Genomic DNA, 131,636 nt, shown 5'->3' on the forward strand with positions numbered 1-131,636 from the left:
TTTTGAGGAAACAGGTTTTGAATTAAACTCCACGAAATCTGAACGACAAAAGAGGACATTTATTCGAAAAACACGACTTTTATACAAGACAAACAGGAACAAGAAATACAATATGAAATAATATTTGAATTTAAAAAAAAAATAATAATAAAATATGTGAATAAAACGAAAACAATACATTTTTTTAACAATTTTATAAATAAACAAAATGAAAATAAATTAAACTTTTTAAACATGGACCAATGAAGTTTTTAAAATTGTTAAAATTCAATATAGTAATCCAGTGACGTATTTATTACAAGATTTGAAAGGTGATAACATTAAAGGAGCTTTCTACACTGAAGAATTACAACGGACTCATTATCCTGACATACAGTTGATTGAAAAGATTCTAAAACGGAAAGGAAACAGAATGTACGTCAAGTGGTTTGGAATAGATGAAAGAAGTTGGATTAAGAAATCAGATATTGTGTAGTAGTATGTAGATTTTTTTAAATAAAACAATTTTTGTAATATGTTATCTGATCCTTATTTTAGTAGTATACTTATCTCCTCCTCCTCCTTCAAATCATATGTTTTGTTTAAACGTTTCCCAAGTATTTTACGATAAGCATTATCAGTAAATAAGTAAGTATGTTCCATGGGGTCTGGTTGTTGTGGTAGTAGTGGTGGTGGTATTTTATACAATAGATTTTATACAACTATATATCAAAACTAAAGTAATTAATACAATGTATTTTATTAGGTATAATTTATTCATTCATTTTTAATACTTTTTCACGCAATATTTTGTCAAGGATTCGTTCAATTTCTTTAATACGTCTTTGAAATCGTTGTCTATCAATTACCGCCTCTAACCATTCCCGCCCGCTTCTTGCTCTTTTATGTACATCATCGCACTCTACTTCATAAATCTCAATCTCCTCCTTAAATCGAACCGATTTCATATGTATTCCAGTTAAAACATGTCATATATATTATTTGCATTAAGCCTGTCGATCTAGATAGCGTCATTCAAATTTCCCGCCAAAAGATGTTTTGGATGTTTTCTGATTGGTCGAACTTAAAATGTTGGCGTGGCCAGAACCTCGAAAGGAGGTAGTGGTGGGGATAAAAAGGATACTTTTGAATCCCAATGTTAAATCTTATGGGATTTTGGTCCAGAACGCCCATAGCTGTAAGCGCGCTATTTATCGCTCAACAGATGTGCGTTGCACTGCCCACCGCTAGGTGACGTCACACGAGTTAAGCAACCAACAACTCTATCCATCGCTACACCGCCAGGTGGCGCCTCACGAGCTAGGCAACCAACAATACTACTACATTTGAATAAAATTTATTCCTAATTTCCTGCGCACGCGCATTCAAGCGACGGAAGGCACGCCTTTAAGCGCTCAGCAAATTTAAATTTCAAAAATATAACAGTCCGTCAGGTAAATTTATTTTATTCATTATATTATTTTTTTTAATTAAATGTATTATTCTTATTCATCATCTGCGAGCGAGTTTACCAAACTTTGGTTGGTACCCCTCCCTATACTTAATACATTGAGACGTGACGTCACCGCAGGATTGGCAGTTAGAGGGCGCCACGACCGCCATCTATAGTTTATCAGGCCAACCACACCCTTTTAGTTTCACCACCCACCGCTAGGTGGCGTCGCACGAGGTAGGCAACCAACAACACATGCGCGTGTGACGTCACGAAGGAATGAAGAAATACTTCTGCTACAGAACTCTCATTATTCCCCTACTTCGGCTGATATACTCTCCGTGTGAAACATTTTCACATCATTTTTCTTCAATATGGACGTTAGTTACTCCACCTAAGCAAAGTTCTGGAAGGCACTCATTAATTGCTGATTATGATGAAACTGTCAAGAATTCGATAAGATAATTAATTCACAGATTTTTTTTAATGATCTTCCTACCCTACAGATGAATTGTTTAATATTGTAAAAATTTATGAAAATGATAAATTTCAGGTCAGTGCCAACCCTGATATGATTAAATATCACATATTAGTTATTGTAGGTATATGAAGAGAGATCGACAGTGTGTTGACAGAACGTGATGATATAATTAGGTGGAGAAGAAGGTATTTGCTGACAATAAAAGATTGTCGTCGCCAAAATCGGCCAATGTATTATTTAGATGAAACATGGCTAAACGAAGGTGATATTAAACAAAAAATTTAGGTGGATGACAGTATAAAAAAAGTCGACGACAAGCGTTTGCAGAAGGACTGACTACAAGTTTACGGAATCCTGCAGGGGAAGGGAGAGGTCTTATCATTTTGCACATAGGATCTGAGGCTGGTTTTGTGAAGAATGGATTATTGCTTTTCGAAGGTAAAAAGACAACCGATTACCATAAAGAAATGAATGCTGAAGTGTTTGAAAGATGGTTTGATCAAATATTAACAGTGCTACCAGACAATGCTGTTATTGTCTCACGTAACAGATGAGATGGCTAAAAATTGCAACAAAACTGTTTTAAGGTTACCACCTTATGACTGCGAACTCAACCCTATTGAGTTGGTGTGGGCTCAGATACAAAATGAGGTGGCAAGTAATAATACTTCATTCAAATTAGCAGATTTCAGGGTACCTTTAGCACAGGCGGTTGTCCAGAATGTCACTATGGACAATTGGAAAGAATGTGTTGAACATGTAATTAAAGAAGAATGTGTGAGTTAGATGGGTTAATTCAGTGGTAGTCAACCTGGTCCCTACCGCCCACTAGTGGGCATTCAAGCTTTCATGCTGGCGCCACAGAACACGGAATGGAAACTTCGGACGTCTAGACTCTAGACGAAACAGACATGTACGAGCAAGCTAAACCGTTACGTTATCGAAATTAAAGTCAGTACGTAGTTTGTTACAAGTTGAACTTGCAATTAGAATTATATACTTATTTTTTTTTTTATTTTTATTAGGATTGGTCACGTCATCTCGTATCTCATAAAACCATTTTTTTTTTCAAACGCCTGCGAAAATTGTAAAAAATCGATTTTTTTTAATATAATGCAGCGTGAGACTAAATATGGGTTAAGCAACTAAAAAACAAGTATTTTGAAGACCCTTTTAGTAAGGAAAAAAACAGTACCGCCCTCCCTTAAAGTTGGATAGTTACTATTCGATCCCAACCCTATTTACATGAAATTAAAATTATATAAATTATGTATATATCACTTATGGTGGGTGGGAGTAGATAACACAATAAACGACTAAATTTTTAAATCATTCTGTTATGCAATTTGAATTTCTCATTGTATCTTCATTGGAATTATCTGAAATACATTATTTTCTTTTGAACCCGCACCTTTTATAGTGCCCTGCTTTTGTAGAGCGCACAGTTACGTTAAAGGGATTTTTAATGATTTCGCATGACATGGAAAAATAGAATATTCCTTTTATTATAAAAATTTGTGACATCTTTCCCTCCTTTATTTCTAAAACTCCAATTATAACGACGTTTCGGGAAATGTTCCCATCATCAGGTTAATAATACTCTTATCTAAAGAAACAAGAATTACTAAATTAAAACTAACATAGTTACTATTACAAACATGAAAAACAATCTCCATACACTTAAATCACAAATATTTTTGTTTAGTTTATAGAATATGATTTAAAATATCCGCATAATGGGCCCCTATTCTTCCTACATCAGTTTTAAAATTAACTGTTTTATTAGGAGTCAATCTTCATAACAAAAAATAATAATTAATGCGGATATTTTAAATAAATTAGTTATATAATAGAATACGGGAGAGAAAACAGGTTTCGGACAAAGCAATACAATTGTTATCTGACCTTATATGAAAAATTTTTCTTAGACTTGATTCGTAAGCACGATAAGATGTATCGGAATAAATTTAAGAAACAATTAATGATAAAAATTGATGAATAGTCTTAGGTAAGAATCATATTCTATAAACTAAACAAAAATTTTTGTGATTTAAGTGTATGGAGATTGTTTTTCATGTTTGTAATAGTAACTATGTTAGTTTTAATTTAGTAATTCATGTTTCTTTAGATAAGAGTATTATTAACCTGATGATGGGAACATTTCCCGAAACGTCGTTATAATTGGAGTTTTAGAAATAAAGGAGGGAATGATGTCACAAATTTTTATAATCAAATATACCAAAGCCTCCATAAACTAAAAATTATAGAATATTCCTTTTTTATACAGAGGCAGGTAAACCAAGACCTTCTTGAAAATTTGTTTGGCCAAATACATCATATGCGGGGGCAAAACGTAAATCCAACATGCCAGGGATTTGCGGATTCTTTTAAATCTTTATTGGTGAGGAAAATATTGTCCTCTCATCTAAGGAGAGCAAACTGTGAAGAAGACGAAAACCCTAATTTATTAAAGACAACCGCTTTTTTAAATGATATAAAAGAGCAACAAAACTTGTTTCAAGAGGAACTTTTATGGTATATACCCCAGAATATTGAAGATGATCATCCGTTACAAACATCTGTGTTTGCGTATGTAGAGGGTTATGTTGCGCGAAGAAGTATAAAACAGTTTGGCTGCAAATTTTGTGTTAACCACATCGTTAATAAGAGTCCTGACAAAACCACAACCGAAAATAGATTTATTACTGCAAAACAGTACGGAAGTGCGAAATTGGTGTACTGCTTTCCGACGTTTTTAGACTCATTAAAAAAATGTAATCACAATTTCTTATGTATTAGATAACCATTTTATTACATTACATTTAGCGAAAACCCTAAAACATTATTTAAAACAAAAAGTATGTTTTACATTTATATGTCATCATAAAGAAGATGTTATTAACTATATTTTAAATTTATTTATACAATTATTGTTATTTAATTTTTGTAAAAAAAATAACTAATTGTAAGTTTTAAAAGGAAAAGTATCGGATACACCGAGCAACAATAAAATTATTGTTCAAGCAAGTAATGTATATAATATACGGGACGAAGAAATAAATTATAAATTTTGTGCACAAATGCATTTAATTTGCCTTTATTTCTTGAATTTGTTCAAATTTTCACCAGTCAACATGAAAATGATAACTTTACTGTTATCATTTTCATATTGACTGGTGAAAGTTTGAAATCAATAATTAATAACTGTGAACTGTATAAAAATACTTTTAAATTTCGCGCTTTATTAAAAGTAGTAGGTACCACAGACCACTAGAGGCGTTGAAATCAATTTGACCAACACAATTGTGAGGAGTAATGCTTCTATATAGGTGTCCCGTTAAGGGTACGAAGCGGCTGTACCTCGACACCGGTAAGCCCTAGAGGTTTGGGAAAAAATCCTTACAGGCAAAGAGGACAAGGAAAATAGCCGGAAATTATTTTATGGATTAAAAAATGTTATAGCCTATGATCTTATTTCTTCCTGTTCTGACAAGGGCCTACAATACCATATATTATATGAATAAAATATAACATATGATCAATGTACAAATCCACATTAACATAATATATGTAATTTGTGGTTGCAAGAAAAAATTATTCAGGAGAGGTTAAAGTATGCACACTGAGATCTTATTATAATTACATAATTTAAAATACATTTGAATTTTATAGAAGTTATTTGTTTCATAAACCATTTGTATGATTAGTAAGAATATTTGTATAAATAATTATAATTTTATTTATCTTCCATATTCAAATCACTGATGAACTAGTTTTTAAATGAAATTTTTATCATTGTCTTTCTTTTAAGGCCGCCGTTCAATGGCGATTTTTATATGAATCGACACTGGTTCACTTCTTTATTCAAAGTTAAATACATAGGATTGTTGTTAACATATTTCTGTACAAAATTACGTTTTTTGTTGTAAAGTAATTAGAATGTTAGTCACAAAAAATTGCTAAACTTTGCCATAAAAACGACTTCCTATAAAATGTCATTTTTTGCACATACAGGTGTCCCGTTAAGCGTACGGAGCGGCTGTATCTCAACAACGGTAAGGCCTAGAGGTTTGGGAAAAAAATCCTTATAAGCAAAGTGGGCAAGATAAATAGCTGGAAATTATTTTGAAGTTCGTAATTCGACCGCTAGGGGCCGTAACTGCCATAGAGAAACCTAAAATTCCCGCTATCTCAGAAACTTAGACGATGACTATAACTTTGACAACATCATTTAATAGCTTGGGTAATACAGCAGCGCTTTTGTTTTGAGATATTTCTCATATCTGTCATAATAAGGGAGGGGGAGGCTAAGACGTTTTCAAATATTTACATTTTAATATCTCCTGGACTCTTGTTTGAAAGAGCATTTAATGCTCTTTTAAAATATTTTTCAGTAAGACCGTTTGGTTTAAAACAAATAAGCTAGAAGGCGTCATCTGCAGCGATTACATATTTTTGTGATTTTTGAAAAAAGTTAAATGGAACTATTTGCGCAGTTCTAAGCTTGGATGAAGAGTGAAGGATGTAACGAAGTTACATTATTTTTATGTTTCAAAAACCGAAAAGCCCGAAAAATTACCGAAAATTAAATATATTCGAGTATACTTCCCACACTACCTCGATATGTTACAGTTTCCATCCGATTTGCAGAAATTCCGAAACAGATATTTTATCACCTTATCACCGCCCGTTTATGCAACCCAGTTCACATTTTATTAATTTTGTCAATTTTCTTAATTAAACTTTGATTTTCTCCGTTTTCCATTTCGAAACCGTTATCTTAAATTCCGACAACGTTCCCTGACCAAATCATCAATAAATTAAAGTAATTAATAAAATTGCTAAATTACGAAAACATGTGCTCACCGAAAAATTATTATCAAATAATTAAATAATTCCGAAATTAACAAATTTTCAAACAAAGTACGGCAAGCAACATGTTGCTATCAGTCCAGCCGACCGTTTCGAGGAAGTTTCAGCAGCCAGCAAGCTACCGTTGGGCTACCGTACAGCGACTATTTTTTATGATGCAGAATTAGAAATCGTAGAACGATCAAACCGATTTCAAACATTTACAAATATCATGAAATAACCGTTGAACCATCTTAAAGATGACCCGCTTATTATTAACACGATTATTAACAAAATTCATTACGCATCATAATTAATTAAATTACTCCGTTCCTGATGGTCATCCATGAAATATTGCCCATGTAGGATTTCCCATCTGCTGGAATTGCTGTGTGTTAAGGTGCGCGTTAATTAATACCGATTAATTGGTTTTAACGTGAAACAAGTGGTCGGGAAAACGTTTGTGTATATAAGTGCTATAAACAGTGACCAATTTTGTTAATAATATTTTTGTGATTTTCAGTATAAGTAAAGGTATCTTTTGATTTATGTTATACATTTTTCCGTTAATTATTGTTAATTAATTGTTAATTACTCGACCATTTCTTAACCGATTTTATCCTTGACCGTATTTATGTAATTTTGTATCCCGCATCCGATAGCGCCATTACAATTTTGCTATTTTTATTAATTAACGCCGCGCATTGTAAATTAGTTTTTGATAACTTGTATTGATACGATCCCCCACGCGGAAAAATCCAGCTTTCGCCCCGAAACAGTATAAATAGCAGGCCAAAATTATGATTATCATCAATTCTGCGACCATCTTAAACAGTTCTACGAACGTCTTCGACAGTTCATCAACAGTTAGTTTTCGAAATACCCGTATTTCAATTGTTACCGTAAATCCGATTTATTTTGAAAGACTTTGATTTTATTTTTGTTAACTTTCATTAATTGTTGTAAATTTTGTCCCAACCTTAGTACTCTTGGAAGATTCTTCGAGTACTCCGTTCCTTTATAATTTAGGAAGGTTTCCAGCTGTATCCTATACCTCCGCCTCATTTTTTTTTGTTTGTTTCAATTAAGCTCATTTATTATAAATTCAAAGTCTTGTCAATTTATTCCCACCGTCCCCATTCTCCAACCGTAATTAAAAATAAATAAACTGCTCTCCTATTTGATGATTTTATTGTTAATACAGTTTATGGTTATTTGTTTCCCGAATCTTGTTGTTTTCTTCTTTCCCTTACCGAATCCCTGAATCTCCGACTGTAACCCCCAAAAGCTACTTGGAGGCGAAAGAGTTCCTTAACTCTCTAAACATAAGGTGGCGCCCGAGACCGCTAACATCCCGAACATATAAAAGTGCACCAAGACCCCTTTTCTAGGACCGAACCAGGAAGGGACGTTACAAGAATGATCTCGAACAGAAAAAAAATTGAAAAAACGATGAAAATATATTTATTATAAAATACTCAAATCAGTGCGACTAGTTTCGGTTAGTTTGTTTAATTAACAACAAACACGAATTAAAGAGCGAGGAACTTAGTGGTGTTTACAGAATTGATTGTCCGGACTGTTGAAAAACTTACATCGGCCAAACGGCACGCAATATCAACATTAGATTTAAGGAACATATTTCCAACAATAACTCGGCAGTCCACAAACATATCAATAAATTTAATCATATTAAGTGCGATAATTGTAAACTGATAAAGAACATTAATAAGTTCAAAAAGATGGATCTCTATGAAGAATTCTACATTAATATTCTCAACAAAGAAGATAAACTCATCAGTGGCTGTGATGATTGAATTTTATCTATTTAGGGTTAGTCAAATTGAAATTTTAAGTAATTAACTTGCAATTTTACAAAATTTTAAATTTATTGAATTAAAATAAAGGTTAATTAAATTTTTAATTTACATGCCATCAGCAACTAGATGCTAACAACCTAAAAAATTATCACAGCCTACTCTGATTGCAGACTTAATTGAGGGCACATTAGAAAGAAATAAACTGTATGTATATTTATAATTTAAATGACTTAATTAAACTTATATTAAAAAGTACAATTTTAAATATGTACCTTGAACTGTCGAGTAAAATATTTCATTTTGAACTGAACCATTAATATTTATATTTACGAATTTATTTGCATGTTATATCTTAATCGATGATTTTTAGATTTTAACTTTCTGTAGTAATTGGAGATGCAATTATTTAAAAAAATCGTCATTAAAATAAGAAATTACAAAATAAAATTATATTTTTAAAATTTGTTCAGTATCAGCGTCTCGTATCAGCATCTTTTACCAATACTGAAAATAGCTTATTATCATTATTTTAGTCTGGGGAAAGTTATGTTTCAAGTAAATTTGTCAAAAGATTATCAAAATATTGATGTTAATATCTCCCTCTACCCTCTACACGCTACTCTCAAAGATCAATCTAGGGAGGAAGCCGCAGAGATCAAACAAATGAAGATCAATCAGTATAATTCGGTTGCTCTTAGGACCTTTCTATTTGGCCTGGACGTAATCAATGATCGACTGGGAATGGAGGTGAACCTGCGAGCATCCGAAGACATAGAGACCGCCGAAGGACTGGCTACGGAAATTGAAAATTACAAAATCCAGAAAAAACGATACCTGGAATTTCAGAAAAATGTAGCTCACCCACCTGTAAAACCAAACAATCTTAGCATGCGAATGCATGGTTTTGGACAAACGTCTGACTTCCAACATAGACCAATGATGCAAACGCAAAGGCAAATCACTCTACAGAGACAATTTATACCACCAGCTCAACCATGAATATAACTGTTGAAATCCATGTTGCAAGTTTTGTAAAAATTTTAAAATGGTTAATAAATACTGCCACGAAAAGTTTTAACACCGATTTTTTTCTTTTAGTTTTGATAGATTAAGATAAGCACGGTGTTAAAGCTTTGGTGGCAGAGCCGGGTTTGTTTTTTGTTTTTCTTTTAGTTTTGTTACTGTAGCTTCAAATATGCTGGGGCATATTTGGCCCAGCGGGGGGTAATGCCACGAAAAGTTTTAACACCGATATAAAACAATATTTTATCGAGGATTATTGTAAGACAATCGCTGGTATATAATTAGATAATGCTTTATCAGCGTCGCGAGCGAACGACGACCTGCCCGATGGCGGGGGCGCCTCGGAAGAATACGAGTGATTGTCCGATAGTTGGGAGTAAGAAGCGGTTAAGTTCGGTGGTAATAAAAAGACTTAAAAGTTATCTGTGATACCGTTTTTGATTTCCAACCCGAATATCTTCCCGATATCCGGAATACTAAAACTCAGTACGAAACACGGTAAGTACCTTTACTATTATATTCAGATTAGAAGGGTTAGCTAGCGTTGGTACCTCCGCAATAAGAATTCAAGCGAGTAACTAGGAGCAACTACCCCCCTGAACCAAGGGCGAAACGTGACATTTGGTGGAGGCGCCTTACATTTGATCCCTAGGTTATTTACACGTAGGAAATGGCTGAGGGTGCTAGAACTAGGTTACAGGTTCGCAGAGATGGTAAAACAGATAGAAATAGTCCTCTCAGTTTAGAAGTTAATTTGGATCAAAATGTGTTTAGTAGAAACGGAATGACTCCTAGATCACCCCCACTAACAATGAGCACACCGTTTCCTCAGACAACAGTGACGGTTACTACAGCGGGTAGTTCGAACACTGGCGCCGTACCACGCATTAAGTCACCACCACCCCCGGTACCCATAGCAGCTCAGAGTATATTACCGGTGGATATCCCATTCGACGATGCCGACTCATCAAAGGCTTATGAACACATTTCTTTTCGACAATCACCTCAAATACATAAACAAATTGAACTCCCTCCGGCATTTACAGCACAGACTCCCATAAAACCAACTAACACGTTCTTGTCCAAAAATGCCACAAATGCACCTCGAGTTTCAACGCCGGTACAACTTGATGCCACGCAGAAACGCGTAAGGGTGCTTTCTCCGCCTAGGGGAGCCCCTTCGCCACCCAGACCAGACGGCACAATAGGAAATCAGTTCAATTTATTGGGGAATAACACAATATCACAAATAAACGAACACAGAAATCCTTTAATGCCCAAATTCGTGCAGCCTCCTTCGTTTAATCCTGAGCGAGATGACCCCATTCGATTTTTAAAGGAACACAGAATTGCTGCTCAAGCGAACGCGTGGAATGACATGGTGATGCTCTGTTATTTTGTAAATTCCCTGCAAGATACAGCTGCAGTATGGTTCCGAAATTTTGCGAAACATAATCCCAATGCTGATTGGACGAATACTTTAAAAGCGTTCAAAAATAAATTGATTGGCCCAAATTACGAGGAAGATCTAAATTTTAGGTTAATAAGTCGTCGCCAGAGCCCAAATGAATCGTTGCTTCAATATTATTATTCGGTAATCGACTTATGCGATGAAGTGGACCCGGGAATGTCGGAATCTCAGATCATGAATAGAGTTTTAGTAGGATTGTTGCCGTATTATAGACACATGTTTAATATTAGTCGACCTACTTCGTTACCGGACATGGAACAGCTAATAGATTCAATTTCTGAAACCGAACGAGTTGGTAGTATTTACCAAAGTTATAACCCCGAACCAAAAACACAACCGAAAAACATTGAATTCGCATCGGTAGTTAACGATATGACAAAAGAAATATCTAAAATTGTTCTGACGGAAATTAAGAAGGAGATGAATTTTAAACCGCGAGAGAATTTAAACTGGCGCCCACCACAACCTAATTCTAGACAAAATCTAAACTCTCGAACCGTCGATGGTCGCCCAATTTGTTTTCGATGTCGCAGACCAGGGCATATAGCGGCAAATTGTAGAAATTCAACTGGGAACCTACCTCAACAAAATCGTCCACGGTTAAACTACAATGGACAGAACGATCAGAGGTCCTAGATTCTGTCCCACCAGTTATATTAGATTATAAGAATAGGACCCCCGTCTTATCTTGCTTACAGAAAAACACCAGTACCTTAGTTTATAATGTAATCCCCCAACTAGAAGACAATAAAATTTTGGCCATACCAGGAATGGTAAACAACATTTACACAGAGATAATCATCGATACAGGGTCAGCTTACAGCCTTGTAAATAAAGTCTGTGTTAAAGAAAAAGCAAACTTGCCACATTTAAAGACAATCACAAATTCCTTGGTTACAGCTAACGGAATAGCTGAAGTTAAACTTCGATTTAATCAAGAAAACTACAACATAGAGGCGCTTGTAGTAGAAGATTCACCGGTAGTTCTTATTTTGGGGTGTGATTTTTTACGAAACCATAATGTGGAAATTAATTTCTTAACAAAAAGTATTAAAGTTAACAATAAGCGTCCGGATATTACACAACTTCCTGTCGACACCGTCCATAATTGTAAAATTGCAAAAAACCATGAGTTACTGACATCGCCGTCAGCGACCTTAAAGAGCGAACCAACTTATATAGTTCAAACAGAATTTGTTAATGTGACATCAGCGTTTCCGTCTTGCACAATAAGTCTAGACAATGTGGACATATTTAGCTTAGCGAACGATTATTGCTTGTTGAACATAATTTCAAAGAATTTAAAACTGCAAGGAAAATTACATCGAAAATTTAAAAAGATGATCAGTAGCATTCATCAATTAGATAAAAATTGCAAATTGGGGGGCATTATATGCGCAAAAGATACAGAACATCATTTATGTTATATGGTAGTTCAAGAAACAGAGAAGAAACAAATTGACACGAATGTTTTTAAATCAACTTTAGTCAAGGTCAAACAATACTTCTTGGAAAATAAATTTCAGAATTTGGCAATACCTTTTCGAATGGGAAAATTTCGGTTTAAAAAACTTGAAAGTGCATTGCATGAAGTTTTTGAGGACACAAATATTAAAATTTCAATTTGTAAATTAAAAGCAATTAAACCAACACCTGACACCGAACATGATACTACTGGTGTAACGTTATGGAATGCTCTTCCGAGAAATGATTTAATAGAGCCAGTTCTCCGTGAGTTGAGGATACAATTCTAAATCCGGGAACAACAACAACCTGTAAAATACAATTTTCTCGCGATGTAAGCAATGATAAGTACTTTATTTTTGTAAATAGGGGTAGAGTACATTTAGAGAAAAAAAATTAGAAATAGCAGATAATTTAGAGGGATTACAAGAGGGTATAGTTAAAATTTTTAATTACGGTGCCTTACTGTCTACGCTAGTAAAAAGTTGCGTTATAGGATACTTAAATAGTAATAAGGACTGTGAACTTAAAGATATTGAAGAGGGCTACACTCTTAGTTTTCTTACCTTTACAAGTGATAATGATGACGCCAGTACCAACAAGGACGATTACAAGATTAGTTCCTCATTAGATAATAACTCATATGGGAGATTACGAAGCCTTTTAAAGGATAATTCTGACATCATGTCATGGAATTCTAAAAAATTGGGCTTGAGTCATTTGACGGAGCACGTCATTGAAATAGGAAACAACACCCCGGTAAAGTCGAGACCATACAGGGTTAGTTTTAGGGAAAGGGAGATAATCAGAGAGCAAGTTGACGAGATGTTAAACCAGGGAATTATTAGAGCTTCCGATAGTGACTTCGCGTCTCCTGTAGTTTTAGTGAAGAAACCTGACGGGTCATTTAGATTTTGCGTCGACTACAGAAAATTAAATGCGATTACAACAAAATGCGCGTACCCCTTACCCTTAATAGATGACATTTTAAATTTTTTAGCGGGTAATATGTTCTTTAGTATTCTGGATCTTAATAGCGGATATTGGCAATGCGCAGAACGCGAAGAAGATAAACACAAAACCGCTTTTGTTACTGCAGACGGTCTCTTTGAATGTAACAGATTAGCGTTTGGTCTCTGTAATGGCGCGAGTACCTTTCAAAGACTAACAGACTATATTTTTCGTGAGCTTAAGTGGAAAGAAGTCGCTGTCTATTTGGATGATATAATCGTAGTCAGCAAAACATTTGATGAACATCTGGAGCGTCTAAACAATGTTTTCGAATGCATAAGAAATGCAGGTTTAACCCTTAAAGTTTCAAAATGTGTTTTTTGCGAACCCGAACAAAGAATTTTAGGATTTAGAGTGTCTTCGGTGGGTATAGAGCCTGACACAGATAAAATTAAGGCGGTAACGGAATTCCCAATTCCGAGGAGAGTTAAGGATGTTCAGAGTTTTTTAGGATTGTGCAATTATTATCGAAGATTCATAAAAGATTGCGCAAAGATTGCTAGTCCCTTATATAAAATCACGGGTTCCAAATCTAAATTCATTTGGAATGTTGCTCAAGATAATGCATTCACAGCGTTAAAGGAAAAATTGGTAAACCCGCCATTGTTACATCATTTCGACCCTTAGTTGGAAACGGAAATACACGTCGATGCAAGTGGCACCGGTTTAGGAGCAGTTTTACTGCAAAAAGACAGGGACACCGAATTGCTTCACCCGATAGCGTTTATTTCTCGAACCCTTACCGTAAGCGAGAAAAATTATACAATAACTGTACTGGAATGTCTTGCTACAGTTTGGGCAGTTGAGTATTTTCGCGTTTACCTTTGGGGTTTGCCAAACTTCACTATTTTGACGGACCACCACTCCCTTTGCTGGCTCCATTCTCTTAAAAGCCCTAACAAGCGACTACTTCGATGGGCTCTAAAACTAGCCGAATATTATTATACTATTATCCACAGGAAAGGTGCGACAAATAAAGATGCGGATGCTTTATCAAGATATCCGTGTCAAGTAGCGACTACTGTCGATGAACAACAAGCTGTAGATATAACATCTTTTATCGCTGACTGTGTGGACCTTCGCAAAATTCAAAATGACGACGAAAGAATACAACAAATTTTGACCATGATAAAAAACCCAGACACGGCTGGACCGTCTGAGGCACAAACTGTCAAAAATTACATCATAAAGGAAGGAATATTGTACAGAAAAAAACATACTAGTCAGGGTGAACAACTATTACTAGTAGTGCCGCGTCATCTCAGAAAGGAAATCTTAAATACTCACCATAACGAACCAATAAGTGGGCATTTGGGCTACACAAAAACCTATGATAAAATACGAAAAAGGTATTTCTGGGAAGGCATGTTGAAGGATATACGACAGTATATCAAAGGATGTCCGGATTGAAAAACGAGAAAGGGATCCACCAATCAGAGACCAGCGGGTTTACTACATCCGATAGAAGGCGGACAACCATTCGAAAAAGTTGGCATCGACTTAGTAGGACCCTTGAGAAGGGGTTCTACTGGCAAAACGGTTATTGTGGTTGCCAGTGATTATGCTATAAGGTGGGTGGAAGCAAGAGCTCTGCCCAATGGGAAAGCCGGACCCGTAGCTAAATTTCTAATAGAGCAGATTATCTGTCGTCATGGGTCACCAAAATACATATTAAGTGATAGAGGAACAGTATGTTTATCTCACACCGTCACGGAAATTTTAAAATTAATGGGAATAGAAGGTACTTACACAACGGCATATAAATCATCTACAAATGGATTAACAGAAAGAGCAAATAAAACGATCGTAGATATGATTAGTTTGTATACGTCTACGTCACAAAAAGATTTTGATGTATTTCTTCCTCATTGTGTATTCGCCTATAACACTTCAAGGCAAGAATCGACTCAGTTTAGTCCTTTTCAATTGGTGTATGGTAGAGAGCCAGTACTTCCTACTGATGCTCAACTCAGAGTAGAAATGACGACAGAATTTGCTATACAAAATCAGGATGTAATCCAAAAAATTAGGGGTGAGGCACGTGAGAACCTAAAGTTAAAACAAGAAAAAGACAAAGAGCGCTACGATGAACAGCATAGAGAAGTTAACTTTGACATAGGACAAAAGGTTAGGCTAAGAACACCCTTGAGACAAGTAGGAAAATCCGATAAGCTTCAACCTAAATATTTCGGACCCTACACAATTGTTGGAAGACGTAATAGTTTAAACTATGTCGTAGAATCTGGTTCTGGAGCTAAACGTAAAAGAGACCTAGTTCACGTATCGCGCCTCGCTCCCTATTACGACCAATGGGAACCATAAATGAAAAGAGTTTGGATATCTCATATCTAAAGTATTCTGTAGGGCTTCTCAAACATATATAAAACAGGGTTATTTTGTTTGTTGTTACTGTTAAGGAATTAAGTTGTTATGTTTAGAGAAAACGAAAAAAAAAGTCCCACAATTAATGATGTACTGGGTAATCTGGGAAATCATCTGCGTATTTATGGTGGCTACCGTTGGAAAAGCAATAGAACGCCAATACAACGTAGAGTCATTAAACCATATTCCAGGCCTCATGTACAAAAAATTAGGTAGGATCAACGTTGTTCAGATGTATTGGAATGTAGTAACTCATATAGATTTTCAAAATTATGACCGAAATTTTGCATTAATTCAAGTTAACTTAAACGCTATTATGAAGGTCTGTTCACAAAACCACTCGGAAATACAAAATATTTGCGCCAGTCATGTTAGCGCGCTAAATCGCACGGTACACAAGATTGAATGGGAAAAATCCCTGATTCCCAATTTGGTAGAGCATGCACGTGTAAAACGTGGATATTTTGACGGTATCGGTAAGCTTTCTAAAACACTCTTTGGCACTCTTTCTACCGACGATGCTGATCATTTCGAATCTTTAATAACTCAAGTTACAAACAAACAAGTTAAAACCGAAAACTTATTAGGTGAGCAGACTTCAATAATTAAATCTACTATTCAAAATGTAAACTAAACTCTGAATCATGTTGAAGAGAAAGAAAAAATAATAGAAAATAATTTAAAGAAATTGCAAATATTACATAATAGATTCATAGTCGCGTTTAAAACGGAAAATGAGGTGCATAACTTTCATTATCAGGTGTCATTTTTGAACGAATTAATAGATGAGTATCAATTAGAAACTATTAATTGACTAAACATAATTTTGATGGCGAAGCAAGGAATTTTACACCCATTACTAGTCTCTCCTAAAGACATTACAGATGAAATCTTAGAAATAAGAGATAAAATTTCCGCTACCTTGACGATTCCATTAGATATAAAACATTTAACGTCGGGAGAATTGCAAAATATAATAAATTTGAATATTTTCGTAAAGCAATCAAAATTAATAGCCATCATTTCCATCCCTTTTGTGAACATGCAACCTTACACACTCTTCCAAATTAAATCCTTACCAATTCAGTTACATCAGAATAAATTTATAACCATCGAAAATCACATTAAATTCTTGGCGGTCAACATACACCAAAGTAATTTCATTAAAATCACTACAGAAGCATTTAAACAATTAAAAAGAATCGATCAACAACATTTTTTAACTGACGGTAAACACCCTGTTATGTCAATTTTCGCGGAAATTTGTGAAGTACTGTTACTTCAACCACAAAAGGAAATACCTCGTTCCTGTAAAAGACATGTAAAGATAATAAACACCTCTTGTGTTGAGGGGGAGGGAGGTAATTCCTGGTTATTTACCGTGCCTTACGAGGAAATGTTAGTTATTAAGTGTAGTATAAATTCGCAGGATCAAGAAGTCCGAAAATCTTTGTTAGGCTCCGGTCGAATTTATTTAAGTCCAAATTGTATAGGGGTAATAGGGTTAGTTAAGTTAGTACCAATAATTGAAAGGTATTCCAACATCGCAGTTGATTTTTCTGATATTTATGTGTCCCATATTGCCACAAGTTTCAATAACAGCGAAAACAAGTTTATGCTGGGAGACATAGATGCGTCGCAACAGGATCACCTAATATCATACTTGAAAGATAAGCAAGCTCTAACGCACGGCACTCGAAAACTAGATGACCTTCTAAAAGAAATAGACGCCCTTAATGAGCAAAGAGTATACCGGACTCAATCAATAGTAGAGTCTACGGTTTTGTATATCATAGGGGTTGTGATGATTGTAGCTATCGCATGGGTAATTAGAGAAGGAATAAAACAGAGGAATAGTTCTAAAGTGATTATAGGTGTGAATTTTTCCAAAAAAACCACTGTTTGAGAGCGATGAAAGATATTTATTTAATTATTAAATCGGTGCTACGCTACGTTTCGATCAATAAGTTGGTCTTCTTCAGGCACGTCTAAAAAGGTTTTATAGGTTCAATACAAATAATTAAGACAAAATTATATATTGAATATTTACCGTCTTAGGATGTAGCAAATGGAGGATTTGATCTATATAAATTTAACATCGTAAAGGCAATGGAGATAATTCGTTATTTAGACGTACATAATTTTAAGTTAGAGTTTAAAGATTTACATGAGGGTCGAATTCTAAAATGCATATAAAAAAACATATAAAAAACAATTACGGAAAAAACGTTGACGTTTTGTACATTAAAACATAAGGCCGGCTCACCTTTTTTTTAACTATACAGGGTGTTCCGGTGACTCGGGGCATAAAATTAACCTCATATACTAGAGCAAAAATGATGACGATTCGTGAAAAAAAATTATTATAAAAGTCTTCAAATGGCCAAGATATGGGCCATCAAAGTTCAGAAATTTTAGCACATTTTTCTAAATATTTTCAATACCATGAATGATAGAGCGTTGAAATTTGGTACAGGGTAAACAAATATCAAGCAAAATCATTGAACCAATTTACCTAAAATGTACCTAAAATTTGTTTGCTCAGAACTTTTTTGTTCGCACGTAACCCTACATTTGTTTTTGTACTTTTTAATAGAAAATTTATTTTAGAAACTTTTATCACTCTTTGAAAATTTTGATAACATTGATCGTTTTCGAGTTATACGCGAAAATATTAAGCTTCGATTTCAATGGTAACATTAAAAAACAAAAATCTTCGAAAAAGTCAAGGTTGGCCATGGCAATTAAAAAAAACAAATTGAGCTGTCAACTTGTTTATGTCGTTTAAACACAAACGATAGTGTTTTGTTAGTTAAGTTTTTATTAATTTTAAGTGTTCAAAATGTAGTTACACATTTAGTGAACAAACTGACATGATTTTGACATTAGGGGAATGTCATGGAAACGCCGTAGCAGCCGCTAACCGTTATCGGGAGAAATTTCCGAACCGCAGAGCGCCCAATCGAAAAACATTTTTAAGGATTGAAACCCGTTTAAGGGAAAATGGGACCTTTAAGACGAAATTTACTAACAACGGTAACGTAAGATCAGTCCGAACACCCGAACTAGAAGAAGATATTCTAGACTACGTAGAAGAAAATACTACAGCTAGTACTTTGGATATGGCGAGGCATTTTTTAACTTCAAAAACAACTGTTTGGAGTGTTCTTCACGAGCAACAACTTTATCCATTTCATTGTTACAAAGTTCAGAAAGTTCGACTGGCTGATTACCCACTGCGACTGCAATATTGCCAAATAATGCAGTACAAAATCCAAATTGATGATCAGTTTTAAGAAAAAGTGCTTTTTACAGATGAATCCACTTTTTCTAAAGATGGAATCATCAATTTGAGAAATTTACATAGTTGGGCGGACGAAAATCCAAGATATAAGAAAACTTGGAAATCACAATGGAGATTTTCTCTTAACGTTTGGGCTGGCATTGTGGGCGATGTAATTATTGAACCCATTTTCTTGCCATCAAGGCTGGATGGACATACATACAGGCGACATTTAGAGGAATTAGATGATTTTTTAGATGTCGTTCCTTTAAACACAAGGCAAGCAATGTGGTATATGCATGATGGTGCTCCTGTGCATAGCACACAGGCTGTCCAAAAATTTCTGAGGGAACGTTTTCCGGGACGGTGGATTGGACAAGGAGTAGATTCGCTGATAAGTTGCCCCCCCCCCCCGATCGCCGGATCTTACACCTGTAGATTTTTATTTATGGAGACGCGTTAAATCGCTAATTTACTGCGTTGAAATAACTTCAGTTGATCAACTGAGGTTTCGAATTGTTGATTCATTTGATCAACTTCGAACTGAGATCAATGTTCTCCGCAGAGTGCGCTTTAATTTAACATTTTTAAATATCTGCTTTAGTATTTTTTTGTTCTTTTTTATTTATTACTATTTGTTTATAATTATTGTTTATAACATTAAACAACATTAAACATTAAACATTCTTTTATTCAACTAAAATAAACTAACACTGGATTTAACTAAGTCTGCACTTAGAAATTTATGCAAATAATGGTTATTAGCTCAGTTCGTTTTTCAATTGTCATCGCCAACTCAGATCTTGCGGAATATGTTTCCTTTTTTTGTTTGTTACGATTGAAATCAGTGCTTAACATTTTCGCGTATAACTCGAAAACGGTCAATGTTATCAAAATTTTCAAAGAGTGATAACAGTTTCCAAAACAAATTTTCTATTAAAAAGTACAAAAATAAATGTAGGGTTACGAGTGAACAAAAAAGTTCTGAGCAAACAAATTTTAGGGACACCCTCCTGTATAGCATGGTTGCCGCCGCCCGATCAAAGTCAAAATTGGTTCAATGATTTTGCTTGATATTTGTTTACCCTGTACCAAATTTCAACGCTCTAGCATAAATGGTATTGAAAATATTTAGAAAAATGTGTTAAAATTTCTGAACTTTGATGGCCCATATCTTGGCCATTTGAAGACTTTTATAATAATTTTTTTTCACGAATCGTCATCATTTTTGCTCTAGTATATGAGGTTAATTTTATGCCCCGAGTCACCGGAACACCGAACACACAGTTTTTAATCGGGAAACTTTACTAGGACGTAGTACTTGCCAAAATAACACAAGTTTTTTATATAAACATAGGGTCGCAACTCTTTTGTTTTCGAGCTATGAGCGATCAAAGTTGAGCTAAAAATTTACATTTTATTATTTATTTCGGCTATAAGTAAACCGAAGAATTTGAAATTTGGTATGTATTTACTACTGGTTAACATCTTGTTTTCTAGCATACCTTAAGCTTCCCTAGCGCCCTCTAAGGGGATGAAATTCACCACCCCCTTGGTTCTTTTTAGAAGAACTTTTTAACGCAATGCAATATTAACATAGAAAAATATGGGTTGTACAGCTCATTCTTTAGTAGTTCTTTTTTGTCTCTTTAGTTTTTCTCTTAAAATTGATAGTTTTTGCGTAAAAAAATAAAATATGTTACATTGCGCGGCAAAGCGCTACCTACAAATAAAAAACAAAATTTTAAGTTGGCTATGGAAGATGTAAACTTACCAGGATTTTGGGCTAACACAATAACACAAATTATTTACGATTTCGTCTCTTGACTTGTTTTCTCATTAAAGTAATAAAAAATTTAATTAAATTTAAGTTAAAATAATCATTCAAAAGATAAGTAACATTTAATAATAAATTAAATAGTATACTAAAAAAATGGAAATTACAAGAGAAAAATGTTAAAAAACAAACAGAAAACTAATTAAGAATCAAAATGAAACAAATTTATCAAAAAAACTCATTACAAAAATAAACACAATTAATTTAAAAATTGTTCAAAATGCATGCCATTGTTATCAATGCATTTTTGGCATCTTGTAACAACAGAATTAACTGCTGCTAATATTTGAAACGGATTGTTCCTTAAAGTGTTAGCAGCGTCTTTTATTTTTCCCAACAGTTCTTCCCGAGTGTTTATTGGAGCGGCGTAAACTAGATTTTTCATATAGCCCCACACAAAAAAATCTAAAACGTTAAGATCAGGAGACCTTGGTGGCCAGGCAACGGGACCTCGGTTTGCCTCTTGATAATTGACAGGACCTAGTCGTCCTATCCGTCTATGTCCATAACGTGCGTTACACCATGCACGTACGTTAGCGCTGTAATGCGATGGTGCCCCATCCATCTGAAGCCAATGTTGCTCCAGATCACCTAGAGGAACGTCCGATAAACATTCCGCCAAATCGTTTTGCAAAAAATTTAAAAACATCGTTGCGTTCAAACGAGGTGGCAAAAAATAAGGCCCACAGAGGTTATTATTAATGACACCCATCCACACATTAAAACTAAACTCTGTTTGGTAGGTTTTTGGACGTATTCCATGGGGATTTTCATGCTCCCAACTATGTAAGTTATGGTAATTTACGACACCCCTTCTTGTAAACGTGGCTTCATCTGTCCACAAAATCTTCTTACAAAAATTTTGGTCACGTTCAACAGACTGTACAAACCACCTACAGAAAGTTACTCTTTTAGGACCATCTTCAGGTCTTAAATTTTGTGCAGGTTGAAAACGATAGGGTTTCCTGTGGTCCTTCTTCAGAGTTCGTAAAATTGTACTTCTTGAGACTCGTAAATTTTGAGCTTGAAGTAGTCTAGCAGCTATGCGACTGCTTAATGTGCTGTCATTATCAAAAAGGTTTAAAATTGCTCTTTGGTTTCTGTTATTTTGATTATTTCGTACTTGCTGGGTATTTAAACCATATTGTCGAAAACGTTGATGTGTATTGATAAATACCTGAGGATCAGGACATCTTCTATTAGGAAACCTTCTAGCGTATTCTCTAGATGCCGCTTCCGCATTTCCATCACAAAAACCATAAATAAAATGAATGTCTGCGTATTCTTCTGTCGAAAATAATCGTGGCATGATCAATTTTTCGTAGTTTTTTAAACAATGATCAACAATAAAAAAATAATGATACTTTTACTTAATAACAATCAAGAAATATTTTCAATAATTGTCAACAATTAAGAGGATTTAACGTAACTAACAGCTCGTCTCAATACAAACATAAAATGTTTTTTGAAAATCAAAGCCAACTTTTAGAGTAATTTTAGCTAAGCATGGCGGTATATGGCACGACATTCCATTTTTTTACACAAAAACTATCAATTTTAGGAAAAAAACTAAAGAGACAAAAAAGTACCATTAAAGAATGAGCTTTATAACCAATATTTCTTTATGTTAATACTCCATGGCGTTAAAAAGTTCTTCTAAAAAGAACCAAGGGGGTGGTGAATTTCATCCCCTTAGAGGGCGCTAGGGAAGCTTAAGGTATGCTAGAAAACAAGATGTTAACCAGTAGTAAATACATACCAAATTTCAAATTCTTCGGTTTACTTATAGCCGAAATAAATAATAAAATGTAAATTTTTAGCTCAACTTTGATCGCTCATAGCTCGAAAACAAAAGAGTTGCGACCCTATGTTTATATAAAAAACTTGTGTTATTTTGGCAAGTACTACGTCCTAGTAAAGTTTCCCGATTAAAAACTGAACCACCCTGTATATATATATATATATATATATGTCAATGTGTGTATGTGTGTTTATTAATTATTAATGCTGGAAAATCAGTATTTAGCAAGATGACGACCGGGATACAATTTGCAGAACAGGTCTTGAAATTCTTTTTGACTTCACTGTAACGTGTTCGATGTGTGACTAAACTTAATAACGACAATAAAGTTATGTTAATACGTAGATATAACGATTTCCAAAAACAGGTATTACAAAAATTTCAAAAAATATCGCTGTTTATTAAATTCGATGTTTTCGTTAATTAAAAGTTCTTTATTGTTAAGGTAGTTTTTATGTATGTAGAACTCTTCTAATATGTCCAGTGTTTTAGATTTATTAATTTTCTTAATCATTTGCTTCTGGTCGATGTTGGTATTGTGATTATTATATGAAAGGTGTTTGTATACGGCCGATGATTGTTTAGTCAAGTGTTCTCTAAATCTGGTCTTAAGATTACGTCCTGTCTGTCCGTTGTAAAATTTGTCACAATCAGCGCATTTAAGTTTATAAACACCGCTCATGTCAAGTGGTGAGAATTTATGTTTATTATTAATTATACATTTACTAATCAAAGAGGCGTTCGAGAAGGAGGCTGTTAAATTGAAGTCATGAAGGCACTTATTTATAGTGCGTGTCATCTGAGGTATGTATTGTAAAGATATAAACCTATTAACTTTATTAAAATGAGGATAAATCAATTTAATAATATTAGAGTGATGCACCTTATTGAAAACACTTTGCATATCCGAGATGTTGTATTTGTTATTTAGACCTATTTTTATTATTCTGTTGAGCTCTATGATGTAATCGTTATGGTTTAATGGGATTCTGTTAAGTCTAGTAAATAAAAATCGGAAGCTAGCCTCCTTATGTCTGATATCATGAAACGAGTTTTCGGGGATCACTGCGTCGGTGGTGGTTGGTTTTCTGAAAATATTAAATTCTAACTTGTTAAGTTCTAAGTTTTTGGTAATGGCTAAATCTAAAAAATTGATGGAATTGCTAGTTTCTATTTCGTTGGTGAATCTTAAATTATTGATGTTATTAAACACGTTGTGTAGGGCTGTAAGTTTTGCGTTGTTACCTTTATATAGAATGAGAATATCATATACATATCTTTTGTAGAAAATGATATCGGAGGTGAACAATTTGTATTTGTCAGAGAAGAGCATAGATTCGAAGTGATTGACAAAGATATCGGCCATCGAACACGTTACAGTGAAGTCAAAAAGAATTTCAAGACCTGTTCTGCAAATTGTATTCCGGTCGTCATCTTGCAAAATACTGATTTTCAAGCATTAATAATTAATAAACACACATACACACGTTGACATATGTTACGGTTAAAGACGTAAACTAGGACAATAACGTTAAAAACCGAATAGTAACGTTAACGTCCCATAATTTCGGTCAGTAACGACATTAGCCGGTTGTTTGCGACAATGGCCAGGTATACTGGTCAATGTTGATAATTACAAGATGAACCGGCTGTTATCGTCACTACCCGGAACTACTCGGGCCTGGCTGCGTTGCCAGCAGTTTGCGGAATGTTTACGTGTTCGGACGTGTTGACAGACGCAGTGGGCAGTGGATGTGTGGATTACAGTGTGTGAAAAGACCGCAGTGAGTGAAACTGGTTCTTGCACCAAGTGATTGCTTTAAATAGGCATCTCAACGTCGTCGTGGTTGGCTGTTACTTTTTTTTTTCGAAATGGATGTCGATGACATGCGCAAAAGATTTGAAGACGCTCTGTTGTCTATTATAAGCGGTAAACGTGATGATAACAAAGCCTTTTTAAACCTGACCGAATATAACAACCGTATAGCAGCGATTAAAAAATCTAAAACGATACTCACCACGCCTGGATCAAAGAAGACAGTGAAAGAATATAGGATGGTACGAAAATATGACACACTGATGATCGGTGGCAAAGAACGTCTCATTAAGCCTGTATCAGATAATGCAGTACCCATACTGTATTATTTATTTGATATTCTTCATTCTACGCATTCTGCTATTGGTCATGGCGGCAGAAACAGAATGGTTGCTGAACTAAAAACGAAGTACTGCAATATCAACAGAGTGCCAACAGAGACATTGAAGAAATGTTGGCTACTTGGATGGCAGAAAATAATAGTAATGACTGGCCCTCTGGCTTAAAATACGTACAGTTTCAGAAAAATCGAGCCTTTCATTCAGGTATTCGGCAATCCGTTTCCTTATTTATGAATGTTAAGTGATAGATATGTATTTTTAAGGTATAGGCAGATCACCTTACGAAGCGATGTTTGGGTGTTGAGCAAGGGTGGGGTTGGCATCAGCTGGAATCCCTTACGATGAAATGAAATGACGATGAATTACGATGAAAAAACCAAACCTTAATTCTGAAGAAGATTTCGAAGCAGCAGCAACAGCAGCACTACAAGAAGATCAGCAAATTAACGAAACTACTCTACGCATACCAGCAGATAATGCAGAAGATAGTACATATGATAATACAAGAGATACTACAGAAGACAATAGAGACGATAATGACAGTACATCTGAAATGAAAGCGCCTAAACAAACCAAGAAAACAGAATCGGATCTGGAACTGAGACAGATTTTGCTAAAGTTATACTTATTTTCATATTTTTTAGCCTCACAGGTTTCACTGAAATGCAATACATGCAACACTTTACTACCGGATGGCGACACGGATATTAAAGGAATTTGTTTCCACTGCAGAACTCAAGAAAATATCGTCAGTCACAGAAAGAAATCTAGAGAATGTTTGGAAAAGCAAGCGCAAAAAATGATGAAGTTATCGAATAAAACTGTACGTGTTCCTGTACCTGATGTTGACAGAGCACGTGGATCGCCACGAAATGTGCTAGCGGTGATCACTCACGTTGAGGATAATCTGTACAAGCTTTGTAAGTTAGGAATAAAATTGAAACTGTAAAGTTCATTATTTTATTTTTAGGTACAGAAAGCGGTGTCTTAAAATCCAAGTACACCAGATCCCAGTTCAATCCTTGTAAAGAAAAACTTCTCGATAAAGACCAACTTTTGCACGGAGCCACAGAAAAGGAAATCACATTGCGTGAAGCTGCTGCTTGCGCTAGTCCCTCTGGTTCTCAGGGATACCAACGATGTCAGTGCAAAACCAAATGCAAGACCAAGAAAAGTTTATGTAAATCGACAGGAATATTATGTAATTCAAAATGCCATGGAAGCCTGCCTTGTGAGAATAAAGCAGACAATTAGCACAATAACACCCTGCTTATTTTCATCATTGTCTAACATGATGTGGTCATTAACGACAGTGCCCAGTCGTTGTTGTTAATTGTATCAAATGTGTTTTACATCTAACAACATTGTCCACTATTAGAGGGAATTTACGTTACCGACCGGCCATTAACGTAAAAATCGACAGAAATGGCTTTTAACGATATTGCCCGGTCCATATCGTAAATGACCGGTTTACATCATCACCCGTAACATATATATAGTTAAAAAAAAAAGGTGAGCCGACCTTATGTTTTAATGTAAAAAACGTCAACGTTTTTTCCGTAATTGTTTTTTATATGTTTTTTTATATGCATTTTAGAATTCGACCCTCATGTAAATCTTTAAACTCTAACTTAAAATTATGTACGTCTAAATAACGAATTATCTCCATTGCCTTTACGATGTTAAATTTATATAGATCAAATCCTCCATTTGCTACATCCTAAGACGGTAAATATTCAATATATAATTTTGTCTTAATTATTTGTATTGAAAAATTTGTTTTAAAAAAATAACACAAGGAAACGTCGAAAGGGACTGTGACCGACCGATCGACCGACCGAACGAACGACTATTAATAATAATAATAGTACGACAAAAATACTACGAACGCATAAGAGCGCACGTTCTACACTATACGTTCAAATATTTAATTAAAAATATTCGACGTTATAGATGTAGTAACGTGCCTCTTTTTTTTTTTGTCAAAAATAATTAAAGTTATAGCCGGGCGGTTACACAACCCTGGTTTGTGAACGTTCGTTCGACCATATCTACTATCCCTCTGAATAGTACCTACTTTAACAGTTCGATTTTGAAACTTGAAATTGTGTCCGTAGAGACGGCTTTCTATACGTACCTGGCGAGGTTGGGTTGAGGCTATTGAGACTCGGCCCTTCGCTTGGGGATTCGTCTTGTCGGTTAGACGAGGTCCTCAGTCGCGTACGGGCGGACAGCTTACGGCGGTTCTCTTTCGTACGTTTATATTTATTTATTATTTTTCTTTAATGAAAAATACGACGACGTCGACAGAGAAAGCCTTGCGCCCGAGAACGAGGCGAAAGGCCAATTTGAGACGCAAGGGTCGCGTATAGCATCCTTCTTAGTATAAAACCATTTCCCACTGAATAGTACGATCTTTAAAGTTTAAACTCGCGCGCGGCGGCCGGAGGACGTCCACCCGTACGTGTTAAGGTGGAATTTCGTTGCGACGTCCAGCGTTCGCGGCCCGCCGCGACGTCCGGCAGTCAAGCACTAATACAATGCATACAATGGAATTGATTTCGTTGACGCGGCGCGTCCCGACGGCTCAGCGGCCAGCCGTCGACGGCTGCGTCCCGACTGCTCAAAAACATGTCGAGACGCGAACGCCAACCGTGACTTTATATTTGAGAGGTTATATTTGCATGCAGAGTTCGTATTTAGATTAAAAATGTCGCAAAAATTTTCTCATGATGATGACGAATTATTAATTGAACAAGTACGTGAATATCCTTGCATTTACGACCATGCAAATAAGGACTTTAAGGATCACCAGATTCGGGAAAATGCGTGGAATAAGATTGGTGTAGTGTTATTGAAGAAATGTAAGTATGCATGTATATATTTGTGCTAAAATTAGTTTAGAAAATGCGCAACTAAAAATAAAAATTAGCGGGTCCGAATATGTTTTCAAAAACAAAAGAATTTTAAGTGAATTTATTCCAATAGTTTTGCGCTCACTGTATAATAGCATACAGAAATTAACTGGACACTCTAAAAACACGATCATTCTGCCAATGGAGTGCCCCATCCTCATTAAAAAACTGGGTGAACATTTCCCTTACTTCCAAACCATTTGCACTTGCAAAGCCACCTGCTCCTGCTAATGGAGTCACATTGTTCGGGATCTGTACATTTGGATCATATTCGTAAAAGGGTCGATTGCCTTTCTCCAAAAATGCATCTCTTAACAGATTGTGCAAACAACAAGTTACCATGATCAACTTATCACACGATTCTGGATTTATAGCTATTGGTGTGTAGTAAATGCGAAAAATTTGGCTTAAAAGACCAAATGCGTTTTCAGTGACTCGTCGAGCTCTGCATAATCGATAGTTGTAAATAGTTTTCCTCCTATCCGATTTAGCAGATAATTTGCTGTATGGTTTCATTAAATGTCTGTGTAATCTAAACGCTTCATCGCCAACTACAACATACGGCAACTTTTTGTTCGAATTGGGAAGCATTTCGTCTTTTGGAAATAATTTTCCAGAGTACACTTGTTTGCCCATTTCAGAAGTTGAAAAAATGGTACTATCTCCTTCTTTTCCATAGGCACCAACATCCACAAATAAAAATTTGCAATTTGCATCTACCATAGCAAGCAATACTATTGAGAAATAATCCTTGTAATTGAAGAATAGCGATCCGCTTTTTCTGGGACAAAAAACTCGAATATGTTTGCCATCAACTCCTGCGACGCAGTTAGGAAAATTCCACTTATTCCAAAATTCCTGTGCTTTTTCCTTCATATCTATTTCATTTTGTGGTGGTAGAAATATAGGAACTAAACGCAGACATAGCACTTCTAATGTTTCTCGGACAACAATTGAAATGTAGCTGGATGAGATACGAAAGGCAAATGAAAGGGATTTAAATGTTTCACCTGTAGCTAAAAACCTAAAAAAAAGAACATCAAAACATCATTCGATACGATACGATACAATTTCATGTTTTTATATTATGTACCTATTCTTATTTTATTTTTCCAGCCGAGGATTGTAAATTGCGATGGAAAAATATTCGCGATAACTACTTAAAACAAAAAAGAAAACAAAAGCAAGGAACTGGTTCGGCAGCATCAACAAGACCATCAAAATGGCATTTATACGAACAGCTAACATTTTTGGAACTTCTCAAATCTGAACGAAGGTATACTATCTCTTTTGAGTTATGTTTTTTTAAGTTTTCTTATTTATTTATTATTGTAGCCGCATTCAAAATTGTAATGTACAGCAAAACACCGAATCATCTCAGAATACTCAGGATAGCGGCGATGAAGATGTTCAAACTGATTCGGAATCGCAATCAAGAATAATTGAAGACGACGTAGGATCACCAGATTCCATACATTTAAATCAGCCAAATCCGAAAAGACTAAAAAGAACAAACATGGACGATAGAAGCCGTTCAAACACGCCAACTTGCAGCAGTTCAACACCTAGCAACGCAAAAGCGAAATTATTACACGAATTGGAAGAACGGTCTAAACATCGTCTTCACGTTCTATCACAATTAACGCACCAAAAGGAAGAAGATGAAGTGGATTTATTCATGAGAAGCATCGCTCTAATGGTAAAAAAGCTACCTCCCAATTTAATATCGCAAGCAAAGTTACAAATCCTAACACTAGTGACTAATTTACAAGCATCTTCCCCAATAATAAATATTCCACATACACAGACACAACCCCACCAACCACAGGCACCAACTCCAACATTTTCCCTCAATACTTCCCATAATACAAGTACACCTGACGATCATACGCCCACTACGTTTATGACACCCTATTCAAACGACTATTACAACATGAAATAAACTTATATATTGCTTTTGTTAATTAAACGTGCATTTTTGATAAAATTGTTGGTTTTTTTTTAAACATCTGTATTTTTTTACAAAGAAAACATCCTTACCTTAAGGTCAACGCTAACTTTTCCTCAGGAGAAATTGGGTTTTTCACACAATTTGTGGATTGTTTCTTCAAATCTGCATGAACGAGATTCAACACAAAATTAAATTGCTCTTTATTTAGCCTGAAGAAACTGCGAAACTTTTCATCATCGGCATTGAGATGATTTCTTATAAGTATTTCAAAATACCCTTCTTGGTTTCGAGATTTATATAACTCGCTAGTGTCCTCACGAATGGATAGCAAAAGCCTAATATCATCATCTTCTTCTTCTTCTAGCAAAATCAATGCCGCTAACGTCTTCCTATCCATTTTTAAAAAGCACCTTTCACTACAGAAGCATGAACATAAATGCTGCCGAAGCACAGACTCAGACGTTCCAACGAAATTCACGCGAACGTAACGGCTGGCCGTTACTGCTGGACGTCGCGGCGGGCCGCGAACGCTGGACGTCGCAACGAAATTCCACCTTTAGGCTGCTCTTGCTCGGACATTACCGCCGGGCGGTAACCGATTTTACATTCCCACTGAATAGTAGGAACTTGGAAAAAAAATTTTTTTTTTTTGTCGTTTAAATTCTTTCTTTTCTGCGTTCTTCGATGATGGTTGATTTCATCTTACGTTCCTTCGTGACCTTTCCGTTGATTATGGTTGGTATCTTTAGTATTCGTATTCTTACGATAGTTTCTGAATTTCGCCACGACTCCGTTTAGCATTTTGTTCTCTTGTTACTCGATATACTAACTAACAATCAATAATACGGTAGGAGTTGTTATGTGAATTATATTTCTTTTATAGCATGTATTTACTATTTTCTTGTAATATTGTCCTGTAATTGATCTTTGTTGCGAAATAAAGTGAATTATTATTATTATTACTGTTGGTGATATTTTGGGATTTTGGGAACAACATGTATTTATTAAAATAAATATATTTTGATTTGTAATAAAATATAAAAACAAAAACAGTATGTTAAATAATATTTTACCGCTACATATTTTATTTTGCCCTCTCCGTCCATAACAGCCTAAAACTAACAATATAAAATAATAAAATACATAAACAATCGCACGGAAAACAAACGAATTTACAACAAAGGTGTCGAATCGAAAGGTAATAAGCGAAAACGGTTTAAGTAAGTAAAGTTATCCTTAAATTTACGATTGAAACGGCAAAAACTGCTATTATATTTATGTTATAAATTATCGAAAGAAATAATAGTAATAACGCAAAAAGGCAACGGCACGCGGTGTTCCCAAGCGGTCACCCATCCAAGTACTAACCGCGCCCGACATTGCTTAACTTCGGTGATCGGACGAGAACCAAAATTCAAATTCAAATTCAAATAAAACTTTATTAATTATAATTGTTACAAGAGATATTTACAATTTCACTTAAGAACTATGTAATATTTCATTTTGTTAAAAATCGTCATAAACTTGTCTGGGGCAATGTGCATTTTAAGTTAGCTTTAGTTAATTTTCGCGGGTATTTACAGGGGGGGTAGTGGGGGATAATAAATATATGTACATGTCACTGAAGAAAGAGCCGCGTACAAAAGATGTTTTCGATTGGTCAGATAGCCAGTCATTCTAATTCTTTTCAGCAACTCGCCGGACGTCATAAACGGATCTTTCAACCCAGGTAATTGAAAATGTTTGGGCTGTTTGAGGTTAGGGTTTTGGGGGCATTTTGGGGATGTTGGGAAAGGGGGGGAGAGTGTGTGTTGGAGGGGTTTTGTATGTGGTGTATGTTTTAAGGGTGTGTGTTTGTTTATATGTCGGGCATGAGGTTTAGATTGTTTATTTCGTGAGGAAATCGGTATTTGGTGTCTTATGTGGGATGGCTGGTTATGTTTTGGATGATTGGATTTAGGTGGTATTTGGTGCTGTTATAGAATTTCTGGTTGAGTTTGGAGAGGACTTGTTTGATTGGTTTGGTTTTTGTGATTTCGTGGAGGTGATGGATGTTTATGTATCGATTGGAGTTAGAAATAATGCGGAGGGTTTTGTTTTGGCAGGTTTGGAGTTTCTTAAGGTTGGTTGGAGCGGCGTTAGACCAAATGGGGGCGGCGTACGTTAGTGAGGGGCGGATGATGGTGGTGTAGAGTAGGGTTTTGTTTTTTAGAGATAGGGAACTTCTTCTGGATATGAGAGGGTATATAGTTTTTATGGTGGAGGATGCTTTGGCAATGGATTTTTGGATGTGGTTGAAGAAAGTGAGTCTTTGGTCGAGTGTGATGCCTAGGTATTTGATTTCGGTTTTTAGGGGGATGTTGGCGTTGGAGATTTTTAAGGGAAGGGGAATTCTGGTTGGATGGTTGTTTTTCGTGAATACTATGGATTCGGATTTTTGGGGATTGACGGTGATTTTCCAAAGGTTGTAATATTTTTCCAGGAATCTGAGGTGGGTTGGGTTGGGCATGGCTATTTTGGGGTCTCTGGAGTGGGAATAGATTGCTGTATCGTCAGCATAAGTGGCGATTTTGGTTTGAGGGATGTGGGGAAGGTCTGAGGTGAAGACGTTGAACAGGTGGGGGGAAATAACTGCGCCTTGGGGGACGCCGGATTGTATTTCTTTGGGATGGGAAAGGGTCGAGTTTAATTTGACTTGGATTTTTCGGTTGGTGAGGTAGCTGTGGATAAGTTTAATGAGGTAAGGTGGATATTTGGATTGGATTATGAGGGGAATTTGGTTCCCCTCATCCGGAAGCATTTGGTGGCGGTGATTTGGTGTTCGTTTTGAAGGTCTTCGCAGATTTCTTGGGGATCGATTCGGTGGGGCAGGCCGTCGATTACAAATGCCTGCTCTCGGTTTTCTTTAGGGGTGTGGGTGTGGAATGGTGTATTGGATGATTTTAGGTTTTCTATAACAGTTTTACGTTTGTTGGAATCTTTTGTGTATATAGGCACCCGATTTGGGTGTAACGGAGGGTGTAGTGATCTCTTCCGATCCATTTGTTGAGATCGTCTGTTATTTTTTTATGATTAGATGGGCCGTCGATGTGCATGGCGATCGGCGGGCAGGTGGGTTTTTTGGTTGCAATGGGTTTTTGGATGGGAGGATTGATGTTGGAGCTTGGGGTATCGAAGACTTCGCGGAGAAGGGAGTACTGGTTCGAGGTGGGAATAGTTGCTACGGTGTTTGATTGCGATGTTGATGGGAGTGGATTTGATTTTTGGGGGTTTTGGGTTGTTTTTACTGTGTTTTTGACGTCGAATTTGGGTTTTTTGGGAGTTGTTTGTTCGTCACTGGATACTTCCCCCATTTCTACACTATTTTCGGTGTTTTCGGTGGTCACCGTTGCGTCGGATTCCTCTTGTTAGGTTCCAATTTGTGTTTGCCCATTTTGGGCCGCGTTTTGTCGAGATTCGACACTTTTTAATTTTTAAACACGAAAGTTTTTAAACTTAAAAGTCACAAAACGACCGTTTTCGTTAGCACTCCGGTACCTGCACGGGTACCTGCGTCCCGGACCGACCCGACCGTTGAGCCGGGTTTCATTGTTCGCGCTCGTTGCAGAGTTCTAAGAAGAACTTTCAATTGTTACGACGGGCACAACGTTAGGACACGTGCGCACTTATTAAAAAACGCTTAAGATACACTCGGCACTCAGGAGAGGTAAAAAACGATCCGCTCGGTACGAGGGCTCGAGTCGAACTGGGACGAGAACCGGTACGTTCAATGTGGTATGGCCGTTGCCTATAGTTAATGCTTTATTGCGGCTTGCGTGGAACTGCGCGGCACATTTTCGACCCGCGGTGTAACTCATTGCACATCACGACAAGTCGAAGCAGCACACTGCTACGTAATACACATCGATAACCCGGGCCGACCGATGCACCGCACGTTCGTACCCGAACAGCAATGCGTGGAACTGTGTCATACTGTGCGGCACATTGTCGACCTGCGCTGCAACTTAATTCACATCACGGCAAATCGAAGCGATGAGACGCCGGACCCGTTTCCCGTTCCCATACGAACTCGTACCATCGAGAAGTTGAACTATTTTAGAAATTTAATTTTTTCTATTTCCCACTGAATAGTACCGACTTTCAATGCAATCCGGCTAACCGGGTATCAGTTCGACGTTAAAGAATTTTAGAAATTTAATTTTTTCATTTCCCACTGAATAGTACCGACTTTTAATGCAATCCGGCCAACCGCGTATCCCACTGAATAGTACCGACTTTTAATGCAATCCGGCTAACCGGGTATCCCACTGAATAGTACCGACATTTAATGCAATCCGGCTAATAGTTTTATCAAAAGTAGGAAAAAAATTTATTTATATCGCCCGTCGTAAAAGTTACATCCGCCGTTAAGGATTTTACGGGGCCCGACCGCTGTAGCGTGCGAGCGGGCGATGCAGCGCGCGCTCACAGCGCCCGAACCGAACGACATAACGACAGACCATGGTTCCGTGGTAACTATAGGAGGTCGGTCCGTCAGGATCGGTCTCCGCCGGCGAGATGCGATATGTACGTTCTAACGAACCGACGCGTTGCAATATGTGCTGAAGTGAGTGCCGTTAGGGTTTCGCTGCGTATTTTAGAGGTTTATTTTACAAAATACAAACTACGCCCTACCACCCTCAATGTAACGGACTTATAGAAAGAAGCCATAGGGTCATGAAGGATACAATGTCTCACTATGTTACAAAAGATCCAGCCGCGTGGGATGAATGGCTACCGTACGTGCTACTAGCATATCGGTCTACCGTGCATAGTAGCACGGGATACACTCCCCATTTCTTGCTGTATGGTCGAGACATGGAATTGCCTATAGACGCGTTTTTTGGGTGTGGGTGGCCCAACTGGGTGAGATTTGGTCTACATCTGGGATTCGCCTTGACCGGCCATGGTCCGATCCGTGCGACGCTTCACAGACTGGGTTTGGAGGATTGTAACAAATGCTCTTGTGGCGCCGTAGAATCGGTTGAGCATATGTTGGGTGAGTGCGATAAGTATTTAAGGTTAAGGAATGAGTGTGTGAGTGATTTGGGATTGAGTGTTTGGGAAGAACTAGATTGGAGTAAAATTATGTATAATAAACTTACGTTTAATGTCTACAAAAAATATATAGATGCACTCTTCGCCATTAGGAGAATGGAGTGCGCTTTGTAGTGACGGAAGTCGCAGTTACTGGACGTCTTGAAATGACACAACTGTTATTATTTTAAGTTTTAGTACATAGATACCTGCGTCCTCTGGCTGCATACCGGGGTGCCTTTCTATTGAAGCCTCCAGTCTAGGGAGGGACGTCACTGATGGACGATGCCCTGGAACCTGAAACAGAGATAAAAATAAATAAAAGAAGGAAAAGGAAAAAAAAAAAAGTTAATTATTCAATTAGTTAAATGTATAAATTGTAAATATGTAAGTAAATATATTTGTGGGTAGGTGCTGAATGTTGATTTAGGAGTGGATTGGAGAATGGTGGACCGGGTGGCTGATCGCTGGTCACTGGGGCGGAAGTCCTGGGGACGGTGCTGCCTGTGCGACGCTGCCTTTGGCCTGGGGACCCTGTTGGGGTTGCTGGCCGGTGCGCTAGGCCGTCCCCTGCTGCCTCCTTTCCCTTCATCGGGCTATAAACGCTGGGGGGGTGGGGAGGCGGGGGGTGGACCATTGGGTACTGTGGGGTCGGCGTGGCCGGCTGCTAGGTGCCCCTTCGGTCGCCGGGGGGGACGCGCGCTAGGGAGTGTGGCCGCTGCTTGGGATTGATGCCCTGGGAGGGGCGGTCGGCGCGATGGTGCGCCTTTCGTGGTGTGTCTGGGCGGGGTGAGTACAAATGCTTAATGTTGTCTTGCGTTGGTCCTTGTTTGTTTAGGCTGCGATGGTTGGACAGTGGTTTCGCTGGTACGTGGGGCCCCGCCTCCACGTGGCAGGGACGGTAACTTCCCCCTCGGGGGAAGGCTAAGTGGGCTGTGTATATGAGAGAGAGATTGGAGCGGCAATGGGCTATGCCTTAATGCCGCATGTTGTGTTGAGTATGTTGTGTGTGTGTGTGTATGGTCGAGACATGGAATTGCCTATAGACGCTTTCCTTCGACCAACAAATCGCCATTACGATTACGATGAAAATTACGCGACAGAGTTAGTAGCACGAATGAACAGTGTTTACGATATTAGTATACGAAAACTTGCAGCTCGTAACTTTGAGACAGAATAAGTATTACAATAAGAAAAGTAAACCTCGAACTTTTAATGTAGGTGACTTGGTATTGTTGAAAGAGGTAGCTATCAAACCCGGCTTAAGTAAAAAACTAGCTCAACCATGGGGAGGTGCCTACCTGATCACCAAAATCTAAGGCTAGGGAAGAGCGTAAGCCGCTGGATGCTATCGTACAAAGCAGAAGTAGGGATGATGATCCTTGTCACGAGTCAAGGATGCCCATAATTCATTTACCAACACCTGAAGCGATTGCTGGAAATAGTGCCGAGCTGGCAACCTCCTACGAAACTCAGATTAATACGCCTTGTCCAGCGGTAGCAAAGCAACCGAAAACCCTAAACTATTATTAAGACTCTTTTTCTCGCCGGTGTTAATTATCAGAAAATTGTACGACTTCTTCAATATGATAAAGTTTATTAACAATTTTATTAATTACAATCTTATATTGACTTTTTCAATATTATTTATATTTTTCGTTAATCATTTTTTTATTATAAAAATACAGTAGTCGTAGCCCACTTTTTATAATTAGTTTCTTTTTTAATATTTTGATTCACAACAACTTGCCCCCGGTGAAATCAGCCTTTTGATGGTAGAAATCTACTTTTCTGACATCCAATAGGCTGATTCTCATCACAAGTAAGCATTTGCCCAACTCAAGGTTTTATGGTCTCTTAATTAAAACATTGGACAAATAATAACATGATAAATTTGTCTAATATTTAAGTCACAAAACAATAACTCTTACATCTCAACATTATAACGAGATAACGAATCGACGTTGCCACACATTTTTCCAGGCTTATAAACTACCGTAAAATCTAACGTTTGTAAAGTAAGCGCCCATCTTAATAGTCTAGCGTTTTTATTACTCATTTGTTTTAACCAAGTCAGAGGACAATGATCTGTTTCAATAATAAAATGAGTTAAATATAGATACGGTTTTAATTTATTCACTGCCCAAACTAATGCAGCACATTCTAACTCACTTGCACTGTAAGCTTGTTCTCTCTCAGTTAGCTTTTTGCTTAAGTACAGTATAGGGTATTCTTTATTGTCGTCATCACGTTGGGATAAAGTAACTCCCATTCCTTGTTTTGAACAATCAGTTTGTACTATAAATTTTCTTTTATAATCGGGAGCTTTTAACACTTTACTACTAGTTAATTCTTGTTTTAAATTATTAAATGCGTTTTCCTTCTGTTCATCCCATTCAACCTTGTTTTTGGCTCCTTTTCGTAAAGCGTCTGTTAAAGGACTAACAATTTCTGCATAATTTGGTATGTAATGGTTATAATATCCAGTTATCCCTAAAAAGATTCTAATATCTTTTTTTGTTACCGGTCGTCGAAATTCTTTTATTGCAGCTACTTTTGCTTCAGATGGAGTTCTATAACCTTGTCCTATTTTATGTCCCAGATAAACAACTTGAGCTTTTCCCCACTCACATTTCTTTGCCTTTATTGTAAGACCTGCCTTATGCATAGCTGTAAACACAAGTCGCAAATGTTTCAAATGATCTTTCCATGTCATTGAATGTATTGCTATATCATCTAAATAAGGTTCGGCAAATTCGTTATAACCTTCCAAAATTTTATCCATTAATCTTTGAAAAGAAAATGGAGCGGATTGAAGTCCGAATGGCAAAGTTACTGGTTCAAATACTCCTCGATGAGTTATAAAAGCTGCATATTTACTTGCACGCTCAGTCATTCCAATTTGCCAGTAAGCTCGTACAACATCTATAAGACTTAAATATTTTGCGTTACTACACCGTTCCACACAAGCTTCTATGTTAGGTATTGGGTGTTGTTGAGGTATGGAAATAGCATTTAAAGCTCGATAATCTATTACTGGTCTTGGTTCTTTACCTTCTATTTCTATTATAATCATCGGCGACGAATATGGACTGTCACTTGGTTTAATTACGCCTAAGTTAAGCATTTTATCTATTTCTTCATCTATGATTTCTCGTACTCTCGGAGATTGTGAATACGGTTTGCTTCTGATAATCCTTTCTTCTTTCAAAGCAATATTATGTTGAAGCAAATTGGTTCTACCAGGGCGATTTGAAAATAACCCAGGAAATTCTCCAATTAAATTCTCCAAATCCATTCTTTGCTCTTCTGTAAATTCTCCAATTCCCTTTGATTGTTGTAAAACTTCTGTAGCCAGTAAAGTTGCTTCCTCTTTCTTTTCCAATTCATATATATTCATTTCTGTTTCTTCTTCCCCCGAAGATGTTACGTACATCGCAACTATTTCAGGTTTTTCATAATAAGGTTTCAATAAATTTACATGTATAAGGGTTTATTTTCTTCTTCCAGTTAGTTCTTCTAATATGTAATTGGTATCTGATATTTTCCTTACTACTTTCTTTGGACCTTCCCATTGCATTTGTAATTTATTCGTTCTAGCTGGCTGATATATCATCACTTTATCCCCTTCTTTGTAAATAATTTCCTTTGCTTTTTTATTATAATATTTCTTTGATTTATTCTGTGCTTCTTTCATACTAATTTCTACAATTTCTTGCATGTTTTTCAATCGTTCAAGTAATTTCAATACGTAACTAACTACTGGTTCATTAGTATCTCTGCCATTCCATAAGGCTTTTAACATCCTTAATGGAGATCTAATTTGCCTTCCATAACATAACTCCGCAGGACTGAAACCATGTGCCGCATGTGGCGCACTTCTTACGGCAAATAATGCTTGATCAATGTACTCGTCCCACTCTTTTCCATGTTCGTAACTCAAAGCTCTGAGTATTCTTTTAAACACTCCATGAAATCTCTCTACTGCATTTGACTGAGGATGGTATGCAGAGCTGTGGATTATTTTAATACCACTTTGTTCCAAAAATTCCGTAGTTAGGTTGCTAACAAACACTCTCCCCAAATCTGTCTGTATCTCTGAAGGGAAACCAACTCTAGAAAATATGCTCAATAATCCTTTTACCACTGATTCTGAGTGAGCTACTTGTAGTGGTAATGCATCCGGAAATTTAGTTGCACAGCACATCAAGGTAAGTATGTACCTATTTCCCTTTTCCGTTTTAGTCAAAGGTCCGACAATATCTACATTTACTTTCTTGTACGGTTCTGTTATAATTGGAACTAGGCACATAGGCGCTTTTACTTTGTCTGTGCTTTTCCCTACACGCATACATACGTTACAATATTTTATTTTATTCTTGACATCTTTATTTAGTTGTCTCCACCAATAATTTTGTTTTATTCTTGCAACCGTCTTTTTACATCCTAAATGGCCCATCCACATATTATCATGCGCAATATCTATTATCTTCCCTCGTAGACTTGTTGGTACCACTACTTGTTCATAGTGTCTTCCTAATTTGTCTACAAATCTTCGGTGCAATATTCCATTTAAGATCTTAAATTTAACACCATTTTTGTCTTCTTTAATTTCTGCTTTATCATAGTATTCTTTCAACGTAGGGTCTCCTCCCTGCAACAACCTCAGTTTATTAGGATTTAACTTTGTTATATCATCATAATCGGTTTTTCCTTTAGGAATTATCAACATTTCTTCTAAAACACTTTCTTCCTTCTTTTGCTTATCCTTTTCATTTACTTTATTTTCCTGTTCTCTTAATTCTTTATGCTTTTCATTTTTCTGATTTTGTTCTACTGGAATACTTTGTTGTTCTAATTTTAATTTTTTTGATTTTGATCGGGTTAATGCAAATACATTTTGTACATTATCCACATTACTGAACATTTCCCACGTTCTATTTGAGAATAGATACGAGTATCCGTTTGGCAAATTACTTGTAACTGCAGCTTCTGTTTCAAGTTCTCCTATTTCTGGTAAATTTAATTTTACTACAGCCACTGGTAAAGCCACACTTTCTTCATTCAGTACTCCTCTAACATGTACATATTTCCCAGAATAATGTTCTGTTTTGACAATGTTTTTATGTACTACATCATAACTCGCAGCACTGTCTCTCAAAATGTTTACTTCCTTACCATTTATTTCCCCTTTTAAAGTATATGGAGCAAATAATTCTTCAACTTCTTTCTTAGTATTTAAGTTAGCTACTACTTGCTTATTTTCTTTGCTTTCTTTGAAATTAGGACATTCTTTTGATCCTTTAAAATGACCTATTCCTCCGCAAGCATAACATTTAAATGGTCTTCGTTTATCAAAACTTCTCTTATCTCCTTTCCTTTCGCTTTCTGTTTCCATATTGGAAGGATTATTCTGATTCTTTTCCCTTTGTGTTGATGTTTTATGTTCCTGCTTAAATTTATTATATCCATTTCTATCATTAATAGGACCCCTCTTCGAAATGTAAACATCTGCTTGTTCCGCTGCTTCTTCAATTGATTTTGCTTTATTGTGATCTTCAACCCAAAATCTCATTTCAGATGGTATTGAACTGTAAAAGTTTTCTAAACATATTAATTGTATTAATTTATTTATATCACTGCATATCCCTTCGCATTTAATCCGTTCTTTAAAATTATTCTTCATTTGATAAGCAAATTCAGCATAACTCTGATCAAATTTCTTTTTACTATATCTAAATTTGGCCCTAAAGACCTCAGAAGTTAACTGATATTTTTTTAATAAACTGGCTCTAACTTTATCATAATCCTTCGCATCTTCTTCGCTTAATCTAGCCACAACTTCATTTGTGGCCGTTGACAATACACTGGTCAATCTCAGTGGCCATGTTTCTTTCCCGCAGTTTAATTGAATACAAACCCGTTCAAAGTTGATCAGGAATAAACTCATATCACCGTTATCTTTAAATGGTTGTAAATACTTATTCATATTAAAACTATTGATATTAGAATTACTAAAATTAGAATTCTCAGAAATACCTTGCACCCTAAACTGTGCAAGTTTTACTTCAGTATCTAACTTAGCAATCTCTAATCTTTCAATTCTCTCTTTTTCTTCTTTTTCTTTTTTTTCTATTTCAATCTTTTATAATCTACCCTTTTTAGGATTTTCAATCCAAGTCATTATTTCTATTTTAACCTCATCTACAGTGTAGTTAGAATTTATTATTTCTTTAATTATTTCTAATTTTCTTTTCTTTTCAGGTAATTCAAATAATTGTGAAATATATTTTAACTCATGCACCGTGAAAATACTAAATTCAGCCTCAGAACTCATTTTATTTTTGATATAGACTAATAACGTAACCTTTTATTTCAATTAATAGTAAAATTAATACAATTTCTTTACAATTAGATTAAACTGATCCAACTTACAAAATAATAGCAATTGGTTGTTTATTTGTTATAAAAACTCTTTCAATGAGACCACAAAATCTCAAGTGAAAACAAATGCTACTTACTATTTGTAATTCCTGTTGAATTTCTATCTTTTCTAATTTGAACTACGTTTCTGCTTTCGGTTGCTGTTGCTCCGTGAGCACCGCTTCTCCGTCCAGTCGCTGTTCTGCAAATTTCGCTTTCCTTTCCGGTCGTTGTTGCCCTTTGAGCTTCGCTTCTCCTTCCGGTTGCTGTCGTCACGTGAGCTTCGCTTCTCCTTTAGGTCGCTGTTATCCCGTGATCTTTGCTTCTCCTTCCGGTTGCTGCCGCTTCTTGAGCTTCGCTTTCTTCAAATCAACATCGAAACAAGGATACAATTTCTCTTGTTATGGAATTCGTGCTGATCGGACTATCCCACCGATATGCCACCAGTTATTAAGACTCTTTTTCTCGTCGGCGTTAATTATCAGAAAATTGTACGCCTTCTTCAATATGATAATGTTTATTAACAATTTTATTAATTACAATCTTATATTGACTTTTTCAATATTATTTATATTTTTCGTTAATCATTTTTTTATTATAAAAATACAGTAGTCGTAGCCCACTTTTTATAATTAGTTTCTTTTTTAATATTTTGATTCACAACACTATGATGAACCCAGTACCAGTACGAAAAGTAGTAGTAGTGAGTGGGAAGGAGATGACGTAACTAGAGAGTTAGAAGAAGTGGTGGATGAATCGTTAGATATACGAGATGAAATAATAGACGATTCGCTAGATGTACCATTAGCGGTGAGGCGAGAAAGAAGGATCATAAAACCTCCATCCAGATACTTGGATTAGAGATATAAAAGAAAAAATAAATAAAATAAGCGAGAAAATTAATCATAATAATCCCATTTCTTTACAGGTATTTAAATTCTCTTAGGTACAGGTAGTGGTTAGTATTTGTCTAAATGTTCTGAATATTGTCTTACCTTTTTATATTCAAGACGCACACACTTTAACGAAAAAGAAGGATGAGATTAACACTGTTTTTATAGAAAAATGTATTGAGAATTCACTTTTACAGAGAACATTGACATATGTTGAAAAAGATACGAATTGATAATTGTTGACAAAAAACAACACGAAAAAACGGCCATGGATACGGCCATGGATACGGCGATGGATACGGTCATGGATATACAAATTAACTTTTAAACTTTTAACATTAACCGCCCGCCTTGCCGTAGGCAACTAAAGAATACAAATACAAATTAGACCTAAATACAAAATGAAATTGAAGAAAATTTAAACATGAATTGAGTAGGTATTGAGTTTTAATCGATGTCTGGCAGCAAACAAATTTTCGTGAGTGGTCGTGTAAGGGTGGTGGTCGGAGTCTTCACTGTAACGACACGTTCGAGGCCATCTGAACCGGCGTGTAATTTGATGATTCTAGTCAGTAGCCATTTTGAAGGCGGATATCGTTTATCCTGGAGTAAAACCAACTGTCCCTCTCGAGGTAAATTTTTCGATTCGAACCATTTGGTGGGGATTTGCATTTTTTGTAGATAAGAACGTGACCAATTCTTCCAAAAGTCATCGATGATTTTCCGTAAGTGTTGCCACCGAGAGAGGCGAGATGTTTTCTCGTCGTAAAGAGATGCTTCGGGGACGACGTTAAGTGCAGTACCAATAAGAAAATGACCTGGTGTAAGAATTTCATAGCTGTTAGGATCATCAGATAACGAACAAAGGGGCCGTGAATTAAGAACCGCTTCTATTTGAACTAGTACTGTACTAAATTCTTCATAAGTAAGTAGAGTATTGCCAATAACTTTTCTTAAATGACCTTTTACAGATTTCACTCCGGCCTCCCATTTTCCACCAAAGTGGGAAGCCGCTGGCGGATTGAATTTCCATCTGGTACCGTTATCACTAAAAAGGTTGGCGAGCTTCTTGAACTGATTGGATGCTGCATTGAACATTGATCGTAGTTCTTTGTCTGCTCCGACAAAGTTTGTACCTCTTTCGCTATACATGCATTCGGAAATACCTCTTCGGCCTGTGAACCTCTTGTAAGCAGCAATGAATCCGTCTGTTGAGTAATCTGTAGCCAATTCCAAATGTACTGCTGAGGTACTTAAACAAACAAACAAGATTAAATAGCTTTTATACGTTTTATAGCTACGTCCTCAAACAGTTCGGAGAAAAAACGGTCCAGCATAATCAACGCCAGTATGAAGAAAAGGTCTTGATTGGTTAAATCGTGGGGAGGGAAGTTGGCCCATAAGTTGTTGGCTCGTTACCACACGTTGTCGAGAGCAAATCATACAACGATGAATCAGTGACTTAACGGAAACTCGACCACCAATGATCCAAAATCGACGTCTAATTGAAGCTAACGTGAGCTGTACACCACCATGCAATGTGGTTTTGTGGTAATAATCGATGATTAATGTAGTGATTGTAGAAAACTTCGGCAAGATAATAGGATGCTTTTCATCGTAATCCAAATTAGAAAACTGAAGTCGGCTTGTGATCCGCAAAAATCCATCCCCATCAAGGAAAGGGTTCAAACGATAGAGAGAACTGGTACGAGTGATGGTCCGCTTCCATCTTAGTAGAATAAGTTCTTCAGCAAACTCTAAATTTTGGCATTCTTTAACCCAAAATAGTAATACTCGATTTAATTCATCTGCTGATAAAACTCCTGAAACACTCGAAAGAAGATTATTTTTGTCAAACACTCTTGCGCACCACGCAGTCACTCTCAGGAGTCTTGTTAACGAAGAATACTTATTTTTTAAATCCCAGCCCTGGCTCTTCCTAATGGCTTAGTTGGAAACTGGAATTGTGACACGTTGCTCAAGATCGACTTGACTAGGAGGACTTGGAGATTCTTTTGGCCACTGAGTTGATGGATACATGAGCCAACAGGGTCCGGACCACCAAGACGAATTCGATTGAAGTTTGATCATCGTGACCAATCGCGAAACTAAGTCCGCTGGATTGTCCTCACCTGGCACGTAGTTCCAGTGTACTCCCGACACCTCATGTATTTCAGTAACCCGGTTTCTTACATAGTCTTTCCATCGAGAAGGATGGCCGCGAATCCATGATAGCACTACTGTTGAATCAGTCCATAAGTAAATTGAATGTTCAAAAAGTTTTAAGACCGATTGCACTCTTTTTAACAATCGCACGAGTAAGACCGCGGCGCATAATTCTAATCGCGGAATTGTTACGCGTTTAAGAGGTGATACTTTAGACTTTGACACTAAAATTGATACGCGCAATTCATTTTGAATTGAAACGCGAAGATATAACACTGCTCCGTAAGCAATGATGGACGCGTCCGCGAAACCGTGAAGTTCAATTGAGGTTGCTCGACTGGACGTTCCGATCCATCGCGGTATGCGGATCGTATTGATTTTACTGAATTCTTTTCTTAAATTATTCCAACGAATTTTCAGTTCTATTGGAAGAATATCATCCCAGTCAAGATGTTGTATCCATAATTCCTGCATCAATATTTTGGCCGATGTGATCAAAGGGGAAAGCCAACCAAGAGGGTCATACAAACGTGCAATGAAAGATAAAACATTTCGTTTTGTTACTTGGTGGGTTTCATTATGGAAAGAATTACATTTAAATAAAAATTCGTCTTTATGGTTAACCCACAACAAGCCCAATGTGTAAATAGCGTGATTTTCCTTAAATTCACAAGTTGAGGTTTCAGCAAGTAATTTTGAAGGTATGATATTCAATACATCTGTTTCGTTCGATATCCACTTTCTGGCTGTAAATCCGCCCATTTTCAATACTGTATTTAGCTGATATATGATTTCATGTGCTTCTTCAGCAGTTTCAGCGCCTGAAAGTATGTCATCAACATATGTGTTGTAACGAAGAACTTCAAACCCTTGAGGAAACTTTTCTTGATTTTCTTCAGCTAATTGTTTAATACATTTCAATGCTAAATACGGAGCACTTGATAATCCATAAGTCACCGTACAGAGTTGATAAGTTTTTAATTCATCGGACGGCTTTTCACGCCATAGGATTTGCTGAAAGGGCCAATCATCCTGATGTACTCGAATCTGGCGATACATTTTCTCCAGATCGCAGGCAAACACAATCGGATGTCGCCTCCAGCGTAAAAGTACATCAACTAATTCCGTCTGCAGTTTCGGTCCAACATTTAAACAATCATTCAAAGACAAACCCGAAGACGATTTTTGAGAACCATTGAAAACAACTCTGAGTTTTGTTGTTGTACTAGATTCACGTATTACTCCATGATGAGGTAGATAAAAATGTGGTTGATCTAAGCAAGAAGTAATTTGGCGCATATGGTCGAGATCGAGGTATTCTTTCATAAATTTGCTGTATTCCGTTTTTAATTTTTCATTTTTAGCGAATCGTAACTCTAACCGATTGAATGACTTAAGCGCTATGTCAAGCGAATTTCCAAGCTCTTTCGGAGGCTTTCGAAACGGTAATCGAACAACAAATCTACCGGAAATATCACGATCATGAGTATTTTTAAAATGTTCTTCACATTCGTACTCCTCTGATGACGCATAAGGTAATTGAGTTTGATATTCTTCCTGTTTCCAGAATGATTGCATGACTTCGAGCAGCTCGTGATCAATGGAACAATTGAATCCGTAACGACTATTATCTGTTACTTGTTGGTCTGAGAGAATTCCCGAAATAAACCAACCCAAACTTGTCTGTTGGGCAACCAACGAACCGTCAATATTTTTAATAATACCGATTTCAATGATTCTTGAGTAAATACTGACTCCCAAAATTAATTCAATTTTAGTCGTTGAGCTGTATTCAGGATCGGCCAAATTAAATGAATCAAGATTGAAGTCTAGATTTATTGAACGTTTTTTTGGCAAGTATGAAGTTAATTTAGGCAAGATTAACGCTTCATCATTAAATGTTGTTTGATTATTTATTTTAGAAAATAAATTTATTCTTACGGACCCGTGAGACATGATCGTGCGTTGAGACCCAACTCCGGAAATTGGTATCGATGCTGTTTTTCGAGGTAAATTCAGCCTTTGAACTAAAGACTCTGATATAAAACAGACTTCTGAACAATGATCTATCAACGCTCTCACAGTTACTGATTCGCCCGTTTCGGAAAATATCCCAATCATCGCAGTAGCTAAAAATACTGGGGTGTTAATATGATGAGAGTTGATCAGGTGAATAGATGCTGAAGCAGAACGTTGCATGTTAGAACAACTTGGCGTGTTTTGATCGATTTGGTTAGGATCTGAATTTTTTACTTGAGTTGAGGTATTGATCGAAGGCTTTGAATCATGTAAGCTCGTATGATGGTTTTTATTACATAGTTTGCATCGTTTAATATTTCGACAATTTTTTCTCAAATGCGGTCCGAGACAATTGAAGCACAGATTTTTTGATTTGATAAAATCTGATCGTTGAATGGGTGTTTTTGAAAGGTATTGCTGACACATCGACAAGTAATGATTTGCGTTACACATTGCGCAACTTGCATTATAGGGAGTTGCATTATAAGATTTTACAATACCTTTCTGAACTGAACTTTGAAGAGGCTTTCTAATAAATGAGAATTTTTCAATTGACTCAAGAGCTCTCAAGCGATTGAAAAGAAATTTTTCAAATTCTACATAAGATGGGGGTTCAAGATAACCTCCAATAACTTTTTCCCATTCTTTAATCGATTCTGAATCAAGCTTTCTTGTAAATAAATAAACTAGGAGATTGTCCCAATGTTCAACAGAACAATTTAATGCTTCCAAGGCACCTAATGCTTCTTTAATCTCTCCTAAAAATCGTTTAAGCTCGACTGATGATTCACTTTTCACGGATTTAGAACTAAATAAAACTGCAAGCTGAGTGTTGATTAACAACCGGCGGTTTTCGTACCGATCTACCAAAATTTCCCAGGCTTTTGCCATGTTATCGTTTGTAATTAACAAATTTTTGATTAAACGAGCAGGTTCATTTATGAGGCACATTTTTAAGTACTGTAACTTTTCGCCGTTGGAAATATTGTTATCTTGATAAACCATTGAATTAAATAAATCACGAAATTGAGTCCAGTTTGCGAAGTCACCGTCGAATTTCGGAAGATTAATAACCGGAACATTACGAGTGCGAAATGGTGCTGTTTGAGCTTTTTCAGTAACGAGAACGTTTTCGGGTATTGAAAGTGACTCTTCGTTGCTCTCTAATAATTCAATCATTTCGCTTTTTGTATTTAAATAAGATTCTTCGCACAAAGAAAATAAATCTTCTGAAAAATATATTGTTTCGGTATAATCCAATTTATATTTAGATAAAAATTTATGATTTTCATTAAACTCTTCCCAGTTAACGTCTAGACGTTCAAGACGGGTCTTTACGGCAGCGCGCGTGCGTTTCACGATCGCGAGTTTCTTTAGATTGTCTATTGTTCGGTTAATGAGTCCATATAAGTCATTTTGCCGTTCGAATAAAACGTCTGGATTTTTTGACTCGGTCATTTTAATTAACTAAAATATTACGTAGATATTGACACCATAACCGACGAATCAAATTTAAAATCTTGTAAATTTGTCTGAAAATCGCAAGATCCGGCTCGAAGCACCAAAAAAATGTCTAAATGTTCTGAATATTGTCTTAGCTTTTTATATTCGAGACGCACACACTTTAACGAAAAAGAAGGATGAGATTAACACTGTTTTTATAGAAAAATGTATTGAGAATTCACTTTTACAGAGAACATTGACATATGTTGAAAAAGCTACGAATTGATAATTGTTAAAAAAACAACACGAAAAAACGGCCATGGATACGGCGATGGATACGGTCATGGATATACAAATTAACTTTTAAACTTTTAACAGTATTGTAAACTTGGAATTCCGAGGGTAAAACTAAAATTAGCTTATTAATCATATGTATTGCTATCAATAATATTCCAAGTAACGGAGATATTAGAGTTGTTAAATTAAATGTATCATGTTAGAAGTTAAGGGGGGGAAAGGGAAATTTAGACTGTTTGTATGTTACAGTTTACCTCATTGTGTGGTTTTTCATTGGATTCCATGTGCGTATGGGTTTAGCTATTATTGCGTATGACTGTGATGGCCCTACAGTAAATATTACCAGAATATCCCTAAGGAACGTGGCCGATTGTTCAATTATAGATTCGGCATATATGGAACAGGTTATTAATGTACAAGTCATTCAGAGAGCACATATTCATCGTCAGAGAGTGTACGGGTGTCTAGTGGAAATAACTAGACAAATTACGCACTGTGGTATGCATAGCCATTCCTCCGAGGTACGGGAGGGGTTGTTAACGTATATTTACTCCCTGGGAGCAGACCAGTGTCTTAAAGCCCACAAATATGGCATTATTAATTTGATGGGTACCCACATGTTAAGTAAATTAGAGCCAAACTCGTCAACAACAATACCAAAAGTATTTCATGGGAAACTAAATGTGAACGGCGAATGCGCTGGAGGAGTCTATTCAGAAACTGGTGAAACTTGGGAAAATGTGGTAGTGCAGGGTACTGTGAAAATACTCTTAGAAGACTACTTAACGGCGGTCACTTTAGAAGATGATATAATTAAGCTACGAGGCGGAGTGACCTGTTCATATTTGGGTGGGTACTGTATCGATGCATTATATGGAGAGGTAGCTTGGGAACCGACCCCAACACAAGACTGTCGAGCTCAATTAATAACTTTATACGAAGGAAAAGCTAGTTATGTAGAAATACGGGGTACAGAAGATAAGCTTGTGGTTGTCGAAAACCAAGATCGAGTATTTGCACTCACTTTAGTAAAAATAGCTTATACTTGCTACGGGGAAGCTTGGTTAACAGAACATCCGAGGATCGTTGTTCACAATGTGAGCAAGATGGGTAGCATAGAATCCACACGAGGAAATATCGCTGAAAATGTTGATCTGACCGCCTACATAAACAGCAAATTTTTGTAATACTTGTTACCATGAGCTACTGGTAGTCGATGCAGCTAACAACTCGTACTTCATGTCGCCTTTAACTCATGCACTACAAGAGTATGCAGAACAGGTTGACTGTAACCCTATCACTCCGCCTGTATATCAGTTTGAAGGCTCATGAATAGCATTAACTCCTTACCCTGTGCCACAATCACCGCCAGAGGAGCTTCAGCCCTACGATAAATCGCCAATGAAGTTCAGCCCCGTAATGAATTTGGGAGCTGCTGGTATTTACAACCCGGACGATGTAAGGAAAGCCCAAGAAATTTTACATGGGAATATGGAAAGGTCAGCTATCAATAATATACTTATCAGAAAACTACAAGGGAAGAAAACAGAAAATCAAGGAATAGATGCGAGTCAAATATTCGATGCGGAAGAGATGCGCAAATTCGCAAAGAGTACCCTATCATATGTGTGGGGATGGTTCACGGAAATTGGAATGGCCGTTAGCGGGGTCATAGGATTACTGGTTCTGTTCCGTCTAGTAAAAGGTTTGGCTAGTGTGCAACTAAATGGTTATGCTATCTACAAGACCATGGGATGTGGAATCGTTATTTTGGCGAGTTTCTGGAACAATCTAACAATGTGGCTGCTCAACAAGCAAAGCAGAGCTGAGACTACCACACAAACTATGCCAGCTTCTCCAACAAAATCCACAACTGAGGCAGAGACGAGCGAGAGCACCTCCTGTCCACGAATATACCCGAAGCTACCTACAGCCCCCAGCTGGATGGGGACCGGATCCTCGCAATGAAGGCGGTCCTGCGCTCTAGCCACTGATCCGATAGTTGTAGCAGTGGACCTGAGTTGGGGTGAGTGTAATTACGCGATGGTGGTTAACGATAAGTGCGGGGGTGATACCTAAAAATTCGATCAGTGCTGTAACAGACCGTAAATTCATGTGTAATAAACAAAAAAAAAAAAAAAATCTGACTGGTACATGGAAACAGTTAAAGGTGAATTGTGGAGGTCATCAGTCTATAGCCATCGGCACGCGTTATTGTACTAAGATTATCTTGTTCTGTAGTAGGTTAAGCAAAGTGTGGTGCGGTTTGTTATTAATGGTTTCATACAAATAAGGCTAACAGTGGTAGCCTTCTTTCAATAAGGTGGGAGGGATGTAACAAACCGCATCCCACCTGTTAGACGTAAGGAATTTTTATGTAGAATTTGTAGATGTTTAGATGTTTTAGATGCTTTAGATGTTTATCGCGAATCTAGGGTTCGAGTTTTTCTTCTTGCCGCCCAGTAGCAGAGAGTGTAGAAACCTATGGCGTTGGCTCTACGGTACAGGGTAAATTTGGTTGGTTTGATATCGCTGAGTTTTGTTTCGTGCGTAGACTAGACAAGGCTCAGCGTTCTTGGGCCGTGGGAGCCATCGCGTGGGCGTGATAAGAGCGCTGGGCGGGATAGAGAGACAGGAGGGAAAGACTGGAGCCGCGGAGTCGACTGAAAAAAAAAAGAGGAGAGAGGTTTGAACGGGCGTTGAGTGAAGTTAGAAACTTTGGAAAAAGTAATTGTTTTGTTTTCAATTTATATTTTTTTGTTTCGGTTTCTGTGTTTTTGTAGTACAAATAAAATTGTCTTAAGGAGTTATAGCGGAGTGTGAAACGTGGACGTTGGGAATGGCTAGAGTAGATTGTAAGTAATTTTAAGATTATCACGCAGTTAATTGAGTAAATCGTTTTGAAAAGTATTGTTCATTTTTAATCCAAAAATGCATTAGTTATTGTTCCCTATTTTTTTTGTAACAAATTTAAAAGTTAGTTTCCAGTATAAGTTTTCAAAATAATTCTCCGTTGTTTTATTGCTTTACCTGTTTTCAGAGTCATCCATAGACTGCTGTTCGTTTTTAAGCGTGCGCGATAGCAGAGTGCACGACCTCGCCTGGTAAACGGCACGAGCCGCTCCGTGTCCTTTACACAGAATGGTGTTGTGAGAGTAGTAAGGAAGCAATCTGATGAACATAAAATGGAGATTGAAAATATGAGGAAACAAGTAGAAGAATTAAAAGAGGTGAGAAAACAATCTGAGGAATTTAAAATGGAAATTGCAGTATTAAGAAAAGAAATTGAGGAATTAAAATCATGTAAGGCCACCATTCGTGTGGACAATTCTTTTAGTCGTAGTTTTGCTTCCGTTACAAAGAAAAGTATTAAAAATATTAAAAGCTGTGATATTAATAAAAGTGGACCAATTGTATGTATTAAATCTACCTCTATAAATAGTATAGGAGGATGATATTTTAGATTGTTTATTTAAACAGAATGAAATCATTAGAGAAAATTATAAGGATATAAAAGATTTAGAAAAGGAAATTAAAATTAAAAGAGTTTTTAAAGGTAAAGAAAATAAATGTAGTAAACATGTAGTAGTAGAAGTTACAGGTAAATTGAGGATTATTATTAAAGATGGTTTAAATATTGGTTGGAATAGATGCAAAGTAGAAGGCCATAAATCAGATAATTGCAAAGATGTTCAATTTTGCAAAAATTGTGGAGGACAACACGATGTTAGGAAATGCATTTCAAAAGAGAAAAAATGTATTGCATGTATTAGAAATAGGATTTCAGGAGATATAAAACATAGTTGTTTTTCTAAGGAATGTTTGTCGTTAAAGAAATTTTTTATAGAATTTAATAAGAAGATAGATTATGAATAATGAAATAATTAATATAAATTGTGTTCAGATTAATTTAGGAAGAGGCAAAAATTCTACATTTAATTTAATGGATTATACTTCTAGGAATAATATTCATAGAGTTTTTCTACAAGAACCTTGGGTCATTAAGGAGGAACTATATGGTATTAGTAGGAAATATAAAATTTTTAACGGTTTTCCAGTGGATAATAAACCAATACGTAGTGCTATTTGTCATAATAAATAGTATATTTGTAACGCCATCTAGTGGTGAATTAATAGAATGATAGAGACAAGTTGTAACACAAAAAAAAAGAATAAAATACGTTATCGTTAAGAACATGTTGTTCTTTGTTCCTAAATAAAAACCCAAAATTAAACATGGTGTCAGTTTGTGTTTAACCAATTTAACTAAAAGATAATTGTTAGTTAAAAGAAAAAAAAACGATAAATATTTAATTTGTTTTAAGAAGTTGGTGAGATTAAACGAAACATCAGGATCCTAACCTAAAAAAAAAATAAGGAAGGTGAGTGAAAACTGTATACTCATGATGCAAGAATTTCTAAAAGTTCAGATAGAAAACATAACTCTCTTAAACAAACAATTACAAGATATGCAGAGCCAAATAAATAGTTTAAATTCAACAAACGAAAATACAAATGTTCCTTGGCCTAAGCCATTACAGATCGACGGAAATCTTACAGAAAATTTCGAATTATTTAAAAATAATTGGGAAAATTACGAAAAAGCCACAGGAATAGATAAATGGGTAGATAAGGAAGGTCAGAAAGTTGGAATATTACTAGCAGTAATCGGAGATGCAGCTAAGGTAAAATATAATAATTTTGGATTAACGGAACAGGATAAAGGTACCGTAAAATCAGTTTTCAACAAAATGGCTGAAAAAATTTTGCTTAAAAGAAACACAATGTATGAAAGATACAATTTCTTTCACTGCAATCAATTAGATAATGAAAGTTTTGATAATTATTTAATTAGATTATCCCGATATATAGATAATTGTGATTTTAGTAAGATAGATCCTACGACAATTAAAGATGTGATGTTAAGAGATCGTATTGCATTTGGTATTAAAGATCAAGAACTAACAAAGAAGTTTCTTAAAGATGATCCCGAGAAGTTAACTTTGGATGATGTTATTAAAGCATGTAAAATAAATGAAATCACAAATGACAGATTCAAGAGTCTAAATACAAATGAAGTTAATAAGATTGAAAGACGAAGTCAGGAAAATGACAGAAAATGTAAATTTTGTGGTAAACAACATCCATTTAAGAAAGATGTATGTCCAGCATTAAAACATTTTTGTAAAATTTGTAAACGTAAAGGTCATTTTGAAATATGTTGCTATCAAAAGAACAAAAAATTCAAATTCAATGATAGAAATTCAGAAAAGGGTAAAGGAAAACATAAACAAGTTAAAGAAGTTGAAGGAGAAGAGGAAGAAGAGGCAAAAGAAGAGGATTTTACAGTTTATAAAATTCAAGACAATTCTGCAATTGGTGGAAACGTGACTGCAAATTTAAATTTGAAGTTTGACAACATTTGGAAACAAGTTTCATGCATGTTGATACAGGATCAAATGTTTGTTTGATGGGATATGAATATTTAATAAGATAATTTAAAAATGTAAAACCAGGTTTACGAAATTCTAATTACAAGTTGAAAGGATTTGGAGGACCAATAACGGTTAAAGGGGAAACAACAATACCTTGTCGGACCGTTATTATCTGCAAATGCTAGTAAAGTTTTGGGACCGGTTAAGTTTTGCAATGAAGTAATTATTCATAAACAGGAAGATAACCAGAATCTTATAAAGGATGCTGAAAACATTGTAAAGGAATATGATGATCTATTTGAAGGCTATGGAGAATTACCTGGGGAAGTTGATTTGGAAGTAGACCCGATGGTAAAACCAACAATCCAACCAGCAAGAAGAATTCCTCTAAGTTTACGTAAAGAAGTTAAAGAAGAATTGGATAAACTAGAAAAAGATGGAATTATTGTTAAAGAAGAACAAAACACAGACTGGGTGAGTAATCTTTTAGTTGTAAAGAAACAAAAAACCTTCCGTGTTTGTCTCGATCCGATTCCATTGAACAAAGCACTCAAAAGACCTCATTATCAATTCACGACAATAGACGAAGTACTGCCTGAGTTAGGTAAGGCGAAGGTATTTTCGACAGTTGATACGAAAAAAGGCTTTTGGCAACTTAAACTTAATACAAAAAGTAGCAAATTAACGTGCTTTTGGACACCTTACGGTCGTTACAGATGGGTAAAATTACCATTTGATTTATCAACAAGTCCTGAAATATTTCAACTGAAAATGTATAATTACACATGATTTAAAAGGTGTAGAAGTTATGGCCGATGATATTTGGATTTATGGAGCAGGAGATACTATGAAAGACGCAATAATTGATCATAATTCTAATCTTTGAAAATTGTTCGAAAGACTAAGAAAATACAACTGTATATTAAATAAGTCAAAATTGAAATTGTGTCAAAATTCGGTAAAATTTTATGGTTATGTTTTAAGTAATTCCGGATTAAGAACTGACGACCAAAAGATTGAAGCAATTCAAAATATGCCTAAACCAGTAAATAAAGAAGATCTTTATAGGTTTTTGGGAATGGTTACATATCTTAGCAGGTTTATAAAAAATCTAAGTACAAGTTCAGCTTATTTACGAAAGCTATTACAAAATAATCAAAAGTGGATTTGGGGAAAAAATGAAGATGAAGAATTCGAAAAGCTTAAAAAGAAAGTAGCAAATATTGAAACGTTAAAATATTACAACCCAAATGAACCAATTGTTATGGAATGTGATTCAAGTTCATCAGGATTAGGAGTAGTTTTATTTCAAGAAAATCAAGTAGTAGCATACGCATCTAGAACACTTACAAAAGCAGAAAAAAACTATGCTATGATAGAGAAAGAACTTCTATCTGTGGTTTTTGGTTGTTTACGATTTGATCAGCTACTAGTAGGAAATCCTAAGGTGACAGTGAGGACAGACCATAAGCCATTGATAAATATTTTTCAGAAGCCACTTTTAAAAGCACCTAAAAGACTGCAACTAATGTTAATGATATTGCAAAGGTACAATATACACTTGGTATATATTCAAGGAAAAGAAAATGTTGTGGCTGACGCTTTATCAAGAGCAACTATAAATTACAAAGACAAAGATTTTGAACAAGAAATGAATAGATTTAATATATATGAAGTTAAAGGTACAGCATATGAACATGTAACGAAAATGGTGGAAAAGATTAAATTGGTTTCTGTAGTTCATTTTACAGACGAAAGACTTAACAGCATAAAAATTGAAATGGAAAAAGATCGGTGTTTACAAAAAGTGAAACAATTCATTGTAGAGGGTTGGCCAAAATATATAAAAGACATACCGGATGAAATAAAAATTTATTTTAAATTTAAAGACAATTTAGCTTACCAAGACGGTTTAATAGTTTATCAAGACAGAGTGTTAATACCTCAAACGTTAAGAAAACTAATTACATTAAAATTACACATAGGACACAGCGGAGTGGAGAATAGTTTAAAATTAGCGAAACAAAACGTGTTCTGGCCTGGTATGACTCAATCCATAATAAACGCAATAAGAGAATGTGAAGCTTGCGGAAAATATGCAAAAGCACAACAAAAATTACCAATGATGTCACATCAAATTCCAGAATATCCTTTTCAAATAATTTCTATGGACATATGTTTCGTCAAATATCAAGAAAAATCATTAAAAGTTTTAGTCATAGTAGATCATTATTCTGACTACTTCAAAATATATTTTTTGAAAGACTTAAGTCCAAAATCAGTTATAACTAGAATAAAAGAAACATTTAGTCGATATGGAGTTCCTGAATTAGTTATATCTGACAATGGAACGCATTTTGTTAACAAACAAATGCAGGATTTTTCAAGGGATTATGTTCAAACATTCAACGTCATCACCATATCATCAGCAAGGAAATGGTAAAGCAGAATCAGCAGTAAAAATTGCTAAAACACTGATTAAAAAGAGTGGTGAAGATATCTATTGGACATTGCTTCATTGGAGAAATACACCAAACAAAATGAATTCGAGTCCAGTTCAAAGGTTAATGTCAAGAAAAACCAGATGTAGCCTACCAGTAAAAACATCTAATTACAAACCTACTGTCATAGAAGATGTATCCGAAAAAATTGAACTCAATAAGAAATATAATAAACTATATTATGATAAAGAAACTAGAAACTTGCCTGATTTAATAATTGGACAACCAGTGTATGTACAATTAAAACCTGATTCCGAATGGACAAAAGGAAAAATAGACGAAACATTTTCAGATAGAGCATTCATGATCGATGTGGGTGGAACATCTTATCGAAGAGACAGAATACATATAAAGGAAAGAAAAGAAGAGGAAATAAAGAAACAAATCAATGTTAATGATCAAGTATTGAATCCAACAATAGAAGAAATTGAGATACCAAAGGATCAACATTTGGATCAAACTAAAGAGCAAGAAACGAAGAATCAAGAAACCAAGAAACAAGAAGTAAAGAAGGAAGGAAAAATAAAACTAGATTTACCAAGAAACGAAGAAGAACCTACAAGAACCCGGCCGACAAGAGTTAAGAAAACGCCTGAAAAGTTTAAAGATTTTATTTTAAATAAAGGGGGATGTCATAATAAATAGTATATTTGTAACGCCATCTAGTGGTGAATTGGTAGAATGATAGAGACAAGTTGTAACACAAAAAAAAACAATAAAATACGTTATCGTTAAGAACATGTTGTTCTTTGTTCCTAAATAAAAACCCAAAATTAAACACTATTTTAATCACAGATAACACAAGGGAACAAAATTAAACTTTTTTTTTTGTTGCATCGGCTTTAATGCCTGTTTTTTACTAATCGGAGGTCACTGATTGCAAATCTACCCACCTTCTTTCTTTAGCAGCTCTAGTTTTTGCGATACAGCTAGTCACGTTTAAATTTCAAATCAACCGAGCTGTTGTATAAAACAGTGTTTTGTTTAATAATGTCCGCGTCGAGAAATATCTGTCAAAACAATGCCGACAATTTTTGTAACATCTGTGGTGAATATACATTAAAAAATTGTAGACTAAGTGTGTCGGCGTTCATAAAACAGGTGTATTTTGATTATTTTGGATTCCCGTTGGACACCCGTGACAAGTACTGGATCCCTCATATGGTATGTAAAATATGTGTGGAGTCTTTGAGTAGTCTTTGTAGCTTCTGTTATGGATAAAATCAAGTACAACGAACACGAGTGGCTGATATGTGTAGATCTAAAGATGGTGAATTTTCTTCTTGGACAACAAGGGGTCTATACAAAATATCCATGTTTTTTTTGTTTGTGGGACAGCAAAGCTAAGTCTGAGCACTGGGTTAGAAAAGATTGGCCTTCCAGGCAAACTATAGTTCCGGGAAAGCTGAATGTGATAAATGAACCCCTTGTGTCCAGGGATCGTATAATATTGCCACCTTTACATATCAAACTAGGGCTTATGAAACAATTTGTCAAAGCTCTAAACAAGGATGGTGAGTGTTTTAAATACATCGCTAAAAAGTTCCATAACTTGAGCACAGAGAGACTTAAAGCCGGAATTTTTGATGGTCCTCAAATAAGAAAGTTGATAAAGGATGAAAACTTTAATAGTTACATGACTGATATTGCAAAAATGCCTGGAATGAATTCGTTTGGATTGCACAAAATTTTCTGGGAAACAAAAAGCACGAAAGCTATGCGGAGCATATTGAGTTGATGTTGTTACACTTCCAGCAGCTTGGATGTAATATGAGCAAGGTACACTTCCTCCACAGTCATTTGGACCGTTTCGCTGAAGATCTTGGTGATCTGAGTGAAGAACAAGGGGAACGGTTCCATCAAGACATTCGAACTATGGAGGAACATTACCAGGGTCAATGGAATGCTCACATGATGGCAGACTATTGTTGGAGCATTAAAAACAGCCCTCGTGAACCAAGTCAAGCAAGAAAATCTTATAAAAGAAAATTTTTTGATAAGTAGTTGTTGTTTTTCTAATGAGTTTCTTAATAAAATATAGATTTTTCTTAAAAAATGCGTTTTAATTATTATATCTCAAAAATTGAAGCTGATACGAACAATCTGCCTTCAGATCTGAAATCAGCACTCAGAGAAAGTATAATATTAGTCATAATATTTCATGCAACAAAAATGCTGTTTCCTTGTGTAATAGATTAATGGCAATTGTTCATTCAGATTTAAGCGACGGTTATTTTACAGTTTTAGAAATTAAAACAATTAATTTATGTTTTTTAGCAGTATCGGTTTATGTTCCACCAGAAGAAAGACATTTAGGTGAATTTAAATCTAAATTAAGTGAATTTGAAAAAATAATTGTTGATTTAAATTTAAAATATAATAAACCCAAAATAATTTTTTGTGTATATAGTAATAGTAAAAGTGCTAGTAGTGTGGGGTAGTGATTTTGAGGGCAGAAGAGGAAGAGACTTAGAAGATTTATTGAATAAATATAATTTGTGTGTTTTAAACAATAATGTATAACCTACTTTTTTTAATCAAAGAGGTGCTTCTAGTTTTATTGATTTTATGGTGATTACTGATAATTTTATTGGTGAAGTAATTAATTGGAATTTGGAACATGAGGAGATCCTTTCAGATCATAAATATTTTTTTTAATATTGTTTGTTCAAAGAATGATAGAATAAAGAATATTACTAGGAGATATAATATTAGCAAAGCAAATTGGGTAAAATTTGAAGAAGAATTGACTTTGGAATTAGATGGTTTTAAAGAAAGATTAAAAAATATTGTTTTTGACAAAAAAGAATTAAATGCTTTAGTTACTAATTTTAATGATAGTTTAATTAGATGTTGTGATAAGTGTTTTAGTAAAAAGAAGTGTTTTAAATAGTGGGTACCATGGTGGACCTTGGAAAATTTAATATTTATAAAAGAAAATTAGAAGAAACAAGAATGGAGAAAAATGGAGAGAATTTTGTTCCAAATGGGGGAACAAAGATCCTTGGGGTTTAGCTTATCAAGTTGTTAGAGGTAAAAGATCTACAATTAAAAATATTTCAGCAGTTAGGAAAAACAATGGTGCTTTTACATGTAATTTGGAGGAAACGTCTATGGAATTTTTGGTCAACTTTTTTCCTAAGGATAATGAGATTGATGAAAATGATTATCATAGGATCATTAGGAATAGATATCAACTATACTCTGATGAATATGATGATTTGAATTTTCATCCTAAGGAGATAAGAAGATTACTTCAATTACTTCTATGGATAAGAAAAAAGCACCGGGTTTGGATGGTATATCTGCTGATATTTTAGCAAAAGTTTATAATCATGATCCCGATTTAATAAATTTATTATTTAACAAATGTCTACATTTGGGTGTTTTTCCTAAATGCTGGAAAAAGCAATTGGTAAAAATTATTCCAAAACCTGGCAAAAAACATATTGGTAATGTTAATACATACAGACCTATAAGTCTTCTTTCAGTCATAGGTAAGGGACTAGACAGTTTGATTATCAATCGTATGGTTCGTATAGAACGAACATCACCTTAGAATTAATAATAATTTATGTGATAGACAATTTGGTTTCGTTAAAGGTAAAAGCACAATTGATGCTTGAAGTTATGTAGTTAATTTTATTGAAAATTCAAAAAATGAAAATTATTATTGTTTAGCGATATTGTTGGATATTTCTGACTTTCATCCAGACTTGGAATTTCTCACCCCCCAGACAATGACCCCGAAAATGTTCCACAGTGCTATTACTCAAAATTCCCAGAAATATGTAATTTAAATAAAAATCTAACAGGTGTAAATGTAATTGAAAAATTAAAAACCGTATTTGCAAGACCGGTATACCAACATTGGTGATAAAAAAAAATTCCGAACTTCAAAAGTTTTGCAAAAGACAGGAATTTTATTGGTATAACATCACCTCATCATCAATAATCTAACGGCTTGGTGGAACGACATATACAAACAATAAAAAGAATTCTGAAAAAATGTATTGAAAATAACGAAGACATTCATTTAGCATTACTGAGTTTGAGAAACACTAAAGTCTATGGAACTTATTCACCGTCTCAAATGTTAATGTCCAGATACATAAGAGACAATTTACTGTATAAAGAGAGTTTGTTCCGACCTCGTGTAATAAACAAAATAATAATAATATTCACTTGGTTATTTCTTTCTATCTCAATTTTAATATAATTGAAATAAAACTATGTGTATGTTTTAATTTTCAGCTCTACCGGTTTTGATCGTTACAGTCAATCATCCTCAGGAGCAACGTCATTAAACTTATTTTTAAAAAACATATTTGTTTGTTATTTAAGCTGTTATCTTCTTGATTACTTAATTGTTCTCTTCTTTGTTACCTTGTTATTAATTCAATAATATTCGATATGCTTTCCTTGCACCACAATGCGCCATGTGTGATGCGCCATCTATAAATACACATAGTTTTATTTCAATTATATTAAAATAATAATAGATAATAATAATCAGAAAATGGGACAAGAATACTATAACAAAAAAGTGGTTAGTTTGAGAAAAAATTTATATAAGAATGAAATAGTGTGTATTAGGATAGACCAGCGTGTATATGGAAAGAGGGTAGAATTGAAGAACAAATTAGAAGCAGAACCTTTCTTATTGAAAAAGAGGATGGAGGTAGTTTGATTAGAAATCAGTTATATTTAAAAACTAGATATGACAATAACGAACTTGCTGTCTGTCAAACACCTTTGATTTAGCGATCTGGGATTCCAGTTTCATCGTAGTGTGGATAATGAAATAAAAAGTAAGTTTTACGATGATGATTGTTTATTTTATTTGTTTCGGTGCGATAATTGTTTCGACCAAGAAGGTCTTCTTTTCTTAGGCACGACTAAAAATTATGAAAATTCTAATTTATGAGGTGTACATTTAAGAAAAGAACGCAAGGTATATTTACCGTCAAAAGAGAGATTAGATGTTGAGACGGAGAATTAAAGTTGAATGAAGTTTTGTAAACCAATTACTGATTCAACTTTAATTCTCCGTCTCAACATCTAATCTTTCTTTTGACGGTAAATATACCTTGCGTTCTTTTCTTAAATATACACCTCATAAATTAGAATTTTCATAATTTTTAGTCGTGCCTAAGAAGAAGACCTTCTTGGTCGAAACAATTGTCGCACCGAAACAAATAAAATAAACAATCATCATCGTAAAACTTACTTTTTATTTCATTAAACACCTTTGAGTCCTAATTAAAATTTTATAGCAACTAATGTTTTAGAAGATTATAATGTAAATAGAACTATTGTAGATGATAACCAAGTTAATGAAAATATTAATAATGACTTAGTTAACAAAGACGTGATGATTTAGGAACAGAACCTGTTAGAAACGATGTAGATACGCAGATTATAATAAAGAAAAGAAAATCGGCAGTTATTGAAGATAATAATGTTAAAACAAAACGCAGAGTAGGAAATGAACTAGCCATTTAAATATTATTTCTTTCCGTACTCTAAATGTAGTATTTACTGTATGATTTTTATTTTATATTGTAGAAATATGGTTTTTAAATGTGCTTTCTCCGGGGTGTCACAACACTGGCAAGGAAGCTATTATGCATCGTTTACCCAAAGACGAAGAGGTGAGTTTTATTTGAATAGTTAGTTTAGTAAGTACTGACATATACGGTAGGATTAGTGGGTGCGGCGATCAGACACAAAAAGTAGCTAACTTATTACTTGCAATATTTCGAAACTTTATTGTTTCTTCTACAGGCAATTACTAGAAAAAACCACCGAAGTTACTAACATGAAAAAACAACTTTTAAATTTACTTACATCATAGTTAAATTAAATCGGGGTAATTGAAGTCCATCAAAACTATTCTTGACTACTCATTAAGACCAAAAAAGCCACAATCATTTGACCATTACAAAATGGATGAAAGTTAAGAACTTAAAACGTGTATGAAACGATAAATGCGTCGAGAAACAATTTTTTTGAATCGGTTAAACAACTTTGCGACTGCGCATCATCCATCAATCCCAAACGTCTAACGCGCATGAACAAAAATAAACAAAAACCGCCAATTTTTAAATTTGAACTTAACAAACAAAAACAAAAAAATTTTATAATAACTTAAAACAACCAAATTAAAATTGAAAGTCAAATTATAAATTAAAATGTTAGTGAATCGTTATCTGTAGGATTTACATTAATCTTCTTTCTGGTTTTATCCCAGTGAAATAAAAAAGAGTAAATGTTACTTAAATTACTGGTATCCGTCTTAAAGTTAACCGTATTTTCACTCAAATTGATTTGATACATTTCCAAAAATAATCTACTATAGTAATTCGCATCACTGTCAAGAATGACAGGGTTTTCAAAGTCAAAATTATGATTACAAGTAACCATATCGTCGTTGTCATTTTAATACCTCCTATGTGACATTGCTATTAAAAATATGGTTTTAGTACTTTAACATTGCTCTATTTGAAGTCTATGCGTTGGTAAACTTCTCCTATGTGTATCTCTTTCCATTGCTTTGTAATGACTAGAATTTAACTTATCCTATGTGATCACCTGAAAAAGCCGTTTGATAACAACTCCTATGTGCTGTTTGCAGCACATGGGAGATATTAAGAAGATCAACTAGAAACATATAGGAGAAGTAGAATAAATTCAATGGCACGTTTTCGTCCTGTCTAGTTATTGTTTAAAGTTGTGCCAAAATAAATGGTAAACGTGAAAAAGTGACAATCCAACAATTGGTAAGACAGTTTTTATTGTAGTTTAACTTATACCTGACTTAAGTTAGTTTTTTTTTTACTTTTGGAAACATAACCCCAAAAACTACTACACTGAATTAACAAATAGGTACATCTATTGCTATCTTTGCAGACGATCTGGTTTTTTGGATAAGTCTTGGTTTCACATTAGAAAAATGATGACACGGGGACAAAAATGCTGTGGTTGCTTGAACAAAGTTTTAATTCTAATAAAGAAGCAGACGTATATAATTATGACTGCCCAAAAAAAGCTTTAGAAAATGTTCAGAGCGACGATCAGAAAGACAACGAAGATATTATAATTGAACCCGACGATGAACTATACACAATTATTGATACTTGTTTGTTTGGTAACGAATTGGTTATTGAATCCGGAGGAGAAAATTATGAAGAGTCGAATGGTAATGAACGTGTATTAAATCAAGAAGAAACTTTGAATGAAAATGATGTGATAGAAGAAACAATGAATGAAGAAAGTGCAACAAAATTAAATGAAGAGTTGACAATATTGGATGAAGTAGGAAATGAACAACGACAGGTAGTTGTGGAAAAGTTAGATGGATCAACTGCCTTTATCGGTTGTAAAAAAAACAGTAAACAATAATAGTGACATTAACGAAGAAGCTGCCATTATGGAAACCGATGAATATGAGCGCGATGTGAATGAAAAAAAGACCTCGCAAACAGAAACAAGAAAGAGGCGCGTGTTGGGGTTTACGTTACATGGGATACAAACGAAATGGAAAAAGAGTAATCAACGGTATTCCTAAAGGAGAAAGAACAATAAAAAAACGATGTTTACATAAAGAGCAACAAAGATATAGTTCTCGCTCTTTCTTCTGTGGAAAACTTACTGAAGATGACCGAGTTGCAGCTTTCAATAGGTTTTGGAAAATTAAATCATGGGCAGAAAAGCGCGCTTTCGTCAAAGGATTAGTTACTACCAGAAACATAAAAAGAAGACGTAAAGAACGAGAGGACAAAAACAATCTTTTGCGAAAACAAGAAGGCCATGACATCTTTCTTCAAAAAGGTGACAGCCAAAAATTAAGGGTTTGCCGACAGTTTTTTCTCAACACTTTGGGATTAGGGGAAGACACTTTTATAAGATGGGTTAAAAAAGATGGAAGTCCAAACCTTGACAACGAAGATAGGGAATCAGTTGCAAATAGTAGAACAGTGGATAAAGTTGAAATGACTCAAAATCTGAAAGATAAAGGTGAAGGTTCCAGAAAGTCAGTAAGGCAGAATGTTATACTTTGGCTGCACTAACTACCGAAAGTTCCGAGTCACTACTGTAGAGCTTCTTCCAACAAAATTTATGTTGAATCAACTTTTAGATCACAACTCCACATGTTTTCTGTTTATAAAGATTGGTGTACCGCTAATAACAAAAAATCAGCCGGAAGAATCTTATTTTGTAAAATTTTATCGGAGGAAAGCATAGCAATTCATATGCCTAGAAAGGACCAGTGTGATATCTGCTGCGCTTTCAAAGTCGGATCAGTTACCCAAGAATTGTAAGATAGACATATAAAAAACAAAAATGATGCCAGAGAAGCTAAGAATGCAGCAAAAATGAGTGCTAACTCTAAAAAATTAATACTGACCATGGACCTTCAAAGCGTTCTATTATGTCCACTACTACTTGCGTCTCAAGTTTACTACAAACAAAAACTTCAAGTACATAATTTTACTTTGTATGAGTTAAATAGTGGAAATGTCACCCTATACGTTTGGCATGAAGGCAATGGCGGTGCACAGTGGTCCCAAATCCCAAATTGCTGGACAAAAATCGAAAAATGAAGTTTTTATTTAGGGAATTCTAAGTATTGGGTCATGTAGAGGGAGATTACTAGCGTCTCTTTCAAGCGTCGGGAAGTGGCAGATATTGCGACTAGCCGTCGGGATCTTATTCGTAACGGAGCACGGGAGCAGATAGCGTTTGTCGTGCGCTACGCTTTAAAACGTCGGTTGTGTTAAAAGAGTATTAACTTCGAGTAGAATTTAGCTATATCAATTCTACAAAATGGAATCTTCTCCTGGAAGTAAGTATATTTTCTATATCAGTACAGATTTTCATATCAACCCCACACCAAGCAACAAAAAATGTAAACATCTGCTGTGTAATTACGTGCTCACGACGAAAAAAAATTATGTTTACATAGAGTAAAAGTTAATAATTAAACATAATTAAGTGACCGGACAGGTTTCATATCATTCTTTAGACTCTTGACTATTACGTAACCATAGATTAGCTGCCTATGACTGCCTTTTTCGTTTTCACCGCGTCGTAAATATTTGACGTTTCAAATAATTATTAATTTGTCAAGTTGATTACATGGCTTATTACCTACTTGAATTTATTGAATTCTTTTTTGCTAGGCTCGCAGACACATAGTGAAATTCGCTACACTCGCGAGCTAATATTTCGTTTAGTTAAGCAGCATTTGAACGACAACGCAAAGGAAGCTCATGAAGTCATCGAGAATGATTTGTCTCAAAAACTATGCTGCTTGTATACGTTATCAAAGACTGAGAAACAAACGATTTGTCAATTATTGCACTCCATACGAACGAAGTGGCAAAAAGCTAGGAGGACCGAGGCTGTGTTTCTTCAAAAAAATACGGATTGGTTGAGCACATTTGTCGTCTTCGGGAAGAATGAGATTGGAAACTCTATAGAAAAAGAAAAATCACCTGCAGTTCGCGTTCGTGATCGCCCTACGAAAAGATTTGAGAACTCGGGCGAACGGACGAAACGAAGAAAAATCGAAAATATACATACCCAGTCCAGTACCGAAGCGCTTGCCCTTGCCACTCAGATGAATCTTCGAGCTGAAGGAAAATTGGATGCCGCAAAAGTAATTCAAGATGTCATCGTGGGTAGTCCTACTAGAGCTTTGAAATGCAGGGAATCTTTACGTACTGTTTTAGCAAATTGCTTTTCCGATGATACTGCTTTGTCTCTAATGATTGAGTATCATATGTCCAAACATTCGTATCAGGGAATACGTTCCGGGGCGCTAGAACTTAACACGAAAATATATCCATCTTACAAATGCGTGCTGCAGGCCAAAAAAAAATGTTATCCGCCTAAAGATGATATAACCATAACTGGAAGTAGGGCAGAAGTGAAGCTTCAAGCACTGTTGGATCACACAGCGAGCCGCATATTGTCAGTGCAAGAAGACGTTTTGACTTGCCTCTCATCCGATAAAATTTCTGAAATGAATTTGATTTGCAAATGGGGATGCGGCGGAACATCCGGGCAAAGCACTTTTAAACAGAAATTTAGCAATGACGATAGAGGTACATCGGATGCAACAATTTTTTTTACTTCGCTTGTGCCACTGCAGCTCATGTTTGTTGATGAGGTAAATAACAAAGACATAATTATTTGGCAAAATCCGCGACCCTCATCCCCTCGATTTTGTAGACCGATAAAAATCGAGTTCTTGAAAGAGACTGCGGAAGGAACGCGAGCTGAAGTAAACGGTATCCAAGAACAAATAAATCAGCTCCAATATTTTCATACGATTGTTAATGGAAAAGAGATTAATGTGACCTACAAATTAGCGTTAACAATGGTCGATGGGAAACTTTGTAACTCAATCACATCTATTACATCTTCTCAACGATGCTATCTTTGCGGTAGTACATCAAAAGAGTTTAACGACATCGACAAGATGTTGAAGAAAAAGATAAACGAAGATTATTTACAGTATGGAATATCTTCCCTGCACGCCTGGATTCGGTTGTTTGAGTGCCTTTTACATATTTCGTACAAATTAGAAATTGAAAAGTGGTCCTCGAATAACAAAAGCATCAAGGATCGTAAAAAAAATATACAAGAAGGTTTCCGGGAAAAATTGGGTCTTTTAATTGATCAGCCAAAACACGGTTTCGGTAGCACAAACGACGGGAATACCGCTCGTCGTTTTTTTCAAAATTCAAGCGTTTCTGCAACTATTACGGGACTAGAAGAGGACCTAATAAAAAGATTCCACGTAATCTTACAAGTGATATCGTGCGGTTTTGAGATAAATGTACAGAAGTTTGAAGAATACGCTCTTAATACAGCCCGTAGATTCGTGCTATTATATGGTTGGTACTATATGCCCACTACTGTACACAAACTGTTAATTCACGGGGCGAAAATACTACAATTTTCGATGCTGCCAATAGGACAGATGTCAGAAGAAGCTCAGGAAGCGTGTAATAAATACATAAAATCATTTCGACAAGATTTTTCCAGAAAATGTAGTAGGAAGGACAATATGGAAGATGTTTTTTCGCGGCTTTTGGTTTCATCCGACCCTGTCATTTCCAGTTTACGTAAGCTGCCAGCAAAGGCAACCAAATCCTTATCACGCGAAGCAGTTACGTTGTTAAAGTCAGCTAGTGTTCACAATAATAAAGACGTTTTATCTAGTGACTATAGCGATAGTGATGACGATAGTTATGCTACGACTACAGATAGCGATTAATTTTCCCAACTTAAAAATAGGTTTGTTTATTAACTGTTTGTACTTAATGTAATTTTTCATTAAATGAGTGAATATACTCGAATTTGTATTGTTTATTTCGATATTTTACCTATCTACTATATCCCACATACATATATTAGCATGTTCTTCTGTTCTTTCAAAATAGATTCGTGTTTAGCGACCTCGAAAACGCCTGAGTACCAGATTTCGTGAAGATTAATTGAATTTTGAAGAAAATTTTCCGCCATTCTTGGGCCGCCATCTTGTTTTTTGAAAATTTTACTTCAGATTCGGGTTCAGCGACCTAGAAAACCCCCGTCCACCAAATTTTCTAGCGATTACACAATACCTTCTATTTTTGTCCGAAGATTTGGGATTTGGGACCACTGTGCGGTGTGACAAGTAATGAATTTACGTCGTGTATCGTCAATGACTATAGAGGTGTTCTCACGAATAACCTTACAATTAAGGAACGGAACAAATATATCCTTTTCCGTCTCAACAGTGAATTGAATGTTACTATTAAACGAATTAAAGACTGTCAAAATGTGATAAGCACCATTCCTGGGAACACTAGTGATAATATCATCAACAAATTTTTTAATGAACGGTAATTCAAACTCTAACTGAGGAATAACACCATCATGAACAAAGTCCATAACTATAAGAGCTAAAATGGAACTTATAGGTGAACCCATGGGTGTACCAAACTTCTGCAAATAAACTTGATCATTAAATGAAAAGTAGGTGTTCTCAAAAACAAACTTTAAAAGTTTACAAAAGGTTTCAGAGGAAAACTTACAGTTATCCTTAATCACATCCCATTTATCTTTAACAATGTTGAGAATTAAGTGTAAGGGTATATTGATGAACAAGCTCACCACATCAAGAGAAATAATGACATAGTCTGATGGAAGTTGAAAGCCTTTTATGTAGTTAACAAATTCAAAGGTATCCTTAACGTTGTATTGAGTTACATTGCTCAAGGAAAGAGCAAGAATGCTGGATAAGTATTTGGATAAGTTGTACGTGGCTGAACCACAGGCCGAAATTGTGGGTCTAAGAAGCTTTTAGAAATAAGCTTTACACAAAGTTGAATTTTGTGTTGTAAGAAACCTCAATTCATTATCATCCATAATCTTTTCATTGTGAAGGTGTTTAATTAATTTATTAAGATTCCTTTGAACAGTGTCAACAGGAAATTTATTAATTCTGGTGTAAGTAGATACATCATTCAGCATGTCAACAGCTTTATTGATATAATCATCTTTATTCAAAATGACTGTAGTTGCACCTTTGTCAGCGTTGATGATAACTAAGTTTTTATTAGATTTAAGGAAGGATTTGGTAGCAGTAATTAAGTGTTTAATCTGTTTATCCAGCCACGTACCATTCACATCATTATTAACAAAGTTAGTAATCACATTCGTGCTTCTCGCCCTGAGCAAGTCTCTAACCTTAGAGGGACAAAGTGAAATAGCGCTTTCAACGTCCATCAAACATCTACTCATCTTAATATTACGTTTATCAACAGGAAGAGCAAATTTTGAACCGAGAGACAAGAAGTCTGATACATTCTGGGGAATAGATACCGAAGACAGATTGACAATCCAATTCTTGTTACAATTAAAAAGCTTAAGTTTATCTCTATTAACATTAATCAAATTTTGGAATTTCATGATGTTCATTTTCTTTACTTTAGTAAAAACATGTTTATAATTCGATTTCACATTACCTGTTCAGACGTATTTTTAGTTACTTTTTGTTTTTAACGTAGGAAACGGTTGGTAATGCAATGTGTTATTTTTGGAGAGTCGCTTGTGAGTAACGGTGGAGGTTAGAAGTCGAAATCCTCTCCTCCCGAAACAACCTGTTTATTAAACTCGACGTGTTTTATTTAACGAATCAACATTTTTGGTCCTTCGAGTCGGATTATCAGGGCATCGGTGAACGACGATCCGATCAAATAATCCGAAAATTGTGTGTGAAACGAGTTAAGACAGGTGACATGACGCGTGGCGACTACGCGAGTGAGAGAGACGGAGTAGCGAGGTGAATACGAGAGCGAGGGAGAAGGAGTACCGAAACATCAACTGGGCGGCGAACGCTACAAAGACAGGTTTTTTTTCGTGGATACTACGGCGCGGCGTGGCGGTAAGTCCTGTTTTTTCCCAATTTTTTCCTTGTCCCGTGTTTTGAGATTGCTAAAATGCCATTAAAAGAGCAGAGGGAGAAATTGAGACGCGAAGCATCACTGAGACAATGCAAAGTGAAACTAAACCTATTTGAATCATTTTTGGAAGCATACGACGACCAACAATTAGATATCTTACGAAACAAATTGGAGACGTGTGAACCGTGTTTAAAAGAAGTCGAGGAAAACTTATTAGAGCTTGAATATTTAGACAACAGTGAGGAAAACAAAAAACGCGTTGATGACGAACTAGCTAACTTTAATACATTATACAGTTCGGTGATTTCACGTGCACGATCTTTTCTGCCGCGACAAACTTCAACACCTTTGTCATCCAATTTATTACAAAATTCGAACATTGAACAACAATCGTCAATTCGCCTTCCAACTTTAAATTTGCCAACTTTTTCTGGAACATACGAGACATAGACTGAATTCAGAGACACATTTCATTTTTTGGTGCACAATAATGCAAACTTAACAAACATACAACGATTTCACTACTTAAAAGGGTGTCTGAAAAACGACGCAGCAAAAGTTATACAATCATTAGAGGCAAACGATCGTAATTATGATGTCGCTTGGAACCTTCTCAAAAAACGATTTGAAAATTTGCGAATCACGGTGAATAGCCATATAAAGGCGATTTTTGAAATTCCAGTAATAGCGAAAGAGAACTACTCTGCATTGAGATCATTAACTGATGCTTTAGTAAGAAACGTACGATGTTTGGAGGTTCTCAAACAACAGGTGCAGCATTGGGACGCTCTGCTAATATACATTACAGTTTCTAAAATGGACGTCACCACGAGACGCGATTGGGAATCAATGAACACCATAAACAAGTTACCAACTTTGGATGAACTAGTGAATTTCTTAAACGAAAGGAGAAATTTACTCGAATCTATTCAAAGCAAAAATGTGGATGTCAGACGTGGACATGCAACCGAATCAAGCAGTGTAAAGCGAGACAAAATCAGTTCATTAACGGTTACTGAAACTGTGAAATACAAATGTTTTATATGTGAGGGCAATCACAGTGCATTTCAATGTGAACAATTCAAGGTACTATCGGCTGAAGAACGAATTGAACTAGTAAAACAGAAGGGTTTATGCTTCAATTGTTTAAGAGCAGGTCACACAAGCCAACAATGTAAATCGAGAACGTGCCAACGATGTAATAAACATCATCATACATTGTTACATAAGGAAAAACCCAAAATTGCGATGAAAATTACTTCTAAAGAGGCGAATTTGGACAACTCAAGTGACGAACAAAGTACTATTGCCTGTGCAAGTCAGATGGGAGCGTCATCAAAACAGGTTCTTCTATCCACAGCATGCGTAATGGTGCGTGACAAATCTGACAACAATTTTGTGTTAAGGGCTTTGATGGATAACGGATCACAAAGCAATTTCATTTCCAAAAAAGCATACGAACTATTGCGATTAAACAAAAGAAATATACATATAGAATATAGAATTACAGAAATAATCGGAAACCATCAGTGATTACAAATAACAGAAATAAAACATGGTGAAATTTATATTTATAAGATTAACGAATTCTTCCTGATGATGAGGACTCGTATCCTCGAAACATGTAGAGAATGAAATAAACATATAACATCGATAAAGTACAAAATAATTCAACCTTCACATAAAAAAAATAAAATAAATATACATATGACTGTGAATGGGTTGGGTGCTAAAGGTACAACAATTGATGCCATGGTAGATCTGAATATAAATCATTAAATAGCGATTATCATCAAGCAATAACATGTCTTGTAATTGACAAAATAACCGATCAACTGCCTGCCACAACATTCAACAAAAATGAACTGAATATCCCAGAGGGTACACAATTGGCTGACGATGAGTTTTTCAAAAGTAGAAAATTGGACTTGTTATTGGGTAGTGCAGTGTTCTGGGACGTACTGGAAGGTCATCGCATAAGCTTAGGTAAGCGAATGCCTATTTTGTACAAAACAAAACTGGGTTATATCCTCGGTGGCGGTATGATTCCAGCCATGGGAACAATTAAAACAAACACACTTTGTGCTGTATCAGAACAGCTACAAAAGTTTTGGGAGCAAGAGGAGGTAAAGTTCGATGAGAAAACAGATCAACAGACCGAAGACGAATGTGAAAGAATTTTCATTCAAACAACGGAACGAACTACAGATGGGAAATTTGTAGTGAACATTCCATTCTCAGAAAACGTTACAGAATTGGGCGAATCCCGTTCTACCGCACTGAAAAGATTTACAATGTTAGACAAAAAACTGCTTCACGATGAACAATTAAGCGACCAATACGAAGCTTTCATGCATGAATATGAGAATCTAGGACATATGTCAGAAATACATGAGTACGATTCTAGTGAAGGTTATTATCTTCCACACCATGCAGTTATTAAGCACTCTAGTGTAACAACCAAGCTCAGGACAGTGTTCGATGGTTCGGCAGCAACAAGCTCTGGATTAAGCCTTAATGATGTACAATTAAAAGGTCCAGTGGTGCAAAGCGACCTACTGGATATTTTATTACGATTCAGAAAATACCAATACGTTTTTAGTGCGGACGTGGAGAAAATGTATCGACAAATACTGATCAACCCAAAGCAGCGAAAATATCAGAAAATTCTATAGCGAGATACTAATGCTCGACCGAGATCTCGGTCTCGGTCTCGGTTTCGACATTCTCGGCTTCAAATACAACCAAGAAATTTGTCTCGGTTCTCGGCTAATAATAGCCGAGATTCTCGGTCATGACCGAGATTGTAACTTTGTTCGGATAGGCAACCAATTAGGCATACAAATTTTAATTTTACCGCGCACTTGTCGATTGGTGTAAACACTGTAAACTGTAAGTGCATGAGAGAGCTTCGCTCCGTTCGTGCAATATTTGTAATTGTTTATGTTTACAATAGTAATGGATGGAAGTTTCTTTCGGACGCTGTAATGCTGTAAATTAAAATAAGTTCTTTTAAGTGTTGTGTTGCTACTTGCTGTGATTACTTGTAAATTGATTTAATACACTGCTTTGGTGAAAGCAAGATCATTACTTAGGGTAAACGGTATAGTCGTTGGCACTGGTATAGTGATTGGCACTGTGACGATAAAAGTGGATTTAATAAGAAAACTACTAAAGCTTTTAATATAAAATAAATCTCAAACTTTAGCGCCATCTATGTATAATGTGTGTTATTAGTTGCGATGTCGTCAATCCAATATGGTGTTCGCAGTGAGTGAATGTGTCGGACGCGGTTCCTGTTGTTCCTTATGAGTGACGAAGTTTTCACAAATTGTGTAAGCACCACCACGTTGTTCGTTGCGCTGTATTCGCCTGTTATTTGAAATAAAACACAATTACAGGTGAGTTTTCTTTTAATTGAACTTTATAAATGATAATTTGAGGTTATTTTGGGCTTTATTCACCCATTTTAACCGTAATTTCAGTAGTGCCAATAACTGTATGAAAAAATGTCAACTTTTTAATCATTGGCACCATGTGCCAATGACTATGCTTTGGGCGGGAAAGTACTTTATGTCAAAACTCATCTTAAAATTCCTACAATTTTATATTCTATTAGGATATTGTTGAATTGTCATATCAGAAGTGTAGGTAGACAGTTGTTGGCACCAGTGATATTAACTGTCTGGTTGGGTGCCAATGACTATAATTTGTCTAGGTGATCGTCGCCGTCATGCCGAACGTCATTGAAGGCTCAAGATATAGGAAAACCTATGACGAAGGGACGATATCAAGAGCCCTGGAAGATATATTAAATAATGGCCTAAGCAAGAAAGCTGCCTCGCGGAAATATGGAATTCCGCGTTCCACATTGCAATTTCGCTTGAGTCAAAAATTCAGTAAATCGACATTTGGACCACGTCCAATTCTTTCAAATGACGAGGAACAAATTTTGGTTGATTGGGTTTTCCATAGTGCTAAAAAAGAGTTTCCGCGAAGAAAAGAGGATCTGCAAATCAGTGTCAAGTGTTTTCTAGACGAGAAACCAAGAGACAATCCATTTAAAGACAATATGCCGGGTGATGGGTGGTATAAAGCATTTTTGAAGCGACATCCTACACTGTCTGAAAGAGTGCCTGAAGCCGTTACTACTGCCAGTGCGAGGGTTAGTGAAGCAGACATTCGAAAATGGTTTCTGAATATTGAAACATACTTAAAACAAGAGAATTACTTTGATATTCTTAAATATCCCGACAGAGTTTTTAACGCAGACGAGACATGCTTCATGTTATGTCCCACGAACAAAACTGTCTTAGCACCCAAAGGTGCTAGGAATGTTTACGAGGTTGACAATGCCCCAGCAAAATCTAATTTAACTGTTCTATTTACTTTGTCTGCTAAAGGAGACATAACTCCTCCGTTTGTCATTTATGCTTACAAACGTGTACCTTTTGCAATTGCCAGTTCAGTGCCAGATACATGGGGAATTGGCACGAGTTCCAATGGGTGGATGAAAGCAGAACTGTTTTTTGAGTATATAGCAAATGTTTTCCATCCATTCCTAGTCAAAAAGGGCACACAATTTCCTGTTGTTTTATTTGTGGATGGCCACAGCACACACAATTCGTATCAGCTGAGTGACCTCTGCTCCCAACTAAAAATTATTCTAATTTGCTTGTATGCAAACTCTACACGAATTTTACAACCTGCCGATGTATCCGCATTTAAACCACTCAAAACGTATTGGAAAAAAGGCGTATTAGAATGGAGAAGAAACCATATTTCAGAGGCATTAACCCAAGAAAAATTTGCTCCTATTTTACAAAAAGTAATTGAAACTTACATGAAACCTGATATTATACAACACGGTTTTGTTTGTACTGGTTTGTGTCCATGGGATCCAAATGCCATTGACTACTCAAAATGTCTAGGTAAAAATAATACTGTCCAAGACCCCAAAAAAGAAGACAAGGTTATGATACCTCGGTCAAGATTTGAATTAATAGTTGGCGTTAATTTAATGAACAAGCTAAAACTGCCAAATCCAACGACCATTACACAAGAATCTCAAGAATTTTGGGTTTTGCATAGATTGTGGAAAGAATACGATTCAACATCGGTTGAAAACGAGATTGAAAACGAAATTGAAAACGAAATTGACAACGGGATTGAAAACGAGATTGAAAACGAGATTGAAAACGGGATTGAAAACAACTCAGTAGTAGTTCAATTTCTAAATTTTGATAAACCAGCGCCTGTAAATATGGATTTTGACTGTAGCAATATCACCAACAAAGACAACGAAGAATTGTTCAACATTGTAGACATACCGATTATATTTGCAAGCACTTCTAAAATGTCAATAGAAGAAGAATTGGCAACAACTTCTGCTACAACGGGTAAGATTTATTTTATTACTTCTTCTTGTTAGTTTATTTTTGTATTTAGGTTCTTCAGAAATTACAGAAGTCAATGAATCTAATGAATCGGTCATCAATCCTCCCCTAGAAAAAGACCACGAAGAAGAATTATCAACAAACGACCCTAGCAATGTATCACTCAAAGAGTATTTAGTATGGCCGGAAAGTCCTGCCAGGAAAGGCAATAGAAATTCGGAGCGAATACCTTTTGTCCTCACGTCCGAACAGTGGAAAAAAATACAAAGTGAAAAGAGGGAGAAAAAAAGCCTTGCCAAAAAACAAAAAGAAGAAAGAAAACGTAAACGCTTGGAGAAAAAAAAAGAAAATGAAAACAAAAAGAAATGCAAGAAAGTAACAAAGAACAATAAAGAAAAATTAAAAGATGTAAACAGCAATAACCCAAATGAAAAGCAAATAAAAATCATATCTAATATAAAGTTACGTGAAGCGGTAGAAAATGCAAAGAAAGTTCTTTTCTCAGAAGACGATGATGATGAGGAGAAAAAGGAAAATGATAACAATTACGAAATTCGAGGAACCATGGTTAATCAAGGACTATGCTATATTTGTGTGAGAAATATAAATACTTCTAGTAATGGATTTAAATGTTCAAAGTGTTGTCGTGCTTACCATCAAAATTGTATACAAAAGCAGGGCCTTTTTGACATTTTGGTTGACGATGTTTTCACATGCAGAACTTGTAAACTAAAAAAGTAAAGATAAATTTTTTAATCGTTTAAACTAATTTATAGATATTTCATTAACTTACCTTCCCAATGTCTGCCTTACTACTCCTCTAGGTAGGTAGATACAAACAAAATTTTTTTTTTTTTTTATACAAAAAAAGTGTGCCAATCACTATACGCTACGGGTGTCAATTATTGTCATTCAAGTGCCAATCACTGAAATTTAGGTAATTTATACTTCTCAACGAATTTTGAGCTAATTGAGGTAGAAATTATTATGGGAGACGTCTTGTTAATTGAATATATACTATTTTTAATTGCCTGAGTATATCAAACGCAGATTAAACAGCCAAATACGTTAGTTATCACTAAATAAATATTGGTGTCTTTCTTAAAGTGCCAATCACTATACCGTTTACCTTAATTACTTTACTTATAGTTTTGCGGTGCAATATAAAGCGAGTAAGTTGTGTTTATTTAATGTTAATGTTTACTAAGAACTCTAAGAAGGTATAATATTGTGTTGTTGCAGATGAAAACTAAATATGCCTAAAGTAAATCCTATTTGGGAATATTATGAAACAAATATTGTATTACATCCATCGAAGGCTATTTGTAAGTCGTGTAGTAAAACGGTGTCATTAGGCAGTCCTCAGCCCAAACATCAGACTATCAAAGGTTTGAAACTGCACCTGTCGAAATATCATTCAAAGGAATATAAAGACTATGAGAATAAACTGGGTGTAATTGCTCACGAAAATAGTTTGGAAGCGGCTATTTCAAAGCCAGTGCGCCTTAATGATCATAATGATAAACTACTATAGAACAATTAATATCTCATCCGCCTTCAGCAAAATGGCCGGATGATCATCAGATTGTCAAACGAATTGATAAAGCAATTATGGATTACATAATTGTGGACATGCAACCTTATACTACAGTATCAGGTGAAGGATTTAAACGTTTGAATTTCGCTGATCCATCTGGGCCAAAACGTTACAAATTGAAGTCCGAAAACTACTTTCGCAGCCAGTTAATGCCGGAAACATATGAAAAGGTTCAAGCCAAAGTGGTAACTCTGTTAATGGAAGCTGATTGGATAAGTTTTACTACTGATATATGGTCAAATCTTACAAAAACTTGTTCTTTGCTGAGTTTTACTGCCCATTTCGTTCGGAAAGAACAGCGCCTTAAAGTGGTGCTGGCTGCGATTGTCCTGGAAGACGACCACACTGGCGATTATATAGCAGAAAAACTCAAAGAAATTGTCGAAACTTACAACATCGCAAGAAAAGTTCACTTGGCTGTACGAGACAACGCTCGCAACATGGTCCGCGCCACTCGAATAGCTGAATTCACATCGTTGGGTTGTGTTGCTCATACTCTGCAGTTGACGATTCATGATGCCATTTTTTCGGTCGCAGAAGTTGAAACGCTGATAAAAAAATGTCATAAAGTAGTCGGCCATTTTCACAGGAGTGAACAAGCTCGAAGACATTTAAGTACCTTTCAAAAAACTTTAAATTTACCGGAGCATGCGCTTTTTCAAGATGTCGAAACTCGGTGGAATAGTACCTACTTAATGATGGAACGACTGCTTGAGCAAAAAAATGCTTTGAACCTATACCGTATTGAAAAAGGAGGCATACTAGAAATTAACAGTGGTGAATGGAATTTGATGAAAGATATAGTGAACGTTTTGCAATGCTTTTACCAAGCCACGTTGGAGATCTCTTCCGAATCGTCGTGTGTTTCAGTAGTAATACCGTTGCTGGCAATGTTAAATGGAAAATTGACGCCAATACAAAATATTCAGTCCTTTAATGATCAGGAAGATGATAATGAAAATGAAAATCACGCAGAGACGATGAAGAGCAAGCTACTGGATGCTCTTAATCAACGGTTTTCATTTGTTAAAAGTTGTTTGCCACTAATTACTGCAACACTGATTGATCCACGGTTTAAAACCAAATATCTAAGTGAAAGCGAAGTTAACTCAGCCAAGCTTTATATTATCGAGACTATCAATGGAAATGTAGGATCAGATTCTCGTGAGACGATATTGGCATCTTCAACTAACTCATCAAACATGGCTGCAACAAATCAATCAAACTTATGGGCAGCGCATGATTCTATAGAGTTGGAAGACGAGTCAATGACCAATAACGAATACAATTCAAGCTCTGTGATCGAAATAGCGCTAGAAAGCTTTCTTAGAGAACCAAGACTGCAAAGAAATGCTAACATTTTTGAGTATTGGTTTTCGTCATCTTATAAGATGCTTAGGCCTACAGCAAATAAGTTTTTATCTGCGCCGCCTACTAGCGTAGCAAGCGAACAACTGTTTAGCAAAGCTGGACAATTGTACGACGAGAGGCGACAGTCTTTGAAAGGCGAAAATGCCGAAAAAGTGCTTTTTTTATGTTATAATATAATGTTATTTAACTTTGATTATTAGAACAGTTTTTTTGTTAAACATTTAGTACTGTATTAAAAAGTTAACAGCATTTCTAATTTTTTTTTCACACTTTGTCTATTCTCGGTCTCGGCCGAGATCATATTTTATTCTCGGTCTCGGCCAAGAACGAAAAACCCATCTCAGTCGAGCCTTACGAGATACAAGTTGCGGTCGAATCAGGTGTTTCGAATTAAATACTGTGACATATGGCTTGACGTCATCTCCATTTTTGGCTACTCGATGTATGAAGCAACTATCTATTGACTACAAAAATGTGTTTCCAACAGCATCAGAGATAATTCGAGACGATTTTTACGTTGATGATGTATTGTCAGGAGCTGATACAATACAAGAGGCGAAGTCATTGATGGAAACCATCACAAAAATATTAGACACTGCAAAATTTAATCTAAGGAAATGGGTATCAAACGCTGATGAATTGCTGAATCACGAAGATTCAGATCAAACTACATTTAAAACTTTAAACTTGAGTGATGGCGAATTTAACAAAACGTTAGGATTGCTGTGGAATCCCCAACAAGATTATTTACATTACTCTACCATGTATTACGATCCGAATAAAAGCATTACCAAGAGAGAAGTCTTATCAATAATCAGCAGGATTTTCGATCCCCTAGGCTTATTGGGTCAAATACACATCAGGGCAAAGTTGTTAATGCAAGCACTTTGGAAACACAGCCTTAAGTGGGACGATATCTTAACCGATAGCTTGAAAGAGCAATGGTCTTCTTACGTATGCGACATGTACAACATAAAAGAAGTGAAAGTGGATCGACGAGTTGTAATACACGAGCCAACACGCATTGAATTGCATGGTTTTTGCGATGCATCATTAAAAGCCTACGCGGCATGTGTATACGTGAAATCATGGAATGGTGTGCAGGTGAAGTTGATGTATACTTTGTGCCAAATCTCGAATTGCACCTTTACGAGTGGTATCCTTACCGCGCTTGGAATTGTGTGGTGCAAATCTACTTGCGAAATTGATGAATCGAATAATTAAATCTTTAAAACTCAAAATAGACGACATTTACTATTGGTGTGATTCAACAATAGTTTTATGTTGGTTAAATGGTGAATTTAGTAAATGGAAAACATATGTGGCGAACAGAGTTTCAGAAATTCAGGCGTTGACTGACACCACGAAATGGAAACATGTTTCAATGGCGGATAATTCTGCTGATATTCTTACTCGTGGATGCATATTGAATCATTTAAAAGGTTGTGGTCTGTGGTGGCATGGGCCTGACTGGTTGAAGAGTGATATGTTTCGTGACGCTGGCAGCATTGACAATAGGGTGGCAGAGATACTTAAAAATAATTATTTCGATATATTCACAACTGTTTCTTCTTTTACAAAATTACGACGTGTGACACAAATGTTTGTGCCGTAATGAGCAACTGAATGTTTTCTTGCCGTAATGAGACGTTTTATTTCACGTCGCGGAAAACCAAAAACAATCTTTTCCGATAACGCCACCAATTTTATCGGTACTAAAACCAAATTGAAGCGACTTCATAATTTTGACAAAGCAGATACAAATAGACTGAACTATTACTTAACCAGTGAAGAAATTGAATGGAAAACGATTCCTCCAAGATCCCCACATTTTGGAGGCTTATGGGAATCAGCGGTAAAATCAGTTAAGGGTCATCTAGCCAAAATTGCTGATAAGTCGAACCTAGTCTTTGAGGAATTTTACACACTTCTGACGCAAATTGAAGCGTTTCTCAATTCACGTCCTCTTTCACCCCTAAGTACTGATCCTCAAGACTTAACACCCCTTACACTTGGTCATTTTTTAATTGGAAGACGAATTTGAGATATCTAAATCCACATTGACTAATTCGTTTTCAACGAATTCAACAACTGGTCCAACATTTTTGGAAGAGGTACCAGAGGGAGTACCTGAGTGAACTGGACTCCTGAGTATCCAGGACAAAATGGTCCCGTTCCAGTTCTATTCAACTCCAGGAAAAGGATCTCGTCATAATAAAGGACGATAATTTGCCTGTTGCCAAGTGGTTATTGGGACGAATAATTCGATTGATTCCTGGTGACGACGGAATTGCGCGAGTGGCGGAAATAAAGACTTCTAAAGGTTTTATAAAACGTGCAGTTAGATTATTATGCATATTACCAGTTGAAAATCGTAGACAGATTTAGGTTCCAATGTTAATTTGTATTTATCCTATGTTCTGTATTGAAATAAAGTATTTCAACGGGGGGAGGATGTTCAGACGTATTTTTAGTTACTTTTTGTTTTTAACGTAAGAAACGGTTGGTAAAGCAATGTGTTATTTTTGGAGAGTCGCTTGTGAGTAACGGCGGAAGTTAGATGTCGAAATCCTCTCCTCCCGAAACAACCTGTTTATTAAACTCGACGTGTTTTATTTAACGAATCAACATATATATTTTATAAATTCTGTCGAGGAAACGAGTTATAAGTGTACATATATCTTTTTTCTCGAATAAAAGATGAGTATGAAGACTATACAGAGGAAATGGAAGTTGCTACTTCAGAACAGCAACAAGGATAACTAAACGATTCCCTAAATTTTATTATGACCAGCCTCCAACACCAACCCAGGTAACCGGAGTAATTAGCTACAACTCTACCGGCGACCCTGGACTCTCATACATCAAATTTAACAACTAAATATAAAACACTTATTGATACAGGGGCGTCTAAAAGTTTAGTAAATGAACATACTTACCATTCAATATGCGAAGATTATGCAATAGAAGATCCATTTTGCATTCAAACGCCCCATGGTGTCGAAGAAGGCACAAGAGCTCTTAAGGTCACACTTCCGGACATTTTCCAGGAACAGAATAACGAATATACATTTTATTGCTTCAATTTCTCAAACACTTACGATATGTTATTAGGAATGGACGTAATGAAATCTCTAAAGGCACGTGTGGATACCGAAAACGAAACACTAACGACACCTAGAGTAATTATCCCCTAGTATACTCAGATAGGAGAAATAAAATTATTTCCTAGAGAATCCAAAATAATCCAATATCAAGTAAATGATATCCAAGAGGGATACGAATATTTTCCACAATCCGTAGTAAAACTTCCAAATGAACAACAACAAATTTTATCACCAGCTGCATTGGTAAAAGTGTCTAACGGAAAAACCTTTATAAGATTAAATAATATGACAGAAGAAACTATAACAACGGACGAACAAACCCATAACATCTATGTTACATCTATAAAAGAATTTGAAGAAATGTACAATATGGGATACTGTAATATCAAACCCGATCGACTGGCGCAAATGCAAAAAGAAAGTATTAAAACTTATTTCCAGCAGAAACAGTTTAACTTAGAAGAAGAAGCTGCACTAAAAGTGTTACTTACAAAGTATAAAAATCTGTTTCATACCGAAGGCCAGAAACTTACCTTCACGCACAGAATAAAACACACACTCAATATGAAGAATCAAGAACCAGTTTTTTTTGTAAAAAGATACAGGCAACCCCTGGAAATGCGTAAAGAAATTAAGCGACAGGTGACTGAATTACTAAAGGACATTACGAGGTTAAGAGAATGCCTTTTAGACTCAAAAATGCTCCCGCCACTTTTCAAAGGCTAATGGACAGCGTATTAAGAGGTCTGCAAGAAGACACCTGCCTCGTATTTTGGATGACATAATCATATATTCATCCTCGCTAGAAGAACATCTCGTGCGACTGTCAAAAGTATTCGAGCGACTTTAAAAGGCTAATTTCAAACTGAAATTGGAAAAATGCGACTTTCTTCAAAAAGAGCTAATATATTTCGGGCACGTAATAACGGACGAAGGTGTTAAACCTGACCCCGAAAAGATTTCCGCCATCCAACGATATCCGATACCAAAAACCAGGGTTGCTTGTCGACGCGTCGACATTTTTGTTGACACTTGACCTCGACGTACTTATTCGACACGACTTATATTCATTTGATGTATAGTTTTTTGACGATTAGTGCGTAGTGATCTCATGATGAGTGGCAGAAAAATTAACGATAATTTTGATAAATTAAAGATTCAACTAGTTAAGGTTGACGATCGTCATGTAGCTCGTTGTTTGATATGCAAAAATATTGTAAAAAAATACCGGGTTTAAGCGATTGCAATCGCATAGGTAAGATTAATCAATTATTAAAGTTTTATAACAACGTAAAAGGATTTATTATCTTTTTTTATTTAGAAATGTATGCAAACTTATCGTTGTAGACACTGACGAATTAAAATACAATAATAATGAACCAAAACGAAAAACTTTGTCGGATGCTGAAAAAAAAGTATGGTTATTAACCATACAGGTGATACAAAAGTAGAGTATCAAATGAAAACCACATGAAGGGTACAGGGAATAAACAGGCTAAGTCAATTTTTGTTGAAATCGTGTTAACAACACAGTCTGGTAAAATTAAAGCGAATCTTTTCGTCAATGTTCATAAAAAGGGGAAAAGACGGTTAGGTCAAGAGAAAACACAGAACTTAAATTTGGTGAAGAGGGAATATACAGGTTATGTCCTTAAAACAAGGAATAAACCGGCTAAGTCGCAGCGTCAACTACCTGTTTTTGCTAACTCAGGGGAGTTGGTGAAAATTGGCTTTTTTGCGCTAACAATAATATCAAAGAAGCTTCGAATTCCTGGTGTGAGTCGCAGTTTGTTTCTGTCAGTAAAGTGTTGTGTGGTGTTGTGCAAATAATGCAAGACGAAACTAAAGAATCAACGAATGGTCAGAGTACCAAAAAACGGAAAATGTTTGGACGGCTACACGAAGTTCGCAAAAAACTTAGGCTACAAAGCCACGAAATGGGTCCGGACTGTAAATGTCGTAAAAAGTGTTTCGAAACCTTGAAGGAAGAAGTACGTAAAGAAATTCTACGCCAATTTAACTTGCTACTAACAGAAGATAAACAAAATTTATTTTGTGCGGTTTAATTTCCCTCGTACCAGTAGCAACGCGACGACCACGTTAACCTGAAGAATCCGCGAAACTTCGTGATGCTACATTTTTCTACAGAATTCGTGCAAAAATAAATGATCGTATTGAAGAAGTATCTGTTTGCAGGACGGCTTTTATGTCAATTCACGGAATTACTAAGTCAAAAATCGAACATCTCGTTCGTACTTTAAAAATGACTGGCATAGCTCCAAAGAATAAAAGAGGAAAGCATAACACACGTCCAAGAAAATTAAGTCCGGAAGTTCTAAATATCATTCACGATCACATAAAAAGCTCATCATCTCACTATGGCTTACGGGATTCTTCAAAAATTTACCTATTTGAAGACTTGAATATGAAAAAAATGCATAAATTATTTGAGGAAGTGCATCCACAAGTAAAGATATCGTATGAAACTTACAGAACAGTTCTAAAAAGGGATTTTAACATCTCGTTTGGATATCCAAGAACAGATACATGCAGTACTTGCGATCAATTCATGGCGAAGAAAAGGGTACTCCTCGCTGAGAAACTAAATAAACGAGACAATGAAACGAAAAAGATAGAAAGATTAATTGGGAAGATTGAGCTGGAAAATACTGTTCACAAAAGCCAAGCAGAACAGTTTTACATTCGGAAAAAAGCTTCTAAATTAGAATCCAAAAAGTCAAAAGAAATTGAAGCGATATGTTTTGACTTTTCAAAAAATTTACCTGCCCCAAACTTATCAACCAACGATGTTTACTATAAGAGACAACTATCAATTTATGCCTTCAACATACACATTTTGGGAAATTCTCAAAGCGTGTTTTATGTTTATCCTGAGTTTGTGGGAAAAAAAGGTAGTGACGATGTCGCTTCGTTAATTCACCACTTTGTGTACAACTTCCTCGACGAGAAAGTTAAGTCTTATACTTATTATTCTGCGATTCGTGTCCGGGTCAGAATAAAAATTTTACAATTTTTCGTTTCCTGCATCATCTGGTTAACATAAAAAAACTTCTAGACTTTATTAAAGTTATATTTCCAATTCGGGGACATTCATATTTGGAATGCGACAAGAATTTCGGCTTGGTAAATCAAAAAAAAACAAAGTAGAACATCCTAAGGAATGGATTGCAGCTTTTGAAAATGCTAGATCCAAACCAAACCCATTTATCGTTTTGGATGTTACACAGGATTATTTTCGAGGGTGGACGAAGCATTTCGATACAATATACAAAAAGAAATGCCCCATTCTGTCCCGTCCTATTAAGGAAATAAAGGTGGAAAAAGAGCATCCACATCTACTATATTACCGTACTTCATATACCGGTGCATGGGAAAATTTTGTTATTACCAGCCCCAAGTCTCGAAAAACAAAGCTAAATAACAACGAATTTGAGCTTCCGGAGTGTTGCTATAGAGGTATGTTTAGTATAATGTTACGCTAAATATTACTGTATATTTACGAAAAAATTCAGATTTAATACAGATTTCCAAAGAGAAATTCCAAGATTTACAGCATCTAGCCCAGTTTTATGGACCTGAGGCAGCAAACTTTTATTCGTCAATACCCCATAAATGAATGTTTTAAATGAATGTTTTCTTGTTTCATTATTTAATAAAATATTATAAAACTGTTGACGCTCGGACTAAGCTGTTTTATTCCCAGCTTTTGGTGGTGTTACTGAGTAATTTTGAGTATTATCAACGTTATGCAACCGCAATCAAATTTGCCGTTATATTTTACCGTAGTATCAAGAGCTACATTTCCTTTAATGATGCTCAAACATTAAAATTACTTTTACAGGCGAACTTATTCAGTCTGAAACTTTTAACACGATTTTCTAGATTATTTTGTATTTTGACTTAGCTCATTTATTCCCTGTACCCTTCACATGTATAAAAACTCATATTAAAGTGAAATGAAAGAATAGATTTTTTCCGATTCATTTCCTACTTCATTTTTATTTTATTCACTTCTAAATACTTAATTATTAAGAGTACAAATTTAAAAGTCGGAAAAAAAGTCCTAAAACCAATGTCACTGTGACAACCATTCGATATGACTTTTTTTCGCTTGTTGGAACATTATTTCGTATGTTATTTTGTACGTTAATGTTTAGAACCGAATATCCCGACAACAAAGCTAAATCTGAAAAAAAGTCTGCTTTCATGTCTCTTTAAAATGCGTTTTTCTACATGGGGTTTTCGTTTTTGGGGGGGTTTCTTTTGAATCACCTGTATTAGTTTATAAATTACAAAAATAATTATTTTTAGGCGTCTGATGATGATTTTGGCGATTTAATTGGAGAATATGAAGTTTTAAATGATGGGGAACTAGAACGGTTGGAATACATATCTACAGCATCTGATACAGAGATATCAACACCAAGCAGTAGTTCTAGTTATTATCAACCTAACATAAATACTCCAAAAACAATTCAAAATCAAAAAATACCACGCTTAACAAATAATTCAAAGAAAAGAAAACTTATGAGTGATTTTACGGAGTCTATTACCAAGGAAGAGGCATCAAAAGTTGATGACTGTTTAGCTAAGTTTATATTTGGATGCAATTTACCATTTAGAATCGTAGAATCTAAAGTATTTAAATCATTTGTAGAATCTTTAAGACCGGCTTATGCAAAAATTATTCCTACCAGAAGTAGGCTAAGTAGTACACTACTTAATAAATGTTACAACGATTGTATGCATGTAGCTCAAATAAATTTAGGTACCGAATCTGTAATCATCTATGATGGATGGAAAAATTCTGCAAACAACACAAAGACTGTAGTAACAATGTTACAAACTACCGATGGTAGGAAGACGTTTCTTAATGCAAGGGATTTTACAACAGAATCTCAAACTGGAGAAAAAGTGGTTGAAATTATATCTGAATCAAAACAAATTGCCAAAGAGAAGTATAATGTAGATATTTATGCAGTGGTTACAGATAATGCTAGTCAAATGGTGAAAATGGGAAATTTGTTAAAGCATGCTATCTGGCCTACTAAATGTAGTAGCCATACAGGAAATCTCCTTGCTAAAGATGTGGTGAACAAAGATTACTGTAAGAAAGTTGTTGTAGTAATGAAAGAATTTAAACAATCGGACCTTGAGCAGATGATTGTTGATCGAGGAGGACATCGAATTAAATTACCTGCACAAACACGCTGGTGCACAAATCGTGATACATTTAAATCGTTCCTTAACAACTTGGATTTTATGAAACAGGTACTTGCTGTTACGAAAAACAAAATTAAAACCGTCGTTAAAGAAACTATTTTTGATGACAATTTTGTTCAACATGTTGAATCCCAAGTAGAAAAAATTCAAGATCCAATCTGTAATCTTATTAACGTGTGTCAAAAAATCTGAAACCTCAATAGCGCATGCAGCTAATTTACGGTTGTCTCCAAAGTTACCAAACGTGTAATACCCCTTTTTGAAAAAGCGGCAATATATGGCACTGAATGTATATAGTTCAGTAGCTTATCACTTTCATCCCTTTTACGATAACAATACTCTCTTACAAGATCACAAACAAAAAATCAGTGGGTTTTTATTTAATCACCTTGATGCCAATGGAATATTCAGTTGGGATGCATATAGCGAAAAAATGGAATATTCAAGCAGTTGCTTGACAAAAATATTACGGATCCCTTAGTGTTTTGGCGACTGGCAAAAATAGAGCATCCTAATCTTGCAACTTTACTACTAAGACTACTAAATATTCCAGCGTGCTCAGCTCAAATAAAGCCATTATTTTCAGATTGGGGTAACTTACATCTACTTCGAAAGCGATTAAAATTTGAAACATATACAAAATTAGTTCACGTATATTTTACTTTGCGACATCGAAATGAAAATGTTATAGATTTTGATATGTATGATTCGGAAGACAGAAATGCCCGTCAGCAGGCAATAAATCAATTATTTGTAGAATACATGACTGCTGATAGTACATCATACATTTACGTAGCAGAAGAGGAACTTTACCAAGAACTCTGCGTAAGATATTCCCAGTTAATGAATGACAAGGGGCCACGAATAGTTCGCTGTTTAAGAAGAGCTAGAGTTATAAAAGAAGTGGATAAACAGTTGCAACTAATCGCCGATTATCACAACGGTAGTTACCCCGTTATCATCGAGGAGTGGAGCAAACGCTAAAACACTTGCAGAAAGATTATTGGCGGAAAAAGATGAAAAGTGCCATCTCACGATACGTCAAGGATATGTAGCAGCAATAAAGATAATAGAATACCAGAATCACCGCCGCTATCTATAACGGAAACACCGGATGCACCTTTCAGAAAAATATTCATAGACGCTTTCTCAGTCGGCCACCAGAATTCCGTTTTGACATCGTCCGAAGTATCGGACATTGTACGAGGGTGTCGTCGTCCTAAAAGGGAAGTACCTTACCCTAGTTGATGCATTTTCAAGGCTACGCCACGCTATGGAAATAAATAGTAAAAAGCCATCAGACATCTTGGATGCTCTAATCACATACTTCTCATATTACGGTGTTCCTGAGGAGATCTGTAGTGACACAGGTATATAAGTATACAGTTTAATAACGAACTCATTTAAGAAATGGCAAAATTACACAAAATTAGATTACACAAAATTAGATTACACAAAATTAGATTACATTTCGGCACAGCGAAAAAGCCGGAGTCCCAGGCAACTGTTAAGAGATTCCACTCCACTTTACTGGAACACTTAAGGTGTTTAGAAGATGAAACAGTACCAAAAGAGCGAAAAATGCGAATAATAATAGTACCTCATCAGCGATTAAACTGACTGATGAATTTTTCTATGACGAACGTACATATCAGGATTTGATCAATCGCCACAAGGAAAGAATGAAAATTCTCTACTCACAATTACAACGAAAGGACATTCACCGAAAAGAATGGACACAAGAAAAGCAAAAGCCTCAGGTTAAGCAAACTGAGTGGAAAATCGGTGAAAAGGTGTACGTGACCAACCTAACAAAGAGTAGTAAGTTAATGAAACCCTTCCTAGGACCATTTACAATTATCAAAATAAACGATAAAGACACTGTCCTAGTGAACACCAAAAGAGGTATTCACTCAAACACGGTATTCTTCCAGATGTTCCATCCTCTGAATCATCCATGCCGAAGTAAAAATTACCGAAATAGAAGGACCACTATTCCCTTTATATCTAGGGAAGGTAGAAAACAAATTATCAACGTGGACAATTGCCGTACAATATGACATCGAACCAATTCTTGTAGAAGTACAGAACATGAACGACAGATGCAGTGAAATATCAAACGCAATTAATGGTAGCAAAGAAGCCTATCATAATCGTCAAGAACTTCACAATGGAAGCCAATAGAAATTTAATGAATATTGGGATAAAACGTTTATTGCCCAGAGTTCGACAAACAAGAGGAACTTTGAACTTTGTTGGTAGTATAATCAAGGCCATATCTGGACACCTAGATAATGAAGACGCTGAAAGATATGATCGAACGATCGAAGAATTGTCGAAAAATCAAGATAAAATCATTAAGGCCAGCCAAAGTCAAATATCACTTGGAATTAAGGCAATGGATGAATTTAGACAGAACATAGAATATATTCAAAAGAACCAGGTTATTCTGAAGTCACGAATATTACAGTTGGGAAAAGCTATAGAAAATATTACCGTATTCACGTTACAAGCGAACAAAAAGGCTGATTTTTATGCCATGATAGTAACAATAGCAACAGGAATGAATACTGTCAATCTTCTAATCGACCAAATACTTACTGCAAAAACATTTGCCAAATTAAACGTACAACAATAATAAACGCAGAAACATTAATAGAAGAATTGAGGAGTTTGCTGCAACAAGGAGGTATCTGACTTTTGTGGGCAAAATGAGTTACGTACCTTATCTTGTGGAAGTGGAAGCTCTCTATCGGTTGGCGCAACATAGATGTTTCACTTGGGCTTATTTTTAAGTGGAGGAAGTAGTTTACAGATACCCCCTACTTTTATTTGGCGCAACAAGGGTATACGGGCAGCAGATACATCGATGTTGCACCAAACGCCCCGGTGACGTGTATTAATCAAAGAGGCAGTTACACCTAACCTACAAATATTTGGGAACACGTATGAAGAGTTTTGATAAACAATGAGCTATTTAAGTGATTTACAATGTGAAAGTGAACCATTCAGTGGAGGATCTAGCGTTAATTATGAGTCCTCTGCAAGTGAGAGTGAAAACAGCGATAGAAATGAGGATCCTGTTGTAAAAAAACGAAAAACAAGAAATGAGTATAACTGGAGCAGAAATCTTCGAAAACGATTACTGGCGGAGGGAAAAGAACACATGAGTTCAAGGAATAAACTGAACCCTAAAGCTTGTCGCTCACTTGCCCGTCACAGCACGTGCCGTCAAAATCCGGATAGAATCGGAACAATGCAATTGAATGAACAACCGCTCACTAGTCCGACACAGCACGGCTCAGACCGGCCGTCGACGGAATGGATTGCCGGTCTCCGATCCTTCCCGGTGAAAAACGGACTGTACCGTGCTGCGCTGGGCAAGTGAGCGCAGAGTCGGCCGGCGTCGGCCGGCATCGGCCTGCATTAAATAACGTCAACTAGGAGCGACATGTCCAAACTTGTTCATTTTTGTATTTTTAAGTTACAGCTCTTAAGTTCTGTAGTGCACGCAAGAGAAGACACTACTTTTTAAAATGGATGACGAAAAATTAATTTGCTTGGTTCAAAAATATAAGGAAATTTATGATTTGAGTAACAAGGACTACCATAATCAACAGGTGAAGGATAACATATGGGAGGAAATTGGAGGAGAAATAAATAGACCTGGTAAATATTGACATTATATATTTTTAATATTTATAATTATATATTTTTTATTTATTGAATGGATAGTATACAGTAAACAAGCGACGGTATGTAATTTTAAAAAATATTTAAAGAATTTTTTATCTCGATAAAACCAATTTTTACAACCGTTACGTGCTTATATATTTTATTTTATTTTTAATGAAATGAATTGTGCCACATATTGTTATTGCACAATAATTACTAAGTGTCAGTCTCAATATTGACTGCCGTATTTCTTTTGCCTTTCCTAACTGTTGCCGTTTGCCATGATACGGAACCAGTCCCAGAGAAGTAATTTTTAAATGTATTTCTAATCTCCATTGCAAGTGCAGTTGAAGTTCCACCTATTCCTGACATATCTGTTAATCCGTGTGAGGGTTGATTATCTTCGTCGTTTTCGGTCCAATGGCATGTATCATTTCGAAGAAAGTTATGCAAACAACATGTAGCAACTACAACTTTATCGAGGTGCTCAGGGATAATTTGCAAGCGTCTTTGATAAATACGAAATCTCTTTGTCAAAATTCCGAAAGCATTTTCTGAAACACGTCTAGCTCTACTGAGCCTGTAATTAAAGATTTTAATTTCTTCGTTATTCAGTATTTCGCCACCTGGATAAGGTCGCATTCAATGTTTGTGTAGAGGAAAAGCCTCATCTCCTACAAAGACATGAGGCATAATTACATTAGTGCCAGGTAAAGCTTTATCTTGAGGTAAATCCAGATTATTTTTGAACATTTTCTTTCCAATTGCAGAATTTGCAAATATTCCGCCATCGCTATTTCTTCCATAGGCGCCTACATCAATGGCAGTGAATTTACAATGTGCATCTACAAATGCAAGTAAAACAATACTAAATATCTTTTTGTAGTTAAAATTATAGCCACTATTAGGGGGTTTATCGGTAACTACGTGCTTTCCGTCGATGGCAGCAATACAGTTGGGAAAATTCCATAATCTTTGGAAATCATGTTCATTTTGTATCCAACTTTCTTTTGAAGGAGAAGGTATTACCAACGGTCCCAATTTTTTCCATATAGCCTCACAAGTTCCATAAACTAAGTTACGAACTGTTGTTTCTCCAAGTCGGTAGCTAAATGCAATTGTTCGAAATGTATCCCTCGTAGCAAAAAATCTAAAACAAAACCTGGTTAGGTAGTGAAAATTATCAGCTATACTTTTTTTGTTTCATTTTTAGTTTCCGAATGCAAAAAAAGATGGGGAACGTTGAGGGACAGTTTCCGAAAATCCATGAAATCTCAGAAAACCAGAAGTGGTCAATCAGCAGAAAAAAAGAAAAGTTGGCGATATGATAAGCAGATGTCATTTCTGCAACCGTTTTTGGCAGATAGAAAACAAATCAGCAATGTTGATATATCTGACTCGTCAGAAACAGAAGCGCAGGAGCAGGACATAAATATCGAAGTAGTCAGTCCTCTCAGTATTGCAAGCTGCTCTTCTACGTCTACAGCGTGCAATGCTACTCTTAATAAAACGCAAATGTTAGCCAAAGAAAAGGACAACATTCATCAGAAGAAAAATGCTACCATATCATCGGCAGAAGTATTGCAAAATTATATAAATGATAAAAGAAGACGGCCTACTCCGGAAATACAGCATATTTCTGACCCTATTAACAAATTTTTTGAATGTATGGCGGAGACTGTAAAAACATTTTCTCCGCAATTGCAAATAGAGGTCAAATCCAAAATATTTTCAATAGTGAGTGACGCGGAGAGAACAAATATGAATTTCAGCTCGATGCCTGGTCAGGGAACGGCTTTTGATACTCATCGTTTTCCATTTGCATCCTTTCATCATCAAAGTCAAGGTACTATGCCCCTACCACCACAACCACAATTTCAGCAAGAACCATATCAGTTGCCATATTCGCGGCCTCAAACGCAGCATCCTACAACCACACGATCTTACATGTCATACTCTGAACCACAAACAACAGCATTGGACAGCCTGCTAACTCCATCAAATGACCTTAGGAACGATAATGTCGACAATAACGACGGTAACAGAGATACCATGAACTACTAGAGCGTAATTTGTACTTATCTGTTATCTAAAAAAAATTTTTTTTTCTAGGAAAAACTATTATTTTTAATTTTTTGCTGGACGAGATTTTCTTTAACCCTCCAGTAGACGGGTGAGGCCTGTGAGTTCACCCAATACTTATATGTTGCTGTAATTTTTGTAAGAAAAATTTTGGCACCGTGGGCTTCCGTGTACCTTTCACAAATAGTAAAACCCGAATTATTATAAAAATTTCTAATAAAGTATGTGACAATTTTTTTGGAAAAAAAATAAAAATGTCCTAATAGGCCTCACGCGTTCACTCATGTAACATCTTATAAAAAAACAAATACGTGTTTTCATTACTCTTTTGGTAGAATTAAAAAAAATATAGAAGTAAATTTTAAATTTTCTGTTTTCTCAATAAGTTCCAAATTGCTAAATTTAAATTCGGGGTATTCCCTTCTTACAATGACTTCGCTAGTGTATAACGGTCCGTGATTCCCCTAACATCACCACTTGGCTTCTGTACACAAACGTGGTTCAGTCGTTTATTACTTTTGTTAGTGAATTGTTTTCCAGAGAGTGGCGTAAAAACAAGTTATTATAAGTGTTTGTTAAATTCTTTTGGATTATCGAAGGTAAATAATTCTATAGTTATATATAAATATCAAGCATATTTACGTATTTTCTTTTTTCTCTCCCTTATAGGTTTATTTTATTTCAATGTGTTCATATGAACGAGAGGTAAAAAGGTTAGAACGCCTTGCCGATGAAGTAAATAGTGATGAACTTTCAGAGTTGACTGAAAGTGATAATGAATCTTTGGCCGACGAAGACCATAACCTTGTAAGTGACCATGAATCAGATACTGAGCAAGAGTCGTTTTCAGATGTAGAAGAACAAGCCAATCTTTTGCGAAGAAGCAGATGTAAGTACTTTTATGGAAAGGATGGGACAAAATGGAGTAAGGAAGCTGCACCGTTGAATGTTCGAACGCGGCAAAGGAACATTGTAACACATCTTCCAGGTGTGTTGGGACTGGCAAAGAATGGAAAAACGCCAATGCAATGTTGGATGTACTTTTTCGAAGAAATCGTGAATGTCATTATAGTAAACACTAATCTATACATCACAAAAATTTCAAATAGATATCAAGATCAGTACGACTACAAGGAAACAAATACCACTGAAATAATGGCATTACTAGGTCTGCTGTATCTAGTAGGTTCGCAGCATGGAGGACGAAAACACATTGCTGAATTTTATAGCGACGATGGCCTAGGATGCGAAATATTTCCTGCTGCAATGGCTCAAAGAAGGGTTAAATTTTTGTTGAGATGCCTACGGTTTGATGACACAAACACCAGAGAGGTCAGAAAATCCCAAGACAATCTTGCTGCCGTAAGGGAAATGATGATAAAGTTCAATGAACAGTGCAAAGTACACTATTCTGTTGGGGAGTACGTTACCCTTGATGAAATGCTACTTGCATTTCGTGGGAGATGCAGATTTAAAATGTATATCCCAAATAAGCCAAATAAATACGGCTTAAAAGTGTTCTCAATGGTCGATTCTAGGACATTCTACACATTCCATTTAGAAATCTATGCAGGGACTCAACCCGAAGGCCCATTTAAAATCGATAATTCAACAGCTGCTGTCACAGAGAGGATCTGTATGCACCTATCCGGATCTGGACGAAATGTAACCATGGATCGTTGGTTTACCGGATATAAAATAGCTAGTTTGCTATTACGAGAGCATCGCCTCACTGTAGTGGCAACTATTCGGGCCAACAGAAGGGAATTACCTTTAGAAATAACACAGGTAAAGAACAGGAAAGTGAATTCGTCGCTATTTGCTTTTAGTAAAGACATGATGGCTGTTTCATACGTTCCAAAAAAATCAAAAAATGTTTTATTGATTTCGTCAATGCATCATGACACTGCTATTGATCAAAGTACTGGTGAAAAAGCTAAACCAGAAGTGGTCAGTTTTTATAATATGACCAAAGGTGGTGTAGATGTTGTCGACCGAATGATAACAGCATACAATCCAGCCAGAAACACACGACGTTGGCCTATGGTCATATTTTATGGATTGATGAACGTCGTTGCGATTAACGCTTTTATAATTTATAAAGCAAACAACCCTGATGGTGAGTTTAGTAAAAGTCGAAGAATGTTTTTAAAAAATCTAGGAACTTCTTTACTAAAAGAAAACATGCGACAAAGGGCTGTAAATGCACGCCTGCCAAGAAAAGTTCGTGAAACAGCTGGTCGTTTATCAGGACTCTCTGCTTCAGAAGACCAGCAGGACCCCCTCCCAATAAACGGGGCTACTGTAAATATTGTAAACGAAGGAAGACTCGATACTTTTGCAAATTTTGCAGGTGTTGGTTGTGCATGGATCATATTACAGCTTGTTGCCGCGAATGCACAGAGAAAAATTAATCTGAATTATCACCTTTTTTCCCATCCATTGTTTTGTGTCGAGGCTATTTTAAACATTTTGATATAGTTTTTTTTTATAAATTAGTTTATTAACTGTATACTTATAACTTCTTTTTATACTTGTTATTGTTTAAAACTCAGTAAATAATGTTTAAAATAAAAGTGTTCAAAACGATATGTGTTGTTAAATTTAACAAAATTCCTAACCTTAATATTTATATTTTTTAATTTTATTGACTCATGGTGAAATAAACTAACTATAATTTACTCTAAATGGAAAAACAGTTAAAAAATCTATTTAATTGTTTTTTTATATGTATTGCAAATATAGGCCTGACAGGCCTCACCCGTTCGCTCGTGTGATTTTCGGAACACCCGTTCACTGGAGGGTTAATAAACTCGACTTAAAATAATTGTTTATTACTAACCTTAATGCTACAGCAAACCTTTCTTCCTTTGATACTGCTCTTCGAAATGAAGTGTTCTGGAATGTTAATTCATGCTCTAGAATATCACCAAGTTCCGAAAATTTAGCTGGTTACATTCTAAAATATTGGAAAAATTTATTCTCATCTTCTTTCAGGTCATTAAATAGATGATGGAACTCTCAAAGATTTAATCTTTTTCTATTAATGGGGTGTATCCAAGTGCTTCTCTTTCTCTTTTTCTTGCTCTCATCTTCTGCTAGTATTGCGGCCACTATCATAACTTCTTCATCGTCGGAACTACTGTTGACAAACATGGTGAATCTGTCGCTGGTAGATGTAAACTAAAAACGTTTCCATTCACATCACGCAGCATAGTTACCGGTTACCGCCGGAGAAGTAAGCGACCCTGCCATCCGTCGCTGCCAGGCGATGGACGGCATCGAGCCGTGCTGTGACGGGCAAGTGAGCGACAAGCTTAAAAGAACCACGGGAAATGACTGTCATTGTAAATATAAGTGTTTTGAAAAAGTTTCGGAGGATCAGCGTGCCACAATACTTCAAAACTTTAATGAGTTGGAAGACAAGTACAAACACGATATTTATCTTACTTTGTTAATTATACGAGAACCGATAAATCTGAAAAAAAGTGAGGGCAAACGCAAAAAAAGTGCTAGTGAATTCACGGTAAGAATTTTTATTTTTTTTCAACTATATCTATTGTGTGTTCAACAATGAAACAGTATATAGAACCTAAATGAGGAATAGGATTATTTCTAGATCTGAGTGTTTTATTTCAGGTTCGATTGGGTTCTTTCCGACACAGAGTGTGCAAGAAGGGGTTTTGCGCCATACATGGTATTTCAACTAAGAGAGTCGAGCGCCTTTCTTCACACATTATCGTTAATACTGCAACCACAGCACCCCTTGATATGCGTGGTAAACACCACAACAGGCCAAACAGCATCTCCCCGGAAATCACACAGCAAGTACATAATTACATTAAAAGTTTTCCGCGTTGTACGTCCCATTACAGTAGATCTAAGAATATAAAAGGTTTGTCCCAACAGGCGACAAAACAGTTCTAGAACTGTACTGCGCATGCGCATTAAATAAAAACAGTCCCAACTGGTACGGAACAGTTTCGAAATAGTTCGGAAATATGTCCCAACTTACAACGGAACGATGTCGAAACCGTTCGTGAACGGTATTTTCAGTACCTACTCGGTAGGAAGTACTAATAGCTCAGTCCCAGTACTGTCATGCGCTGTCAACTTGTCTACATTTATTTGACGTGACAATAAACGCTGATACAGATTAATTTGGCGAAGTTTCGATTTGTTGTGTTCGAAAATGAGCGATATCGGGGATTTTAGTGATTTTAGTAGCGGAAAAGAATCAAGTGATAGCGAATTGGAAACAATTCCGGAACCAAAAATAAAACATATGAATTTTCTAGGTAAAGATTTTATTCAGAAATTTTCAATTAGTTAATCATTTGATCTCTCTTACAATTACCTTAGATGAAACCGTTGATAGGTACGATGACCAATCTTTTTTTACCCATTTTCGATTATCAAGAGGTTTGATAAATGAGTTGTCGGAAAAATATAAATTGAGCAATTTTTATAATCAAAGAGTTGGCCAATATGGGAATATATCTCCTCGTCATCAAGTAAAGACATATGTAAAGTGTACATAGAATAATTAAATAATAATAATTAAATAATTAAAAATGTGAATATTGTTGAAAAAGGAATCAATGTTAAAAGAGTCACTTCTAATAAAAATGGAGCTGTTTTTATCGAATGTAAAAACAAAACTGACGTAGACAAATTAAAATTAGCAGTGACAGAAAAAGTTGGAAAAGCAGAAATTAAAGAGATTAGAAAATTTATACCACGTATGGTAATTTTTGGAATAAGTAATGATATGAAGGAGGATGATATTTTAGATTGTTTATTTAAACAGAATGAAATCATTACAGCAAATTATAAGGATATAAAAGATTTAGAAAAGGAAATTAAAATTAAAAGAGTTTTTAAAAGTAAAGAAAATAAATTTAGTAGACATGTAGTAGTAGAAGTTACAGGTAAATTGAGGATTATTATTAAAGATGGTTTAAATATTGGTTGGAATAGATGCAAAGTAGAAGATGATAGATCAATTTTACATTGTTTTAAATGTCTTCGAATTGGCCATAAATCAGATAATTGCAAAGATGTTCAATTTTGCAATAATTGTGGAGGACAACATGATGTTAGGAAATGCATTTCAAAAGAGAAAAAATGTATTGCATGTATTAGAAATAGGATTTCAGGAGATATAAAACATAGTTGTTTTTCTAAGGAATGTTTGTCGTTAAAGAAATTTTTTATAGAATTTAATAAGAAGATAGATTATGAATAATGAAATAATTAATATAAATTGTGTTCAGATTAATTTAGGAAGAGGCAAAAATTCTACATTTAATTTAATGGATTATTTTTCTAGGAATAATATTCATATAGTTTTTCTACAAGAACCTTGGGTCGTTAAGGAGGAACTATATGGTATTAGTAGGAAATATAAAATTTTTAATGGTTTTCCGGTAGATAATAAACCAATACGTAGTGCTATTTTAATCACAGATAATAGATTAATGGCAATTATTCATTCAGATTTAACCGACGGTTATTTTATAGTTTTAGAAATTAAAACAAATAATTTATGTTTTTTAGCAGTATCGGTTTATGTTCCACCGGAAAAAAGACATTTAGGTGAATTTAAATCTATATTAAGTGAATTTGAAAAAATAATTGTTGATTTAAATTTAAAATATAATAAACCAAAAATAATTTTTTATGTAGATAGTAATAGTAAAAGTGCTAGTAGTGTGGGGTAGTGATTTTGAGGACAGAAGAGGAAGAGACTTAGAAGATTTATTAAATAAATATAATTTGTGTGTTTTAAACAATAATGTAGAACCTACTTGTTTTAATCAAAGAGGTGCTTCTAGTTTTATTGATTTTACGGTGATTAGTGATAATTTTATTGGTGAAGTAATTAATTGGAATTTGGAAGATGAGGAGACCCTTTCAGATCATAAACATTTTTTTTCATATTATTTGTTCAAATAATGATAGAATAGAGAATATTACTAGGAGATATTGTGTATAGCAAATTAGGTAAAATTTGAAGAAGAATTGACATTGGAATTAGATGGTTTTAAAGAAAGATTAAAAAATATTGTTTTTGACAAAAAAGAATTAAATGCTTTAGTTACTAATTTTAATGATAGTTTAATTAGATGTTGTGATAAGTGTTTTAGTAAAAAGAAGTGTTCTAAAAAGTGGGTACCATGGTGGACCTTGGAATTAAGTAAATTAAGAAAGGAGACAAATAATTTAAGAAGAAGGTTTCAAAGATGTAGTTTAATTGAAGAAAGGGAAACAAAAAAATTGGAATATAATAAAAAATTAATATTTATAAAAGAAAATTAGAAGAAACAAGAATAGAAAAAATGGAGAGAATTTTGTTCCAAATGGGGGAACAAAGATCCTTGGGGTTTAGCTTATCAAGTTGTTAGAGGTAAAAGATCTACAACTAAAATATTTCAGCAGTTAGGAAAAACAATGGTGCTTTTACATCTAATTTGGAGGAAACGTCTATGGAATTTTTGGTCAACTTTTTTCCTAGGGATAATGAGATTGATGAAAATGATTATCATAGGATCATTAGGAATAGATATCAACTATACTCTGATGAATATGATGATTTGGATTTTCATCCTAAGGAGATAAGAAGATTACTTCAATTACTTCTATGGATAAGAAAAAAGCACCGGGTTTGGATGGTATATCTGCTGATATTTTAGAAAAAGTTTATAATCATGATCCTGATTTAATAAATTTATTATTTAACAAATGTCTACATTTGGGTGTTTTTCCTAAATGCTGAAAAAAGCAATTGGTAAAAATTATTCCAAAATCTGGTAAAAAAGATATTGGTGATGTTAAAACATACAGCCCTATAAGTCTTCTTTCAGTCATAGGTAAGGCACTAGACAGTTTGATTATCAATCGTATAGAACATCACCTTATAATTAATAATAATTTATGTGATAGACAATTTGGCTTCGTTAAAGGTAAAAGCACAATTGATGCTTGAAGTTATGTAGTTAATTTTATTGAAAATTCAAAAATGAAAATTATTATTGTTTAGCGATATTGTTGGATATTTCTGGGGCTTTTGATCACGCATGGTGGCCTCTAATTTTAGATCAGATAGGTAGGAAAAATTGTCCAAAAAATTTATTTAATATTGTCTTATTTTTCGGGTAGGGAAGCTATTATAGATGAACCAGGCATTTATTTAAATTATAATATTGATAAAGGTTGAGTACTGTTGTTAAGAAAACTTTAAGATTTGTATAAGGACGGTACGCGCACAAAATAGTTTTCTCTTTTTCGTCATATTCTCGTTCGAAACGTTTCGTTGTTGCACGTATAAGTAAAATTTTGGTTTCGTTAAATTTTCAAATAAAATCGTTTTGTCATAACAAATTACATAATTTCTAGTAAATTATTTATAAAATTACAAAAGAAATAAAAAAATTTTCCACAAAAAGAGGTATTTGTGAACCAGCGATACATCAAACTTTAATAAAGAAATTTATTAAAAAACTAAACAATTGATTAATGAATTATACTAATTATGCAGGCTTTGCTTTGCAATTTATAATTTGTGTCTAGTTTTGTAATTTTGTTGTTTTTAATACAATAAGCAAGTTTATTTATTAAAACCTAAATTGTTGTAAATTTTCACATTAACGAGTAATAAAACAGCACTGATAAATTTATTCATATAAAGTAAATAATCTCAAAAAAAATATCTCAAAAACGAACTTTTATGTGTCATAAGCAAAGCTTGCTTAGTATAATTCTTTATACAGCAGTACTTAAACTTTCAAACCCTTAACTTTATCGTATCATATCTTAAGAATGGGACATTGTGTTAAAAGATCTGTTATTCACAAAAAGGGGACCTATAACCCCTCAAATGTTTTCTACTCATACCTGATACACCCTGCATATTGTAATATTTGAATTTGATTATTAATTATTATTAATACAAATAGTATTCTGTGTGTACAAAAGCATTATATAGTCATAATGTTATATTGTTATATGTATGTTTCAGCTTTTTACTTTATGAACCGAATCTAGTCAGCGAAAAGATATTCCGATGACCAACAGGAGCACTTCGTTAGTATGTGATGTTCATTTTGACACAGAAATGAAGTTCATCATTCGAAATACAATAGTCAGTGGGATACGCGGACGGACGGACTGCATTGAAAGTCTGTACTAGTCAGTGGGATACGCGGTCGGACGGACTGCATTAAAAGTCTGTACTATTCAGTGGGAAATGAAAAATTTAATTTCTAAAATAGTTTACAGTTCCACGCATTGCTGCTCAGGTACGAACGTGCGGTGCATCGGTCGGACCGGGTTTTCGATGTGCATTGCGTTGCAGAGAGTTGCTTCGACTTGCGGACAAACGTAAGCCGCAATAAAGCATTAACTATAGGCAACGGCCATACCACATTGAACGTATCGGTTCTCGTCCAGTTCCACTCGAGCTCTTGCAGCGAGCGGACGTCTCCCCCTCTCTTTCGTGAGCGCTCCTGAGTGAAAAGTAATTTTTGTGTTCCGGGAATTTAAGGCTATTAGCCAGTTCCGAGTATAAACTAAGTGCCTTCGCTAAGTACTTTTGCGAAACGAACCGAGGTCATCCGGCCGTTAACAAAAGATCGAAACAAAGGCGCCGGCCCAGCTGGGCGCCCAGGTACGAGGGTTTTAACCGACGCTCGAAAAATTGTTGTTTTAACGACAAGTTTCTGATTTTTAAATCAAAAATGACGAAACATAAACAACAACCGCCGACGATCGAGCCCGAGTCGGACGCGGAATCCGCTGTCACCGTGACTTCCGAGCTTACTCGTAAGCTTATGGAAGTCGAAGATCAACTCCAGGCCACCCCCGAAGAGGAAGATGACCCAACATCAGGCTTTACCAAAGCGAAGAAGAGGAAACGAAAAATGAAATCCACGGAAGATATCGCGGTCGAACTGAAGAATCGATACGAACTTCTCCCAGAAGAAGTCGATTCTATCGCGAAAAAACTCCCTGCGGGTAAGAGCGCATCCTTGATTAATAACAAGCCCAAAGCCCCTATCAATCAAAAACGCACCAGCCCCCCCATTACCATTCATCTAGGTGGTTTTTGCAACCACCTACGTCTCACCGGCGATCTCACCCAATGGGTGGGAAAAGATAACTACTCATTAAGATATACGGCCAGCGGTTGCACCGTATATGTCAAAAACCCCGACAACCGCTCAAAAATCATCAAACAGCTCAAAAAATCGAGCATTCCATTTCACACCCATACCCCCAAAGAGGAACGCGAGAAAGCGTATACTCTAGACGGCCTTCCCCTACAAATTACCCCGGAGGAAGTCACCAATGAAATCTTTGATCGGTCGACCATACAGGCGACCAAATGTTTCTTAATGAAAGGCACCCGATATCCCCGCTTTCTGATCACATTCGCGGACATAAAGAACCTAGAAACCCTCCAAAGAAACATCTCAGCCCTCTTCAACACCCGAGTCCACTGGGGATACGTAAGAAATAATAAACTCCTAATTCAGTGTAAAAACTGTCAAGGTTGGGGTCACGCGACCTCTAACTGTTACGCCCGCCCCAAGTGCGTTAAATGCACAGGCGATCACAAAACCGGTGATTGCCAAATCACCCGCGAAAACGGCCTCCCAATTTCCTGCACCAATTGTAAAGGAAATCACACCGCCAACTCCACCGAGTGCCCTCGTTACCATCAGGAAATTGCACGTCGCAATATTAAATGGTCAACTACCCAGCCGACCAAGCTCACCACAACACCCCCGCGAGCACAATTCGCTCCAACTTCTTTCCCCCCGATTCGTCCCCTCAATCAACCGTGGAATGCCATTGTGAAAGAGCCCCAACACCCGCAAAACCCCCCAACGGCACCCACCCCCATTCAGCCCCCCATTCAACACAAAACACCCCAAGCGAACTCTCTCCCCAACACCTCCGACTTTAACGAGCTCGGAAACCTGATGGCCGAGATTAATTCCCTAATTAATCTCCCAAACCTTATCAACGCCCTAAAACAGTTTAGGGATACCCTCCTTATCGACAAAAGTTCCGCCTCGCTCCTGGACGCTACACAAAAACTCTATTCCAACCTCCTCAATGTCTAGCTTAACTCTAGTCCAGTTCAACGTTAACAGTCTTATCCCCAAAATCCCGGAGATAACCGACTTCCTAAAAAGACTAAATGTCGACGTCCTCCTAATAAACGAAACCAAACTCATCCCAACCGATTCCGTCTCCTTTCCAGGATACACCATCCTCCGAAAAGACAGGACCCGTCAAGCAGGCGCACTATGGGCAATTTGAGTCGTTGGCTGATCATAAATGGGTTTTTCGAAAGTCGGAATTTATTTCTTTTTTCAATTGAATCCTATAGTAGAAATGTCAGATTTTATTAATTAACATAAGTTTTATTTTTATATGACGTATTTAAGTAAAAAAAAATTATCAAAGTTTATATGTCTCTGATTTCACGTATTTCGGTTATTTTTGTAGTGATTTTTAACGACTGCTAATATAAAGTTTTAGTGTGAAACCTATATAACGTCATATCTTCCCGAAAAGGTTGTTCAATGGAGAACCTAATTCAGGTATCAATAAATAATTTCATCGTTGTATTTTAACAATAAACGCGGGATTATCCGATGCCATCAATTTCGAGATTTCTTTAACTTTAGCTAGAGTTTTAGCAGTTAGCGATGTTTAGCGATGGTCTAAAATATATATAATTTTAAAGACTATTTATTGCTTTAAAACATGTAAAAAAAATTAGCTGCCAACATTTGCCTATTTAGAAGTTATGACCAAAAAACGAAGAGGTCCACGTCACTCACGGAAGTGTTACTTTGTTTACTGACGACGTACATAGCTTAAATGCAATATGGCTTTTTTTAGGTTAAGTAGCTTAAACTTGGCATACAGAATAATAATATAACGAGAATATAACCAATTTTCAGAAAATCGGATGAAACAACAATGGTATACAGTGTGTCCACAAAAGTTATATTCTTAGTACATTTTTATTTAAATATAAAACCCAAATCATTTTTAATTATTAAAAAAATAGTTTAATTTTAAAATTATTTTTATAAAAATTTGTTTCTAAGTATGCTTTTAAGTTATTCAGCACAATATGTAATCAGTTTTCGGTTACGTATTGTTTCCCATTAATTTAGTTGGCGTGGATAAATCTTCAACGGCTGATGGCAAGACCGTATCTACCTTATGAAGATTCTGCAACATCTAGTAAGAGATGAAAAAATACCACATTGCTAAATGAATATGGATTTGATCGCATATACAGTGCGTATATTCAGGGATTACGGTCAATGGGAGAAAGTGATGAAGCAAATTTAGTGGAAACTATAAGAGATTTGCAGCGTGATGAAAAGAAAGCAATTTTAAAACAGATCCACCATAATAAATCACAACCATTGACTGCAGATGAAGCATTAAGCGTTTACATTGATTTAGATTTGACTAAAGCACAATATTTATACCTTAGAAATCTAACCAATGAGAAAAGCTGCTTTTTATTGCCACTTTATCACAACATCCAGGAAAGTAAAAAAGCAGTCTAATGTGGTATGTGATGCTAATTTGTTCATAGCTTCATTTGTACCTATTAGATTAATTGACGAAGAAACTGGTAAGGTAGTGTGGCAAAATCCTGTTCCCTCTTCTGTGCGGTTCTGTCGACCAATTTCAATTGAGTTTTCTAAAGAGACTCTAGAGAAAACGAAATCCGTTGTGGATGGTATACAAAGTCAAATTGATAGTTTTGGTCCATCGGTAATTACAAAGCAAGGAAAAGCAATACAAATCAAACATGACATGTTTCTCACCATGATAGATGGAAAAGTTGCCCAAACAATAAAAGGTACACCTTCATGTTCCCCGTGCACTGTTTGCGGTGCTAATCCACGGCAAATGAATAATTTAGAAAAGGTGGCAGCACGACCAGAAAATGATAATGCATTTCGCTATGGATTATCAACGCTACATGCCTGGATACGTTGTATGGAGATGATTTTGCACATATCATATAATCTACCCTTCCGAAAGTGGTCAGCTACTACCGAAGAAAATAAGCAATTAAAAAAAGATAAGAAAGCTTTGGTCCAGGCACGATTCCGCAAAGAGCTTGGTTTGATTATTGATAAGCCAAAGCAAATAAGTGATAATACATACGATGGAAATACTGCTAGAAGATTTTTTTGTAATGCTTCTTCTTCGGCAGAAATTACCGGTGTCGACGAAATATTGATTAAGCGATTTTATATAATTCTTCAGGCGTTGACATCGGGTGTTATGGTAGATCCAGATAAATTTGGAGAATATGCGACGGAAACGGCAAAAAAATATATTAAAAATTATGACTGGTATTACATGCCATCTTCAGTACATAAAATATTAATTCATGGTGAACGTATCATACGACATTTTGCAATTTTACCTATTGGACAGCTATCAGAAGATGCACAGGAATCTCGAAATAAAGATTACAAAAAATTTGATGAAGAAACCCTAGCTCTTTTAACACAGCATCACCTGGTTTCTGAAAATTAAATTGAATAAGTTGAACAGCGTCAGGCAATGATGGAATAGTGGAAGAGTTAAACGTTATTATATGTATATTGTACATTGTATTATAATATTTATATCTCAGATAGACTGTTAGGGTTTTGTTCAAAAATAATATTATTCTGCAATATCAGTAATATTCATAAAAAAATAACAAAATATACATATAATTGTGTATACCTATAATTATGTACATATAAAATTGTTTAACATATTTTAATCCTGTTTTTAGGAGGTGACATTAAATGAAAAATATAAAAAGATACATTCTATCAACCAATAATGCAGTTTTTGTATATTTTTTTCTTAAATTGCATAATAATAATAAAACTACAGTGCTCTATACTCGACTTTCTCACATTTTTATACGACTGAAAAATAAATGTTTGGAAAAATACTTTTAAAAAAGGCACTAAATTCAAAATAATTGTAGAATTTACTTTATTTTAACTCCTATATGTAAAATTGTATGTGGAGGTGATTTGTTAAGTAAAATACTACTTTCGGTTTCATGATTTCAATGTAATTTTTTATCTATACATTTTTCATATAAAGGCTTATACAAAATATTAATATTTTTTTTTACTTAGTACCAGTTTATATGAAACAAATGGGTACAGGTTCAGGTAAAGTACTACTTTCGGTTATGTGAGGTGGTAGGAATTTTGTATCTGAAAGTTACTCATTCTTATTCAGATTTATACAATATTTTATCTGATAATCTCTATTTAAAGTGCAAGTTATATGAAAATTTATATGAAGCAGTTTCTAAATCTATTAAAGTAAACTGCTACTTCGTAATTTGTCGCAAAAGTTGGTAGAGATCAACTGTCTTAATTTAATAGCCGTATACCAAATTTCATCGAAGTAGATGATTGGGTTTTTGAGTTATCATGTTTACAAACGCACGTGTATAGTACATACCGTATACTAACACATATACAAATGTAATGCTAAAACGGTCAAAATAGATTCTAGGACCATCAAATGTAAAGATTTATCAAAACCTCGAAGCGGATTTTTCGTGATTACAATAGTTTGTCTTATAGTTCGTACATATGAGAAAATAAAAATAATAATAAATAATAAAAAATAATAAAATAATAATAAAAAGAAAATTGGTACTCTTACTTCCTGTAATGTAGAATATTCGTACAAAGTTTGAAAGGTTTACCTTTAAAAACAAAAAAGTTATTGATTTTTGATCAGCAAACGGACTAAATTTTCCATAGTGCGGCGGTGTTGCTGTTTTAATCAAAAATACCATCCCGCACCAAGTAATCCCCCAACCCAATCACGGCCATCTAGACCTTATTACCATAAAACTAGACAGCAACCTCTTCGTCACCACTCTCTATAGTCGCCCCAACGGCCCCCTCACAACCACCGATTTAAACCATCTAATCGGCTCCTACAACAAAACCCTTCTATTCGGCGACCTCAACGCCTGCCACCCTTACAGGGGGATGTAATAGAATAAACAAAAAAGAGCGAACTATATACAATTACACCCAGGCCCACAACGCGTTCGTCCTCGCCCCTAGAGCGCCCACACATTTCTCCCCAAACGGCTCAACGCCAACAACCATCGACATCGCCTTGATTAAAAACGTCACCGACATATCCGACCCAGTCGCTTTAAACGATCCGTCATCCGACCACTCTCCGGTCATCATCAAAATCGGTTCAAACATCCCAAACGAACCACCATCGAAGTCCCCCGATTTCAAAAAAGCCGACTGGACGACGTTTAAAAACCACATAAACGCCCGTATCCACGTCACCCCCGACATTCAAACAACCCAAGACCTCGACGCGGCCATCGATCTCCTCACTAGTTCGATCGTGGCCGCCAAATATAAATCGATCACCCTCTCGCCTAAACCGAACGGCCTCATCCCCAAAACTCCACCGCATATTCTCGTCATAATCCAAAACAGAAACGCAAATAGACAGTATCAGCGAACCCGCGACCCAATCACACTGACCGAGCTCCGCAAATTAACCCTTATGTGCACACTCAACTTTTACCTCGTTGTTACACACCCGAGTACCGGGGTACCCACCACTAGTTTTTCTTAATTCTTGATTGCCTACTACAGTTCCATGAAAACAAATAGAAGCGCTACACAGGTAGCAAAAAAAATCATCAAAAATCAAATTCATCGCTGTGTGATAAACACTTGATTTTCAACATTTCTGTGACTTGTAATAATTATTCATCAGTGCAGGAATTATTCATCATGGAGGAAGGACTATCGAGATCTGATTTTGCAAAGTAAATTTTATTTCCTAATATAATTGTCTTTGCTTTTTCTTGCTTATATTATATTACATTTTTCAATTGAAAAACTCATTTTTATTGAATCTAGATTGAATCATGTTCAAAGAGATACGTTTTTGAAACGTTTACTTGGAGACGATGAAGAATCAGAGTTCGAAGACGATAGTGAAGATGAGGATTGGCTGCCGGGTGAACCCTAGCCGAAGAACCGCTATCAGATACGGAAAATGCTGACGAGGCGCCCGAAGGAGAAGGGGAGGGCGATGTTGAGTCCGACGAAAGCGAGAGTCAAGCGGCAGGTACGTCAGCAACAGACGAAGCAGGTACAGAAAATGATAATGCGTACATAGCGAAAGATAAAACCGTTTGGAGTAAGACGCCGCCTCAAGTACGTCAAACTCCTTCTCACAATGTTTTACGGCAAAGAAGTGGCCCACACAGATCTACAGAAAGTTTATCGGTACGAGATACTTTCAAAACAATTATTACAGTCGAAATGGTAGATCTTATTGTTTGCTATACTAACAACAAAGCTACCAAAGTGTATAATAATTATAACGGGAATAATCCAGATTCACAGCGATTGCGGAAGCCAATAACTATACAAGAAATGTATGCGTTTATTGGGGTTTTAATTTCTTCTGTGGTTAATAATTCGAATGTTGACCATACGAGCGAAATGTGGAAAAGTACATCGTACCCTCTTTACCGCGCATCAATGGGTGTCAACAGATTCCGTTCCATAATGCGGTTCATTCGATTCGACAACGTCGATAGACGCGTGGCACAACCAGGAGAGGATAAAGCTGCTCCTATACGTGACATATGGACAATGTTCAATTCGAATTTGAGTAAAATGTACAAACCGTCAGCAAATTTGACAATTGATGAGCAGCTTTATCCTTACCGAGGCCATACGAAGTTCACGCATTATATACCCTCCAAGCCAGCTAAGTACGGGATCAAGATTTGGTGGATTTGCGATGCCGAGAATGCATACCCTCTAAATGGGATTATTTATTCAGGAAAAACTGGAAATGTTCGTGAAAAAAATCAAGGAGAGAGAGTTGTAAAGGAACTTGCAGTACCATTCAGAGGAAGTGGCAGAAATATTACTATGGATAATTATTTTACTACGTTACCACTTGCAAAACATTTACTGTCATGGAAATTAACTATTGTTGGTACGTTGAGAAAAAATAAGCCTTACATCCCAAAACAAATGGCTCCTCATAAATCTAGAGAAGAATACTCTACTCTCTTTGGTTTTCACGAACATGTTACACTTTGTTCGTACGTGCCAAAGAAGAATAAAGCCGTAATTTTACTATCGACAATGCACTCTGATGCTGCTGTGAATGATGATGGAAAGAAAAAGCCTCACATGATCACTTATTATAATAAATATAAAACTGGTGTAGATACAATGGATCAAATGGTAACTCGATACACTACGCGCAGGCGCACTCAGAGATGGCCTCTTGCTATGTTCTTCAATATATTAGACGTAGGCGCTCTTGCTTCATATGTAATTTATTATGAGAATAACAAAATGATACAAAGGAAGACTAATCAGCGACGTACTTTCTTGCGTCAACTGAGCGAAGAACTAGCGAAACCTTTCATTGAGGATCGTTCTAAGAATGCCCAAATAATGCGCAACTACAATACGAAAATTGCGATTGAAAGCGTGATTGGATTACAGCTTGATCCTTCCACTGTTCCTGAAAGACAAGCTCAACCTCGAGATAGTACTGGCAAGAAAAAAATTACAGGTTCTTGTCATATTTGCTATAAAGGAACAATCAAAAGACGCAGGAAAACGCGAAAATCTTGTTCGGTTTGCGAGAGACCTGTCTGCGATGAGCACTCTTTGTCGATAATCAAATGTATCGATTGCGCTGAATAAATGTAAATATACTCTAATCTACAGTGAAAATTATTGTAATTATTTATTTATTAATCCCTGTTACCTCAATGAAATGTTCATCAATGATATTAATTGATTCCCTAGTCGAAATGTTATTTTTCATCTAGTGGCTACCCGGGTACCCGGGTGTGTCCGCTAAGGACATGTACTTCAACGTCATTTAGTTTTACCCCAAAAAAATTGAAAAAGAAATGCGAGTGTGTTTTTAGCGTCAAAAGAAGTTAAATAATGGGGATTTTCAGGCCCAAACCGATATTTCAATTTTCCAAAATAGTAGAAAGAGTAATTCTAGAGCGTCTAAACGAACATTCCTTCCTAACAGACGTCATCCCCAACCACCAATTCGGCTTCCGCCCGCAACATTCCACCTCACACCAAGTTGCCCGTATAGTCACTGACACAATAGCGAAAGCAAACGACAGAGCCCACACCGCCCTCGTTTCTCTCGACCTCGAAAAAGCCTTTGATACCGTTTGGTCCGAAGGCCTCATCCACAAAATGATCACCAACAACTACCCAGACTATCTAACCAAACTCATCCACAGTTACCTCACCAATAGAATGATTCAAGCGAAAGTCAATACCACAACCTCTAAACCCAAAAAGATAGACTCCGGGGTCCCCCAAGGCTCAGTGCTCTCCCCACTTCTATTCAACATATTCACAAGCGATATCCCGCAGATTCCGCAGACAAAAATCGCCACGTACGCTGACGACACAGCCATTTACGCCCATTCCAGAGACCCCAAAATAGCCGCCGTGTAATAGAATCAACCTTACAGCCAGAGCATTCCCTACATTAAACTTACCAATTAATATTTTAATAACATCGAGTCAAGAGGACTTTACTTGCAATATTGCGTCAGTTGAAGCACCTATTGAAGGTAAAGACTTCAATTTTTTTGTAAGAATTATAAAAGGATATGATTGGAAAATTTAAAAGATGAGCCATATTGATATGACCTTTTTTTTTAAAAATATTCAAAGATTAAGACTCTTAAGTATTAGCATACAATTATGAAACACCTGTGTATCTACTCTTCTGTGATGAGAGTTTTACAGATTTTTTGAATAACTAAAGTATATTACTGACTGCAATGACAGCATATGGTATTTTTAAAATTATCTACCAAAACAATTTTTTTAATTTTTCAGTAGTTCATCCAACAACTTCTGCTAAGGATGCCCTGCACAAAGTTAGAAATTTTAAAGTACCAATTACCTTTGCACTAGGTAAAGTGGGAGATTTTTTGTTTTAAATTAAAAAATGTTACTTAATTACTTAAGAAGAAGAAAACAAATTTTATTCTGTACCCACTACATAAAAAAAAAATAAGAATAACAATAAAATCAGGGTCTTTCTGTCCGTGATTTTTGTAGGCGGCGGCTTGTTTCAGTCTTCTCTGACGGCCAGGAGTTTTTGGAAGAGAAGAGGTGGATTGTTGCGAGGGTGGAGTAATCGAGGTGATATAAGTGTGTGTTGCAAGGCGTTGGTAGGAAAATTTATAATGGATTTATCGGACAAAGATTGAAGGCGGGTATGGATAATTACTTAATTTTTACTTATTACTCAATGTACTTTTTGTATGGATACATTATTGTAGTATAAGGAAGAAACAAAAGATGGCGTGAGTAGTGACATATTGAAGGTTAGGTTAAGTAGGTTAAGAATCCCGCCAAATCGATACTACAATTATTATTAATATTTATTGGTAAGAAGTATTTACTTTTATTCCAGATTTGAGAAAAAAAGAATTATTACTTGCTCAGGTTAATGTTAATAAAATATTCCGATTGCCATCAAAAGAAAAGAAAAGTATAGAGTAGCAAAGAGACTTTTGGTAATTGCTCGTAAACTTGATAAAGAAAATGTGCAAGAAACGTTTGTTGGTGACGCAAAAATTACTTTGCTCTAATGGTTTTATAAAAGATTTGGTCAATACTCTGACTTTCAATTTTATGAAATTGTAATTGGCAATGCAGAAGAAAAAAGCAGAGGCCGTCGGTTTGGGATAAGCGATAAAATATTCGCATTGTTCTTGCGTAAACAAACTTGTCGGGATTACCGTTTTCTACAAAAAATATTAGCACTGCCTTTCAGGAAGACATTAATATGTTTTTTAAATAAAGTGCCTTTCAATACAGGAATCAATTCCCGAATTTTGGAAACTCTTAAAATAGCGGTGGATAAGATGAAACCACAAGATCGCGTTTGTTGCCTGTTATTTGACGAAATATCATTGGATGTTGCTTTAACATATAAAAAGGCTACTGATGAAATTGAAGGGTTCGTCAACTGTGAAAATGACAAAAAAAAGTTTGCTGGTCATGGCATGGTTTTCATGACGCGAGGAATCCATAAGAAGCAGAAACAGCCTGTCGCTTATTATTTTAAGGAAAATGGGATGTCAGCTGCAGATCTTGTTCCCAATATAAATATTATAATTAGGTCGTTACGTGAAATTGGCTTAAAAGTTATTGCAACAGTTTGCGATCAGTTATTATCAATTAATTGTATGTCCATAAAATTAATGCAAGAGGAGACTAAAAGAACTTGGTTGCAACAGCTGGATGAGAACAAATTACTGGGCTTATGCATCGATGATACTGAAATTATTCCACTCTTCGACACCGCATTTATTAAAAGAATTGAGGAACAATTTTTTAAACAACAAAATTATGTTCTCATGGAAAAATGAGTTACAGACAGCTTCCTGGAACGATGTAGTCTCTCTTTATGAATTGGATGTAGGTGACTACGATACAAAAATGTTAAACAAGTTAACAGATGCGCATATACAGGATGCTCCGTGACTCGACCGACAAACTTATACCATATCGACCAATCCAGCGAAAACTGTCGTAAGTCAAAAAATGGTGATTTTGAGTTAATATGCGGTACCAGTATGTTTCTTCAAGCTCTATTTGGTAAAAAATTATAGTAACTACGTAACAAAAGCGCAGCCAAGTAACTACATATTTTATTAATATAGCAACTCCTATGGTCTAGGTCCAGCCCAGCGAAAACTATATTAAGTTGAGTTACTATGGTTTTCGCCGAACAAAATTTATTTATTTGTTTTACGTCATTTTAAAACGCAAAACTGATCTGAATTAAAGTTAAAACATTTACCCATAATAAATAGCCACATAGGTTTATACGACATACAAAATGTCAGAGGAGTTAAGTGACCGGTTTGTACCTGTGGAATCAACAAGTAAATTTTCAGGTATGTATTATTTCTTTTGCTTTTACTTTTACGTTAAGGTGCCTTGGTTAGGTCCATTGTCTGAGATAGGTTTTGAAATCTCTGTTCATGTTACGGAGAAACTATCAGATAATTCGGACCTTGACAGTAATTATGTCCCTAAAGACCCATCAGACTCTGATTCGTCTAATTTGTCGAGTAAAGTCGAATCTGTAAGGGAGGAGAAATAACGTTGTAGAAAGCGTAAAGCAAGTTATAAAGAAAAAATAGCCAGAAAGCGTGCGAAAAACAGAATGCAATGGATCGATGTACAAGCTAAAAGAAAGCGGAACTTGGGGCTAAAGCACAAAAATCGTAAAGGTAACGTTATTCCAGCAAAGGAAATGAAGAATCCATGTAAAGAGGGCTGCAGGAATAAATGTCGCGAAAAAATAAGTGAACAAAGCAGAAAAGAAGTGTTTGAAGAATTTTGGAAAATAGGTGACCATACGAGACAGTGGGATTATATAGCCAGATGTGTTAAAGCCATAGACAAAAAACAGATTAAAAAAAAGGGGGAATCAAGGCGGAATTTTTCTCGAAAATACAATATTCTTAAAAATAATGAAATAGTAGTTTGCAAAACTATGTTCCTTACTATACTTTTGGAATATCAGAACAATGGGTTACAATAGCTTTAGATAAAATATTAAAAACAGGATTTGTAGAAGAAAATAAACGAGGAAAGCATACTACAAGAGTGAATAAAATTAACAATGAGATACTCAACAGTATTAAACAACATATTGAACTTTTTCCCGTAATTCCTTCTCATTACACCAGAAAAACTTGTACAAAAATGTATTTGGAGGAAGGGCTTAACATATCAATAATGCATAGACTGTACTTGGAATATATGCAACGGAATAATTTTACGCAGACTGCTACTCTTAGACAATACAGAGATATCTTTAATACACAATATAATATTGGATTTTTTAAACCTAAAAGGATCAATGCAACATTTGTGCAGTCTATGCAGCAGCGACTCCAGAAGATAAATCAAAAATGCAAGAAAAATATGAGAAACACAAAGCTGATAAGAAAGCCGCTAGATCCTTAAAAGATTTGGATAAAGAAGCAGCAAAAAATGATAAATCCGTATGTGCTTCTTGTTTTGACTTACAAAAAGTTTTAGTGACACCTCAATCTGCAGTGAGCCAATTTTATTACTAAAGTAAACTAGCTATGTACAATTTTACGATTTATGACATGGAAAATAATGAAGGATACTGCTACGTTTGGAATGAAATAATTGCGAAGGAGGGACCCAACGAAATAAGTAGTGCGATTCTACATTTCTTAAAAACGCAAAAAGATAAAGGAGTGACGAAAGTTATTCTGTATTCCGATAACTGCGGAGGTCAAAACCGAAATCGTTTTATTTTTTCAATGTTTTCTTATGCCTCTATGTCTCTCAATCTGGAAATAATCCATCGTTTTAATTCGAGATGATTCGGTATTCCAAAAAAGTCTTGTTCTAAAAACATAAGATATTTTTTATTTTCTTTCTTGATAGTACAAGCAAATTATGCTTAGCTGCTATGCTTCTGTTTTAGAGAAATTAAATTCTTTATAATATTTCCACGGGAGCAATGAGTAGTCGCTCAAAATTAATTCTAAAACTTGCCAAAGAAAGCAAGGAATCGCACTTTAACTCTATGACGGAGTCAAAACAACGTGAGAGCCCTGACACTAAAGTTTGGAAAATTCAAAATGTTACCACTGGTAAACTATTATACTCTTGTACACATCAAATTAAAATAACTTTCTTTCAGACGGAGACATAGAAGTTATACCTTGCAATATTGATGAAAATAAGAACCATGATAATGGTAAGATAATTATATTACTGCTATCATAATTATACGCATATAAATAAAGAATATGTTATTTTAGAAAAAGATATTGATAATAATCCAACCATTGCTGAACAATTAGAAATAACCTGCGGTGATAATATCCCAATTGAAAACGTTGAGAACGGTAAGAGGTGAGGAATTAATATTTTACTATAAAATAAAAGGTATTTTTCTTACAGAACCCGATTTATCCAAATTTCAATGCCAAAGTCATTTGAATGAAGGAAGTGAGGATAGAAGCAGTACTGCAGATAATGAGGAAGAAAAGCTTACAGATCCTTTTGACTCAGATGATTCAGTACGTGATCCAAATTTTGCAAGTAGTGAAAGTGACTCATCATCGTCATCATCAAGTGAATCTGATGAAGAAGCGACCACGTCATTAGGAGAAAATAATTCCAAAAAACGTTGTGTTACAAATCGTTCTCAAACAAAACAAAACGTCAAGAAAAAAAAATGTCATAAAGATTTGTGGCAAAAAAACAAAGCCAAATTTCTCAGAAATAGTGGTCAACCTTACGAATCTATTAAAATAATTACAACAGAGGATGGAACTAAACAGCGCATGTTAGTATCACGTGATGGAAAGCAAATGTTACCGCCTTGTGGTACTAAATGCCGATTAACATGTTCTACTAAGTTTACCGAAGAAAATAGGCGAAAAATATTCACAGAATATTGGCAAATGTCTGATCTTCAGCGGCAGCGCGATTTCATATCGTCGTGTATGATTGCAGTTACACCAAAATATCAATATAAAAAAGACCAAAGCCACCGTGGTAGTAATAATGCTTTCCATTTAGATTTAGGTGGCCAAAAGATTCGTGTCTGTAAACTGATGTTCATGGCCACATTAGGAATTAATAGCAGGATTATACGCACTGTACAACAAAAACAAGTTTCCCTTACCAAAGGGATCTTACAGACAAAAAAGAGAGGGAAGCATGCGAATCATGCATCGGTTTCTGAGTGACTTTCAATACGTGATTCGACACCACGTATTGAAAGTCACTACTGCCGATCTGAGACAAAAAAGGAGTATATAGAAGGTAGTAAGACAGTTTCTGAGCTCCATAGAGACTATAAATCAGCGTGTGAGGAACAAAATATCCCATACTCTAATTATTTAATGTATTATACAATATTCAACAAGCAGTTCAATATTTCATTTTTCACTCCCAAAAAGGACCAATGCGAATTGTGCCTTGCTTTTGTAAATGCCAGTACGGAAGAAAAAAGTGATCTGCAAGAAAAATACGACACCCACCTCAAAGAAAAAGAACTATCACGACAGGAGAAAGAGAAGGATAAAGCTTCAACCAGCATTGTTGCTGTTTATGATTTGCAAGTGGTGTTGCCATGCCCAACAGGAGATGCATCTTCTTTTTACTACGTATCAAAATTGAATGTTTTTAATTTTACTGTATATCAATTGAAAGATAACAAGGTGGATTGTTATGTTTGGCATGAAGCAAAAGGACACAGAGGAGCAAATGAAATTGCTTCGTGCGTCTGGCATTACTTAAATATAAAAATAGGTTATAAATAATTAATACTGAGGTGATCATTCTTTTTTTATTGTCTATACCAGGTTTCGGGACCCTGCCCTTCTTCGATAGACCGTACAAAGTACAATAGACCTATTAGATATTATTAACAATATTAAATTAACACTGATTGATCTTGTTTAGACTTACGTCATATTCATTAGAATAATACAAACATTAAAACTTAAGATGAACTAAATAAAAATTATTAGTAACATTATTAGTTCCATTCAATCCAGCACATACAGACTTTCCAAATTATAGAAATTTGTTAGAAATACTATTAATTTTAAACCAAAACATACGATCATAAACCGTAATCAAATACCAACATTGATTAACAAAATAAAACTACCTGATAAGTTTAAAATGATTTCATTTGATGTCAGTAACTTGTACACCAATATACCCATAGCCGAAACTCTGAAAATTTTGAAAGAGAATATTAAGACCGAACTTAGAGACGAAAACAAGACTAATTCCATTTGTAACATCTTTAAACATTGCTTAGAACAGAACTTCTGTACATTCAACAATAAATTCTACCAATATACGGATGGTTTGCCAATGGGTTCCCCACTCAGTGGGATAATGGCCGACTTATTTATGCACAACTTAGAAAATAAACTTATTATGAACGACATTAACCCATACAAAAATGAAATCATTACCTGGATCAGATGTGTGGACGACATATTGGTTTTCGTCAAAGATGAACAAATAATTAATAATCTCCATGAATACATAAACGAATTACATCCAAAGATACTTTTCACTCTAGAAACGGAAATAGAAAATAGAATAAACTTTCTTGACTTCACAATTCAACGTTTGGGCAACGAAATTAAATACACAATATTTAGAAAACCTACACAGACCAATGTAATTATCCCTTTCGACTCCTACCATGACAGCACCCATAAGATGGCAGCCCTCAGGACTTACCTGCATAGAGCATTTAACTCCAATTTAGAACAACAGGATTTAGAGAGAGAAATCTTAATCATCCAACAAATTGCCAGTGAAAACTCGTTCCCACAACACATCATACAGAGACTAATCTCAAGATATCGAAACAAGGTAGAGATAGAACGCTTAACTACATTGCATAACAAAACGAAGAATGGAGAAATTACCTACAGGTCAATTACATATCCGGGAACAATCTCACACAGAATTAGGAAAATATTCCATGAAAACGACATTACCATCTCATTTAAAAATAAAAATACATTAAAAAATATTTTAGTCAACAATAAAGATAAAACGGACATTTTGGCAAAAAGTGGTGTTTACCAACTTCAATGCGGGACCTGCTCCGCAACGTACATTGGAGAAACTGGCAGGAATTTACAAACACGGATAAAAGAACACAAAACCAACTCCAAGTCGAATTTTGGTAGACATTTGACCTTCAACAATCACGACTTTGACGAAACGAAACATGTTAAGCTACTACACCACTTAACAAAAAGCAACCTTATGGAATACATGGAGACATATGAGATAAATAGATTCATCAAAAACAACACGAATCTAACTAGCCTGAATGAACAGATTACACCAATTTACCAACCACTAATGGATGTCTGAGGAACCCTTTCCCCAGAAGAAAGGAAGACAAGACTTAGTAAACCTTACAGTGCAAGTGGAAGAGAGGTTCGAGTTTGGAGGCGACTTGAATGCTGCACCACTTGCACCCCATGCCCCAATGTCCCATTTACATAACTCATTCCCCAACCCCAATGTCACTTCAATACTAACCCTTGGTTAATTGTTCCATACGAATGCTTGTATTATACAAGAAGATCTGTCTAATGATGTAAATGATCCTGATTTTATCCGTGACGTACATTTTATTTTGTTTTACATTTGACTCTTATTTATAACCGTGGCTAGTTTGAATTTAAGTTTATTTGGTCAAATTCTGTATTATCGACATCTTAACCTCCAAAATTATTCAACGTGTTCCGACAGTTAAACCGGTTAAACCTTTTCTCCGCACGTGCAACTCAATTTTTATTTAGTTCATCTTAAGTTTTAATGTTTGTATTATTCTAATGAATATGACGTAAGTCTAAACAAGATCAATCAGTGTTAATTTAATATTGTTAATAATATCTAATAGGTCTATTGTACTTTGTAGGGTCTACCGAAGAAGGGTAGGGTCCCGAAACCTGGTATAGACAATAAAAAAAGAATGATCACCTCAGTATTAATTATTTATAACCTATTTTTATTAAACTCTCTGGTGAATATGGACATATACGATATCAATAATTACTTAAATAATTTAAACAATATAGCCCAAAACGAAGAAAGAATTATAGATGTTGTTTACTATAGCGATAATTGTACCGGGCAGAATAAGAACAAATTTATTTTTGGTTTATATTTGTTTGCTGTTTCAAAATTACAGAACATTCACTCGATCACTCATAAATATCTCGTAACAGGACATACACAGAATGAGGGCGATAGTGCCCATTCTGTAATAGAACGTAATGTCAGAAAATTTAGGAAATCTGCATCGATTTATGTCCCAGAACAGTACATGACACTCATCAGGTAGGCAAAAAAAAAATGGCAAGCCGTATTCTGTGGAAGAGATGTGCCACGAAAGTTTTTTTGACTTTAAAGAACTTCTGAATCAGATGGGTATCAACAATGTGCTTAAGAATACGGAAGGCGAATTCGGAAGCTTTTTTTTACAAAAATTCTTACGAGGAGGAACAATTTTCTACTGCTAATTTTCTAAACACGAGACGCCAAAAAAAAAAAGATTTTAATTCAGTTCAATTAAAAAAAGCCTACAACAAAAAAGTAGGAATTCCTGAGGCTAAGAAAAAAGGAATATTATCTCTAATTAAAAAGAAGGTTGTTCCACACTATTATTACGATTTCTATAATAATTTATAAATTTTTGGCAATTGAATTTTTTTATATTGTGTTCTTGATGTTAAAAATGTTTTATTTTTTATAGTTTGCCATAAAAAATCAAATAAAAATTTAAAAAAATTTGGTCAAGACTGTCACATATTTATAAAAGGGGTGAATTTAAGGGTTGCAGTTTCACGTGGATAAAAATTTATCATTCGTAATACTTGCTTAAAGCATACTCTTATCCGTTGCAAAGAATTAGGGTTTTAGTATTTCATTTGTCATGATGATAATGTTTTTATTATCATGCAAATTTATAAATGCTTTTCCTGAAAAGCTATAGATTTTGAGATGTAACGTTCTTCTTCCAAACCGACGATATGTGGTTAGTCTTGACAATTTAATGTTTGATAAATTAATAATTTTTGTGCTGTCTTATTAATTTAAGCCATTATGTCGCATTTTACTAATGCCGATATGGCTTTCTAATGGAAGTGGACGTACTGCAGCTGCGGAGTACCTTAGGCGATATGTGCGTCACCACACAACATTTTCAAACGTTTTTCGTTGCTTGCGAGAGACGGGATTATTCCCATGTAGTCGTGTAGAAAGAAAAGCAGTTTTAAATGCAGTTGAACGAAGTCCTTCTACCAGTATTCGTAGTATTTAGAAAATCGAGTACGGTATTGCCACTGGTTACAAAATAATTTAGAAGTTATTTCACACAGACTTCTTACGGATGAGGCCCAGTTTACAAGCAATATTAACAACACACGTAATTCTCACATCTGCAGGGATCAAAACTCACACGAAACAATCGTTGTTAACCATCAATATCGTATCTCTGTCAACGTGTGGTGCGACTAGTTAAATAATCATCTTATTGGGCCTCATTTTTTTTTTAAGGACGTCTTAGTGCAGAAACTTACCTTCACTTTTTGGAAGAAGAATTGCCGAATTACATGGAAGTGCTTGGACAACTGAAAATGTTGCAGCTGAAGAGAAGCACTTGAACGATCTCCTACCCGTTCAGCTGCTAAACGCCTCTGCTTTGCGTTTGTCGGATCGTTCTGTGAGAAGAATTTTACACACCGATCTGAAATTCCACCCATACAAAATGATGATTGCGCAAGAACTGAGCGAACAGTACTGGGAAAATCGCAGAGCATGTTCCAATGATATTCTTCAAAACTTCCCACAAAATGCTCTTTTGATAACGAGTGACGAAGCTCATTTCCATTTCAATTACGCAATTTTTTGGAACCAAAACTTAGGGAACTTGAACATCCAGATGTGTGGTTTCAATACAATGGGGCTACGGGTCATACGGCAAGAAGGACAATAGACGTTTTAAGGGAAATGTTTCCAGGACACGTAATCTCGTTACGTGGAGACGTTGGGTGGCCTGCGCGTTTGCCCGATCTTGCCCCATACGACTTTTTCCTTTGGGGCTACCTGAAAGCGAATGTTTTTCAACACCATCCCCGAAGCAGTGACGAATTGAAAGCTGCAAATACACCAAGAAATTACAGGAATATCGCCTCAAATTACTGCTCGAGTGAACTTTCAGAAACCAGCTTCGAATGTATATTGAAAAAAATGGTTGCCACTTGGACTCAGTAATTTTCAAAACTTAATAGAAACAAATGGCGTAGCATACATTTTCAGTTAATAAATAAAAAATTTCAGTAGCATTTACAATGGCGTTTTATTAAAGATTAAAATGTGAGAGATCATTTTGCCGTGCCCTGTATTCAATTAATAATTTAATAGTAATGATTTAATTAAATATAATTAATATATTTGAAATATCATATAATTAGGGGATATTAGCATGTAAATTATGGAAATTAAATAGTAAAACTTATAGAAACGAGCTTAAAGCAAAGTATAGTTTTTTTTTTAATTTCTGATATTTGTTATCAAGAAATGGTTGTTTGGCAAAAGGCGCACAAGACACTGCCGATTTATTGTTTGTAGACAAATTTAATTTGTAGAAATTAAGGAAATTACAAAATTTAAACCGCGTATGGTTATTTTCGGAATTAATAATGAAATGAAGGAAGATAATATTTTAGAATGTTTGTTTAAACAGAATGAAAATATTAGAGATAACTATCAGAATCCAAAAGATTTTGAAAAAGAAATTAAAATTAAAAGAATATTTGAAGGAAAAGATAACAAATTCACAAAGCATGTAGTTGTAGAAGTAACGAGTAAGTTGAAATTAATTATTAACGATGGCTTAAACGTAGGATGGAATCGTTGTAAAGTAGAGGATGATAAATCAATCTTACGTTGTTTTAAATGCCTAAGAATTGGTCACAAATCAGAGAATTGATGAAAGAATTGAAGATGTTCAATTTTGTAAAAATTGCGGAGGGGAACATGATGTAAGATATCAACGAATACCATCAAGACAATAAGAACATAGAGCCTTCTAAGTTGACACCAAAAGAAATGAAAAACATTCAAAAGAGTACAATAAAAAGTAAATTAAGAATAAACCATTTGAATAAAGAAAAAAAATACATGATAAAAAATTTAATTTACAAAAATCATGACATAATACACATCGATGATATACCTTTAACATTCCATTCCAAAGTGAAACATGAAATAAACTTGAATGACAATGTTCCTGTGTACCAGAAACCTTATAGAAAACCCTACAACCAAAAGATGGAGATAAAAAGGCAAATCGATAAAATGATTGATCAAGGAATTATCAGAGAAAGTTGTTCACCATGGTCATCCCCAATTTCATTAGTTATCGATTATCGACGACTAAATGAAAAAACCATAAAAGATAAATATCCGTTACCTAACATCAACGAAATTTTAGATAAATTAGGCAGAGCAAATTATTTCACGAGCCTGGATCTAGCTTCAGGATACCACCAAATTGAAGTGAAAGAACAGGATAAAGAAAAAACTGCATTTATAACATATCAGGGTCTATACGAGTTTAATCGTATGTCGTTTGGTTTATGCAGCGCAGCATCCACCTTTCAAAGAACAATGGGTAACATCCTACGAGCTCTAACAGATGAAATGTGCCATGTGTACCTGAACGACATAATAATTTTCTCAACATCATTACAAGAACACCGAGATCGACTAGAAAAAGTATTCCAAAGACTAAAACAAAATGGAGTAAAAATATCACTGGACAACTGTGAATTTTTACAAAAAGAATTAAGATACTTAGGTCATCTAATAACGAGTGAAGGAGTAAAACCGAACCCATCAAAAGTAGAAGCGATAAAGAAATATCCGATTACAAAAACAAAAACTGAAATAAAAGCTTTTGTAGGACTCATAGGATACTAGCGTAAATTCATAAAAGATTATGCGAAGATATTAAAACCTAGGACTAAATGTTTAGCAAAGGACCAACAAGTTATAATTAATGACGAATATCGACAATGTTTTGAAAAATGTAAAACACTGTTCTATCTTGAAATATTTTGATTTCAGTCAACCATTTGTAATAACGACGGATGCGAACAATTTCGCAATTGGTGCAATTTTGAGCCTAGGGACAATAGGAAATGACAAACCAGTGGCCTATGCATCACGAACCCTATCGAAATCAGAACTAAAATACTCAACAGTAGGAAAAGCTAGGCATACACAACTAGCTGTTGTGTATGCCTGTAAACAATTTCGACCTTACATATATGGAACGTAGTTTACACTTGTTACGGATCACAAACCTCTTATGTGGATACACAATTTGAAGGATAATAATTTGAAACTACAACGCTGGAAAATTTACCTCCAGCAATATGATTATCAGATTATATACAAGAAAGGAAAATTAAATTCCAACGCGGATGCATTAAGTAGAGTCGAGATAAACGCTTTACAAGAAGATCAATTGTCTATTCAAGTTCAAGTAGATCCCAACGAAAGAAACGACGAAGACGAATACAGCTTAAACAGCAATCAGATATCGGAACATGAAGACGACCAATCGATACAAAGACAAATCAATTCTTTTTCTATTATCACAACCTACCAACATCAATAGACATAACGTTAGGAAAACTAAAAATTTACAAATGCTATTTAAATCGAAATAACGCTTATAATGATCTATTCGAAACCTTAAAAGATTATGGAACTGATAAAACCTTTTACATTTATTGCAACGATGATATCTATAAAATGGCATGTAAATTTTCTTAGAAAAATTTATAAGAAAAGGCATGAAATTAATAAGATGTTTAAGAAGAGTTGAAATTATAAACCAGCGCGCAAAACAAATAGAAATCATTCACCAATGTCATACAGGAAAAGAAAACCACCGAGGAATAGTTGAAACAATCAATGAAATCAAGAGAAACTATTCATGGAAGAATATGCAGCAAATAGTAGGAAAATACATTGGAGATTGTGAAATATGCCTGAGGGCAAAATATGAACGTCATCCGATTAAAGCACCCTTATTATTCACCGAAACACCGACAAAACCGATGCAAATTATGCACATTGATTTATTCAAAATAGATAATGCAACTTTCCTTACTCTAATTACTAACACAAGCTTATTACGTAAAAGATAAAAATGCTGTAACGATAGCTGATAACTTAATTGATTATGTTGGGTATCAATAAAAAATATGTTTAGTTCTATATTCTATGGTTGTAGCGGTGGCGCTGGGAACTAAAAAATTAATACGAGAAAGAGAGAGGGCGTCGAAGCGTCTGTATCGTTTTGTACTGTCCGATATAATTTAAGTTAAAGTTGTTCTGTTTAAAACGTCAATAAAACCATTCAATAATCTCAAAAGGCCATAATTCCATATATAATAAAGAAAAATAAGGGTTTTGTTCAATAGTAAAGATTGGACGTTGTTGGGTGTGGTCGGAAGAAATAAAAAATGGCGGACGCAAATTCGGTTGTACGCTTAAAAGGTGTAAATAATTAGAACACAAGGAAATTCAACATGATTATAACGTTAAAAAGTAAAGACTTGTATGAAATAGTAATGGGGGTGAGTGATGAGTCCGAAAAGGAGGAAGATAAGAAAGAATGGCTGAAAAGAGACACAAAAGCTCAAGAATTAATACTTTCTCGATTGGAAGAGGGGCCGATGGGTCATTTACTAGTATGTACCAAATCAGTTGAAATGTGGAAGAAATTAAAAACAATATATATACCGTAATCTAACGTAAGTGCTCATTTACTACAACAAAAGTTCTTTCAGTTAAAATTGGAAAAACAAAGCATAACAGAATTCGTGTCAAGTATTGAAGAAATTGTACACCAATTAAAGCAAATGGGTGAGTCGATACCAAAACAGATGTTAATAACTAAGATATTAATGGCATTACCCGAAAGTTATAAACATTTTATATCGGCATGGGAGTCGGTAACACAAGATGATCAAACGTTCGATAAGTTGGTGGCACGTTTACTCGTTGAAGAAGAAAGATTGAAAGAGAAAGAAAAGACAACAGATGTAGCATTTGTATCAAAGAAATTAAGGGAGCTTTCTACCTTGTTAGGTCAAAAAAAAAGTTTTTTTTTGCATTATCGGATTGACTTATGTTTTAAGAATACGCTCACAAAATTTCAAGTTAAAATCTGTTAAATTGGAAAAGTTATCAGCCGTCGAAGAGAGCGACGAAGGGGTATGAAATCGGAGCGAATATATCTACTGTAACTACACATACTCAGTATGTGCGTTAGAAAAATTGTTGATTATCTGAAACAAACTTCGAAGCTAGGAAATAAAACATTCGCGATGTTTAAAGCGAAAAAATTCGGCGAAGGGAAAAATGATCGCCCTGGCCATAAAGCCAAGAAACGTTGATTCTGTGGTAACCGGTTTACCAGTGAAAATGAGATTTCACACGCGAGTTCGTCGGCAAAAAAACTTCAAAGTTCCGGGGATTGTGAAATTACCGTAAATCCAATGCATGGATACCGAATAATTAATTTTATTCATGTATTTTCCATGCTCAGTGCCCTACTAAAGTGCAAGAAGTGTGAAAAGGACGTGAAGTTTAATGTAAAAGGTGAGCAAGGTTTGGGATTCAAAATCTGTGTCGTGTGTGATTGTGAGCCTACTGAAATTGACTCATGTCCGAACAAATATATCCAACAAATCGTTTGAAATCAATCGACGTCTGGTCTTTGTAATGCGTCTTCTTGGAATCGGCTTGCAAGGAATAAATCTTTTCTGCGGCATGATGGATTTGGGTCAAGGAATAGCGATAAACACCTATTATGCTTGTCTGGAAAATGCGTAGATTGCTGCAAAAGCCACGACCGACGTGCTCCTCGGAAAAGCTGCAGAGGAAGAAAGGACAAAGAATGTTGCAGCAGGAAATGAGCCATCTCATTTGACCGTCTCAGGGGATGGAACTTAGAGCAAGAGAGGATTTTCATCATTGTTTGGCGTAGTCACTTTGATTGGCAAATATTCCAATAAGGTTTTAGACTTGATGGTAAAATCCAAATTTTGTCAAGCCTGTAATCACTGGAGTAACAAAGAGGGTACTGATGAGTTTGATGACTGGTACGCAGAACATGAAGAAAATTGTACATGCAATCACAAAGGAACCGCTGGTAAAATGGAAGTCGATGGCATTATTGAAATGTGTACACGATCCGAAGAACTTCACAATGTAAAATATACCAACTACATAGATGACGGCGATACAAAAACTTACAAATCTCTTCTGGAAATACAGCCATATGGTGATGAATTGATAGTGACAAAATCTGAGTGCGTTGGACATATGAAAAAGCGAATGGGATCGAGACTGAGATCGGGAAAGAAAAAGACTAAAGGCTCTTTGCCCCAGATAAGTTTAAAATGAAATATTTAAGATATATTACCTAGTTCTTAAGTGAAATGTAATTACCTCATGTAAAAAAAAATTATGATTAATAAAGTTTTATTTGAATTTGAATTAGGTACTCGCGCAAGTACCGGAGTGCGATCGAAAATGGTCAAATTGTGCCTTTTAATTTTAAAAACTTTTAATAAAAAGAATAAATAAGGAAAAAGTGACTAAAACGCGGCCCACTATGGGCAAACACAAACTGGCGGACACGAAAATGAAAACGTACGTCAACTGACGAACAAGAAGATTCAGACTCCACAGTTACTACGGAACACTCCGTAGCCTCACAAATTTCCGACGAAATGGAGGTCTCCAGCGACGAGTCCCAAGGCCCTCAAAAACTCAAAATTAGTAAAACAACAACCTCAAACCCTCCCGTAACCAAAATTTCCAAACAACCACAACCCATTCCCTCAACCTCAACCGTAAAAATCACCGCTACAATCCCCATGTCGAACAAATATTCCCTTCTTCCCGAGGAAATAGCCTCCATAACCAAGCCCCAATCCAATCCAATCCCGTGCACACATGCACATCGATGGGTTCTCAAACCACTCGAAAATCACCACCGACCGCAGCAAGTGGGTCGGTAAAAACAGCTATAGCCTAAGATATTCTAATGGTCAATGTACAATCAACACGACGAACCCTGATACCAGAAGGGAAATAATAAACCGACTCCGCTCCAGCAACGTGTCTTTCCACACGCATACGCCAGAAGAAGAGCGGGAAAAAGCCTTCGTCCTAGACGGACTCCCGCATCAGATCGAACCTAAGGATATACAAGAGGACTAGAGTTTGCAATACCGGGATCCCGAAAACCGTGATCCCGGACAATTTTTGTCCGGTATTAAAAACCGGTATTGATGGCGAAATACCGGTATTTCGGTATTATTTTTATTTAGCGCCCTCGATGGCCGGAGGCTGCCGATGTCTTCAAAAACGGCCGTGTTAGTTTGAAGTTGTGCTGGAAAATGACGTAGAGGATTTTTGTTTGTTATCTCTCTTTTGTCCGTTCTAAGTTTACATTTTCAAGTGCCATTTTTTGACGTTTCATTAAAAAAATGCTAGCCGGAGGCGAGCGATCGAAAACGGCCGTGTTTGTTTAAAGCTGTGCTGGAAAATGATGTTGACCAAACAGAAATTTGTTATCCACCTTATGTCCGTACTAACCTCATTTTTTCATATGACATTTTTTGATCAGTGTGAAATACCGTCTACAAGAAATATTATTTTGCACTCTGACAGAATGTTGAAGATAACGAAGACTCAACCTATGATGACGACAACTTAATGTTCGTGTTCAATAAATTTGTCATACCTAGCCAACAATAAAATACTCTCTGTATACAACTATTTTTGGAGTTTTTACTCCATAATGGTGTTTCAGGTCAGTGTGATTCGTGTAGTGTTCCACCAAGTATAACATAAGTCTGATAAGTCTGACACACTACCAAGACCCATTATCTTAAAGTTTCTTTCTTGAATCTGCACCTTTCCAGAAAATTCCAAAGCAGGAATTCGAAAGAATTCCACAGAGCTTCAGATGATGAAGTGTAATTTCATTTTTTGACGCGGTAGTGAAGTTGAAACTTTATACCAAGTGAAAAATAACAAAACAATAATGGTATTACCATTTAACTTAAAGGTCTGGTAATACCATTACCAGACCTTTAAGTTTATTGGTACTTTGTACAGATTCCTAATATCTTTCCATTTTTTGATTAGCATCTTAGATTCTGTATTTTATGCTTTGTTGCCAATCTAAAAATATAGTAGGAATTAACCTGTTGTTAGTAGAGGTGACGCCGCAGAGGGGGAAAAATTTTACAATTAGATATATCTAGGGATTGTAATTTAGTGAGTAAACTTTTTTATAGTAATACCGGTATTAATACCGGTATCCTGGTTTTAAAAATTTTAAATACCGAATACCGGTATTGAGATTTTGGTCCGGTATTGCAAGCCCTAAAGAGGACATACTAAACGAATACGACATCGAAGTAAGCAAATGCTTCAAGATGGGAGGAACGAAATTCCCCATGTTCCTGGTAACTTTCACAAAAATTAAATCCTTGAAAACGATCCAGGAATCGATTAGATATGTCCTCAGAACACGCGTGTTGTTCTGGGATCATGTTAAGAATAACAAAATGCTTATTTAGTGCAAGAACTGTCAGATGTTGGGACACTTAACGTCCAATTGTTACGCGAAACCCAGGTGCGTAAAGTGTACAGGCGAACACAAAACAGCCGAGTGCGCTATAAACTCTACCGATTGTCCGAAGTACGTAGAAGCCCTACGAAAATGAAACTTAAGACTTCCTCAAAAACCACCAACTATCTCCCAAAAGATTCTTTCTCCAGCTCCCAAAAACCATGTCCACCCCGTGGAACATTATTGCCGGCAACAAAACCGCTCCTCCCGCACCAGTCAACGTCCCCCACATAACACAAACACCCCACCCGGCTCCCAACAAACAAACACATCCGATTTGTTCGAACTCATCACCTCCATGTCGGAACTAAATAACCTAATCAACCTCTCAGCACTATTCCAAGCCCTAAAACAATACATAACCCAAGTAAAAACCGATAGATCCCCTGGCAATCTAATCCAAGCAACTCAAACCTTCGTCCAAAACCTCTCCAATGTCTGAACTAATAATCGCCCACATGTAACGGTTTTGTTTTCCGTTACTTATATTTTTGTGTTTGATTAAAATTCTTGTCGTCTGAATTTTTAAATTTTTTAATTCAGATTGTTGTTAGAGACTGGTTTTGATGTTGTCGCTTTTTGATTGGTTCGAAGGTGGTTTAAAGGTGGTAAATTACCCCAAATGGAGTAAAAATGAAATTTTTGGGGGTAAAAATGAAACTTTTGTGAGTAAAAAGTATATATTTTTAATTTGCTATTTTATAAACCTGTTAGTATTTTTTTCAACTTAAACAATTTAGCGACATATGCAGGCCACGCTATCTCACTGCCCACCACTAAGTGTTCTCGAGTTATATCTTTGCGCAGTAAAGCACAGCCCCGGCTACCTGCTCAGTCCATGCCATACCATACCATCAAGATACAAATACATTGACGAGTCAGAGAGCGAGTTTTTACTAGTTAGCTGCTGACAAGACCACCATTTTATCATTAATCACCGATATATCGATCAAGGTAAGCCGCAATTTGAAAATTTAATTCAAGTATTTTACAATTATTATTTTCTGTCTCCCTTAAGATGGCAGCAAATAGAAAAAGAAAATACCAACACGAATTCCTTAATTACGGTTTTACACAAATAGAAGACAATGGTACAATGAAACCACAGTGTGTTGTATGTATGAAAGTACTGACTTCAGAATCTTTAAAAAAAAGTTAATTGAAGAAACATTTAGATAATTTGCATTCACACCTGTCTTCCGAACCGCGAGAATACTTTGCAAATTTAGAAATTTCTGTTAAAAGACAAAGATTGAATAGCAACTTGTTTGGTACATTTGATCAGCGTTCAGCATCAAGGGCTAGCTTTGAAGTAGCCTGGTTGATTGCTCGAAATAAGAAACCATACACTATTGGTGAAGATTTGGTTAAACCAGCTGCTGTAAAAATGGCAGAGATTATGTGTGGTCAAAAAGAAGCGAAGAAACTGAATTGTCTGCGAGAATTGTGAAAGAACGAATTTCTATATTAGCAGAAAATGTGAAGGAACAGGTTATTTTCGCATTAAAACAGGCTAAATATTTTGCTATTCAGCTTGATGAGACAAATGATTTTAGTAGCAATTCACAGCTAATGGTATATGTTCGCTACAAAGGTGCAGATAATTTTGAAGAGGAATTGCTGTTTTGTTCTCCTCTCGAGTTGAGATCTCGTGAAATTGATGTCTACAATAAAGTAAATAAATACTTCAATGCGCAAAGTTTAAAATGGGAAAACTGTATTTCTGTATCCTTGGATGGAGCTCCAGCTATGCTGGGTCATATTAATGGTTTTTCGGCTTTCATAAAAAAAATAACCCAAATATTGAAGTTACTCACTGTATGACCCATATAGCCGTCATGCAGCCAGGTCCTTATGGTCAAATATTTAGAACATACACTGGAAGCCGTCATGTATGATGTCATCAAGATTGTAAATTTTATCAAGGGACATACACTAAACACGCGGCTATTTCGTGAATTATGTCAGGACGGTGAAGCTGAATATACGGACCTACTTTATTATACAGAAGTAAGGTGGCTCTCTCGCGGAAATGTACTAAATCGAGTATGGACTCTCAAAAGAACATTTTTGAGAGTATAAATATATTAAACAAAGAATTGCAAGGAAAGAATATTAATATCATTTCAGCGAGAGAAATTCTGTCAGCGTTTGGATTAAAGCTGCAATATTGGAGACAGAAAGTAGAACAGAACAAGATAGCTTCTTTTTCAAGGTTAGCTTCGTTTTTGGAAATTTGCGAAAATATTACTTTTGCTGACATCAAGATTACAATTGTAAGACATCTTATCAAACTCAGAAAGCGGTTTTCAGATTACTTTCCAGATCTTGATACACGTACTGTCAGTTGGATTGTAGATCCTTTTAAATGTGAAGTTGCTATGATACCAGAAGAACCTTCAGGTTTGGCAGAAGCAATTCTTGAACTTCGATCTAATACTGAAGATGAACATAAAAACGAAGAACAGAAATCGATTAAATGCCGAAGACTGTGTTCATATCTCTCTTACATCAAAAAGTCCCAATTTTGAAGCAATTGCGAACATTATCGAACATTATCGCGAACATATCGAACATGAAACAACATCATTTTTCCAAAACGTGAAAAAAGAAAGTTTTCAATTATTCTTTTTTTTTCTAATTTTTGTTTGTACCACCACTATTATTATTATTATAATTTATTACAGTACCCAAAATTGTCAACCCTCAATTGTACCCCAATGGGTTTCAATTTGTTATATACAGTTGAGGAAAAAAAATTCGCCCCCACAGAAAATATAAGTAAATGATAATTTCTTGTTATTTTATAATTCATATGATATTTTTCTTGTATTATTAGACGAAAAAACTGACATTGATAAATTGAATAAATGATGTTTAAAATTAAATTTTTAGTTATTGTTTTCTTTTCAAAATTATCATGGGGGCTATAATATGAAAGATGTTAAAAAGAGGCGATTTCGTTTTTTTTGCTCGTCGCCATGGATAATATCAAAGAACGCGTTATTGTAGTAATTAAAAAAGTAAAATAAAAAAGACATAATAAACGATTGTTGATGTCTTATTTCAAAAATAGAACATGGTGACAGCGGTGTAAAGTAATATTATTGTTAATCGACGGCAGTAAAAAAGTATAAAACAGTCGAAGAAAAATATAAAGAAAAAATGGAAAAGGGCGGAGTACTAATGAAGCATGAAGGAAATGTTGCAAAAAATTGGGAGAATTATAAAACAAGATTTGAAAACTGGCTCGTGGCATTTATGGATGAAGATACGAAAGAAAAGAAGAAAATAGCACTTTTATTACACGGAATGGGAGAACAAGGTATGGAAATTTATAAAACATTTGAAATAAATACAGAGTCAAAATTAAACGAAGTAATAAAAAAGTTTGATAATTATTTTAAACCAAAAATAAATATTACATACGAGAGATATATATTTTTTAACAGAAAACAAAAAGAGAATGAGAGTTTTGAACAATACGTAACGATTTTGAAAAATTTGGCTAATACGTGCGAATTCGGAACATTGAGAGACGAATTAATTAAAGATATTTTTGTAAGCGGAATAATTGATAGCGAAATAAAATCGACATTACTAAAAACAGCTGATTTAAACATAGAGAAAGCATTAGAAGTCTGTAGAACAAATATAGTAGCGGAAAAGCAAGCGATGAACATAAAAGGTGAAGAATTAGAAGTAGAAGCATTACGACAAAGGTTAAAAAAGTGTGGAAAATGCGATAGAAATCATAAATATGGACAGTGTCCAGCATACGATAAAGAATGTGTGATATGTGGAAAATTAGGACATTTTGGTCGTGTATGTAGACGAAATCAAAAAGGTGAAAATCAACAAAAAGAAAAATTCAGGCAAGATAGAAGATACAATCAAACAGAGAACAAAATGGATGAAACTAAACGAAGATATATGTCGAAACAAACAAGCAAGAAAAAGGTTAATGAAATGGATACATACGAAGATGGAGAAGATTCCGAATCAAGTGATTACACGATAGGAATGGTAAATAATTTAGGTATAAATTCTATAAAAAAGTCGTGGTATACTGAATTAATAATAAATAAGGTAAAAATAAAATTAAAAATAGACACGGGTGCTGATTGTAA

The 131,636-nt window shown here is 35.5% G+C and overlaps 9 protein-coding genes and 2 long non-coding RNA genes across 11 annotated transcripts; 7 read left to right on the forward strand and 4 right to left on the reverse strand.

Annotated features, from left to right (window-relative positions):
• Nucleotides 1-25,380: 25,380 nt before the first annotated feature.
• On the forward strand, nt 25,381-26,501 carry LOC139432729 (uncharacterized). Its single transcript, XM_071201494.1, has 2 exons — nt 25,381-25,933; nt 25,984-26,501. Exons 1-2 carry the CDS (start codon nt 25,381-25,383, stop codon nt 26,265-26,267), a joined length of 837 nt encoding a protein of 278 aa, XP_071057595.1. The 3' UTR covers nt 26,268-26,501.
• Nucleotides 26,502-27,486: 985 nt separating this feature from the next.
• Nucleotides 27,487-29,915, forward strand: LOC111417580 (uncharacterized). Its single transcript, XR_002706706.2, has 2 exons — nt 27,487-29,204; nt 29,264-29,915. It is a non-coding gene; the product is annotated as an uncharacterized lncRNA (long non-coding RNA).
• A 1,279-nt stretch (nt 29,916-31,194) lies between these two features.
• LOC139429114 (uncharacterized) lies at nt 31,195-54,660 on the reverse strand. The gene is made up of 2 exons (XM_071194610.1): nt 41,477-54,660; nt 31,195-35,252 (listed from the first exon to the last, which is right to left on the reverse strand). The coding sequence occupies exon 1, from the start codon at nt 47,912-47,914 to the stop codon at nt 44,219-44,221; it is 3,696 nt and encodes a 1,231-aa protein (XP_071050711.1). The 5' UTR covers nt 47,915-54,660; the 3' UTR covers nt 31,195-35,252; nt 41,477-44,218.
• Nucleotides 38,449-40,944, reverse strand: LOC139432730 (uncharacterized). Its single transcript, XM_071201495.1, has one exon. The coding sequence runs from the start codon at nt 40,942-40,944 to the stop codon at nt 38,449-38,451; it is 2,496 nt and encodes an 831-aa protein (XP_071057596.1).
• LOC139432731 (uncharacterized) lies at nt 42,719-43,423 on the reverse strand. The gene has a single exon (XM_071201496.1). The coding sequence runs from the start codon at nt 43,421-43,423 to the stop codon at nt 42,719-42,721; it is 705 nt and encodes a 234-aa protein (XP_071057597.1).
• A 15,751-nt stretch (nt 54,661-70,411) lies between the features above and the next one.
• LOC139432732 (uncharacterized) lies at nt 70,412-71,128 on the forward strand. The gene has a single exon (XM_071201497.1). The coding sequence runs from the start codon at nt 70,412-70,414 to the stop codon at nt 71,126-71,128; it is 717 nt and encodes a 238-aa protein (XP_071057598.1).
• A 461-nt stretch (nt 71,129-71,589) lies between these two features.
• LOC111419803 (uncharacterized) lies at nt 71,590-72,270 on the forward strand. Its single transcript, XM_023052671.2, has one exon. The coding sequence runs from the start codon at nt 71,590-71,592 to the stop codon at nt 72,268-72,270; it is 681 nt and encodes a 226-aa protein (XP_022908439.2).
• A 464-nt stretch (nt 72,271-72,734) lies between these two features.
• Nucleotides 72,735-80,798, reverse strand: LOC139429115 (uncharacterized). Its single transcript, XR_011639816.1, has 2 exons — nt 75,785-80,798; nt 72,735-75,720 (listed from the first exon to the last, which is right to left on the reverse strand). It is a non-coding gene; the product is annotated as an uncharacterized lncRNA (long non-coding RNA).
• Nucleotides 80,799-89,532: 8,734 nt separating this feature from the next.
• On the forward strand, nt 89,533-92,329 carry LOC139429116 (uncharacterized). The gene is made up of 2 exons (XM_071194611.1): nt 89,533-89,979; nt 91,199-92,329. The coding sequence occupies exons 1-2, from the start codon at nt 89,847-89,849 to the stop codon at nt 92,047-92,049; spliced, it is 984 nt and encodes a 327-aa protein (XP_071050712.1). The 5' UTR covers nt 89,533-89,846; the 3' UTR covers nt 92,050-92,329.
• A 422-nt stretch (nt 92,330-92,751) lies between these two features.
• On the forward strand, nt 92,752-94,486 carry LOC111418784 (piggyBac transposable element-derived protein 4-like). Its single transcript, XM_071201498.1, has 2 exons — nt 92,752-94,371; nt 94,421-94,486. The coding sequence occupies exons 1-2, from the start codon at nt 92,752-92,754 to the stop codon at nt 94,484-94,486; spliced, it is 1,686 nt and encodes a 561-aa protein (XP_071057599.1).
• A 13,216-nt stretch (nt 94,487-107,702) lies between these two features.
• Nucleotides 107,703-108,866, forward strand: LOC111419025 (piggyBac transposable element-derived protein 4-like). The gene has a single exon (XM_023051763.2). The coding sequence runs from the start codon at nt 107,703-107,705 to the stop codon at nt 108,864-108,866; it is 1,164 nt and encodes a 387-aa protein (XP_022907531.2).
• Nucleotides 108,867-131,636: the final 22,770 nt, after the last annotated feature.

This window comes from Onthophagus taurus, chromosome 2 (assembly GCF_036711975.1).
Source record: "Onthophagus taurus isolate NC chromosome 2, IU_Otau_3.0, whole genome shotgun sequence".
NCBI classification, from domain to species: Eukaryota; Metazoa; Arthropoda; class Insecta; order Coleoptera; family Scarabaeidae; genus Onthophagus; species Onthophagus taurus.

Bases quoted from the DNA above. Each gene is read 5' to 3' on its own strand.
- LOC139432729 (XM_071201494.1), top strand. From the start codon at position 25,381: ATGAAAAAACCAAACCTTAATTCTGAAGAAGATTTCGAAGCAGCAGCA. The intron at 25,934-25,983 runs GTAAGTTAGGAA...TTTTATTTTTAG, and splicing joins GGATAATCTGTACAAGCTTT to GTACAGAAAGCGGTGTCTTA.
- LOC139432730 (XM_071201495.1), bottom strand. From the start codon at position 40,944: ATGAATAAGTATTTACAACCATTTAAAGATAACGGTGATATGAGTTTA.
- LOC139432731 (XM_071201496.1), bottom strand. From the start codon at position 43,423: ATGTATAGCGAAAGAGGTACAAACTTTGTCGGAGCAGACAAAGAACTA.
- LOC139429114 (XM_071194610.1), bottom strand. From the start codon at position 47,914: ATGACCGAGTCAAAAAATCCAGACGTTTTATTCGAACGGCAAAATGAC.
- LOC139432732 (XM_071201497.1), top strand. From the start codon at position 70,412: ATGGACGTCACCACGAGACGCGATTGGGAATCAATGAACACCATAAAC.
- LOC111419803 (XM_023052671.2), top strand. From the start codon at position 71,590: ATGCCTATTTTGTACAAAACAAAACTGGGTTATATCCTCGGTGGCGGT.
- LOC139429116 (XM_071194611.1), top strand. From the start codon at position 89,847: ATGGATGACGAAAAATTAATTTGCTTGGTTCAAAAATATAAGGAAATT. The intron at 89,980-91,198 runs GTAAATATTGAC...TTTCATTTTTAG, and splicing joins AGGAGAAATAAATAGACCTG to TTTCCGAATGCAAAAAAAGA.
- LOC111418784 (XM_071201498.1), top strand. From the start codon at position 92,752: ATGTGTTCATATGAACGAGAGGTAAAAAGGTTAGAACGCCTTGCCGAT. The intron at 94,372-94,420 runs GTAAATATTGTA...CAAATTTTGCAG, and splicing joins TCCCAATAAACGGGGCTACT to GTGTTGGTTGTGCATGGATC.
- LOC111419025 (XM_023051763.2), top strand. From the start codon at position 107,703: ATGCGGTTCATTCGATTCGACAACGTCGATAGACGCGTGGCACAACCA.